This window comes from Helicoverpa armigera, chromosome 16, assembly GCF_030705265.1.
Source record: "Helicoverpa armigera isolate CAAS_96S chromosome 16, ASM3070526v1, whole genome shotgun sequence".
NCBI classification, from domain to species: Eukaryota; Metazoa; Arthropoda; class Insecta; order Lepidoptera; family Noctuidae; genus Helicoverpa; species Helicoverpa armigera.
The window spans coordinates 9,595,364-9,701,901 of record NC_087135.1 but is presented as its reverse complement, the minus strand read 5'-3'; the positions used below and the strand labels follow the sequence as shown (position 1 = coordinate 9,701,901).

General features: G+C 35.5%; 7 protein-coding genes and 2 long non-coding RNA genes across 11 annotated transcripts; 5 read left to right on the top strand and 4 right to left on the bottom strand.

The window, feature by feature from the left end:
- The first annotated feature begins 777 nt into the window (after positions 1–777).
- LOC110372157 (tetra-peptide repeat homeobox protein 1) lies at positions 778–6,540 on the top strand. The gene is made up of 4 exons (XM_021328719.3): positions 778–852; positions 2,899–3,240; positions 3,485–3,634; positions 5,267–6,540. The coding sequence occupies exons 1-4, from the start codon at positions 841–843 to the stop codon at positions 5,444–5,446; spliced, it is 684 nt and encodes a 227-aa protein (XP_021184394.3). The 5' UTR covers positions 778–840; the 3' UTR covers positions 5,447–6,540.
- Positions 6,541–18,691: 12,151 nt separating this feature from the next.
- Positions 18,692–21,390, top strand: LOC110372170 (cuticle protein 63). Its single transcript, XM_021328733.3, has 4 exons — positions 18,692–18,738; positions 19,657–19,728; positions 20,081–20,197; positions 21,040–21,390. Exons 1-4 carry the CDS (start codon positions 18,727–18,729, stop codon positions 21,295–21,297), a joined length of 459 nt encoding a protein of 152 aa, XP_021184408.3. The 5' UTR covers positions 18,692–18,726; the 3' UTR covers positions 21,298–21,390.
- A 3,767-nt stretch (positions 21,391–25,157) lies between these two features.
- Positions 25,158–26,049, bottom strand: LOC135117955 (uncharacterized). The gene is made up of 2 exons (XR_010277275.1): positions 25,443–26,049; positions 25,158–25,293 (listed from the first exon to the last, which is right to left on the bottom strand). It is a non-coding gene; the product is annotated as an uncharacterized LOC135117955 (long non-coding RNA).
- Positions 26,050–27,250: 1,201 nt separating this feature from the next.
- Positions 27,251–42,007, top strand: LOC110372139 (endothelin-converting enzyme 2). The gene is made up of 15 exons (XM_049844350.2): positions 27,251–27,440; positions 32,114–32,210; positions 32,455–32,549; positions 33,769–33,890; positions 34,302–34,485; positions 34,820–35,081; positions 35,321–35,606; positions 36,221–36,526; positions 36,801–36,995; positions 37,295–37,631; positions 37,839–37,887; positions 37,959–38,026; positions 38,277–38,407; positions 40,561–40,725; positions 41,071–42,007. Exons 1-15 carry the CDS (start codon positions 27,389–27,391, stop codon positions 41,242–41,244), a joined length of 2,523 nt encoding a protein of 840 aa, XP_049700307.2. The 5' UTR covers positions 27,251–27,388; the 3' UTR covers positions 41,245–42,007.
- A 161-nt stretch (positions 42,008–42,168) lies between these two features.
- LOC110372151 (WAS/WASL-interacting protein family member 1) lies at positions 42,169–47,945 on the bottom strand. Its single transcript, XM_021328713.3, has 2 exons — positions 47,809–47,945; positions 42,169–43,478 (listed from the first exon to the last, which is right to left on the bottom strand). The coding sequence occupies exons 1-2, from the start codon at positions 47,830–47,832 to the stop codon at positions 42,231–42,233; spliced, it is 1,272 nt and encodes a 423-aa protein (XP_021184388.3). The 5' UTR covers positions 47,833–47,945; the 3' UTR covers positions 42,169–42,230.
- A 2,364-nt stretch (positions 47,946–50,309) lies between these two features.
- Positions 50,310–57,824, bottom strand: LOC110372155 (neurogenic locus protein delta). Of its 2 annotated transcripts, none has more exons than XM_021328716.3 (6): positions 57,664–57,824; positions 55,584–55,740; positions 53,306–53,464; positions 52,590–52,781; positions 51,911–52,102; positions 50,310–51,518 (listed from the first exon to the last, which is right to left on the bottom strand). In XM_021328716.3, the coding sequence occupies exons 1-6, from the start codon at positions 57,742–57,744 to the stop codon at positions 51,256–51,258; spliced, it is 1,044 nt and encodes a 347-aa protein (XP_021184391.3). In that variant the 5' UTR covers positions 57,745–57,824; the 3' UTR covers positions 50,310–51,255. The 2 variants fall into 2 exon arrangements, with proteins under 2 accessions (XP_021184391.3, XP_021184392.3); XM_021328717.3 differs by having other exon boundaries at positions 55,584–55,722; positions 57,664–57,823.
- A 1,978-nt stretch (positions 57,825–59,802) lies between these two features.
- On the bottom strand, positions 59,803–103,507 carry LOC110372143 (alpha-(1,6)-fucosyltransferase). Of its 2 annotated transcripts, XM_049844354.2 has the most exons (14): positions 103,347–103,507; positions 86,965–87,149; positions 85,641–85,763; positions 85,350–85,394; positions 84,379–84,594; positions 76,896–77,061; positions 72,046–72,232; positions 67,326–67,425; positions 66,654–66,791; positions 65,426–65,579; positions 64,791–64,964; positions 64,252–64,410; positions 63,726–63,800; positions 59,803–63,318 (listed from the first exon to the last, which is right to left on the bottom strand). In XM_049844354.2, the coding sequence occupies exons 2-14, from the start codon at positions 87,096–87,098 to the stop codon at positions 63,211–63,213; spliced, it is 1,779 nt and encodes a 592-aa protein (XP_049700311.2). In that variant the 5' UTR covers positions 87,099–87,149; positions 103,347–103,507; the 3' UTR covers positions 59,803–63,210. The 2 variants fall into 2 exon arrangements, with proteins under 2 accessions (XP_049700311.2, XP_049700312.2); XM_049844355.2 differs by lacking the exon at positions 85,350–85,394.
- LOC135117925 (uncharacterized) lies at positions 79,005–82,600 on the top strand. The gene is made up of 2 exons (XR_010277250.1): positions 79,005–79,317; positions 82,093–82,600. It is a non-coding gene; the product is annotated as an uncharacterized LOC135117925 (long non-coding RNA).
- On the top strand, positions 88,641–95,905 carry LOC126056277 (uncharacterized). Its single transcript, XM_064038487.1, has 6 exons — positions 88,641–89,284; positions 91,767–91,973; positions 92,212–92,328; positions 92,978–93,094; positions 93,316–93,408; positions 93,516–95,905. Exons 1-6 carry the CDS (start codon positions 89,245–89,247, stop codon positions 93,833–93,835), a joined length of 894 nt encoding a protein of 297 aa, XP_063894557.1. The 5' UTR covers positions 88,641–89,244; the 3' UTR covers positions 93,836–95,905.
- Positions 103,508–106,538: the final 3,031 nt, after the last annotated feature.

Here is a 106,538-nt window from a genome sequence, read left to right as displayed (position 1 = left end):
GACCTCTGCTAGTATATAGGGTACGGGAAAAGAGGTGCTCTGAAGATATAGATTGCGTGGACGAACTATGGACAAGGGTCTTGGTAAATTGGACGGGGAAGCAGTTAAAATGTGCCGCGGTGAAAGTTGGAATTGGAGTGGTTTGGTGGATGACTGAGCGAAGGGCTGGTTGGTTAATTAGTCTAGGGACTAAATCTTTGAAGGAAGGATTAAAACGGAAAACAGGTTAAATAAATAAATCAAAGGTAAATTGAAATATTTACTAAAAACTTGCTGTAATATAATGAATTTTCAGTAAATGTACCGTCGATAAATTGTTTTTCATTATTATTTTTGCTACTGAGAGTTATTACAACCACATGACAGATTTGACAATAGAAGTTATTAATATAAACTGTAGTAGCTTCCACCACAAGAACTTCCATAGAAACCTAAGATATTGAGATTTTTTAAAGAAGGATTTTTTTTATAAAGTCCTCTATGGACAAACATTGTGCAAAACTCCCCCTTCCGTTCCTTATCGACAGCAAACACAACCCTAAACTTGAGAACAAAATTGCACCTCACAACAATCAAACATCGGCCCACAATTCCAAAACTCATTACAAAAACAATGACTAATTTCCAGCTAATTTGAATAACGTCCAAATTGCGATCATACCTGCAACACGGGTACTAAGTGTCGCAAATACTCGCGTTTGAAGTTAAACCAAAGGCGCCAATAGTGGGGTTGTGTGCGACCAGCCTTATATAAGTGGTTTGTGGGCCTTAGAGCACATATGCACAGTGTGCTTCGATCCTTACAGTGTTAAAGTTTCAGTGCAGTGCTTAATTTACACTATGAAGTCTTACGTAAGTGTTTGTTAAGTTAGAATTAGGTCAACTAGGATTTTTTTGGGTCTAGTAAAGTTAACATTTTAAGTGGTGTGGTATTGGAAGAAAATAATATTTACTTTAATTACATTTTCAAAGACCGTATTTATTAACAATAATAATTAAAATTATAAATACTTTAATTTAAATATTTTAACGCGTATGAAAATTAAATAAGCTTAATATAATAATCACAAACAATATGGGTACTAATTAGATTGTGCAGCTTATACGATTTTCCCACGGATTAATTAATGCAGAATGTGCATTCTAAATCACTGAACTGCACGTTACCGGTCTGTATAGCAATCGTCTGTTTACCTATTAATATTCTAATTAGAATTAAGTTGCATAGTTGTTAATACGGTAATTAGGGTCGATTAATTGTAATCGGGAATTGTTTAATGAAAAAATAATAACTGATGGAAAAGTTTTTCCACCATACTATGCAATTTCGCTCAAAAAGAACAAAGGTATAAAAAATAATAATAATGTTTTAATACATCGAGTTCAAAGGTCGCTTCTGGTCCAAAATTAAATTGTAGCATCAATCAATCAATTAGTTACCTATTTAAATAATTAAAAAATAAAGGTAGCAATAGAGTTAATTTTTACTCTCTGTACAAACCAACCTCTGTGTGTTAACAGGTTCGATTCCCGACAACTCTAGTCTTAAATTATAAATTGACGGTTCTTACGATACCTACATACAGGAAATCATTCAAGTAAAAGCAAAAAAAAAACTAAGGAAAACCCTTCTTAGCCATAGAAAAAGTAACTTCATTAAAAAGTGGTTACTGTCCATAGCTATGTAAAGTCAACTTCAGTGGGTAGTTAGATAACTGACTAGTTATTTTTCTCAGTACTCATGTCATTTTCCTGAACCGGGTCCAAGTATCAGTATTAGTTGGGTTTCTCGTTAATTGAACCACATTTTTGTTGGAGTAATGATCCGAGTTACGTGGGTGACATCACCTGTGTTTAGTTACCTAATTAGATAACTAGATGTTGATTATAGAACTTTAGTTGCTCGGTTGTTAAAGTCTAAAAGTTGTCAAAATGACGGAAGTATGTATAAAGATACTACCGATTTTAACGGGTTTTAAGTTCGAAGCCCTGATTGTTAAATGTTGATTTTCATTTTTCTTTAGATGTTTTTCTAATACCTAAAACTATAGAGTTGCACTTGTTAATAATAGTGTCTATAATTCAAAAAAATATCCCATGTAAAGTATGGCTATTGTCATATGCTGGCGATAAATTCAGACGTCGGATTACGATATAAAAATGTCAATAAGTATGTAGGTACAATAACAGTTTTCCCAGCCAAACACTTAAGCAATCACGCACGCGAACAATAAAGATCAAACCAAGCAGGTTCAAACAAAACGTTCCTAACATACCATAGAGTCACATAGACAAAACATTCTTAGTATCACATAGTTTGACAGCAAAACAATCACCACACTTCATTAATTCTGTACCCGACTGTACGCCTACGTAACAAAAACACGCGTAAATCATGTTCTAATATCCTTACCATGGCATCCCTTCATTACCATTCTGATGCGATACGAATTTCGTTTGTGACTGTACTTCTTACATACTAAGTTCGATGGAGTCATATCACGCAACAAGTAAAAGTAATCGGATGCATTGTACTGCTAATGTATGCGTTAGTGCATTCAGGGGACAATTTTGGCGATGGTGGTCACCATTTCTCTTCATTTGCATAGCTTTGGTGTGAGGGGAGTGACCTTACCTTTGGCTGTGTTTTGGTCGCTGTTGTTTATCTGGTGTAAAAGAAAGTAAAACCAAAATGTACCCGGATGGAACGAAACTTAAAAATATGGCAGTAGCTATTTTCGACTTTGAGGATAGAACACGATTTAAGGGAGATAGAGAAAATCCATTAAAGGGTATCTACCTTGAATCTTGCAAGCCGGTCGACCTTCCCATATTCACACATATAAGTTCTTATCCAAAAGTATATGGTGTTAAAGAAAAATCTTTTCCTAATTCCAGATCGCAGTACTCTTCTTGGCAGCCTCAGTTCTGGCTGAGCCTGAACCGAGCAAAGTTGTCCAGAAGCGAAGTGGCCTAGTAGGTCACTACGGAGTCAGTGCTCCACTCATAGGCCATGGAGTGGCTTTGGGCCATGGTCACTTTGGATATGCGGGTCATCTGGGTGGTGGGCCTATTGGGCCTATTGCCGCTGGGTATGCTGCAGGCCCATTGGTCGGAGGTCCTATTGGAGGGGCTATAGTGGGAGCTGATGTCCATACGACTGTTACGAAGCATGTTGGAGTGCCTGTGCCTGCTCCCTACCCTGTGCCCGTGGACAGGCCTTACCCTGTTGCTGTTAAGGTGGGTCTGATGATGATGATTTTGTTCTAGTGAGTCTTATAAAAGCAAATATTTTTCAATACCTTGCCTAATAGTTTACAAGATTACCTTTCCAAAAACAACAAGACAAATTATTAATTTGCTCTATTGATAACATTATATTAAGTCATATTCATTGCTAAGTCATTGCCACAAACACTATGTTATTCCGTTTTGTCTCGATGGTTATTTTTTTTATTATAACGAAATCTCTCCTCTTTTCCAGGTTGCAGTCCCAGTACCAGTAGACCGTCCCTACGCCGTCCCCGTTCCCAAGCCGTACCCCGTGACAGTGGAGAAGCATGTCGCCGTCCCAGTCGACCGCCCCGTGCCCGTCCCTGTGCCTCATGCCGTGCCCTACCCCGTCATTAAACAAGTAAGTAGACCAGACTAGACAGTAATATACCATGACAGTGGAGAAAGGAGTCGCTGTCCAAATCGACCGCATCGTGCCCTGCTCTGTCACTGAACAAGTGAATTTTAGAGCCACACCGTCGATAAATATCAGAACTAAAATGCCAATGAGCTTTTTCGGCTTGTTCTCAAGATGAGAATAATCAGCAGACATAAAAATTCCACCACCAAATAAATTCAAGACGATACCACATTTAATTCTATGAAGCACTGTGAAAATCATAGATTGAATCACGTTGAACCTTCCATCAATTTTGTCACATTACCTAAACAACGAAAAACTAGGACATTTCTAAGTAGACCACTTACTCTTAATTAAAATTCTATGACCGTCCTGCTTAAAGTAATTCCTATGTAGAAGAATCTACGTGCTAACTGCCAGTGGGTTAATGAAGCGATTAGGATTACCGTACGAAGTCGGATTGTATAACACTGACTTCCCTGAGTATGCCATAATGTGGCCTTGGCACCTTCGAGTTGGACATTGTGACATAATTAACACTGTATTTAGACTATTACTTAGTCATCAGGACACCAGACACTGAGTCAAAGAAATTTCTTTACATACGGATATCATGTCTTATCCTGGTGTCAACTAGAATCAAACTTTTTTCATATTTGTAAAACAGGCCTAAATGAAATAAATAAATGATTTAAGCGTAAAGTGAGTTACTATAGGTAACTTGAAGAAACATTTAAAGAATTATTTTGAATTGAGAATTTAAACCAATGTCTTTGGCAAAACACCAGAACTGTCAAAAAAAGTTAAAAGTTAAAGTAAAACTATAGAACAGTCTCAAAGGAATACTCTAAGCCTACAAAATAATCAATAAACAAACATAATCCAGGTAAGACAAGACAACACCCAAGCAGTCAATAAAAGCTCCATAGACCGTAAAACACTATAATGATGGGTATTAGTTTCGCTTCCGTCACGACGCGGACGGCGTCGCACGCGCCGGTCAATTGAACGTAATGGAGAGACAACTTGATAAGCTAGGCCGGTTGTATGTGACTACACAGTTTGTTTATGAAGGCAGACTTGATTGGGCAATAGTATTTTTTATTATATGGTGATGGTGTTCAGAGTATTGTGAGAAAATATCCTGAAAATCAGAATTATGTGTTTTAAGCAGTTTTATGAGTCAAAGTGTATGAGTAAAAACACTAAGTCTTTGTGGTTACATTTTTGAATGGTATCTTAAAACGGCCCGTGCCGAACTTGGAGCCCATGATGTTTATAAATATAGTCCATACTTCTTGCCCTGAAAAACAATTTCTTAATTCCAAGTGATTATCTCTAAAATCAACAAAACCTGTTACTTCTTTGTCGTTTTAGTTTGTTCATTTAGCAAACATGATCATTAATCTTCTTGCATATACCACTAAAAACTGTTTAAATAAATACTTAATGATCCAAAATGAATCATTAGAGTGATGATGAAAATATAGGCACATTGCAAAGACTTAGTTTGAGAAATCTACACAAAAGAGTTATAGCGTGTCTTCTAAAGCCTACATTACCTAATGTATACTTTACACACACATTTTATGTTTAAAACTACCTATTTAATAAGTTACTCTCTATTTCCAGGTCGGAGTCCCAGTACCCCAGCCCTACCCAGTAGCCGTCCCCAAGCCCGTCGCCGTCCCCGTTCCCGCCCCAGTAGCGGTCCCGATTGTAAAGTCCTACGCTAGCGCTCCCATCATCCACGACTTCCACGGTCATGGGCTAGCTCACGGACACTCGCTTCACTCCAAATACGGATGGTAAACTGTCATGAAACGTCACTCATTCAATGACAGATTCCAAATTCAAAATTCAACCGTTGAAAACCGTTTTGTTTTTTGAAATTCGAAGGAGTTTACAACACGTTTCTCTATGATTGTGTTGCATAGCCTTCGAAGGAGGTTTTATTTGAAAGAAATTTTAATAAGTTTTTCTCGTTTTAATCTGTCATGTTTAAGTGATGAAATCCAGTAGATGAAATGTTTATGTAAAGGCATTTTCATATGGGATTCTTGTGCGTAGTCAGAACGATATTATGTGATGTAGATAAGTGTAGATTTAGGTGTGAGTGTATGATACAAAAGGACTTTTATCCGTACTTGAAACTGTAGTCATTTAATCTTAAACGTATATGGACGCTGTTGAGAAAGATTAAGGATGATTGAGAAATCAAAGAATACCACCATCTTGTGCGTGATAAATGATGTTACAATTCATATACGAATATAAGTCCAGGTTTTGTGAGAGAAGTTAGGGATAAAGTGCAATCACAACGAAGCCTGCCGCCATTTTGAATGGAAGTATTTCCAAAGTAGGTTATCCGTGAGACCGCCATATTAAAAACGAAAAACTTTTGTTTTTATACTTTTTTACAACTTGTTTTGGCGAAGGAGCTGAGAAATTTTGTATAACCTACTTCTGATATACTTTGGTATATTATTTTTGTACATGAAAAATTGCCATAATTATATTTATTAATGTATATTAAAATAAAGTAGAGCAAATCCATGACAGTAGATTTAAACAATTAATTTCAATATCAGGAAAATATTATTATTTATGTATGTATGTAATGTATGTAAATATCATTTGATTTGTCTGACATTTTGTATGTATGTAGTTGTATGTATTATTTTGATGTTTTTTATGCCAATGTTTGGTTCATGTTTTCACATGATCTCTGAGGAAAAAGCAAAGCTAAAGGCTTCGAGAGTTAGTACCTGGTAAAGCACTGTTGTATATAGACTTTTTTCTATTTTTCTAGCTTTAATGATGAAGAATACGAGTTTATTTCGACCGCAGTCGACTAAAAACTATTTAATGTACGGCCTTTTTTGTAATAAAATGTATATCAAATATTTTTGTCTTTTTTTGTGCACATCCTGTACCTATAAAAACATACACGCTTGCTAGAATAGACGATCACAAATTAATATTAGTACAAAACATACTATTAAGTATTCCACATGAACACATGGAACAGCTTAACATAAGCTGACATTGAGGCTAGCAAAGGCGGGCACAATAAAAAAAAATGAAAGATTTTCCCATTCATAATTTTTTCATAAATAATTTAACTAGAAGTCATTAGACCAGAAACCAAACCCAAAACCAGAAACCAAAACAAGGATTACGAAGATATTGGTTAGGACAAATCGGCTGTGTATGCGTATGTGTAAATGTGATGTGCATAACATATCTTATACATACACTAGCTTCCGCCCGCGGCTTCGCCCGCGTAGAGTTCCGTTATATCGCGTTTCCAAGAGAATTCTTCAAAAGTCCGGGATAAATACTGTCCTATGTTCTTTCTCAAGGTCAACTCTATCTCTGTACCAAATTTTATTAAAATAAGCTCAGTGGCTTAGACGTGAAAGCGTACAAACATTTATAATATGAAGTAGGGATACATAATATATTTTCTTCTATCCCAATCAAATCCACAGCGGTACAGCCAACTGCGCAGTTCCTACCAAAAAAGTTCCATTACATAAGTCACCCTAACTAGTGGCGAGTCCACTTTCTATAGGAAAAAGGACGTGGTCCGCATACTGTAGCCATGGAGGTGACGTCACGGTGCCGGTCCACTGGATTATGTCGTGGTAGGTAATGTAAACACATTAAGACACCATGATTGGTGCGCGAATATGGGAGTTGGGATTGTAAAAGTAGACTAAAAGGTTTAATAGTTTATACTTTACTGAGCCTTGCTATTTAAGCATTCTTATAGTGACATAGATATTTGATAAATAAACATAAATAAACCAAACTGATATAAATAATACAAATAAAACTAATATAAATAAACCATAATAAACCTGAGCAGTGTCGCAGTTTACAAAAAAAAAGGTCTCGAAAAATAAAAACATTTATTTCCTAATGACAAACACTGTATTTTATAATTACACTAAATCAACAAAAGTATAATTACTCGCGGTTTGTTTGCAATGGACCTTCTGCTGTTTATCTTTGTGTACCTAAACATAGATGGCTCCGTACTACAGACTGCGTGGCGCCTGTAAGATGTTTGTAATGATGCGCTCACGAACTTACCTATAAAACGTACTAAACCTGTATATGGGTAGTAGTAAATACCCATCTTACTATTACAAATCCGGTTTAGGAGATACAAGTTACCTATAAAAGGGCATTAAGGTAAAGAAACTTGAAGTGAAGTGAAATTGAGACTGAATTGGATAGCCTTATGATGTTGTCGGATATGGTATGATTTAATTAGCGTGGTTTTGATGGACACTAACACTACGTATTAACTTACTTTTATTCATCATCATCATCAGCCTATCGCAGTCCACTGCTGTACATAGGCCTCTCCAAGTGCACGCCACTGAGATCGATTTTACGCTTATTAACGATGCTGAAACCATAGTGTACGATGTATACGTTACTTGAAATAATCAATCTAGGGTTAAAAAATTCAACTATAGCCTTAAGTTCACCTTTACAATTTCTTCAGTAACTTAAATCGCAAATCAAATCTAAAGCACATTTACTTACCAATATCTCTAACTAATCGCAACAATCCAAACAAATACACTGCCGATTACTAATCCTACACAAAGGACAACCTTGCACAATGTGACGTGACCGGCATCGAACACGGAACACTCGCGGACTACTTACCGTTGTGCAATAGGGGAAAGAGGTCACCAGTCTGGAACGGCCGGCTAAACGGTGGTAAGTATAGTCATTGGAGTTGACAAGTTAGGTTTTGTATAGGTCTCGTTCGGTAATACGGTAGGTATGGTATGGACATGTAATGTGTGAGTAGCTTTTGTTTAGGTAGGCTATAGAGCTTGAACGTGGATGGATATAGAGGCGGACGAGCAAAGAAACTCATCATCCTCTGAGCCTTTTCCCAAACTATGTTGGGGTCGGCTTCTAGTCTAACCGGATTCAGCTGAGTACCAGTGCTTTACAAGAAGCGACTGCCTATCTGACCTCCTCAACCCAGTTACCCGGGCAACCCGATACCCCGAACCCGATATTGGTTAGACTAGTGTGTTACTGGCTTCTGACTACCCGTAACGACGAGCAAAGAAACTATGGATGAATTGAGTTAAAGACGAAAACGATGGAAATGATGTTGTTTGTGAGATGACAGACGACATAGACGTATTGAAGAAGATTTTTTTTATTCAGCGTTAATGCACTAAAGAATTTCCAAGGGCAGGCCCACTGTTTTTCCCTATGATGTTGAACAAAAGCTTGTATCGCATTTGTTGAACATGGAAAAGCATATGTTTGGTCACTAGTCTGGAAAGGCCGACTAAACTGTAGTAAGTATTAAGTATAGTCGTTGGATTTGACAAGTTAGGTTTTGCATACGTCTTGTTCGGTAATACGGTTGTATTTGGATGTGTTATGTGTAAGTAGCTGTTTAGGTAGGCTTAGAGCCTGGACATAGATGGAAAAGGAAGAAAGAAGGGATGGGTTGCGTGAAAGACGATATGGTTGGAAACAGAGTCTCTCGTGAGATGAAATGACAGAGAAATTTGGAAAAACAAGCTGCCTCCGTGATGGCGCCCGCTTTACGTGGAAACTATTCGCGCATAGATAAAAAGTACAATTTTGATAATTAGGACCAATATTGAATTTCAGTGCTGAAACAATCATATTCAGAAAGTATGGTTCAGCTTAACATAAGCTAATTAGATGACATTTACCAAACTTTTTTCTAAACGTACCTTGTCAATAATTAACATGGTTTTTGAATTTCCCAGCCAACTTCTGTTGAAAGAACTTCCCCTTGTGTGCAATATGAAGTGTATCCATCTACAGAACTCCTGCAGAACTAATTCAATACGAAATAAAGTGTTGTTACATAATCACCAGTTACTAGAGCTACTAGCATTAAACTGTGTATCAATTCTAGTTGAGTAACTAGCGAGCGGCTAGTGAGCCGATGCTCTGAGTGGAGCATAGATGTCGCTACTATTTACGCGAATACGGGTTTATGCTTAGGGACATACAATTCAGATTATATCCTTAATAATATAATAAAGAAAGTATATAACTCTATATGTCTGTTGGTTGCTGTTTACGGAACCCCTCGGGCCCGGCCCGGGCAGTTGGTAGTACACCACCAGCTGCCGTGTGACCTGACTCAAGGCTAGTTTGAGCAAGTTTTTAACTTAAAAAAAAACTTGAATCAAAGCTGGCCAGGCACGACAGTCATCCACTGCACTAATGGAAAATGAAAGAGAATGATGAGGGGCTTAATTCGCTCGAACAGCAATTTATTTCGCTCGTAATTATATAAATAAACTTAGGTACTAGGTAGGTTATGCTAACTTTTCTATCAATGAACCGCTTAAAAATTCTGACCTCCAGACAGACAAACAAATCCGACACGTCCAAGAAAATTACAATTCAAATACAAATAATAGTAGGCCAAACACATCAATTTCCACAAATTCTAGAAAACACCGTGACGAATATTCATGTGGGTCTAGATTCTAGATATTGTCACAGAAAAGTCATCAATCATTGATGCCAATGACCAAATCTTTGACATGGTTTGAATTTCGTCCTCTTCATGGCAGTATCGTCATTTTGTATTAAAGAAGTTGTCCTACAGAACTTTCACACTAGCGGGTATTGTCACGCGTCTACCTGCGATCGGTTTGCTACATGAGAAAATTTCGCAACATCTGCGGAAAATCGGAAAATCAGCTATTGTACAAGTGCTGATAGTTTTAACAGCTGCATCAATTTATCCTGCTGCATCCATATTTATTATATTACCATAGCAATTATTGTATTTATAGCAATTCCAGCTGCAGGGGGAATAATTATTAATAATATAAAAATTAATAATTTCAGACTTTTACTCAATAAATCGCACTTTTTTCCTTCTGGAGCCATTACCAGATACGCGGTAGCTCTTGCGAACAATCTTATCAAGGGAGGTTTCCTCCAAGACAGGGTGAAACGGGTGTTTGTAGGAAATAACTTTTAACTAGATCAGGCTATTTAAAAGGCCATTTACATCGATATGATAGTTTTCGAACTAAAACAATGTATTTATTTGGGACAACACATCAAAGCTAGTTAATAACTAATGATATGAACGCCATTAAGGATCTAGTTTTGAAATCCGGGTTATTGGAATTTGTGGGACTAAAGGATAATTGGAATATCAAACTTTATTTTATTAGATTTTAAAATAAACTAAATCTATATTTACATATACTTTTTATTTAATTTATATATCTAAGTACACATGACATTAAAACGTTTTTGATGTTACCTTGAAGAACCCGTTGATTTACATCAAAGTTGCTATTTTTACAACAAACAGTACAGTTCTAAAAACAGTAAAACAACACGTCGTTCTCAATAAAGACCAAATTGAAATGCTAATTATTTGGATTAAGAGCAATTAGTCACAAATTCCTAATGAACTTAAATCCATTGAAAATGAGCCAAGTTCCCAGCATTTCGGCATAAACTAACATCTGGGTTAGCTTTAAATGGCTGAACTCCTAAAAAGGCAAGATTGACAATTAAAATAAAACTCATTTATCCATCTCGCGACGGACAGAAATCACGACAACTCATGAGATGAATTCGATTACCTACTTAGTATTAAATTGACTTTTTTGGAAAACCGGATCAACGCTTGCTGTATCTACTTTACTGTTTGGTAAATTATGTTAGAAAAGCAAATAGTAAATAATATAGGTATTTAAACCTTCTCGTGGTTTTCCCTTTAGACTATTATTCACTTGGATTTTCACAGATTTTACGTGGATGTGTCAATTTAGATGAAAAACCTGCAAAACGAACTGTCATAGCTCCACTATGGATTTTCCATGAAAATTGTTAAAATACATGATACTAGAACACAGTTTAACAGTTATGCTGCTAGATATGAAAGCAATTAATCGACATCAAAATTATTTACATAAATTAATTTCATCCACATAACTTAAAATCTGCATTCTTTCTCCACCTAGCCCTACTCGTATAAAAATAGCCTTCAGCATTTCAAAGAACCTTGAAATAGAAACCATATTTTGTAATAGCAAATATTTTTTATGCGTGCGGTCAATCCCCACAAATTCTGCACAAAATTCCAAACAAACCAACATACCCCTACACTAATATTACCTACCAATATTAATTAGTTTGTCATAATCAGGTTGACAATCCCACAGTGAAACACCACGAGCATGGGTACTAGAGCATCGCGTGCTGTATAACTTCGATGCTGATCGATCTCCTGCATCATTTATGTGTATCGATCACTCGTGAGTTCGTGACCCATATAGTGTGGTGCATACCTACTCATAATCGGTTTGATGACGATATTTTTGCGCAATATTATAAATTTTAACTGTTTTTGTTTTTATTTTTGGATTTTATGGCATTGCGTTTGTGTAGTGTTGGTGCTATTTAATTTTTATATCTGATCGATCTCCTGCATCATTTATGTGTATCGATCACTCGTGAGTTCGTGACCCATATAGTGTGGTGCATACTCATAATCGTTTTGATGACGATATTTTTGCGCTATGTTTTAAATTTGGAATGGCGTTTTTTTTTATTTTATGGCATTGAGTTTGACATCATCTGGAGGTCCTATTTCGACTTAAATGTGTCGTTGAGGTTTGTCTGTAGGTACCTACATGAGGTCTGAATCTCACTATAAAAGTTTTTTGACATACTAGACTGAGATATTCCGCTTCTACGCCTCCAAGGTCGGAAAATGCCTCAAAATTTTCTCAAAATCTTTAATCTTTTTTTAGATTTTGAGACAATAATGACCATTCATTGTGCGACAAAAATATATTTTAAAGGCTGAAATGGAACATTGTTACATTGAATGAGACATAAATAAGTCTAGGAACCTGACCAGCTCTAATCTTAAAATCTCACATAGCTCTACCAAATCATTAAAAAACTAACATACCTTAGCACACGCCACCCATTAAACCAAATACTATTTTTACTTAAGGAATCGAAACACTTCGCTCTCGATTATTCAAAATTTACCTAATACGTACACCCCGCCTTCCAAGTTTGACCATAAGAAGTAGCGAGCCTACGTATTAATGAGGGCAATTCATTATGCGTTCCGCGACAAACTTATTGGGTGGGGTATAAGTAGGCTGGCCATATCATAGAATGGTATAATTTATTGTAGATTCTTCAATGATAGATTTGCAAGTTTGGGGAAAAACGTTGACGACTTTTAAATTAAATGATAAGGGCAGGAGTATGATGATGACTTCTTTTAAAAACTTTGGACTTTTCATAAGAAGCTAATTAAGTAATCCTGAATTCGCACCAAGAGCTATACTTAAATCAAACAATCCAAGTAAAAATCAGTGCGCTGTTTATTTGTTGTGGAAAATGAAGAATCCTTCTTATTTCAAACTCATGCATCCACTACCAGCAAAATCAAAAAAAATCGTATGATACCCACATGTAAGTGTAGCATTTAAAATTCAAATACCCTCGCAATATGTGCCTGCCTAATTAAATCTATGTCGGATAAGTCGCGGTCGGCTATGTGAACATTGCCCTTATTTAGCCGACACTAGGCCGACACTATGCCGACACTAGGCCGACAATATCTGTCGGCGAATTCGAAAATAACGTAGTTCTGGAATGTGTTGTAATTCGTGTAAAATTAATAGTGTGTTGCAACGCATAGCTACATTAGAAAATTAGAGAAATATCGTGTCACCGCTGTTACTCTGAGTTATGCGAGCGGTGAGAAATATAGATATTTTGTTTTTATCTGACTTAAATTCAATGTGTCGTATCGGTGAAATATTTTCGCTATAACCTAAAACATATAACAAATAACAAACTAATTTTATCTTGCCCATTGTTCTCTATAAGAAACTACTTTTGGAATCTCCAACTAGAATTAAACTTATTTAGGTATTTATATTTTTGACGTTCATAAGTTCTTGTACAATAAATTAAATACAATGATTTGAGCTATCTTTTTCTAAAACTCAAAACTTTTCAGAACTTTTCCACGCATATTTCCCGTCGGTATATCTTCCCTTAAATCTTCAATTAAGAAAAAAGACGGCCATTAACAAATTAAGTCTACTTTTTAAGTAATTTTCCAAGCAAGAGATCGTGTTACTGATAAACGCACTTCAAATATTTTCACATCGACTATCGATTGACACACATAACTTGTACAATATCTACTACTATTTCTATACCCCACACGTATCTACAGTTATTATAAAAGAATTCAGAATCTCTATATTAACTACATATAAAACAGTTTTTATTAAAACTAATAAATCCTATGATATCTGTTACATCATTACAAAAAAAAGTCGTGGTGGCCTAGTGGGCAAAGAACCAACCTCTCGAGTATGAGGGCGCGGGTTCGATTCCAGGTCAGGCAAGTACCAATGCAACTTTTCTAAGTTTGTATGTACTTTCTAAGTATATCTTAGACACCAATGACTGTGTTTCGGATGGCACGTTAAACTGTAGGTCCCGGCTGTCATTGACCATCCTTGGCAGTCGTTACGGGTAGTCAGAAGCCAGTAAGTCTGACACCAGTCTAACCAAGGGGTATCGGGTTGCCCGGGTAACTGGGTTGAGGAGGTCAGATAGGCAGTCGCTTCTTGTAAAGCACTGGTACTCAGCTGAATCCGGTTAGACTGGAAGCCGACCCCAACACAGTTTGGGAAAAAGGCTCGGAGGATGATCTGTTACATCACAAAAACTCGAGTAAAAACTATAAAATGCTCTAGTTTTCCGATACTTCAACGAATCGAAGCGACGTGCTCGAAACTTTTTTAATATTTTTCTCATAACATAAAAATAATTACATTTTCTTAAAATTTTAACGAGTACATAGTTTGTTCAGGCTGGGAGTTAAGGATGCCTGACTGGAATACGTTTCGTCCACTCTTGCGCAGACTTCGAAATGGACCAATTACATTGATACATAGCGTTGAGAGTTCGTCGGTGATAATAAAGAAATCAATAGAGTCGATTCTGTATAATTATTTTGGAAAAGTTATTTAAGCTTGTATAAGGATAAATTAGTTTTTCTTCGTATGAATGAATGTTAGTAGTCAGTTTTAAAAAAATCAGCATCTACTCTCCTATTTACCAAGCGTTTTCCCAACTACATTCGGTCAGTCTAACTGAATAACGATGAGTACAAGTCTGTCATTTCAACGAAAACTACAATCCTCCACAAACTGCAAATCTTAATCAAAAGTCGTTAGACAAACCTCATCTAAATTCGACTCCATACCACCACTATTCTCTTCCCATACCCGTATTTCGCCCATCGACACAAGATCGATAGGTCCGCTGTGTCCCAACCCTGGTACTCGCCATCTGTCTAGGACTTGATAACGAGGTCCAACGGAAACCTGCTCCACATACGAGGTAATCTATCAAGGGATACAAATGACAGCATCTAGAGATATTAAATTAATCTCTCACCATTTCGCCATCATCGTTTAAAAGTAGATTTTGCTACTCAACCTGGTGTGAAATGAAAATGTATCAAATACTCGTAAATGCGGCAAACATTATAATTAGGGCCCTCGACTAGTGGAGTTGTGAAAATGAAGTATAATGTAATTGCGCATAAATTCTTAATTTGACTGTTTACAGATTTTCTTGTTTGACTTTTCCATATATCCGAAGCGATTAAAACGTTATTTACATCACCGCCATATTGCCTGACAAAATGCAGCCTTATAACCAAAAACAGATTATACAGCCATTAGTAAAACCATTTTTGAATTCGCTTCATTCATTTTCTCAAAATTCCATCCATCATTCAAAAATTTTTAGAAGCCAACTCCACGCCTCCTCTATTCATTTTTTCCCAGCCAGTATTTGGCACATCCGCATAAATTGCAAACCAGTCCTAAGTTTGGCGATCACCTGTTTCCATGAATACTGACAACGGAAGCCTGTCCTACATGCAGGTAGTCTGCAAAGAGGTTCTATGCATAACCAGTTAGATGAGTCCTGGAGCCCGATTCTCCTAAGTTAATAATGTCAAAATTGAATAGAAATTGAATCACAATAGCAGTTTTAACCATATCGGGCATTTTGCTATTAATGTAAGACGTAAATCGTATTCCAACGACATTCGATTGGTTTGCGCTTGGTCTGCTATTTTGGTGATTTTGGTCTATCTATACGGTAGTTTGCTCTACAATCATATTGCAATCGTAAATTATTTATAATAATAATTGATAATAATTGAATCACAGAAAGATAAAAGCGTTTATTTAAAAGAAAAAATAGCGGAATGCCACATGCGCTTCAATCGTAATTGAGTCGGGATTGGATCTCAGTCGAATGTGAATCGTATGTCGCTTGAGTAAAATTAGGAGAATCGGGCCCCTGCAATAAGGTTCTATGTAAAACCAGTTAGATGTGCAGTATGTGTACGGATGAGTCACTCGAGGCATCTTCGTCTAGAGATGTTAGAATTGATTAAACTTGAAATAGTTAAGTCAAGTTTAGTGCCTTACCTACTTGTATGGATGAGCTTTGAATTGCGGATAAACAAGACAGGTTTATCACCAGCAGAATTACGACAAATATGTTGCAATTATGTGTATACTTAATAATGAGTGACAATTTAAGGACTTTCGTGAGTATTTTAACTTAAACAATCAAGTGGATATGGCTCTACTTATACCTAATTAAAAAAACTGCTACATAAAAGTAGCCTCAACTATATCCAAAAACAAAAAGAAAATACATGAAAAGCTCCTATACCTATACTGTAAAGAAAATTATTAGCTTTCGTATTTAATTTAATTATAAGATTTCAACAAGAGATAAATTGTATTATTTTACGCAAAATCAATTAACGGCGTCTCGTGGTTACTTTGTAAGCTAACTGACATTCATTTGTAAGATTTAGAAATTCTAGATACTCACTCAAACTTTTGACACGGAAAAGTGTTACCCATAATAGTTACAATAAACCCTTACATAAAATTAAGCCCTGATATCAATCATATACATATGAAAACCCGGATACTACCCCTCATTACTTAGTAAAGATGCTAGATAGAACGACCTCATTAATTCTATCGACCGTATTGTCCATAATGTTGGTTTTATTGCTGCCCCGAGGTCAGTGACCTGCAACCATGTAGATTTAATAGCTGACAGTATAGAAAATCTAGGCTTTATGTATTGTGTGAGTTGGAAAAGGTTTTTCACAATTGATTTTATAAACAGCCAGGCTCATTATTTTCATGTTTGGGTATTGAAACTGTGGCAACAGTTGTGATGCGAAGGCTAAGGCTTTCTAAGGCTTTTTCAGACATCTAGAATTATGAAAATTCATCTAGAATAGCTTTGTCAATAAAATTATCAAAATAAAAAGGATATGTTAACTTAAAAAAACGTATGTTGTGAATGTCAACTCGAGACAAGATTCTTTCAAAGAATATCCATAAGTACCGACACCATGTCTTCGTGGTTTTCCGCGACCACCTCATGTTGAAGAAATCAAGCCTAGGTGCATAAACCAGTAAGATATTACTAAGTATGCGCGTCCATGTCAAAGTACCAATATAGACAGGTAAAAAGAAGTCAGTTTAAATTATTAGCATGCTGTCTTTGAACTCAAACACCTTAAGATCCCATTTCCCATTAGGGCATCATGTCTCCAAGCTCGGCTAGACATGAGATTATTTTCTAATACATTATTAATTATCTGATTTATTAGGTGACTACACTATTTTACTCATAAATTATTAATCCAAATAAAAATTCACCATTTATCACTTAAATGGTCATCGAAATATGTATGTTATGGCTTTATAAATATTTGATGTAAAATCCATATTACTAATATGGTTTGTACAATTATTTCTTAATCAATTGAACTATGTTGTATAGTTTGACAGTTTGTTATGTTTTTGATTAATGATTTGGGCATACATAACATGATTATTTGTTATATAACATTGTCGTTGTTTATCAATACATTAAAATAATTGGAATTGGAAGATCAATACACCATGATCAGGAAGTGGTCTGTATAACAACAAGTTTTGAGTCACAGTTAGATTTCAGGGCAAAGATAAGATTCAAATAAGTATGTCATACTGCATGGACACATAAATTCATTTATCAATGGAATACTTAATCAAAGGCCTTCCTACATACGTACCTATACTTAAATAATTTATGTGACAAAGTCTGAGTAAATTAAGAACATATCATATAAAAAATATAGAAAAAAATACGATCAGTTTTTTGATTAGATAGTTTCCTCCACCTTATATTAATTTAGCCATTCACTCAACGCAATCTTTCCTAAGTTTTCTTCCATACATATCAACTTGAAAACTTTCTCACGCTATAAAGTTGAGAAAGAACAGGTTATTTATATCTTTAAGTAATTTCAAAGATATACTTAGAAAAAATAATCATATATAAGTTCTGAAGAAATATTTTACGCAACTGAACATACGAGCTAATTGTAAGACCATGTTTGCAACCCACAACAATGGTTTTTGCCTTTTAGACGGACAATAAAAACGGCTGATGATGATGAAAAGGTTCCATTCAGCCCCTTCATGACTAATATAGCATACCCTATAAGAATCCTACGAGTAGAAATTAAAGGCAACTGTAACATAATTCACAAAAAATCACATTACATACTTCCAAAAAGCTCAATCGTCGCTCCAATTTACAAATAAAAAAAATATGCCAACGTATAATATGTTATTTACCAATTATCGATTCTAATAGCTTATAATAGTCTTACCGGTAACATTTCTTGCCAACTTTAGCATAATTTACAAAAACACTAAAAAGCTCAAAACCCAATCATAACTACACCTTACCAATAAAAAAAATCAGACCAACATAAAAAAATATGTTAATGACCAATTACTAATTCTATCTAAGTCCAGTCACGTACGTGTAGAGATGACAGCCTAGTTCCAAGACGCAGGAATTCGAGCAAGTATATAAGCAGTGCAGTCGATCATATTGCACACTCCACGTACTTAGTCCAGTAGCTACAGACTACCATGCGGGCCTTCGTGAGTATATAGGATTTATCTTTATTTTATGTATTACAGAAAAAAGGTTTATTTAAGCGAGGTTTTGAAATTATTGCCTGTTTGTGGCATGCAGTGCACAAGAAGCAGTTAAGCGCTTGGGTTCCATTCCCAGAGCTTACTTTTTTTTTTCATTTTCATTTTTTACGTTATACACACATAGTTTATATAGACATAGTTTATGTTATTTTGTTCTTTAAAGTGTTTTTTCAACTAATATTTCAAAATTACATCACATTAAGCGATCCTGAATTAGTAAATAAGGATTTTCATTTTAAATCGAGTACATAGGTGTACTACTCATATTTTTTATTTATTTATGGTATCCAAAATGACCTGACATTGATGATAACCCATTTCAGACAAATAGGCAATAATCTAGGTCTTTGACTTCGACTAGCTTCGACCTACGATCCAAATTATTAATGATCAAAAGAGTTATAAATGAATCAGAATGGACACGAGTGACATTAATAGATATTCGAAAAGGGTTAATTTTATAACAATCCCTTTCAAGAATGCGTCAATAAATTGATTCTTGTATATTCTGGGTACCTACCATTGAAAATAGATATTGATTGGATTTGCTCAAATCGTATTCATATTAAGGCACTAGCTTCCATCGGCATTTCATCCAACTACTCCGCGGAACCGAATAAAAAGCACCCTTTAATTTTAAAAAATGTCATCCTTCTTCGATAAACGGGTCTAAAATGTTTTTTTTTTCATTATTTATTGCTCGAAGCATACATTTTGTGCTTTAGGACCCTCTAATTATATTTTACAAGTCCTTCCTTAATATCCTTCCTTCCTTGTTAATCCTTCCTTACAACCCATATATATGTGGGTCACCGAAATACACAAAACATCACTAACTCATAACACCGGCGTTGCTTACAGATCCTCTTCGCGATCCTATCGGTGGCGGCTGCCAGGCCGGGAGGCATCATTGACGGCTGGCACGCACCTGCAGTGAGTACTCACCTTTATAGAACTATCTATGATTTTTATGCATCTATGAAATCAATGGGAAATAAATTCTAGGTGGATTGTGTGAAAGAAGTAGGTTTCTCTGAGGAAAAGTGGTTTATAGCGGTCATCATCTACTGAGCCTTTTCCAAACTATGTTGGGGCTTGGGGCTGGCCACCAGTCTAGTGGGATGCAGCTGTGTTTTGCATGGAGCAACTGCTTATCTGACCTCGTCAACCGAGTTACCCCGTTACTAGCAACCATTGGTAAGTCTGCTCTATTGTAGACAAGAAAACCAAATTACACAGAGATCTTATGTTTTTTTTAAACAAAATTATATCTGCGTATTTTCAGCAACTATCTTCAGTGAGCTACGTGCAACAGCCAACAGTGGCGGTAGCCCAGCCCGTGGTACACGCCGCCCCTGTGGCCATCGCAAAGCCTGCAACGAGCTACGCTTCCTTCCAACAGGTATACAGCATCATAATAATACGAAAATATAAAAATAAAAAAGCAGACCAATCGATTAACTGTCGATCGATATTTTCTACTATACTGATAGCATTAACCCATCCGGTCTGTCATTGCCATTGTCTGCCATTGTCGGTCGTTCAACAGATCTGGTAACAAACCCCAAAAAAATATTTATCTTTTTATTTTGATAAAAACAGAAACATTTGAGTTATGTGACTTAAAATTGCATAACGGCAGTATTATCATGGAAAGTATTTATAACTACATATATGGTTTACAGTAAATTTCCTAATACAAAATTACTTAGACATTCATTCATACCTTTCAATGCGATTCGCCGTAACAGCGCTACGCCCCGTAGCAATGTCTACCATAAATTCCTATGTAGACTACAAATTTTCATTGTGTAGCTATAGCAGTTGCTACGAGGTTTAAAATGTATACCATTTCAAAGGTAATTACGATGCTGGTAGTTTAATCATTTCCATGGTTGAATCAGTTGCCGCTAATCAACATAATTGCCGGATTCCGTGTGAACCGCGAACTCTGGTGTAGGTACTTGTATTATTTCTAGAATTTCTCTTACGGAAAAACACTTGGTTAGAAAATGATACATTTTAAAAAGTAAACAATATTTCGTTTCATTAATTAACCACCGTCAAAGGCAAATCCGTTGACACATACATATGTATGTGTCTAGGGTGTAAAATGACGGTCATAATTGAAATAACCCAAAAGTGTACGTGGTCCCTGCAAATAACATGAAACTTTACCTAGTTGTGTTAAAATATATCGTAGTTATAATATTAATGTCATCTAATCAAGTTTTTTTTCCACAGATTGTACACCCAGTACAAGTAGCCCAACAAGTGGTTCACGCAGCCCCCGTCATCTCCCAACCCGTGGTCCACGCCGCCCCAGTCGTACAAGCCGTAGCGCAGCACGTGGTCGCACAGCCCGTAGTCCAAGCTGCCCCAGTGGTACAAACATACGCCCAGCCTGTGGTACAGAAGTACCTCTCTGTTGGTTCTTATGGTGGGTCCTACGGGGGTGGTTACGGGGGTGGCTACGGGGGCGGTTACGGCCATGGCTGGTAAATCATCAGATAAAGAGTTTGGTGTGTAAATATATTACTTTAAGCGTTCGAGATCGTGTCCGTATTGTTGAAGTGGTGCACAATAAAAGTTTTTTCATCAGTACTGAATGTTTTTGTTTTATTGATTTTGGTATTTCTACGACCCTTTACGACTATTTACTAATGTACTCACAAGAGGTCATATGAGGTCAGTGTGATACGGTTATTCATAATTGGAATGACCGTGGTCGTAAAAGTAACCTATTACTTACCATTCATTAACATTTGTAACAATACCACGAGTTCTTTCCAATCTACATACTAAGAACCTTTCTCATCCCTTCAATATAACTAATTGAATGTTTTCCTAAGCACCCTTTTGCCGTTAACGACGAAACTATCCCGCTATCATTTTATCGACCGCTGTCAGTGCCTTGACAGCGGTGATTCATCAAAATAATTGACAGGTATGACGGCCATTAGTCAAACTACATGGAAGCCGGTCAACTAGGCTAGGTCATGCAGAAGTCGTTAGAGCTTAGAATGGAGTAACAAAATGATTTGTATGCTTTCATTTTGATAATTTGCTTAATAAGCATACATTTGGTTATGTTGTGTTATCGGTGGAAATATCTGTCGTTGATAAAGTTTTTTTAAGGGTTCATATTCAGGACTACACTATTGAAATTCATGTATTAATCATGGGCTTATACTTAATTTGCCTAATAGTAAGTTTTATGACCACTGAGTGACCCACCCTGGTGACTATGTCATCATATGCTTCTTTAATGTCCATACCAACTTTTATATTGATGTTAGATTATACATAGGTAAAGTAAATATGTATAAGAAAAACATGTTCATCCATTGAAAGCATACTCAAAGAACAATTGTATTTACCCAGCAATAAAACCGTAAATCCAGCTAACCCACACACAGACAGGTTTGCTTTATTACCTGACAAACTACCCGTCAGTTTTGACGTTAATAGCCTGAACGTTTCAGGCTATGGTTTCAGCGTTTCAGGTAAAGACGAGCAATCCTACATCGACTGACACACTGAAACTACAAACAAATATGTCTACGCCATTAATTGCTTAGAAAAGACATGAATAAGTAGTGTAGGACTATTTTTAGACAGCGGCATGTTTGAAAGAGTTACCGCGGCCCTGGCACACAAAGGGAGTCAGTAAAAGTTACACCCTCTGTATTAGATGGGGCAATAGGAAGAACATGATTTCATCTTATAATTTACCATCTCAAAAAATGGTCCAATGTTCGATTTTTATGATTTACGGCGTAGTAAGAAGGTAATGATTATTATCTCAAAGGCTAAGCATCACATTTATATGGTTTACATTTCGCCTTGCATCTTCTTCTTTCTCCTGGCCAGTTCCCAATTTTACTTGGGGTCGGCGCATTTGCGCATATTTAAGCAACCTCTGTATATGAGCCCAGAGCCTTTTATACAAGGAAACTAAAAAACTTTTAACAGAGTTCAGACCAGTTTTTTTTACCACTCTAGTACCTATTGAAACAAAATGAATAAGGGTTTTAACTCTGTGCCATTGATTTACCATGTAGAAGGCAAATAGACCAACGTCTTTAAATCTATTCTTTGAAAAACGATTTCTGTGGCCTACTTGTTTAAGAGGTTGACTCAAAGACCCCTAATCACTAAATAACTATGCAATATTCATGTGAAAATATCGATCTGCCATAGTGATGTGCTAGGTGACCTAGGACACCTAACTTTATGTCGTTAAAAAGTTTGTATCATAAAAATTTTCGTCACGCCCTTTTGATTAAAAAGTAATAAAATATAGAATTTGATGGAAGGTTTTAAATAGATATAGTTTTAAGAGTGAGGTGGTTAATTTGTCGATAGTTTTAATGCTGGACTAGAAGTAGACGAAGACGTAGGGTTGATAAAATTCGGTGGACCAACCCGCAATTAATTTCTTTTTATGACAAGTCTAACTAATGAAGCTAGTAATCATTCATCGAAAAGAAGGAAGGCTCCTGGTACAACATTTTTTGAAGAACGTTAAGTAATATTTATTTACGATATCTATCAAAAGAAAAATACTATCGAACGCAACTAAAAGAAGACATCTAGACGAATCCTACGAAGCAATGACCTTTGTTCACACTAACTTAACCTAGTTACGTAAAACATTTAAATGACCCTTAAAAAATCACTTCCTCCACTCCAACCCCTCGACCTTGATACCAAGAAAGCATGAAAATAAACAATAATAATAAAACTGAAGCAAGAAGGTAAACACAGCTACAATCTCGTGCGGTAACGCGACAGTTTACGATGGCGTTTTATCGATAACTTGATGTCGCATCACTAGCGATCGCGTGTTGAGCGCATCACCACTGTCCTGTGAACCGGGTGGCGTGGGGTGGCTATAGTTTGTGGTTGTGGTGGGATAATTTGAAAAGTGATAGATATGCTTGAATAAAATATAGCCCGTATTCACTGATGCCCGTTTTCACCAACGAATACCTAAATTAAGAGAGCATTTACGGAACACTTAATAAGAATTTCATTTTCACCAAAGCCTAGGTGTCAAATTATAACCTTAAAATTTGACTTCAACTTGGGGGCCCGATTGATGCCTGCTTAAACAACCCCTATCATTATCATTACAGAATACAAACATATTTTGAACCGTGGATAGTGAAATATACCTTTATATGTTATGTAACACCAAAAATACCATGTTATAAAAGCAAAAAAATACAAAAAAAAAATGAAACGTAAACTTTTAGAAAGTTTAGAAGCTGTGGAGGTTGTGGATATGTAAAATAATAATCATTAGAAGACCACGTACCTATCTTACGTGAAAGAGCAGATGACTGAGAAATAAGTACGATGATCATGACTTTTTTATAAGACTAGCCGTTTTCCCGCGGTTTCACCCGCGTCCCGTGGGAGCTACTGCCCGCACCGGGATAAAATATAGCCTATGTTACTCGCAGATGATATAGCTTTCTAATGGTGAAAGAATATTTAAAATCGGTCCAGTAGTTTTTGAGTTTATCCATTACAACCAGACAAACAAACATTTTCCTCTTTATAATATTAGTATAGATATAGATTATAGGTTATCACTTGCTATGAATGCACTTGTTAGGTCGTGATGTCGCTGAATTATTCAAAAATAGGTAGTCCTGCATGTCCATAAATATACAGACCATAACAGATGCAAATCTGGTAATCACTGATGTAGTTTCGCGGTGGCCGGGACATCTATAGGCCTATTCAGACCTAAGCGGTATTCGCTACCGTCTACGGCAGAGAAAACCCTGTGGGTATGCGGTAATATGACTGTTCAGACCTAAGCGGTATTCGCTACCACCTGCGACAGAGAAAACCCAGTAGGTATGCGATAATATTACTGTTGATGTTCGGGACGTATGCCGCTGCTGCCGCGCGGTATGTACTTCTACCCACAGCGGCAGTGAATATCGCTCAGGTCGCTCTAGCCGCGGTAGGTATAGTTATTGGCACGGATATTGAGCCCTGACCTTAACCTGCGCAGAAGCCATTTATTGGTTTATTGCCTTGTGTACAGTGCGCAAAGCGATCCCCACTCTTCCGCCGAGAGCTCAATAGGTATCCGTGCCGGTAACTATACTTGATACTAAATACCTGAGCGAAACCCGTGCGGTATCTACCTCTACCCACAGCGGCAGCGAATATCGCTCAGGTTTGAATTGGCCTTAAATACCAAAACTGCAGTAGATACCAATGATTCGAAAATGGTGAATATGGAGGAGCCTATCTCCTAGGTGATAGGGGATACCCTCTGGAGGTAAGAAGTAGGCTAATATTGAACATAATAAAATATATAAATTAAAACAAAGATAGTAAACAAATATTTTAATATTAGTCCTCATATGATGTACCAAACATTATCATCATCCTCCTGCACCAATTCAATTTGAGGTGGGCTGGGCGCAGCATGTTTTTACACGTCTTTCCAATTTCTCGCACCACCTGAAACTAAATAAATATAATAAATGTATAATTTTAACCCCATACATCCATCAACTCATGGAGAACAAAAATACAATGAAGTCGACAGTAAAACAAAGAACACAGTTGAACGGCAATATCTTATATTATTATACACAGATATTATTCACATTTACCTGTAAACGGTTCCTATCGCATTAAAACTATTTGTAACTGGATCCAAGCTTTGTTTTTGGCTTCGTTCGTGGTCCCATCCGTTTTTTGTTTAATATTGTGTCTCTATGAGACGTCAGCAATTTCACTAGCTTGTCTTTTTCTTCTGCAAGAAAGGTTTATCCTCGTTTTCTCTTCTCTGCCAAAATAAACTTATCTATTCAACAATAATAAACCCAAAATTAACCTCACTCTATGTACACATACACATCAGTCAATTTGACAAACGCGCGAATGACATAGGTAAAAATTCACCTATAGAAAACCTCTTTACTGTTTTATTGCATAAAACATAGCGTAATGTAGTTTAAGTTAAATTAAAATAACATCACAAGAACAAAAACTCACAGGCTTTAGTAATATATACTCGATAGACGTTTATTTCTTAAAAAGTACAGAAAAATCATTTTATCGATAAAATATCGACTTTGCATTATCGTTTGTAGAACTAGTAATCTGTCACTTACTTAAGGGATCCATGTACAAGTGTGGTGAAAATGAATTTAGGTAGGTGTCAAATTGGGAGGGGTCCTTATTAAAAGTAGCTTTTAGATAGGGAAACGGTACGAGGTTGTTGGTGAAAACGGGCATGAAGCTTTAGGTAAGCAATAGGTGCCAGGAAAATACACTCGCTCCCTGCCCATATTGGTATAATTATATAAAAAATATATATTTGTCGGAGGCGCCATCAGGATGGCTGGCACTATCGTCCGACATCAGGTAGGGTAATCGAGCAAAGAGATAAATCAAACAAACTCAAAACTTTAACAAACTCAAAACTCAAACGTTTATTCAAATTGGTCAGAACAAAAGACAACCCCCAAAACGCCCGCCCTTCGCCACTTCCTATGTGTTTTGGCTTGGAAGAAGAAGTGGCGGAACAAACTCCCCAGCAACACATGTCTGTCTGTTAGGTTAGAAGAACCGTTACAATTTTAGGTTCACTAGGCACTTTATATTTGGATCTACAACGCTAGGCAATAACACTAGGTACACTAGACGTGACGTAGGGTAGTAACGCCACGAACACTCAATGAAGACTCGACCAAGACTGAACCGAGAGTGAACTAAGACTGCGCTCCGCGGACGCCGCGCTGACCGCCACGACTCCGCCAAGCGCGCCAAATTGTTGTTTCACCGAACACGCCACCAGAGGGCGCGCTTGCGTCTCGTTCAGTGACCGTACTATTGACTATCTCCGACATATTTATGGACGATAGTCGAAGTTATTTAACGTCTATGCAATTTCTTGAGATTTTAAACGATAATTTTAGTTACTTGTGGGAAAACATGCAATAGCTACATACAATTGATGAGGCTGACAAAATATATTGGATCAGTAAGATATACTAACAAAGTAATATCCAGTCCATGAATAGCAGACCCCAGAGACATAAACAAAATACGATCACAGAACAAAAACTTACTCATCAAGTCATCACATATTCACCCTAAAATCTAACCCTACAAATACAGACAAAACTATACAATTTTCACCGGCCTACAATGAACCCAAAGCGTGGTTACCCCAGTACAACCATAGCAGTTTCAGTAGCATAGCGCTTTCAGTAAGCTAAACGCCGTGACAAGGCGATGTTGCCCAACTTACACAAATTCTACGAATATTTCACGTTAATCTTTATACATTGACGACTTTGTTTCAAAGTTTGAGTATCTATAGTGCATAACACGCAATGTATGCGAAATTAAACGGTTAAGAAAAAGTATCGTTTCTTTTTTTTTCGGTAGAGTTTATCGAGTTTTTAAACGTTTGAATTTAGAATAATAAATAGCGGTGGTGTTAGAAGACGTGGACAAAGTAAAATGTGCCTTAAAATAGTGAAGTATAAGGTTGAAAGTCGACAATGAAACTTGTGAGTTTATGTTATGAAAAGATAAAGTTTTGAAAATGAACGCATGGTCGGGAGAAGAGGGTGATGTTATGGGACCAACAGTTACTCGTAAGTATATTTTACTAGTTTCTCCTAATGGTTTCACCCTCGTTTCATGGGGACTCCACTTTTTCGATAAACGGCTATCTATAGGTAATAGTTTTTCAAATCCGCTCTGAATTATAGGAGTTTCTGAGATTAATTAGCCCGTTTAAAGAAACAAACTTTTTAGCTGATAATATGTATAAGTTGTTATCGTTTTTTGAATTTAAGGAAATTAACAATTAAAGATATTTTTAGGTGTTAGTAAAATATCAATATCTCCAATATTCAAATTATTATAGTGCGTAATATAAAGTTATTAAGTTAAGACTCGGACTGAGGACTGAGGACTGAGACCTTTATAAAAAAAACGAGTTACTGAAAATAAGTCGTGGGTCCAGTTCATGGCCTGCAGACGAAAGGACATAATTATTCAGTGTCTGTGAGCATACATTTGACACTTGTAACAAGGTCGGTACTAAATAGGTTACGGTCGGATTGCTATCCTGCTGTAAGATAATCCTTAGTAGTCAGTAACTTACGCAGACTATGAGAACAAACAATATGTGAAACTCTTTCGAAGTGTTACAGGTAACATGAAGGCATGAGGCTTTCCTCTTAATCAACTTACATAAAATAATAACTTAGTAATTTGTAAATAGATTGATTGAATATGTTAAAAGATTGTAACACTATAATTACATAAAAACTGAAAAAGAAAAACACTTTCATAACTTTTCGAAAAGATATTAAATCTCGTTGGGTGGGTAAACCTAGAAATAGGTAGGCAAATAAGTTTCCATAGTTTCAATATTTCGTGATTTTTTTGAAAATACATTACATACTCCGTTCACATAAACATTAGGCATGTAATATTTTTAAAATTCTTAAGACAATAGGCATTCTTCGCTCACATAGCTTTCGTTCCAGCTACAGTAAATGTTAATACAGTAAAGGAGATGGCCAAATTTTCATAGAAAAAAAACCCAGAATCGACAGAAATGGGTACCAATGGGTTCATTATTATTGACCTTTGATGGTGCCAAAAAATCCTGCCTGAAATCCATGGGGTATAGGAGCTATATCATATTTTCACAAAAATAAGTTCTGTTGAATTTATGTTGATTTATAAGATTATTGACATCAAGGCGCATAAAAAACAAGGTACACTAACATTATACAAGCCAATGGTAAAATCCCCATAGTTACAGAGTTTGCCTGGAGATTAAAAGGTCTTGTATTTAACCACTCCAGATACGATTAAGCACCGACCTTACCTACTTGGAGAGGTTTCGCAGTTACATGCAACCTTCACAAATGGTTATGAAATGTTTTTGGAGAAATTGTCTTTGAAAATGGCGCCATGTGACATTGTCAAATATAACAAATGACTTAGCAATGCAAAACGGTCCAATCACGAGTCTGCATTCAACTTCTAACGAACATCAAATAGTAAAAGTAAACTTTTTTGTGAACTAAAATCTTGATCGAAAAAGCGTTATAAAAAGAGAACCCCATGGTTTTTAGATGATTTGAAATACTTTTTAAAATCCACAAATTATACTGAATCCAATCATACATATGAAGTTCCTGTCGATTCTGGGTTTTTTTTTGGCCATCTCCTTTTAATACCGAGCCGAAAAGATGTTATCTAATTCCTATGTTCAACGTACTTGACCCTATGAATAATTTAAGCAAAGCATATTTTTGTACAAAACTTCAAGCAAGCTTCCAAGGTATGCCTTAATGTGCCTACAATATGCATAGGGGAAAGTGGTCACCATTCGTACGTGGGGCACATTCGTACAGTAAGTATAGCAGAAAAACTAAACGGCACACAAACACGCCTTTGCTTGTGTGCATAGACATACCGGCCACCATATTGTTAGCGGAGTGGCGCGGCAGTCGCACCACGGTGTATCGGCTGATAAGACGTAATGTGTTTTCGCGCGCTGTGAGTGAATTTTTTCCTTAGGTGTAATTCGCAATTGTTAGTAGAATTGTTATGTTTTTGACAATATGGTGATGATTAATTAATGTTAATATTGTTTATTTTGAGCTTTAATTGTTATATTTCTCAAACTAAATAAGAATTTGTATAAAGTTGTACTTTAATTTTGTGCAAGGTGTGGGGGTGCTTTCGTACAACCAAACAGGGGGCACATTCGTACGCATATGAACGCTCTCCTTCAGATTTTATTAACCACCACAATATCAATAGTACATTTTTATGAAATAAAATATGGTAAACTTTTAAAATACCAGGCAAAAAGCACAATTACATGTCTTTCCTTTTATAAAGTATTGTTCTTCTAACAAAATGAAATATATGTTTATATGTGAAAGTTTGTGAGAATGTATGGATGTATGTTTGTTATTCAATCACGCAAAAATGGCTGGACCGATTTGATTGAAATTTGGTATGTAGATAGGTGATACCCTGGATTAACACATAGGCTTTTTATCAACACACCACGCCGGCGAAGCCGCTGGCGGAAGCTAGTATAACATCAAGACCTCGACGTTGGAAAGCAGAGTCAAGAAATTCAAAGAAGGCTCTAACAGCGATGGACCCTCACGAACATTGCATTCTAAGTTCACGAGTCTACAAGTCTTCTCCTTGGAAGAAGAGACACGCTTAAATGATTACATTATTAATTGCTGCAAAATGCATTATGGGCTAACAACAGTACAAATTCGCAAACTTGCCTACGAATTATCAATAAGTAAACTAAGGATGAATGATTTAATGTTTTGTTATTTTTCTAAAGAAAGATTTATCGACTTTGAGTCAAGTCAAATATTATTAAGTTCGTTCTTTGAGAAATACATATTTTTTATAATAATTAATAAAAATTTAACGACTTTAATAGGCTTTTTAATTACCCTGTATGAATCTACCCCATGCGTATGAAAGTACCCCACCTATTGTACGAACGTACCCCGTACATGGGGCAAGTTCGTACAAATATCTTATCGTAGAAAAATGACTATAACTCTATAACCTTTTGACATAATAGTGTCGGACTTTTTGGTAACAAACTACAATATATTTGTTATGCTTACGTCTATAAACTAGATAAATTCGATTATTAATCATAAATTAAAAAAATAAAATCTAAAAAGCGTACGAAGGGTAACCACTTTCCCCTAAGTATTAGATTAAATTCATATGTCCGGTGGTGTATAGAGCCTATCAAAGGTAAAAAATATACATTTATGCTAATTGTCTCGTTGGTCTAGTGGTCGCAATCGCGACTGCTGTGCATGAGGTCTAGGGTTCGATTCCCAAAATCGCTTTGTGGTTTTAGAAACTTTCACAAAGAAGTCTGTATGTCGGTGATTGATACTCCCGCTGATCTCCTTACATGAGAACCGCTGCCGTGGCTGAAATCGGCCTCGACCTCCTTCATGATTATTATTATTTCAATATGCTAATTCTATAATCATTTTATTTTATGATTCTAACAAAACAACATTTAAAAATAACCGCAACAAAGCTATATTTTTAATTATCGTCAGAGATTACCATAATTAATAACAATAAAACACTGGCCACTTTTCTAAGAGAAAATTATCCTGAGGCCATAAAAAAATAAAAAGTACAGAATTATATTTTTCTTACAATGCCATTTGTACAGAAATGGAACGCACCAGTTTCAAATATCGATTCAAAATACCGCGAATATCATGATTAATTTATAAAGTTGTGACAAACTACTTTTGGGAAATAAATATTCTTATAACTAATCAGATACTTTATATTTTCATCTTTGATATTATTATCATTAATTAAAAATAATTTATTTCAAAATTTGTGTTTGGAGTAGCTACTATAAAGGGCTAAAAGGCTTTAAAAAAATACTGGCTGAATATTTTCAGAGTGCGGTGCGTCTATGGTTTTTTATTTATTTAGATTTGGAACTTCATCATTACAATCGTTCAATTCTTGTTTTATTTTTGCAAGATATCGAATAATTATTTCTATCGTAGTTATGCTATATGTTTTGGTTTTGTTTTATTAAAGTTTATATAAATAACAACAGTTACTTATGTAATAACAAATTAAATTATTCTGTCAGAGTTGTAAAGAAGCAAAGGTGAGTGATTATAACGTGTATTATTAGGAAGAATAAAGACTGAAACCTAACATTCCCGCCTATATATATTGCACTGTGGCTATTAAAATATACATATATAGAACTCCATATGTGTAAATGCATAAATAATAATCATTGAAATACACTATAACACATGACTATGACTTTGATAGTTCCCATTTACTGTACATATTTCAGTAGATAATATTATAGCAGTCGCCGACTGCGCTATAGAATTGCGTTAATTATGAAAACTGTCGACTTGTGAGATCAGTCTTGTGTAACTATGCGCTAACAACGGTTGTTATTTAGTGTTTTTCATCTTTTTGTATAATTGTGGGTGATACGCAGAGATGTTTATTACTTTGTTGGATACCGAATCCCATCGAATATTTATATGGTCTGCAGACATTTTTGTAGGTAAAGATTTTCACAATAAATATGTAGGTCGCATTGTGTTCAGAATCATTGTTAACATCGCATTGTTTTATCTTTTAATTATGATTCCTTTTCAAATATACACCCAGAAGAATTAAATAAATGCGGACTTATAAGTGGTATTTCATTGATTTTCAAACTTAATGTTTGATTGCTTCGCAGGTGCCGGCAGTGCCAAGCCAAACACCCCTCCTCTGAAAAACGGCAATGATTTGAGAGAATCAGGATATTTAATAGCAGTCGGATCCAGAACATCCAGGTCAGTTTATATTAATAATAATAGAATAGTTTACTATCTAGGTACATAACATTTAAAATATGGATGAACATATGTACTAATGACTCGCTAGATTGAATTGGACTAGTGGCTAGTGTGCAAAAGCTGTTAATTCTTGAAAGCAAAACTTTTTCGAAAATAATATTTAATTCATAAAAGAAAAAACATACAGCCGAACTTATCAAATGCGATTACATTTTCATTCACTGAGATTATTTGTTTTCAGGTTCAGAAGAAAATACAAGAAAAGAATACCATTTCTAGTCATTATAATAATATTTATCTTATTACTACTAGCTTTTATAATTATTTCTATTTTATGTAAGTATCTTTCTAACTTATTACGATTTTTGGAAATGCGACCTTTTAATCAAACGTAAATTTCTAAAACTATTGTTTGTATTGTACCATTGCCAAGGACATCAAAGTACTGAACTGACTACAATACGAGCGTCATCCATGTGCTGCAAAACGGATGCATCCATTTAGTAGATACCTAGTACTACCTTCATTAAATAGACGTAAATGCTAATCATAGTCTAGGCCGTAAAAATGCTCAGGTACTTACAGACTACTTACCTGCTATTTAACTGGTGAATAATCTTTCATTTTTCATAATAAATTATCTTTTAAATTATGCAATTTTCAAGGTTTTTCTGCACAACTGTTTACTGTCCATTTTGTAGCTGTAAAATTTCTGATTTTTGAGTAAGTAGGTATTGCAGCTATGGAATTTAAATTATACAACGTCGAAAGGGCTACAACCGATTAAGTATATTATACAAAGTCATTTCGGACCCTTCATTTCTCTAGTGCATATTTGAATTTTGTCTCAAGCTAATGAAAATTTAGCTCAATCGGCCAATATTACAAACTACCTACGTAGATTTCTAAGGAACTGGCCTCCTAGGAACAATATAAGTCTCTCTTGCGTGCCATTTCATGCTTACTCGTCATTCAGAATATTATAATATTTATAAAGTTAAAACATCTAGTCTTATATAAGCAGCAGGCATTTGGTGCATTTTGCAAATCATTCAAACTACCTTTATATGTAAATTAAATGCGCAAAAACCTCAAGCATACGCTTGATAATGTCTAGAAATAGTTGACTACTAGAATTTGTACTCTGCATATTTTGTACTAATAATCCAGTTTTGTTGAAGAAACTGTGATATATGAGGCATTAATGTAGGTTATTTTGAGCTTACTTAGACCCTTTTCTTTTAAACATACAATTTTGCATACCTGCTAATAGAACGAGACATTTTTTCATATATTTTTTGTTTTAATTCACACGTTTGACAACCGAATTAAGACTGGTTTTCAAGATGGAAGATTTTATATTCATGATCCTTCTACAATCTTGCCGGATTCCTATCCCATTGGGCTATAAGAGTGAATTAATAGGGAGTGCACCTGTGGCTACACTATTTCCTACGTAGCTGATCTTACATGTGTGAAATGCCGTCGTCACCGACAATCGTCTAGAGGCAATTTTAAATTACATGCTGACTTTATTCTAACTTTATAATTTTAGATGCATTAGCAATACATAGGAAGCCAGAACGTACATGCAGGAGTAGAGAATGCCTGCGCTCCGCCGCCAACCTTGCGATGTCCATGGACCTCAACGCGGACCCTTGCGAGAACTTCTATCAGGTAACTTTTATATCATTATCAGCCTTTTTACGTCACACTGCTGGGCACAAACCTCCTCTCGCAAAGAGCTTTCAAATCTTTTACAACTTTTACACCTACTATTTTAAACCTACTATTTTAATTATATATTGCATATTTCCATGTTTCTTGTTATAAAAGTACTTAATATTCGATTCAAAGTTAGGTTTTGAACACATTCCGATCTTGAAAATAGGTCGTCAACATAAACGGCAACAGCATTAGATAAATGATCAATTAATCTACGGGTTATTGTACCAGTCCAGAATAGTTAATTGCCTTAGAACTAGCTCATCAAAGAAACGAACATTAAACAATTACAAACAAGCCAATTTACTTAAATTTAACTGCACGTCACAAACCAAAAATAGTCACAATTCCTTATTTCTTCAGTTCGTTTGCGGTAACTGGGGTTCCGATCATCCACGGCCGGACGCCTATCGGTCTTACGACTGGTTCCGAGACAAGCAAACCAAGGTGTATAGCATAGTGAGGGACTTCCTCAACAGGAATAGTAGTCATCAGCCCAAACCTGTGCTGCAGGCTAAGGATATGTATAGGGCGTGTATGAATACCAGTAAGTATAAGATAAATTACTTCAAATTCATCTTGCATGATACTTACGAAAGCTTAATTTTACATATATAGAAAACTGCAGAAGATATAAGAACATCCTTTTTTGGATTGGTTAAAAAATATGTTTGGTTGTTCATAATATCACTAAAAGTTTCGTAATAGCACCGTAGAGTTAAGGTTACCTATACGGAACTTTCTATCTCCCATCTCGAAAACAAAGTTTACTTTTTTTTACTGACAAAGAAGCCTTTTGAGTGATTCTAAATCAGATTACACTTTTTGAGAACTAAATAATGTAATACTACTAAGAACCAATTCTTTATCATCACTTACAGAAGTACTAGACAAACGAGGACTTAAACCAGTGATCACCATCTTAGAATCACTAGGTCTCCCTCCATTCCCAACATTCATAAACGTGACAGAGGATTTCGACTACTCAGCATATACCTTCGACTGGTTAGACACAGTCATTAAGGTGAAAACACAAATAGGTATGGATGTACTCATAGGATTCGATATCTATACGGACCCCAAGAATTCTTCGGTTTATAGACTGATTATGGGATCTCCTGAAACTACTAATCCGTTTCCGAGGTAAGAAAGTACAGTATTTCCAGAAAGCTATTTGATAATTAAGTAAATGTATTGTAAAAAAATAAAGAACATTGAAGATATTTGGTAAAATAAAAGGTAGTGAATGATGAGGTACTAATTAAATAATGGTAGGAATTGAGACGTGATACAGTCACGAATAGTGAGAGATAAAAAAGGAGTATGAGATGATATTAAGAGGGTAACAAATCTATTAAATATAAACTTGATTTATGTTTCAGTACACATACCGAAAGAAAACGCCACAGAAGACATTTCAACGACATAAAAAGTTATATAAAGGAAGCAACCGACTTTTTATCAAAGATGGAACACAAAAGCAGTAAATCTGACGAAGAAGACGAGAAAGTAGCAGAAGTACTAAAGATATTTTATGCAGAACTTATGAAACTGTTCGTGTTAGAAGCAGATGGATTGAAAAGTTCTAAATTAACTGAAATAGAATTAGATCAGAATGTTATATTGGCTGCAAATGAATATTTTGAAACGAACAGGGATTTATACGATGTAAGTACTATAATTTCAAGGCGTTGTCATTGACTTTATTATTTCTAAAAGTTGCAAAATGAAAATGGATTGCAATTTTATATTATGGTGTAACATGGTTTACCATAAATACTAGTATTATTTCAATTGTGAACTTTATAAAAATGAATCTCATGCTGATATAAAAATAACGATAAATTGAATAGATAATGGTGATATAGCAAAACCGTATAATTATAAAAAATACGTACTGTTTTATCATAAATTCAATATTCGCGTGTGACACGTTTCACGTGTTATAGAATAATCGATGACAAGAAATTACTTTCATGATTATCACGTTATATAGATCTACTAATAAAGTATGTATTAACGTGAATAACACTGTCCTACTGCTACGAAAGATAATGGAATTTTTAGTGACGGGCTAGTTGTCTCTAAGATATTTTATTTTTCTGTTCAATGTTTTGATCTCTTCATAATTATCAAAGTTTTTTATTCCTACCTCTTAAGCTCATACGAGCTTTGGACTTTTGATTAACGAGAACAGATTTATCGTTAGAAGAACGTCAAAAGACACCTTTCATAACTTGGAATCAAACTATATTTCTCACAGACTTTTAAAATATTTTCAGCTAGAAACAGACAACTCTACATCAGAACTTGAAAGTTCAGATGATGCTGGCTATCTGATCATACCTGATTACACTGTCGATGAAATACAGGCACATACTGATGCAATTGTTGAAAGCAACAACGGTACAGCTTCTCCTATATGGAAGAAGTATTTAGAAGGATTGTTCAATATCAGCAATACTGTACTGGACTTTGAAACTGATAAGATATTGGTATCTGAGCCAGATTTGAGGTACATGTCTTTGATGGCTGCTTATGTATCGAAGACACCGCCTGTTGTACTGGAGCTTTATATTTGGGTTAAGGTTGGTATATATTCCATCACTTTTAAAGTGTCTCTAAAAAAACTTTTAAGAACGAGGTATGAAAAAGTTAGTGTTATGTAAATGTTTAGACAAAAAATCGATGCAAGAAACTCAAGTCCGGAAAAGTATAACTCTCTAGTTAGGGGAAAGCTTTGTGACAGAGGTTCATATTTTCCTGGTGTTAATGAAGATGGTGATGGTGATGAAAACTTCGTTAAAATAATATATACAGAAGTCTTCAAAAAGCCTAACAAAATCTTTTCTACAACTACAGGTAGTAGAAGTAATGTCAGTACACACAACGACGGAGCTCCGCAACCTGTTCCAGCGCGCGTACGAGCAGAGCCACGCGGACGACTCCGCGCCGCCGCGGTCGCTGCACTGCGCTAATGCTGTCAACGATATGATGGGCATGGCGGTGTCTTATGGGATTGCTGATCGACACTTCATTAATGTTACTAAGCCTAAGGTAAGTAAAATGCGAAATTTTTCTTATAATTATTCTTTATTTGAAGCAGAAGAAAATACAATGTTATGGGAATCAATTGTCAATTAAATTATTTCGGGCACATTTGTGATAGCTTTGACTCAATACCTGCAAGAGACTGTAAGACTGTAGTATCAGAAGGGCATGCCATGTTAAAAAGATCTTGAAATGTCAAATTTTAATCTAAGTGTTCTGGAAATACATAAATACACACATCAATCAAAAAAATCAAATCAAGAAAAAAACATAACGTGCCATTTTAATAAAACTCTCACTTCCAGGTTATAACAATGATCGAAGAACTAAAGGATTCTTTAGCACACTTGGTCGGACAAGCGCGTTGGATGGATGACAACACGAAAATAGCGACGTACCAGAAAATTATCGAAATGAAGTCTCTTATAGGATTCCCAGACTGGCTGCTAGAGGAAGGAAAACTAGACGAATATTATGAAGGAATAGAAATTGATAGTGAAAAGCATTTGGAAAATCTCATCAATGTAAATCAAGTGAAGACTAGAAATGTACTGAATAGGTTTCGAGGAGTGAACAATTTCTCTTGGGCCACTGATCCTACTGAAGTTAATGCGTATCATACGTTTCAAGAAAATACTATTAGTGAGTATAGAAAATGTGTCGTTTTGTGTATCAATTATGTATTAAACTACTTACTTATTATACATATTTACTTGTTGTGGGTGTCTAACTTAAGGATAATTTTATTGTTTGAGATGATAACAGTAGATAATTTTAGAATTGTAGCGTGATCTACTGGATTAGCTTCAAGTAGACTAACTGTATTTAATACTAAAATGTTTCCTATAGCTGTCCCTATGGTGATGTTACAACATCCCTTCTATGATTTAGGACTCGAGTAAGTATCATTATTATTTTCTTCTAAATTGATACTTTGAATCTATTCCTAATATTTTGTGTTTTATTCAGCTCACTTAACTACGGGTCCTTGGGAACGGTTTTGGGGCACGAAATCACACACGGATTCGATAACTTTGGTAATACATATTTTTGACTTCCTTACGTCCTTTAATTTTCGTTGTTTTGCATATTTAAGCATTTTAATGAGTTAAGTTAAATCTTCACTTTGTTACTCCGTTAATTTACTTTTACATCATCCGTTCTTTACTCCAATGGTACTGGTCTATTGCATACCTAAAAAAATCAACGTAATTATTTCAAGACTACCAGAACTTTTGTCGTGATAAGTAATATTCTTTCTTAAAACTTATAATTTTACTTCTAAAGGCCGTCAATTCGACAAGAACGGCAACATGCTCCCCTGGTGGTCGAACAGCACGATCGACTCGTTCGTCAACATGACGCAGTGCTTCGTCGACCAGTACTCCTCGTACTACGTGCCGGAGTTGGATGATCATGTAAGTTAACATATTACAGGGCTCATATAGTTTTTTTATCACTCCATCATATAGTCTACCTAAGGCGTCGTCCTAATTGGCAGCGATCGCACGATGGCGTGATGCGTTTTTCATCTAAGACGTCGTCCTAATTGACAGCGATTGTACGATGACACGATACGTTCTCGTCGTTCGATGAGTTCAAACATACAGATTTCATCAGAGTGTCCTATTTGAACCTCACAAGTGAGATAGTGAGATCGTGAGATGAAAATCGCATCGCGCCATCGTGCGATCGCTGCCAATTAGGACGACGCCTAAGATTGTATCAAAAGCTGCAAGTGGAAAAATAGTGACTAAGAAACTTTGAGTGTGGGAGGGTTAATTTGTATATCTCATGCGGGGTAGGGGGTTCAGTTTGCATATGGACATGGACATAATGTGTTTAATCTCAAGTTTAGGTTTACCTCTAGGCTGTATCTTGAAGTCACTGTTGATTCTCATGCTACCAATCAAAATTATCTTACATTAACTCACTAAATAAACTCTTTTGCAAAAAAAGCGGGCACCTATGCGAAATTTTGGTTTTATGGACTTTAGGTATGTTTCAAATGGTTTTAATGATTGGAATATTTTCCTAGCATCAAAAGGGGTAGCCCAGTATGCTTAAGAGTGTATTCTAAATTTGAATTTCGGAGAATTGCTAAGAAAGTGGTAAAACCTTGTCTTAGACCAATACTTAGAAGAAAGTTTGTTGGTGTTTCAAAAATTTTTTGATGTGATTTTCAGAAAACTGATAATTCAGTTTTAATAAGTGATTGTTATACCCTTCTGTCACATCAAAACATTTTTGAAAAACTATGCACATTTGGTAACATTTTCGCCCATACCAAATGGTCCATACTGATGATTGATCTCAATGTTACGAGTTTCGATATTTTTGAGTAAACCGTTTTACTGTTTTGATATTGTACTCGAGTGTTTTAAAATATCCCTTTCTTATCATTAAACATGATTGAGAGGTGTATCAGTACTTTGGGCTGCGACAAATCCTATTTTAAGTTTGGAGTACCGATCACGACTCGTCTCCTATTAGACTTTGACATTTAAAAAATACCAAATTTGGTCATAAATGCAAAAATAACAATATGAAAAATAATGAGAAGGGTTAAAGCTATTCAAAAAGTTAAATTACTGCCGCGTTGAAGCTCTCGATAACTCCATAGGTGTCGATTCATTGAACGATCATTTTGCTGAAAGTGACTCATACATTCAAAATTATTGGTCATACGTATGTTTCTTCAGAAATTATCAGGTAGCCCAATATTGTTATGATTTAGGCTGGACAGTGCTGTAAATACCAGAAAACCTCAGTGCAGACAGGTTTATTTAATAAAATGTAGGTGGAATGTAAACCCGCTATTTGAACGCTCAGACTCATAGAAGTTCAGAGGTCTACGGAGTTTCCCAAGAGTCGACCTTGGATAAAAATGAGTGATTATGAAACCTTAAAGTCTCGTGTTCATAGTCTACGCGATAATTTCTGTATTTTGCATTCTGTAAAGATTTTTTCAAAATGTCAAAGTCTGATAGGAGACGAGTCGTGATCGGTACTCCAAACTTAAAATAGGATTTGTCGCAGCCCAAAGTACTGATACACCTCTCAATCATGTTTAATGATAAGAAAGGGATATTTTAAAACACTCGAGTACAATATCAAAACAGTAAAACGGTTTACTCAAAAATATCGAAACTCGTAACATTGAGATCAATCATCAGTATGGACCATTTGGTATGGGCGAAAATTTTACCAAATGTGCATAGTTTTTCAAAAATGTTTTGATGTGACAGAAGGGTATAACAATCACTTATTAAAACTGCATTATCAGTTTTCTGAAAATCACATCAAAAAATTTTCGAAACACCAACAAACTTTCTTCTAAGTATTGGTCTAGGACAGGGTTTTACCACTTTCTTAGCAATTCTCCGAAATTCAAATTTAGAATACACTCTTAAGCATACTGGGCTACCCCTTTTGATGCTAGGAACATATTCCAATCATTAAAACCATTTGAAACATACCTAAAGTCTATAAAACCAAGATTTCGCATAGGTGCCCGCTTTTTTTGCAAAAGAGTGTACAAACTAAGATAAACTTCGCCTCATTTCAACAGATAGACGGCAAACAAACTTTAGGAGAGAACATAGCAGACAACGGAGGCTTGAGAGAAGCTCTCGCGGCGCTCAAGCATCACCTCAAGAGACGCGGACCCGAGCCCAAGCTACCGGGCTTTGAGAAGTTGACGCCTGAACAACTGTTCTTCTTGTCTTATGGAAATGTAAGTCGCTATACCTTATCAGGTTAAACTTGGATACCAATTTTATGTAGGTACTCAATCTATCTCACCTTACCATTTTGCACATAATCACCATATGCAAAGAGTAGAGTGAGTTAAGTATGAATGTAGATGGATAGAGAAGAAGAGGTAGACCATGTAAAAATGGATTGATAGGCTGAAAAAGGACAGGAACTAGAAGAGAGTAAATGTTAGTAATCTACGCAAATATGGCAAGAGAGAGATGAGTCAGATTGGTCAAATTTTTAATAATATCAAGTTTTTGCTAAAATAACTTGATTATAGACATATTTTAACAAGCCCTGACATTTCCTCAATATCCCGTAGCTCTGGTGTGGCGTATCAACGCGGGACTCTCTGAAGGCAGACTTAGAAGACGAGCACTCCCCGCAACAGTTCCGCGCTCGCGGCGCGCTGCAGAACAGCGCGGAGTTCGCGCGAGCGTGGGACTGCCCGCCCGGCTCTAAAATGAACCCCAGCAAACGATGCATTATATTTTAGAAGGTACACCTATCTTCTGTTATAGAGGTAAATTCAAAATGAGGAACATAATTTATTTGTCAAGAGTTGTAGCCTCAAAGATAATCCAACAGAGGTAAATATACGCTATATTTTAGAGATTGGGACCTACCTTAGTCGTGGTGAAAGATAAAGAAATAAAGATTTTGGAGAGTTGAGGCTAGTTTTTGTGGACAAAATTTTTTTACTTGTTTCTTTTTCACTGTATCACCGATTTATTTAAAAACACCAGCTGGTAGTTTAGTAGATCTCTAAATGCCTTATGACAAGCTCAGTTTAAGATCAGCAAACATGTGACTATGATTTTAATCAATGCAATAGCAAAGAAGCAGATAGCGGAATGCTTTTACCAAACTGCCAGGAAGGGTTAGATATATTGATTTATTTTACAGTTGTGTTAAAACTGAGAGTGATAACATTAAACACATGTGCCTTGTACATTGGCCTTCAAAAATACAATATACAAGATTCTACTCGTAATTTGCTTGAAATTGGGGAAAGCTTATTGAGTAAATAGACTTTGTAGCAAAATTAGTGTAAATACATTTAGAGTTCCCCTAAATGTAATTGAATTAGTGATAAGCTGTAATGTATTGTGAAATGTGTGTGCCATAGATTTTAAAGATAGACTTAGTTTAGTATTTTATACGCCTAGTTTGTGTGTGTTATCATAAGTTTAATTTAATAAGACAACGAAAACTTCTATCGCACAAATTGTGGACTGATCAGCGTTTTTGCACTTTAATATTTCTCCAATCATTTGTGTGTTTTCTCAAACTGTTCTCAAACTGTTGTCTTTGACAACGACTTTGTGATTTTATTACATTAAATATCTGAAATGTTATTTAGTTTGATTATTACTTGAAAATATAACATCCTACCACAGATTAAAATTAAACTCAAGGCACTGGTAAAATAACTTTAATTACAAAGATATAATGCATCTTGATACAACTGGTTAAAACATATTAGTGGTGACCAATAGAGTTGTACGAAATGGTCTTGGAATAGCCTCCACCGTAGCCTGAAGACACCCCGTAACCGCTTGCGTAGCCTCCCGACACTCCGTAACCGCTGGATATTCCTCCAATTCCACTCGAGATGATACCTCCCGAGATTCCACCGACTCCTATACCCCCTCCGATACCTCCTCCGATACCTCCGCCGAGGCCTATACCACCTCCGCCGATTCCTATACCTCCTCCGCCAACCGCAACGGGGACAGCAGAAACCGCCGCCACAGCAGGCACAGCAACTCGTCTCTCAACAACCACAGGCTGAGGTACAGGTACAGGCCTGTCTACCACAACAGGTTGGGGAACAGGCACGGGCCTGTCTACTTGCACAGGTACCGGAACTTGCACGGGACGGTCTACGTAGACAGGCTGTGGCACTGGGACTTGACGGTCGACGTACACAGGTCTGTCGACAGGAACATGCCTCTCGACAGTCACGGGGTACGGCACAGGCACATTCACGGGAACCCTCACGGGATATGGCACTTTCCTCTCATAGTACACAGGCACTTGCCTTGTGACTTCCACGGGGACTTTTTGTACTACTGGGTAAGGCACCGGCCTGTCGACAGTTACAGGTACCGGGACTCTCACAGGGACTGGTACCTGTCGGTCTACAGGGACAGGCACAGGCACTTGTACTGGGACTTGTACATCTCGCGTGATCGTCCTGGTGATGTAGCGAGGTACTTCCTGACGTAGGATTACTGGGTTTGGTTCTATGTTCACGGATGTTTGTACTGCTGCGGGTCCGGCTGCCACTGCGACGGGTCCTGCGGCAACTGCTGGGCCAGCTACTGCAACTGCGGGTCCTCCTCCAATACCAATACCGCCTCCTCCAATACCGATACCGCCTCCCCCAATGCCAATACCGCCTCCTATTCCTCCTCCTAGGCCCCCTCCAACACCTCCGGCGATTATACCTCCTGAAGATATACCGATACCGGAGCCGCCTAGACCGATGGAGTGGCCAGCTAGTCCAATCGAGTGGCCCAAGCCAACCGAGTGGCCTATGCTAATAGCTGGTGCTGCTGAGATCCCGATAGAGTGTCCCCCGTACCCATAAGCCGGGATGTGTCTCTTCACCCCCTTGTCTGACGTGACGCCATCTTTAATCCCCTCAGTGGCAAGAAGTTTGGACACTTTCGATTTGTCAGCTATTTCTTTTGTTGTTGATAGGCTGCTTGCTGAAAGCAGCACCTGGAATCAAAGCAAGTGAAAAGTTAAACAATGATAATATTTTACATAAGATTCTTAGAATGAAGGAAAAGTGAGTATAACGTGGAAGACTACTGCTATAGCTCAACGACTAATATACTACATTAGATGCCTAAAATCCTGAGACAAAAACCAGACCAGAAAGGTACTATTACTTTTAAAATGCTCGAACTATTACAAGACTAAGCTTCACACGCGAATTCAAATTAAAAACTTTAAGCAACCAAGCAACTTCACTATCGATTGCAAGATCCGATCTCGATAAAACATGAGTTTATTTACTAGAAATAAATAAAATATCGATTGAGTTAGAAATATGTCAGTTGTGTGCCGGTTCGGCTGCTTGCGATATGAAGTGGGGCGAGGCGAGCCGGCGAGACCTTACGGAACTGAGCCGATTGCTCTGACCCTAACAGGCCTTAAATCGTGCTCGTATTAAGTTTAGATCAGTTTGTTTATCTCATGTGAAAAAGTTATAGATGTAATGAAGTAATAGTTTCCATCAGACCAAAAGAAATTCTATTGCTTGAGATTCTATTTGTGGGAGTTCTAATTTATCATTTTCAATTCCATTGCTTATGTTATTATAAACTAAAACATAGGCACAAAGATCAATGAATTATCTCGATTTATTTCTCTTAAAAACACCTGAGTGGTTAGTCTCTTTAAACCACATAAGTAATCACCAGTACCTATATAACCACCCAAGTTTCCTAAAGTCCCAGATATTGTTTTCCTAAAGTAGGTAACTGCTAAGAAACAATTTAGTTGTTATGTCGAAAGGGCTCAGAAACCTTTATACATATTGCGAAACTAAAACCACACTTATTATCTACAAGCAAAGCCATAGCCTACAGCTAAACTGAATTCGCTTTATAAATGTAATTGCATACAGCTGACAACTAATTTCAAACACTGACATTAGATTTAACGTTAGCCTAACTACAATCTGCGTAGTAAGCGGGATATATCTCAATATATTTGAATGAATTGAATACACCGAGTATAATTTATAAACTTTGACAGTTAAATTGTGAACTTTCAAAAACTGTTAACGTTAAAACGGACAAATATAGTTTTTCTTGATGTTACGAATTACATCATTATTCATTACAAAGAAAACTACAGCTTTTCTTAAATTTTCTTTCAAAATTCCATCATTCTATTTTTTAAATGTTAATGTTAAAATCACAAGATTATTTTTTGTAAAAACTGGCTTTCTTACCTATTTATGGCTTTCTTATCTATATTCAAAATTTCAAATTATTTTAAAATGTATTCCGCAGAACACATTTTTATGTTCTTTTTAATACATTTTGTGAATTCTTTAACCAAATAAAAATTAAGGTAAAATAATACCGAAAGGCGACATCATGATAACTAAGTAATACCCTTCAAGATAAAACCCGGCATAATTAATATCTCACAAGACTGCAGTACCATACATCATTGTCCAATGCTTACTCAGTGGGGGTCAAGGTGAACCCAAGGTTGATAACACGTGCTTACCTAAACTATGGGGTTGGATTTATGACCCCCATAGCTAGGTGACTCAGCAATGCACGACACACCTGAGCTAGCTAAATGGTCTAATTTGTAATGTTGATTGCTATCGGCGTTGAAATCTAAAAAGCCTTGTTTTGAGACTAGAATTGCCTTATATGCTGTTTTGTAATAACGTATTATTTTGCAAAGTAAGAAAATGTACCTCTAAAGTATAGATAACTAGTTTCTTTAAAATAAGTGTGGTGCGAAACTTTAAAAATGTGGATTGTGGGTAGCCGGTCTTTCCCTCATGCATGACACCCTATTTACTGCGAATTCAGAAGACATCAGAAACAACCTTTTGTACTTTTGAAAATACACCTCCAAACATGAAAAAAAACGACAAAATCGACTTCCAATTACCGAACTCCATAGAAAAACAAAACACTATCATTTTCCATGAAATATGTGTAGCACAGTTGATATCAATTACATAGGTACCACATAAGGGCATTTCGAACTATGTCGAAATACCGTCTCAAACCAAACATTTAGGACATACTTGGTCTAGATTTGTAGATAGACTGGAAGCTTGATATATGTTCTAATACAGATTTTCCGGTGTTCCAACTAAATTCATTTGCATTTGAAGTTGCCTAATACCGGATTGGTGACTTATATGATAAATTTTCTGAGATTTCCATCTCAGTTTGGTTTGGTTTTTGCAATAGTCTATATTTGTGGGCTGGGTTGATTGAGTGCTCCTTCACTAAACCTAACGAATTAAATTTTAGAAATATTATAAATAGCAATTTGTGATTCAATGAATAAATTGTCGTAAACCTTGCTTCGGTGCAATGTTTATAATGGTTAGTCAAAAGATTTGCAACACTTCCCAAGAAATTCTAGTAACTTTTTAGGTAATTATTACTACAGTGAAAAAATCTTTCAAATCCAGAGGATTTCATGTAATCAAGATTAAACATTGCCTTGCTCATAGATTTATTATTTGACTAATTCCTTCCTTTACCAAAGTTACGTCCATATTACTCGGTATACATGACGAATATGATTAACAATTCTTACTCAACGCGAGTAACACTGATCGGCGTTACGTTCCGTTTTACAAAAAAAGTCTTAGCATACGCGCCCGATGTACCGTGCAACGTTATATTAGAGTGCTTCATCAATCATTAGTTGTAATTAGTAATACTATGTAACGAATCGATTCTTATCGTTTCCTTAGAGGTGCTGTAAGAAGTCTCTTGGATCTGATATAATCTGACTTGAACTGGACTGAAATGTCTAAGATTTGAATTCGTTGAGGAAGAATTAGTAATGGTAGGTAACTTGCTAAGAGAAAATCTGTACATAATATAAAAATGTAATAATCAATTGTTAATAATCAAAGTCGCTAATGATCTAAATGGTCGTGATAATCAAAGATCATCTCGTGTGAATATAATCTATAACTTAAGTTATCAAAAACCTAAATGAATTTCAGAATATCCAAAAACAAAAGCACTCATCCAATGTATTTAGCTTTCGAGGTAACTTTTCTCAACCATCTAAAATTACCAAATTCAAATAAGGATCAGCATAGGTAGCTACAACAACTTCCTAAAAGCCAAACTAAAAGAAATCCAAAAGTCCGCCGTTGTACAATGTGCATAAAGTATTTTAAATAAATAAATAAAATCTAAAAACCCAAAACCCCAAACCCTGATGTTACTCTATTGCATCATCAACAACTGATCCAATTTCCGAAATAAAGGTAGTTTACTTCAGAATCACCTGACGCAATACCTGCAGGATATGACAGACTATTTCCATAACCAGTCCAGTTCGACCACCGCCTATCCTTAAATCTAAATCCCCTTAAGACCTGACGGAAACCCATTCCTTAATTGACGTATCATGTCTAAGTAAGTACATATTATGGTCCATCTCATTATGACGGGATGTTAGGTAACCGACCCATATGGGCATTTTACCTACAAGCATGCATGCTTATTTAGCATGGACCATACACGGCGTGCAGTTACGTTTAATCTGTTTGTAAAGTGTTAAAGTTAAATCTTTGAAATGCTTTACATAATATGAGTTCTTGGGAGTGATTGAGGTTTTTAATGTAGGCTAAAAGCCGTTCCTAATATTGTATCTACTTGTTGATTTGATTTTAGAGATAGGAATTTGACATTACATACTTGTATGGGGCTAATATCAAAATTATTCTTCTTCTTTAAACAATGTGTTCCATTTTTGATAAGAAAATACTAAACAGGCTGTTTTCCTTTCATCAGTCCCGTGAAAACTATTGCTCAACTTTTTTGCTTCGAACTTTTCTACTCATAAATCAATTTGTAATATCCTACTTATATTATAAATGTGAAAGTTTGTGAGAATGTATGGATGTATGTTTGTTATTCAATCACGCAAAAACGGCTGGACCGATTTGGTTGAAATTTGGTATGTAGAAAGGTGATACTCTGGATTAACACATAGGCGACTTTTTATTAACACACCACGCGGGCGAAGCCGCTGGCGGAAGCTAGTCAATCATAATAATGAATGACGATATGAAGCAATAATTCAAACAATATCGAACAATCCTATTTTTTGGTGAAAATAAAAGCCATTCAATCCTATGCCTACTTAGCTTAGAAGCTCTTGTAGCTTCCAACATTTTCACTCCAAAAATATATTGCTCTACTTATTATTCATATACGATTGCATGAAATTGATCTAGGTGCTGCTTTTGTTAACACCATTTTTGTTAATGGATTAGTCAAAAATATTTCAAATTATATTTAAAAAATATCCTTACCATCAAAAAAAAGATCAGCGTCATTTCGAAATTTATATATGTGATGTATATAAAAAATAAAACAAATCCGAGATCACTGTATCACATTACTTTCGGCAAGTATAGTGCGCCAACGTTCTGCGCAGACGCCGCTCGTATCGCGCTTATATAGACGAGGCAAAGGCAACTCCTGTATGCCAAGACGGCTAAACTACTAGTACTATGGTTATTAGGCCTAGTGGTGCATAAGACTAAATATTAGGAACATTTGTAACGTATCCACTTGGTTAGGAAGAACAACATTTAACAAATAGGCTGCTTTTTTGTAAAATCGGAAGTATTGTTTGTTTTGATCGATGGAACACCTAATGCGTCTTAGCGGGTTATTAGTGAAGTTAATGGGGCAGAACTTGAAGAAACAACTTGTTTTCTTACATTGTGATATGCGTTAAATTGTTCTAAGACTAGCTTCTACCAGTGGGTTCTCCCGTATCCCGTGGGCCATGGAACTTTTCTGCGCACTCGGATTAGAAGTAGCTTATAACCTCCCCGATAAGTGGGCAATTTAAATTGGAGTTGTTTTTCAAATCGGCCCATTAGTTCCTAACGTTAGAGCATTCAAGCAAATAAACTAACAAACTCTTCAGCTTTGTAACATTGAATAAGTAGATTTTCTTTTCGGAGTTAAATCTATATCGTGTAATTCTGTTGTCATAGAATACATAGACCTCACCAAATATGTTCACTTACTTCTCAGGCACTAATGAACCTTTGCCATAGCGGTCGTTTAATTTGAAACATTACAATTGTCATTCTATTGCCCATACCCTCTTTGGCAATAAGCTCGGATGAGCTTTTAATACCTATACTTAGAGTTCTACAACTGTTTTCGTTGTAACATATTTATACTGATCTCTTATATTAAGTGTAATTAAACCGATATACTTACATATAATCTACAAAGTTACATATAAGTCCGCTAAAGGTGCGCCGCCAAGCAGCTGGTGGTCTCAGGCATCCGCTATAACATTGCACGCAACTCTAGGCAAAAATGTATCAATTGTCAATTAAATTCCAACAAACGGTCATTTCCAAGTGTTAGGATTTAAGGGTTGGCCATCTATGACGTCACACATTTAAAATAGGAAAATAGGCTATTGTCCGGAATCAACTGCGCCTTACATAATGTCATCATTTATTAAATTGGATAAAAATAATATGTTATCTTGAAGTCGCTTTTGTCAATGGTAACTTAAAAAGCTGTTCATTGAGAACTTTTTGTTACGTTCTACCTCACAAGAACTGGCCAAATATTTCCACTAATCCTAATCTAAGCAGCTGGGAATTTATTCGCTTAAACATGAGTTACAAAAACAAGTTGAGCCGCATTAGAAAAATGTTAAAAACGGACATATTACAGACTTCAAGACGGGCGTGGACCGTCCCTTTTAAGTGATCGAGATCAATTTAAATTTGTAATACAGCGGTCATAAGTTAAGCAGTTTACTTCAAACGTGCGTTGCTTAACATGTGTTCTGATTTTTTTGTTAATTCTCTTGATTAATATTTTAAATTATTTATTGATATGCATTTGTGAAGGATGTGTTTGTAGTTTTTTGTAGTTGCGACTTATTTTTATGGAATTGTTGTAAACCACACGTCCACACTATTTATATACTAGTAAAAAAACAATTTTGGTTTGTTTGTACCCTAAAGGCTCCGAAACTACTGAACCGATTTGAGGAAAATATTTCATTGTTGTATATCTATCTACACTCCTCCAAACTAACATAAACAATATTTATTCTGGTACGGGTAGTAGTTCCCACGGGACACGAGTGAAACCGCGGAAAACGGCTAGTATAAAGAAAATCTTATGTAATACGAGAAGTATATTCTGACTATGTTATTGTTCTTACAATGCAAATCCTCACTATTATCCGGCAGTAAGAATCTTAGTTCTCAATCAGAATGAATATGAAAGACACATGTCCATAGCAAGGGATTGGCAGGATATTAGAGCATGCTAACAAATTAGGTACCACACACGGTGATCTAAAGTTCCCGTCTACCTATACCGGGAGTACCTATGCACGCGTAAGATCATGGATATGATGAAATCACCAGATTGATTACATCGGCTTAATATAACGATATGCATGTCCAGCTCGGGATATTTCTCGCCTAGTTAATAAGTGTATTTGATTTAAAATATAGATTGCTTTTGGTTGGAAATTACTGATATCACCGCTCATAATGTTTCCTCGAATTAATTGCGTGCCAATAGTGTAATGTCTGTGGAGCCAGTAAGTACTTATTTGGCACTAGTAAAGTACAAAATGTATAAAGAAAAAACTCCTTTGAAAGATATTACTTTTTTAAAATGAATAAGGTGGGTAAACTTGCAAGCTTGACCTCAAATATATCTTCAACACCATACCTATTTACGATAACAAAAAGGTTCCACTCATTAATAAAACTCATGTAGATATTTTCACTACTTCTTTAATCATTTTATCCAAAAATAAATAACTTACACCTTAATTGATAAAAAACAACCATACATTCATCATGTAATAAATAAACATTCACTTTCACAACAAGAACACATTTCATCAATAAATAATTAATTACATATAATTAACGTTCGTTTTTAAAAAACATACCTAATATACCTACCCACTATAGATATGTATGTCTATTTATTCCCCTGAAAGTAACAGTAACTATTAAGTTCCTACCAGGACAATTTAGTGTGTAAAATGCCTATAATTTTCACCTAATAATTCATCTATTCCTATCATAGTAGATATTTTTATTACCATTCATACAGTTAGGCCCGGTTGTTCGTACGGTACGGTAAAGATAAAGTTAAAATTTTACCGTTGTCAATTTTAACCCCGGTTAATTTGACATTTTTGTTATGACATTTTAACGTTCAAAAACGCTTTTTGAATTTAAACCCTGTTAAACTGTAACTAGAATTTAACCCTAACCTTGACGTAACCGAGCTTCGAACAACCGGACCTAACTAGTCAAAATGTATCCAGTTTAGTTTTCCAAATACGAACATTAGCAATATAAAACAAATAAACATCACCGCATCCGAGACATAACATTACATCATAATAAACATCATTTCTTAAACATGTACCATTGTTGACAAATTAATTATGTCCATTGTATTTTCTATTCTACTACACCTTTAAGATTCTTGCATATTTTTTCATTTGGACGATATTGAGCAAGTCTACTTGTAACATCTTGTAACGTTTAACGAAATTTTGCCGAATCTAGTCGTCTTCAAATTTATTTTTTACATAAACTGAAGCAACCCAGCCCTTTTATTCAAACTTTGTAGCATACTAAACGAAGTTATAAACACATACGTATGTACCTTATTTTTGCCTCCCAACTCCCTGATCCCTTACAATATGACTTCAAACTGCTAAGTATAAAACTAATTCGCTACTCAGTCTCATTTTCCCCATTACTGGGAGTCGTGGTGCTTCCCTCTTCCAACATCCCCAGTTCAATGGACGCCACACTTTCAGAGCTGTTTTCTTCAGTGACGTTTAAGCTTGGCGTGGAGGGTTCTGGCAGAATCTCACAATTTTTGCCCGTAACTCCTGGCGGGCAGTAGCATTTGAAGTAGCCGTCACCGGATTCTAGGGAGACGCATTTGCCGCCGTTCTTGCATGTGTCTACGTTCTTGTCGCAGTAGTTGAGTTCTGTGGATGGAGAAGAAGACGTGGTATGAATGACATGTTTAAAAATGCTTTACTATTACGAGGTATAAATAAGTACGACTGAATTTTAGTTTTAGTGTAGACTATAAACAGGCAGTGTAGTATTAAGTGGCGAGACAGAATTGCTTCTGCTACTTTTTGCTAACTGACTACTCGAAACAACACTTCAAAATATAAAACAATTTATAAAACTTAGTCGTATTGTCTGATAACTGTCTTGTTGTTGGTTTGTCTCAGAAATAAATAACATAAAGAAACATCTCAAATGTCAATGTTAATGCTCAATCCTTCTTCGTGTGAGAGGAGGCCTGTGCCCAGCAGTGGGACGATAAAAAGGCTGTAACGTAACGTATCTTAAATGTGGTGATTCTCACCTTCATCACACAGCATGCCTCCCCAGCCAGGCTCACAGATGCACTCCCAGGGCTTGTTGCAGGCGCCGTGCACGCAGCCGGGGTAGCGGTGACACTCGCCGCACGTCGCGCCCGTCCAGCCCACCTTGCAGCGACACTCGCCCGGCCGCCGGCAGTAGCCGCGCTCAGTGTGGCACCCGGCGGAGCAGATCGCTGGAGAAGGAATGATGATGGTCAAGTGTGGAGTCGTAGATAAGCTCATGGATTTTAAGGGCACAAGTGAAGAAACAGTATCCTTTAAGTGCCATGTATATGTATAAAACAGGTATATGGACACACTTCAAAAAAGGCAGGTTCTTAAAGACAAGTCAGAGAAACTTTGACCTCCTGGCTTGTACTAAAGTTTCTTCAAATCTGAGGATAATCTTCATTGACATTTATCATGAATCCACCACCATATAACCCACCATATAACTTGAATACGGGTCATCCTCTTACGGTAAACCCTAAATCCATCTGATGATCAGTGATGTACGTTAAGACTCCAATGAGATTGTGATTTGTGTGTTAAACTTTCTAATATCAAAATAATTAAAAATAACTACGTTATTTATTACATAGATTCCTAAGCCTGATAATCTCAATTATCCTCATCGCTAAAACAGAAGAGCCCAGCGAGAGAAATACATTTGCAACTTACGTGTCTGACACAGCAGTCCCGTATACCCAGGCATACACTTGCACTCTAGCGGCTTGTCGCAGTAGCCATGCTGGCAGCCCGGCAGCGGCTGGCAGGCGCGGCAGGTGGCCCCAGACCAGCCCAGCTTGCAGCGACACTCTCCCGGCTGCTCGCAGAACCCGCGCGTCGCGTGGCAGTCGGAGCGGCAGATTGCTGGAAACGTGGGGAAACATCAAATAGGTGGTTGTTTATTTGAACCTATCTGAATGAGGTCATGGCTCAGGATGTTGGTTAATTCCTAAAGAAAAGACCATGATTAGCAACAAATGACTCTATTCTCGATCATGGGAAACATCCACGTTAATACTACAATGCAGCATATTGGATGACAGACTTTTGAACTTTGTAAAAAAGATGTATCATTTAGAAGTGATAATTTGATAAATATTCCTTCCACATTTTAAAGAGTATTATATACTCAACTACGAAAAGAGTTAAGAGGCTTAAATCGGTCCCGTTTGCCCATAATATGTGAATCTCTTTTTAAAAAGAGGTATGTTTGATATTTTTTTCTCTGTTAAAAAAGTCACCTAATCATGTTTTGAAAACTAACAAAATAAGGTTTTTATCATGAACTTTCAGGTAACCAAGTTGTATTTTGATCCGTTTTGTATTTACTGAGAAAAATTTAGATAATTGGCGAAAAAATTTCCAATGCGTCCTCTTAAAATACTCACGTTCAGAACAGAACAGGCCATCCCAGCCATCCCTGCAGATGCACTCGAAGGACTCGTTGCAGTACCCGTGCTGGCAGCCGGGCAGCGGGATGCATTTGTTGCATCGCTCCCCGTAGAACCCTAGCTTGCACCGGCATTCATTCGGACGCTTGCAGTAACCTGGTGACAGCGATATTGTTAGTAATTCGGGCGAAAAAACAATGAAACCAATGTCCAACTTGAATTATATAGAAGCATTTTCTTACTATAATTGTAATTTCCAACTAATGTACCTACGCAATGTACAAGTTGATATTTTATTAGGTATGGACTAAATGTGACCGCAGATACACTCGTATTGCAAAGATTGGAATTAGTTGGACCATCCATTAATCAAATTTAACAAGAGCTTCATTTAGCTGCAGAACTTTCTTTGACTGCTATATGAAATAGCCAAAATTTTCACTTATAATACCACAAGAGCTTCAAAATTATCGGGTATTTTCCGATAGGTTAGTGATTTTTCCTGAAAAACTTGACGACTTTATTTGTTTGCAGGGAACCTTGAGGGAAATGCCAGATAATTATGAAGCTCGTGTGGTATTCGGGAGATTATTTTTCCGTCCCAAATGTCGGCCACAACCTGTCAGTTTGACGTAGCAACGACCAGAGAAAATATTCAAAAAATTTTCAGTATAATACCATGTAGGTTGTACCACGTGACGTCGAATGGTGCAATTCTATTGGTCGATATTTGGGTCGGAAAAATAATCTACATAATCACGCCATGTTCAAAACAGTCATGCGTTAGAGTTTGAAAGTGCACGAACAAGTAGTTTTTATTTCTTTGTATTAATTGATCGCGTGTCAATACCTGTCTCTAGTTAACCACAAACATTTTAAATATATATTTTCGCTCCAATCGTGCAAAACGTCCAAGTAGTTATTAATTAATTTCCACATAGTAGAAGTTGCTATACTTCTTCATCTAATACAATACAGTACAATAAAGTTGTTCTTATACTCTCTTATACGCTCTTACACCTTCCGTAGTGAGTCAGACTAACTTTTGACGGTATAAAGTCCAGTACAACTAATAAACAGAAACAAAAAATAAAAGAATCAGAACTGTACCAGAGATGCACAAAAACTTTCCCGTGCCGTCATAGCGGATCGCTAATGAGCTAAATAAAGCGGACCGTCCCGTTATCAACTGACTCAAGACATCGCCAGCAACATTGTATGATTGTACTCATTTCAATGAGACCTTATGTCAATAGCAAGTTAACCATTTGTAGAAAGTTTGCATTAAGAAAGATTTCATTGTTTGTAGCTTGTTTATAACGATTAAACACTAAGACAGCTGAACTATAGGGCAATATAAGGAACTATACACACGGTGGGCCTCCAGGCTAAAAACGCTGGAAAGAGTCAGTAGTGGTTCAGGTCCTCAGATTCGAACAACTTCAAAGCCACCTGCTGTATCTATTGGCTCTAATTGCCACTAACAGGGAAGAATATCTAGTATCTAGCATACCTATAACTAGCTCTTTGTATATTTTATAGTCGTTCTCTTTACATACTAAGTTAACAACAATGGTACAAAGCAAACACCTACAATGTTAATTTTTAACAAGTCATCGCTACTCAGAAATAGATACAAAGAAATTCTTAGAAGCAGAACTTTCTCAACGAAAGTTCTAGCTCGGTAAACAGTCCCGACTTCTTTCAGACTTACTACTAAATGACTAGGTGTCAATGACCTAGTATGGCATACTAACCTACTGAGATTTTGAATTATGATATGGAGGTAAAGACTCGATAGTCTTACCTTTATGGTAGAGAGTGCTTTATTGAACGCAAAGGGTGTGTACATAAGCATCTAGATATTCACTTTATCTTTGGTTCTCAGAACATGTTGTTTGACTAATCAAACACTCAAGCATTTAGCACTAGCTGCTTCACACGCCTACATCAATAAGTCATAAGGTAACTTTTGGTTGCTCTCGAATAACATCTAACTACATATATCTAGCTGTAACCGTTTTCAGTATCCACTAAACTACCAAATATCATCTCTATCGATTTATTTGTTTACCGCAAAAGTATCGAAAACAAACTAATTCCCTTTTGCATCTGGTACTTCAATCATATAGTCCTATTTTACAGCAATATTTTTATCTTATGTCCCTCAGTCAATTTCAATTACAATGTACTTAAGTTACAATAACTGCATTTACAGGTTTCTTTCTGAGTCTATTCTAGAATAGGTACAGCAGTTATACAGTGAACATCTTACCTTGCAGCGGATCACAGCCCTTCTTACAGATGGGCACATCGCAGAGGTCTCCCTGCCAGCCCGGCAGACACTTGGGCTCCCCCTTATCATCGCACACGTAGTGGCTGTGCTCGCTCTGCACGGCCGGCAGCTCGCACGCCTGTCGGAATCGCACCGGCTTACCGAGGGCATTCGAACGTTAGTGAGGTGCAAGAAGTAGTGGGTTTAACACAGACATTCAATAGGGTGAGAGATAAAGAGTTAAACACAAACATTTAATATTAAAAGAGTGAGGTGTAAAGAGTTATACACAAACAAACATTAAAAAGGTGAATATGTGTGGTGAGGTGACGTGCATGAGTGGTAAAGAGTGTGAGATTTGGACAGAATATCATTCTCCCGTTAAACTTATATTGAGAAGTGTTAAGAAACTTATATTTTTTTATTGATTATAATTGTTAATCTTCGAACCCCGAAGGTGTTATCATTAATGTAAAAGAAAATCGCACACATTGAGCGAATTATACCTAAATATGCAATCCATAATCTTTTCGTCACTAATCATTTAGCTAACAACAACTGATTTATTTTTTTACGAATTTTTGACAACACACGATATAGCAAAACAATAGATAGAATAGAAATAAAGAATTCACAAAGGTAATGCTTATTTCTGAAAAAATCTCTCCCGGCATACCTGCGAAAGTATGATATGAATTCAGGAGATGTAGACAATGTGTAAATAAAGAAAACAGAAACTTAACTGAAAGAAAATAATTGCATGTATACCTACATAAACAATAAGTACGTAACTATTACATACCAACACAAATAGGTACATAAAAGACAAACAAACAACAATGATGCAATGGACTGACAGTGTTCTTTTAATTTTCTGTTAAAAAGTCCAACACTTTGGCAATCTTTAATCTCATGAGGAATGGAATTCCAAAACCGAACAGCATGAACGGTAAAGGAATAGAAGACATAAATATCTCTAGAATAGAAGTTGGTGGAATGGTAAGGGAATTTCAGAATGGACGAAGGAAAATTGCTCTCGCAGGTACCTACGATGGATAAGGGTTACCTATAGAGGATATTGAATAGCAAACTTAAAACCAAAGCTTAAAACACGAGAGTTCCAAAGTCGAATGGGGAGCCACTCGATAATGTTGCGAAAGCTAGAGACGTGATCTTACAGATATTTATATTGCAAACACTCAAGCGTGTTTAAGAGTCAAATGGGCTAGATTATGGTTTGGGCTAGTCAGATTATGAGAGCTGTAAGTCTTTGAGTTTCATATAAAAGGATCTAAGATAAGAATGGACATAGGAAAACCGCTCTCGCAGGTACGATGGAAACTTAGCTTTTGTATCTATGATAATCGTATGTTTCAAGAAGATCGTAACTTGCTGTGTTGTACCTATGTCATCTAGCGCGATATTTACCTCATACATACACCTATTGAGGCATGACGTGACAACAGGTATCCTGTAGAAAGCTTTCAACAAAATCTAGCTCACAGTCTTAACATAACTTGTGCAGCTTCAATGAACATTGCAAGTTAAGTGTTAGCTGACATATAGAAAGCGATGCTCCTTTCATCCTAACAGAAGGATCGCACGCATCTCGCTGACTCACGCAGGAACTTTCTAATATGAGCCGCGAGAAAGCCACGAGAAAGTCGGCCGCGGGAAAATGCCGGTGAAAACATTATGTTCATCTCGTTTTGTATTTTATTTAATTAATTACAAGAAATATATGTAAATGCACCGATTTGTTTTAGGTATAATTAACGAAAAGTTAAATTAGGTCTTTAATTTAATTTGCTAATTGACTAACTGCAATTTTATTTAGTTCCTCATTTCTAGTGATTAAAAATAAATAATACTGATTTCCTGAACTACTGCTTAAAATGATTAATTGTTGGAAAGCGTGCAACATTAAAAACTTTTGACTTATTTACTTATTTTTATGATGTTATTAATTTAACACTTTTTTAATCATAGCTACTTAATTATTTCATAATAAAACCTACACCCCTACACCCATCACACACACCACAAAAAAAAACCATAGACACAAAAACCCAAAACCAACCTGCTTCTTCCATTTAGGCAGATGCCTGGCCGGTAACACGCTGGTAACACAACAGACGACAACAACTAGCACAGTCCGCATGATGTCCCCATGTAGTGCAGTAATGCGGCGCGTGCGCAGGTTGGCTCGACACTGCCGTAATGTCGTGCTATTGAACTTGAGACGCTACTTTCGCCGCCGATGTGGTCACGAGGCCATTAAAAGTGAGGTTTAGGAAAGTGGTTTGGTGTTTTTGTTTGGTAGGGATGATTGGATAATGAACTTGAGGAAATGTTTATGGGAACAAATATAATGACCACCATAAAATGCTTTGGTACCCTTAGTTTTGCAACCAGAAAAATCTACTGAACACCAGAAAAATAAAGTCTAAAAATGTAATAGTACCAGCTATTTTAGTCACGACTTCACTTTAAATTGTATTCGACCACCAAATTTAGTAAATGATCACCAACTCTTGACGACCAAATTAATATATTATTTTTGCCTAAATAAGTCACTGTGATTGCCATAAAATGTAGGCTTATTATCAAATAAAGTATTATGATGCCATATTAAGTTATGTGTCCGGCTTGCAATGCATGTGCGAGTGTCAGTATGACGAGTGACAGGGGAAAATGGAAGAAAATGACATATTGCGCCGACCCCAAGTAAAATTGGGAACAGGGCAGGAGAAAGAAGAAGAAGAATGTGTTTCTCAATACACTCCCTCGAAAACACACTCTTATCGCACTGTTTAGAGGCATGCAATAGACAATTTTCCACCCTAGTGCAGGAAAAGGGTCCCCATAATGTTATTACATTTATTGTATCAGGCCGAACTTATTTTTTTGGAGTCAGTTTACTTAAACAGGATAGCAAGATGTTAAAACTTTGATTATCATTTTATATTAAAACGCTGGTATAATTTTGATGATCATTCACTACTTTTGGTGATCATTTACTACTTTTGGGATAACAATGATTTATTTGGACTCATTTTGCTTAAATAGGATAGCAGAATGTAAAAACTTTGGTTATCATTTTACTTTAAAATGGTGGTTTAATTTTGGTGATCATTTACTATTTTTGGCTTGCGCATGATTTATTTTGGAGTAATTTCACTTAAATAGGATAGCAAAGTGTTAAAACTTTGGTTATCATTTTACATTAAAATGCGAGTTTCATTTTGGTGATCATTTACTATTTTTGTCTGCTATTTGTTACTATTTCTGGTGATCAGTTAAACATAAGCCAATGTTTATTATGATTATTTTTATTACTATATGTATTAGCTTTTTCTCAGAATTCAGGATGCTTGAATAGTTTTAACTCGTTTAATCTTTTCATAGAAATATGATGAGGAAAATAATGCCTTTCGCGATATGGTTCAGCGAATCTACACTTAGTGCGGTTGCACTTAATCCAATGTAGTGCTTTTGGCTAGGCCTATAAAAATGTATAAAAGGTACAATCTGGACATATGTAGGTCTGATAGATTTGTGCTTTCAATGTTATCCTAACTAGAGCACATAACATTTAGGTACGTTTTCTTGATCAAAAAATAACTGTAACATTCTTCCCGTACCCGCTTCTCTCGTGGCCACGACTGCAATCAATAAAATTTCTACATAATTGCATTATGGAAGTGCCGGTGCAGCTCACGAGATGCATTGCATTACTTACCCTTGTAACAGGAAAACTAATTAAAAGTAGCGGGACTTATATCAAGAGTAAGGTGGCTATAAGCCGAACGATTCGCAGAAATCGAAGAGGAAAAACATTGGATATTCCGAACTTTCTTTCTGCATATGAATATCAAATGACGCGTTGGATTAGAGATTGTAACTAAATGCAACACTTAACATTGGGTTTAGAATTAGCTATTATTCCAGTTAACGACATTTTTATCGTTCCATACCCAAAAGACAAAACGGGTCCCGATAGGACAAGAATACTCAGGTACTAATCAACAGTTGCATATCTGGTTCTGAAGGTATGTTCGGGGAACTTAAAAAAATCGTCTTGTCAAGTTTTATTAAAGTTCTATACTGATCAGTCTGAACTAACTCTCCAGTAATTGATTCCACAGAGGTATATGTTATGTACATGTTCTAATTACTTTGTGGTGATGTACTTTATAGGGATGAAATGAAAATTCAATTTACCTTCACATGTTACCATTTATTTATATTATTTTTCCTTTCTATATACACTATATTATAAAGCTATATACACACACTTTAGGTCCATGTTACTTTATCATACATCTTACTGAAGCTCCGACATACAAAGTTAAAAAATACACGAGTTATCACCGTTCTAGTACAATCTATTATTACTTACTATGGAAAAATAAATATTATGGAATAACATGAAAATATGTAGAAGTGCTTTATAAAAGTATCTGCTATCATTCTTAAAATGGAAATATTATAAATTGGAAGAATTATTTTCTGTGTTCGTGTACTCTACGTTTTGAATATTGTAAATTCTATTTAACACCAAAAAAATCTAAAAAAGAACTATTAAAAATTCCAGAGTTTGCTTGACATTTCTAATTACTTTTTTCATCATTTTATTATATACTTTTAATATATTTGTAACACGTTTACAATATATGACCGATTATTAACAGATATAAGGCATGTACGTATCATAGCACTCGGATTACACATTTTGTTTACACTTGGGATATTACGTAACACATACAAATGCTTCTCAGACATAATAGCTACTATTTATGTAGATATAACTATTAAACATAGATCCATAAATAAAAATAAACAACAAAAAAATAACTTACATGAGCAAATGTTGAAACGAAAAAGAATTTCTAAATTCATTGTTTTAAAAAATATTACCAAACTATAAATAAAAAAAAGAAAACAAAAAGTTTCGTTAAAATAGTTTTTATTCGATAATTGCCTAGAGAACTCAGGTCATGGGGTTTCATCATGGGCCGAGTTTTGTTTCAGATCTTACAATCTGTTGCCAATTTTAAGTAATTACTTTTGTACCTATATTTTACATTTCATTTGTATAAAACAATAAGATAATCACTGAGACTCACAAATATATTTATCACTGCGATTAACATACGAGTATATTGACGTCACAAGAGTTTTTATTTGGCGCTGCTGTATTGTCTATACTCTATCCACGGAAGCAAGAGCTAAAAGGTAAACAAAGAATGACACTTTTTCAAGATGGCGGTACAACCCGACCGATGACAAAATCACAGATACTGCGAACATTTTACACAAAAATGTGACGTTTTGTCACCGGTCGGGTTATACCGCCATCTTGAAAAACTGTCATTCTTTGTTTACCTTTTAGCTCTTGCTTCCGTGGATAGAGTATAGCTGTATTGGTTAGGTTAGTAGACAGATCTCCATCTTTTTGTAAATTACGATTTATAAAATATAAATTGAAGTCCTAAAGTGTTGAAAAAAATGGTTGCTTATTTAAAATAAAATTAGTACTTCAGTTATCTAAGTTTTGACATTTTATCTAAAGCCAAAAGAAAACAACACGGCAGCGTCAAAGAAAAAACACATGTATAAACGAACACAATTCAACACAGAATAACACAGAGACATTTTATCAATACTAGGCCGTGATACACGCGTGAATTCAGTGCCATTTTCGTAGTGAAACCATTGATAAACAAACCTAATAAGTTCGAATAATAATTCTGAATATGGCCCTGGATTTAATTTACGTGTAGCGTTTTTGTTATTGGGTGAATTAATTGATTTTTTAGAACATCATTTTGAGGAAACAACAAAATATTTTTTGTGACATTTAATTTTAGCACCCTCATATCAAATTATTTCATAACTAACCAGAGCTGGATAAACATTTGAAATATGGTTAGTTTATACAAGTTATAAGGAACAAGAATGGAATGTTTTAACTGAAAGATATAATAAGGTTAATTATTAAACAGTTAGATAAATCATCATTCAAAATCATAAACAATATTGGTTTGTAGAAAAGTAAATGCAAAATGAATTAACATTTCATAAAGGCATAAAAGAGGTTTTTTTTTGTTAAAAATTGATAGCGCAAACTTTTGCGCAAAGTGGAAATTTGCGCTTTTTGCGCGATTTGTACCATGGAAGGTATAATAACTTCACACAAGTGTCGATAAATGAAAGTCATCTTGTGATAAAAGTAGATAAAATTGGGTTGTATCAAAAGGAAGTCAAAAGATTAAATAATATTTTTTTAAATTTCACACAACATTGAGCTTTTTTAAACTCATGCTTAATTTTGAAAGCTCGTTAATTTTGTATCATTTTAAGCAGATTTATATTATTTACTTGCTTCTTTTAATTGTTTATTTTAAATGCTTCATCTGTTACAAATAAAAAACACATTACCCTCGCTTGCGTCGCGCATTCGGCTAAAAAGCATAATACACGCCACTTTCTCAAACGCAAGAAGTTCACACATTAGTAGATGTTTTAGCAAACGTGAACCCTATCTTATATAATATTATGACAGAAACATCATATTATATGAAAATCAACGTCAATCCATTGAGAAGTATTTCACACTCACAACATAGTAATTATTGACAGTCATTAACAATTAACAAGCCCGTAAAAGACGTTTACGAAAACTTCAACGATCGTACACGACATAAATATTATTACTATGAACGAAAGGTATAGGTGTACAGGGTACATTGAATAGAACAATCTATTAACCATACTCATATAGATTTTTTTATGAAATATTCATTCGTGATTCTTTAAAGTTTTTTTTTTTTTCAACTTACAACATATTTAGTTCTCTTTGAACATCTTCACGTGGCTGAATTAACTATGTTTGTGCAATACTTCAAATTTTATTACAAACCCTCACAAATATTATGACGTCGTCTGATCAATGTATATTTCAAATCTACAATGTACACCTAAAACTTTCGCCAACTGTACCTCACAGTACAACAAATTAGAACAAACGCCATGATTTAATAAAAACAATCAAACTATCCACACGTGAGAGTCACATCAACTTTAGTCACTCCATGTGGCACACTCGTCCGCAGCTGCACTCGATACACTCGAAGCCGACCCCGACATTGTTGGGAAAAGGGCCGACACAACATATTTTTCACTGTCAAAAATTATCGACCTTATTGCTTATAGAAATAGAATCTCAAATTCAATTGAATGAATACGAATTGATGTTCTTTCATCTTCGAGAATCGAGAGTCGGAATCAAATCTAAAACTCGAGAATCGGCCCCGATTTTCAAATATAATTTCATTTTTAATATGATTCTATAATTTCATTCTTATGGATATTCACAGATCGCATAAGCGGTGAAAATTAATACCTGTTTATAATAAGTGTTTAAAAACACGTTTTTTTCGCACCCAAAGTATTCATCACTGATCGATTTTGAAACGTTGGATGAGTGGATGGTGGGATGAGTTCAATCTTCATAATTTCGTACCCAATATTTGAGTCGTTAGATTTTAGGTCCTATTTCCACTACAATAAAGTCGACGACAGCTTGACAACGAAAACAAGCTGGACAATAAAACTACTGAGCTTATAAGTCCTTCTGCCGTGTGTCTGCATACAGCGGCACTTGCTTGTACTCCGGGAACGGGTACAGCACCAGGTGGTCTGCTGTCTTGTACCACGGGATCAGACCGTTCTGAAATAAATTGAGATGGGTGATGAATTAGAAAACTCGTCGAGTTCACAGATACGACTTATCGATGTTTCTAAGTAAATGATTGTTTGAGATATTTTTAATATTCAGATTTTAGCATTACATAATTTAATTTGGTTGGATTTGTTGCTTACGAATTCATAACATGACATATTTGAGTACCAAATACGCTAACAAAAAGTAGATCAATTCAAATCAACTATAAACTCTGCGAAATGTTAATTACAAATCAAATAATGATACAGGTGCAAACTACATAATCCCACTTAATTTCAGTTATGCAGTTCCATAATTGAGCAGTTAAAATCACACACTTGAAAATTACACGAATTCTGACACAACCTATAGTTACAATAATGTAACAAACAAGTTAAAAGTAATAAACTTACAATGTTTGTTCTCTTGTTCGTCCCCCGTCCGTAACCGTTCCAATGGTTGCCCGCGATGCCGATCAAATCGCCCACCTGAGAAATTAAACATATAATCTAGAGTTATAGATATAGTCTATATTTGAATCACATATCATTATGAAATGCAAAAGTAACTCATTCCGTCGCCTTTCATTTTAGATTGAAAGGCGACGGAAGGAGTAGTTTTAGATCTACTGAACCAATTTTAATGATAATTGTAGGCGGATAGTGTAGAGCTTCAAAAACGACATAGGCTTCTTTATATTTGGATGGGAGAAGAAGTTCCCTCTTAACGCATTTGGAACTGCTGGTATTCATGAATAACATTTTTCCATTAATGTGCATGCATTATACTGGGCGACCTTTTTCTATTTTTAACAGACTTCCGAAAAAATTATCCGTTTTTTTATTATTATCCAATATTTAGAAGTCGCCTGACCTGATTTACAAGATAATTTTCAATAACTGAAATTAATAAACATAAATATAATATAATATGACAAACCTGGAATGGCACATCCTGGTACTGTCCGTCGTTGGGCATGACGGCGATGCGGTCGTGCGAGTTCTGTCCGCCGAAGTAGTAGATGTCGTCCAGCGAGAAGAAGCTGTCCGACGCGTCCACGCGGTTCGTCTGCATCATCTCGTACGCTACCCGGCCCACCTGTAAGTAAATAAAAAATAACGAGTGATTTCAAATACAATTTTGGGAAAACGAGAAAACCGTATTTTTTCCTTAATTTTTCACAAACTTTTCAAAAATAAGAAATAGACTTTGAAATTCCGGAATACATTTTCAATTAATCATAAAAATGGATTTAGCCGCATGTCGGTGACGGCGTAATTAGCCAGCTGTGCTGGACGTAATGCACGCACATTTGCTTGTACTGCGGTGCACTCACTATTCCTTCACTCTCATAGCGCGATGGGACGACAATCCGACACCACCCGAGAGAGATCACAAACAGGACCGACTATAGCGTGTTCTCCGATGCACAAGTGTATCAATCACTAACTTCCAGGGTCCAGGCTGTGACAGTATACCTGGCTACTGAAGGTGCAGACGAGGTAGTCGCACATGGCCAGCATGTGCAGGTCCACCAGCAGCCCCGTCAGCGACAGCGGTGTGTAGCGGCGGTGGGTGGCGGCTGTCTTCGCTATGGACGGGTCGCCCAGGAATGTGTACTCGGGGTATTTGCTGCGAGCATCTTCTAGCACCTGGGGACAAGATATAAGGTACTGGTATTAAAAGTACCTAACGTGATATGAATATGGTCGGTGGGCGCGGTGCTAGTGCGGGCGCGTGTACAGGCAGCTCGTTAGTGGCAGTCCGAAAGAGCACGCGGGAAGCGGGGGACAGTCCCGCCAGTTGTGAGCGTTCCTCGCGCTCCTGTAATCACTCCCGCTGCCCACGTCTTGCGCTCCGCGTCGACATGCCGAGTGTCACTAACGAGCTGGTCAGACGTTAGTCCAAAATGTATATAGAGTGGTGTTACGTTCATAATACCGCCACTGGCATCTACATACATTTTGGCTACCGCATTCGCCGATACTCTATTTATGACTAATGTTAGTAAATAGTGAGGCGGTGAACAAATAGTGCTATTAGATTGACGGAAGATATTAAATGACTTCACAATTTAAATGGTTAAACGAGCGAAAAAAGTATTCAAACTTACATTAGCATCATCAGTAGCTAAATAAACTCTTCGGACATCCACAGGCCTGGTGAGTTCTAGTTGATCGTAGTAATTCTTCACGTGAGCCATGTACTCGTGAATGTGGTGGAACGCAGCTTCCGTGCCCACTTTATCTGTCCTTCGTATGTGCACACTGTAATAAATTAAATAAAGGAAATTTTAATAAAGAACATATTACCCTATAATTACACTGTTTAATAAAAATAAACTTGTAATTTAGATAAGATATATGCAGCATAGACCCAATACAGTATGGACTAATTTGGTCGAAACTTTAAGACTTATTTTAATTACTATATTTAAAAAAGACAACAACTTTTAATAACTTTACAACATGTCTCGGTGGAAAAACTACCAAAGCTAGTAAGTAAATAAAACTTACAAGACCACAACTTATTATTTAATTATCACAATCAATTAAACAAATATATCACGCCAGACCAACAACAAAAAGATACAAGAAAAATACAATATATTAACAAAATTAGCACCATTATCACAAACAATAACCGCGCATTATACGGTAAGTAATACTTGAACAATAACACCGCTATCGTAAAACGGAACGTAATACACTGCCAGCAAATAAAACGGAGCAAAATAATTAATTTCACGGAACATTATGGATAAAACGAACTTATCGCAACTGTAAAATTGTTTCAATCATCGTTTATAAAGCGATTATTCTTTTCAATTTCTCGTTGTTACATACTTTGTCTGCATATGAGTTTTTAATAGACCAACTTTCCAATACATACAGTTTTTAAATCAAATATTTAGTTAGTAAATCGTACATTTAAACAAACTATGCTTCACTTGTAGTATCGATAAGAAATATAAAAATACCAGCAATTAAATTTTTTTATTTCAAATAGGCTTTTGCAGTCTTGTGAAATGTCATACTAGTTGCAGTTTCTGTAATTTATCTTCAAGTCTTAAAAAAAATGCAACCAGTCGCAAAGGATACTTTCATTACAACTTCAGCTCCGACTTTTATCTCACTATTTATTTTAAAACAATTTATATGATCTAACTGTCAAAATTACAGATATTGCAAACTGATTCAGAAAAGAAGCATTTTTTCGTATGGCGATGTTTAAAACGAATTTCAATTACCTACCTACTCGTACTATTTGTTAAATTCCTATCTCTAGTAAGCAAATCATTCAACAGATAGGTTATTAAAATCCACCGTTAGTTAACTTACCCAACGATAGGCGTTTTGAAGTTCATTTTGGCTATGGTATCGTTGATGGCTTTCTGCATCGCTTGCCGCGGCTTCAGCACGTACTTGAGCATCTGACCGATCCACCATGACGAAGGATCGCCGTTAAACCGCGTTATTCTAAAAAAATAATAAAATAAAATAAAAATATACTGGTCCAGATTTAAGGATGCCTGGAAATAAAATAACGATATTGTCTACAAATATTTTTAGTTTTAGTTTTTTTTTTTTTTATTAGGAAAACTTACATACTTACTTTTTATTAAAATGTAAGTATGATTAAACCAATAAATTGTATAGGAGACATTTGGGTACATTGGTCGTCAAAATAGACGTAGTCATCAGAATATTTGTATTAGGCCCAGACTTCCCTAAATTGGAGCGGAGTTTTTAAACAACCAATAGAAATTCTCTGCTGAGGAGTACCGAAAATCTATCGCTTGTTCAAAAACTTACCCGCCTTGATGGTTACAAATATGGTGTCTATGAATAATTATAACTTATCTAAAATCAAAACACGAGTTTTAAAATACATATTAGGGCAACATGTTACCATATTTAAATACATTAATATTTTACAGGAAACTCAACAATCACGAGCTATTTATTTCCAAATGAATTCCATAAAAATAATATAACTTTGTATGAACTTACCTATGAGCTAAGTCTTTTGGTATGGCCAGCGGTAAAAACTTAGGCCTCTGCGATATCGAGTCTATGAACGTCAGAGACAAGACCTTGGCGTCGTACGTTACTGAAATGGTAATAAAAATAAACTTGTTAATTGAGAAATATAGAGAAAATAATATTTAACACAATTACACGCAACAAATATGTTATTATCATATAATGGCAAAAAAGATCGCACACAAAAACGTTGTATAACAAATCTAGATTTTATGAGCACACAGCTTGTAATAAACGAAAATATCTGTCTTATAGGTACAAACATTATCATCAAACTTATTCAGGTAAATATTACCACCACCACCACAGGTTTTTCACACTTAACACAAGTTTTGTATAACAACAAATAAGTATGTAAGTACTGTCAAGAACCAGTATATTATAATACCAAACACTTGAAAATCCTCAAGAGAGGCAAATAATTCGAATATATCAAACATGTTAGACACGTAACAGTCTAACTAAACAAATAATTTATTTGACGTTAAAATAGAGATCCTCGTTTCCATTATGCTGACTGTACTTTGCAAAGAAATACCTATTTTTTAATTTTGACAATTTTATAAGTTTATTTATCTGTTTTAAAATAATAATTTTCGCAGTTCAAACACAGTACAAAAACTCAGGGGTCATCGGCGGTCAGCGAAGCGATCAAAAAGATTATATCAATAGACAATTTATTTTATGGAAGCTACAATTATTTACAAGAATATTATTCACAGGACATCAGCATAATGAAAACGAAACCACTATATAAACTCTTTTGCAAAAAAAACGGGCACCTATGCGAAATCTTAGTTTTAAGGACTTTGCGTGTATTTCAAAGGGTTTTAATGATTGTAGTATGTTTCTAGCATCAAAAGGGTTAGCCAAGCATGCGTGAGAGTGTATTCTAAATTTGAATTTTGTACAATTGCTAAGAAATTGGTTAAACCTTGTTTTGGACTAATTGCTGGCAGAAAGTTCGTCGGTATTTTGAAAAGTTTTTGAAGTGATTTTCAGGAAAATGATATTGCAATTTTAATTAATGATTAATGTACTGTTTTGTTAGATCAAAACATTTTTGAAAAACTATGCGTATTTGATAAAATTTTCACCTGCTCTAAATGGGCTATACTGATGATTGATGGCAATGTTAAGAGTTCCGGTATTTTAGTGTAAAGCATTCTATTGTTTAGATATTGTACCCACCTGTTTTGAAATATCGCTTTTTCATAAATAAACACTATTTAGAAGAGTATCAGTAACTTTGGCTGCGACAAAACCAATTTAGAGTAAGCAGTGCCGATCACAACCCGTCTCCTATCGGGCTTTGACATTTAAAAAATACCAAATTTTGTGATAAATGTTAAACTTAACCACATGAAGAATGATGAGGAGGGTTAAAGTTATCTAAAAAGTCAAATTATTGTCTCGTTGAAGCTCTCGATAACTCCATAGGTATCGGGTTACTAAACGACGATTTAGCTGAAAGGGAGTCAAGAATTCAAAATTATTGGCCAAGCGTATGTTTCTTAAGAAATGAGCAGATAGCCAATTATTGTCATGATTTAAGCAGGAAAGTGCTGCAGATGCCAGAAAATCTCGGTGCAGGCAAGTTTATTTAATAAAATGTCCATGGGATGAAAACACGCTATTTGAACGCTCAGACTCTTAGATCTTCTGAGGTCTACGGAGTTTCCCAAGAGACGAGGATGTTTAAAAATCAGTGATTACGAGACCTTAAGACCTCGTGCTCACAGTCTATGTGCTATTTTCTGTATTTTGCAGAATTTCAAGACTTTAAAAAATGACAAAGTCCGATAGGAGACGACTTGTGATGGGCACTGCTTACGTTAAATTGGTATTGTCGTAGCTCAAAGTACTGATACTCTTCTAAATAGTGTTTATTTATGAAAAAGCTATATTTTAAAACAGGTAGGTACAATATCTAAACATTAGAACGCTTTACACTAAAATACCGAAACTCTTAACATTGCCATCAATCATCAGTATAGCCCATTTAGAGCAGGTGAAAATTTTATCAAACACGCATAGTTTTTCAAAAATGTTTTGATCTAACAAAACAGTACATTAATCATTAATTAAAATTGCAATATCATTTTCCTGAAAATCACTTCAAAAACTTTTCAAAACACCGACGAACCACCTGCCAGCAATTAGTCCAAGACGAGGTTTAACCAATTTCTTAGCAATTGTACAAAATTCAAATTTAGAATACACTCTCATGCATGCTTGGCTAACCCTTTTGATGCTAGAAACATACTACAATCATTAAAACCCTTTGAAATACACGTAAAGTCCTTAAAACTAAGATTTCGAATAGGTGCCCGTTTTTTTTGCAAAAGAGTGTAATAGGCTAGTAATAAAACTGTTATAAAGGAGTTTACATATTTAAATAATTATAGTTACAAAAGAGTTTACATATATAAATAATTGTAAAATAGGTTACACGTCAGATTTGTGGGCTGCTCCTGAATTCCTATCATGTCTTCGGGACATTCTTCAAAAATAGTCAAATTGCCCAGTATGCAAACTTCGACCTCCATTGCTGGACCATTTCGAAAAATACATCTTAGTTAAGATTTAGAAATAGTTAGAGGTAAACAGATGTATAAATAATAACCAATAGTCGATAGAGATACGGAGAAATTTATTGATGCTTTTTAGAACTTTACGAAGTTCTGTTATGTTTAGTTTTCAGACAGATTCATTCAGATATATGGAAATACTGGTAATTCGTCTGAAAAATGTGCATATTTCTATCCAAAGATGTGTTAGACGACAGTATCATCAGCATAATGCAAACGAGGTCACATAATTTACATAAATTAAATTAATTATTAAAAGTTACATAAAATATGAAAAAAAGCTAGGTTTACGTGCTTCAGCTGTGTGTGCGGGACGAATTTTACGGACAACGTTTTCTAAGAAGTCCTCATAACTCTCTTCTCTATTCGCCATCCAAAACTCTTTGATTGACAACTTAGATTTATCTCGAAAAAATAAACAGTGTCAGTTGTTATAAAATTATTTATGGCCATACTTTCACTTCTGGAATGTGTTGATTCTAACAAAAGCTCGGCTGAATAGTTACGACCCTAATATTCTACGTTTTAATAAGGGTAAGTTGCACCATTTATTAAAACAATATCCAGCTGTGAAACCGACGCCGAACTGGTTAAATCGGCGATTTGACAACTGAAAATGGTCCGGTTATAGTTAAAATTCAACGTAAAAGTATCAACAGATACAGATGTAAACATAATATTCAGTATTCATGGAATTTCATGTTATTGGCATCTGCCAGATGCACTGGGAGTGCGCTCGAGAAATGTTTCAATAGGTATACATCAGACAATAGTGATAGAGGTATTTCACAAATCAAAACATTTAGATTTATGGTGAACTGCATAAATGTAAGATCTTTATTCAAACGTCATAAGTAATTTGACGACCCTTTGTTGGCGCAACGTCATGCCGGACTGTCGAAAAGATGGTCTCATGTTCTGGTTCTGGTTGTTATAATATGTATTTGAATATCACTTGTAAGTATACAAGATAATAAATTTCTTACCTTGGGGCTAACCTACCAAGTATCAAAGCTGTCTCGATATTTATTGAAAAAATATATACGTGTGTATAAAGAAACCCAATGTTAATTTTCCTGCTAAAATTAAATTAAAAAATAACTTACGCAAATAATCACCTGAAATTAATTTAGATACTGTTAATTGGTAAATCAACTGTTCGGCTACGATTATTTTATACCTAAAATAGCATTACAAAACTTCTATCTATACCTGGAAGCCAGGATAGGTCTTCGAGGTCTGAAATACAATCCGTTCTATTAATAAAAAAAAACTGGTACTGCTGAAAACCTCATGGTTGATCATCATAATTTATGTAATTGTGTACCAAATGATCCAGTAGGACCCTACTTTCTTTTCTAAGATGTCCTGTGTGTTTAACATTCTGCATATTAATCTACCTGTTACAATACATATTATGATGAAGAAGTTTACACGCCGATTAAATAGCCCTGTCTATGTACTCATAGTTCGATGGGACTGCAATCCGATACGAGGAAAGATCAAGTGCAAAACGGCGCCACGAGCTCTCCGAACCGTGAAGTCTGTGCAATCCTATACCAGCTTCACGATTAACTTACAAAGTAATCTCAACTGTTTTTTGCGTGTCACTATTAACCCACTAACTCAATGAAACTCGTTGATTATCAGAAAAATACTTAAACTGTCTTGAAATCTGCATAAAAGATTGGGTGTAAAAACATCTTCCTAGCATTTCAACGCAATGCTTATTATACCAATCTTCTCTGCTACTACCATCATAGATGTTCTATCTCACGAAAGTGAGTTAGCAATAGTGTGTCTATTTGAACATGCTCATTGTCTTACTGCGGATTACAACAACCAATCCATTATTTTTTTTTATTCGATTGGAGATTGAATTTTGACATTAGATTCAATGTCTAATCGAAAACCAACGGACGGATCAGTTATTGTACCTATGTAATCCGCAATACTAGACTGCGCTTTCGCAATGAAAGCAATGTGTATGCGTATACATGTATACTAATATTCAGTGCATTTTCATTCACGCTATACTTGAGACAACCCAAATACCTATATAAGTACTACGGTCAAAACAAATTTTGTATATTTACCTGGCCACTGCACGACTTTATCATCGTAGGCGCTGGTACAAGTATCGGATATCGGCATGAACACATAGTCCCATCCCTTGTTGTTGTACCGCCATCCCTTAGAGTTGAGTATGAGCGTCCGTTCCGTGGCGTACGCGAATATCAGGCAGTACACTATGTGGTGGAGCTGGCAGCCGAAGCCGCAACCCTGGGGAGGAAGGAAAAATAAATAAATTAACAAAAGTAAATTAACGTTTTGTCTTGACAAAAAGCCTTAGTATTATTGGAATTCTAGCTGTTCGCCGCTATGCCACCCGTACCCTGACAGTAAGTAGCTTATTTCCTTTCTCCAGGCTCTAGATATGTGTGTGCAAATGATATTGTACATGGGTTCTATTGGTATAAAAGCGCAGCAGACAGACAGAGTTTCTTTAGCATTAATAAATAATACTCCTGACTCTTAGAAACAATTTAATGGAATTCTATAAGAATAAAGATACAAGCGAGCTGCGATTCAAAAATAACCTTAATCCCAAAACGTCTACTAAGCCGACAAGTTACTACAATGTATTCCTATCAAAGTTTCTTCACCCTAAATACAAATACTCAGCACCATTTAACACTCCATCGTGAACTGGAACGACCGAATCCGAAACATGTCTCAACAACAAGCGAGTGCTAACCAGCCAGTGTTAATTGTTAGTCTAATGGCATTCAGATGCATTTAGCATAACGGACATGCAATCCAACTGTGTATTGGACTCTTTCGTCAGAACCTCGTCATAGTTCCAAAGAGATTGCGATTCGAGAGAGTTCCGTACCATTATCTATGCTACTAGTAAAAAAAACACGTGTGTTATATGAGAGTACTACCTATACATATAATATTAATATTACATACTTTTCATTATTTACTGTTGTAGCTAAGGAAGTCATAATACATAGGTATGTAGTAATTTCAATTGTCTCTAACGGTTCATGTGATACCAATAGTAACGAAGTATCCTTTGAGTACAGCACACTAAAAAGAAAGATCATTTCAAAAATGTCTTTTCTATTTACATTCCCTAGGTTCATATTTATGATATTTTCCATCGAACTTATTGTCGTTAACGCAAAATACCTTTCTAAAAGCAAAATATCACACCATTGTCTAAAGAAATATGTCATCTCACATTCTCATGACCATACGAGGATAAATCAATCCATGGGAAGGTTATATTGAAGGCAATCAAATATAGGTATTTGTTTTAAAAAATGGAATAAATATAGAAAGAGAAATGCATGAGTGACTATCTACTACTAATACCGAGTACTTTAAATTGGCGGATCCTGGTTGTCATTTGAATATCTTTGATAGACGTTACAGTAACAGAAAGAAGCCAGAAAGTCTGTCAACCAGATAAACTGGGTTAGGTAGACTTTCCACGTAAAACACAGGTACTCAGCTGCATTCATTTAGACTGGATGCCGACCTCAAGATAGTTAGGAAAACGATAGGTACGTTGAACCTAAAGAACTAACATTAACTAGGCTAATGATGAAACTTTCATAATACTAGGTACTCGTACTTCTCTGTCATACAAAACTAACATCCATTAGCATTGCATACAAGCATCCCACGTTGACCTTTTGACAGTCACGAACAATATGAGTAGCTACTTTCGTAATACCGTCGCTACTAAATAACATATTCGTGTAGGTATGCGAAAACAGGATAAACATTCCCAATTATTCATAGTGAGTGTAAAAGTTTTTTAGGTAAAATTACCTAAGTACCTATGCGATAGTATGTTGTCGGATTTCCTGCGCGGTTACTGTGGTAAATGAAACCTCTATATAATTTAGACTATGGTATACCTATTAAGTGAAAGTAGGTACTGCCAAACTAATTCATACAACGGATGGGCACGTACGAAACGGAACAGCAAACGACAGGTTTACCAGTTACACAATTTTGATACATGACTTAAATACCGAAAGCATATCCAATCCAACACTATGCAGTTACCATGTTGTCTTTACTAATATAACAAAGAAGAAATTTTTTTTTTGTTTGTAATGGATAACTCAAAAACTACTGGACCGTTTTATTCTTTCACTGTTGAAAAGCTACACTTTTCCCGAGTAACATAGAGGCTAAATTTTATCCCCGTACGGACATTAGCTCCCACGGGACGCTGGTGAAACCGCGTGAAAACGGCTAGTATTGTTATAATATTCAAGATATAATAATAATATATGAGACTGTATGTGGCACTAATAACTCGATTCTTAGAATAGTTAAGGGGTCAAATCGCAATATGTGTTAGATAATTAAACTATCGTCCTTGCTCTTTCGATAATAGAGTTCAAATTGATTTTGTTTTATAAGACATTGTTTTATAGATGCTAATATGTAGGTGCGTAGTCCAATATTTCACAGGTTTGTAGAAATTTATTATAGCCAACCCCAACGTAGTTGGGAAAGGGCTCGGGAGATGATGATGTAGGTACAAAATTCTGGAGAAAGAGCATTATTTTTGACAGCCAATGTCAGAATCGGAATCGAAACAAATTATGCCTATTAGTTTCTTTAAATATTTTTGAAAATAGGTAATATTTATTATTCTATGCCAATACTTCAAGCGTACTATTGAAACTTAAAACAAAGGTCGGCTAACGTTCAAGATAAAAACTATTATGCAATAAAACAGCGATAAGGTTAAGAAACTACAGTTTAGCTAAACTTAGAGGTTAGCAGTAACCTTACAAACTAATGCTTTGTTATTTTAATATTGGTTTAATCGCTTTCTTTTAATTTACACGTGCGAAACACCATCGCAATCTGTTATCGGCTCAACCCATGGTCGGTATGTTTTCTTTAGCGACAAGTAATTTGTTAATAGGCGAAGACTGTTGAAACGAATAGGATTAACTTTCAATACTCTGTTATTTAATATTTTACCTATACAATAAATATGACGGTTTGGCGCATAATAAACCCAACTATGGAACAAACGACCCATTGCAAGATATCATTAAGCATTCAGTAGATACACATTTTAAGACATGAGTGCAAACTAGTAGCTTCATCCATATTTCACTACTACGAATTCTGTCTATGCCCATTGCCATCAACAACATCCAAATCCATCCAATGTCTAGCCTATTTCTTCCAAAATTCCTTTTTCAAATCCTTCACGGGAGCTACCCTTGAGATATTAAACCTAAACCTCCATACTCATCACATAACAAAAAAGCCAGCTACATTAAAAAAAAGAAAACATAAATCCTATGATATTTAGCAAGAGGCCGGCAAAGTAAACAACGCGATGTCAATGACCTGTTGACGGATGCGTGCGCGCGTGTCTGCGAGTGACGGATTGTGACGCGTGCGCTTGTACCGAGCTTAATATAGCAGGGATTGTAGGGCTAAGAGTGATCGTAACAGGTGTTAGGCGGATTTGTGAAAGATGTATTGTTTTTATGTGAAAATGGCGGTTTCGGAAAAATAAATAGGTTGTCTGCTGTAAGGAAGAAGCGATATCAATTTAAGTTTAAGACCACTGAATTAGTGGATAGTGAACTTACATGTACTTTACAAGTGTGTTATGCTATCAATAAACGCAAATACATTAGGAAATTGTTTCGGCATACGTCATACTGATATTGGGGGAGGCCAACGTTTAGCAATGGACGGTAATTGGCTAAAATGATGATACTTAATCCAATTTGATTAATAAAACTGCCAAGATATTGTCCTTATATTGAATCTATCAAATCTATGCCAAAGAGACGTTGAATATCCACTTCATAAACTGTAACCTTCAACGCTTACTTCTAGCGACTAACAAGGGTCATCAAAGCAAAAAAAAATAACTTGAACCAATTAGTAAAATTCCCCATAAATCATCCAGAAAAGCCACACGCAACACCGTGGACTAATCCCCGAGTTTCCTGCCTACGTTAATTATAGCAAGGAATCGCTCGCTAATAGTGATTGATGACAACAGGTGAGAAAACGTTCACTGTAAATATACGAGTGAGTTGTTGTTGAAATGTCCATTCATTTGGGGAGTAACATCTTGATATAACTTGGTGATGGAGTGACACTATTTGGTTAAAGTGCTGGAGAAATGAGATTATTTTGGAAAAAGATTATGCCCGCTTTGCTCGAGTCTTGGCTGGGGCACTGCCGTGCCCTCAGATGAGAATAGTTTTAATGAAGGTGGTCGGCTCAAGGTCTAAATATCCTTATTTATGATTGACTGATTATTTAAATTCGGTTTTTATCCTTGTAACTTTTGAAAGAAATTATAAAGTTGCAAAAAAATATAACTACTAACTATAATTAGTACTTATTTTAAATTTCCGTCAATAAAATAATTATTTTAATTCTATACTATAGTCTAATTAGACACATATTGTTATTGAGAACTTGGGAAACTGGAGGATATTTTCCTTAACCAGTTGAGGATAAAACAATTACTTAACATACTGCTTAACGAGGTAGAATTGCAAAATTGGACACTATTGCACCGCAGAGTTGTTTGCATACAAAGAAATGCAAAAACATGGCGATAAGTAGTATCTTGGCCATTTAAAATTCAAATTAGAATTGTTTGCAGATACAACAGTAATGTTTAGGATGTTCAAGTAAGTGAAATGACAAAAATTCACAAGCATGTTTTGTTGAAAAATGCTGAAACTATTCGACCTTATAAGCTTTTTTATAGTATTATGCATGCTTCATCATGCTTTATGTACTTATTACCCTCCCTTTGCAATAAATAAGTTTGACTTTAACTTTTTATGCATGGGAAATTATGCAATGACTTCATCCCTACGGCGAAGACCAATAATTTCATCTCAGTTAAAAATAAACTTACCTTATTCAAATTACAAATGAGTTTTCTAGCGTCTTTACAATCAGGCGGGTTCTGTAGATAATGTAACCGCCTCTGCACCAGATCGCTGACGTTGGCCGCCTCTTGCTGTCTCCACTCGTGGTAGCCATCTATCTCTTGGAGGGTTTGCTGGTCTGAGAGCAGAGATCTGAAAGAGAGAGGGAGTTGAAAATAAAGACTGTTGAAGTAAGTTGTAGGGGATAATATGGTGAAATAATATTTTAAACCATCTGTCTATATGTAGTCTTTAGATTGACGAGAAAGAGCATTCTGATCTATCATGTCTTTGCCTAGCTGTTACTCGTGTTTCGCTAGGTTCGAAGAAAGGAACAACCAACCAACTTCACAATATTTATAAACAATCGGGACTTAATACGCGATACTATGTATAAAGGAGGTACGATACCTTTTCCTTTACACGACGTTTCAGCAGTATTGCACCCGTGACCACGGTCAAAGTTTTATAAATATGTGTACAAATCGCGTAAGTTTAAAAACACCTTCATAAAGTGTCAGTTAAAGAGATTGCCCTTTTGCCCCGTCCTTTCGTCGAATGTTAATTAAAAGTAATTATACTGCCAGCAAAACGGCCGGTGTCGAAATAAGGTTATCAGTACTATATGAGTCGTCACCCCGACTCGTGTGTTAAGAATTGTGTAAATGATTATTTTGATATATTCAATTTTTTTTTAATATCTTACTGAATTATAAGATATTCTATTAATTTGTATTTTTGTAAAGCGCAGTCTAATAAACTGCTATATAAATTGCAAAAATACTGTGATAAAAGTTCTTAATGTAAAGTATGGCCTCCTATGCCTGCACAGAAACCTGAACTCTAAGAGAAGTATCTAGAGGAATTGAAGACACTATCAACGATAATAATGTTGGATTATATAAAGCAAAAACTAATACCCCTAACTTTCGATAACATTGTTCTTTGTTCTATCTGAACAATCTACTGTTTATTTAACTCTACACACACTGCGTCACGGGATCTTGTTAGACGGACGTATTGCTTCCAAGTACCATTTAAAGTATAGAATAAATATTTCAATATCAAATTAGTATATTATTTCTTTTAATCCCATACCTCCTATAGGTTATGGGCCCAGTGCGAAAAAGGACATTTAGTAGTGAGAACATTCAGTAGTGCGTAGTGACAGTAAAGTGCATAGTTGTAAATAAAAATAAAGTTGTGACAATGGAAAAAGTGAAAAGAAACATTAAGCCTTTTAATGGAGAAAAGTACAGTGTATGGAAATTTAGAATTCGTACACTGCTTTCAGAGTTAAACTTGCTCAGTGTTATTGACGAAGAAATTCCTGGAACGCGATCCGCTGAGTGGGAAAAGAATAATAAGGCAGCCAAAAGTATTATAGTCGAATATTTGGCGGACTCATATCTTAATTATATTAATGAAAATGGGACTGCTCAAGCAGTTTTTAAACATTTTGACGCGATCTATGAAAGGAAAAGTGTAGCAACTCAATTAGCGCTGAGAAAACAATTATTGGGATTAAAATTAAAAGCCGATATACCCTTGATCAAACACTTCTCAACATTTGACGATCTGCTGACAGAATTATCAGCTGCTGGAGCTAAATTAGAGGAAACGGACAAAGTAGCTCATTTATTACTTACTCTCCCGAATACATATGATGGCGTTATCACTGCAATTGAGACACTATCTGAAGAAAATATCACTCTCGGTTTTGTAAAAACTAGACTATTAGATCACGAAGTAAAATTAAAAAACGAGAGTCGTGATACCAGTTTAAAGATACTCCATGTTGAAGAAAAATATAATAAAACAGATACAATCGCACAAAACAAAACTATTTGAAGAATACAACATTCAAGAAAACAAACAAACAAAAATTTGTGAAATGTCATTACTGTGGACGCAAAGGACACAAGAAACAGGATTGTTTCTATTTCAAAAGACAGACAAATATACAAAACAATGCCCCAGAAAGGACAAGACAAGTCCAAACTATTGCCCTGCAAGAGGGAACGACCTCGAATTCTTCTTTTTCAGGATTTGCGTTCATGACAAGCGCATACCATTATGAAAAGACCACTCGACAATTAAATTCCTATTAGATTCAGGAGCGTCTGATCACATCACAAATAGAGATGATCTCTTCACATCGTTTGAATGTTTAAATCCTCCTTTAAAATTTCAGTAGCTAAAAACAATACATTTATTTCAGCAACTAAAGGGGAAACATAAATCTTATCAGTCAAACAGGAGTGCAAGGAATACTTACAAATGTATTGTTCTGTGCCGAAGTACCATATAATTTAATATCGGTATCAAAGATGCAGCAAGCAGGATTCACCATAATATTTGATGACAAAGGCACACAAATTACAAAGGAAGGTAAAATCATCATGAAAGGTAAGACATTGAATAATCTTATAGTTCTAGAGTTTAAAATACCAGTAATAAAGGGAATCCGCTTCCCAAGCATGTTATGTTAATGAAAATAAATATGAATTATGGCATCAACGCCTAGGACATATAAGTAAAACTAAATTCCTGCAGTTAAAATGTCATAATATGATTGATGACTTAGATGAAATAAATACCGTAACTCCAAATGATAAGTTGTGTGAAGCATGCATAAATGGGAAGCAGACTCGCCTGCCTTTTAATAAAGTTAAAGACAAAAGTTACATTAAACGCCCTCTGTTTATTGTGCATTCAGATGTTTGTGGTCCTATAACACCTCCAACAATAGATAACAGAAATTATTTTGTTTTATTTGTTGATGAATACACACATTATTGTGTGGTGTATATGTTAACTTACAAATCAGAAGTGTTTACAGCTTTTAAAGACTATGTCGCTAAAAGTGAGGCTAAATTCAATTTCAAAGTAGTAAATCTTTATAGTGATAACGGTGGTGAATACTTATCCACCGAAATGAAAAACTACTGTAGAGAAAGAGGCATAAGCTATCATTTAACAGTTCCTAGGACCCCACAGTTAAATGGTGTTGCAGAACGTATGGTTCGCACAATAACAGAAAAAGCTCGTGCTATGTTAAATGGCACTAAAGCATCAAAACGTTTTGGGGAAATGCAGTTTTAACTGCAGTTTATTTAATAAATATTACGCCTACGAAAGCTTTAAGTCAATCAAAGACACCATACGAGATGTGGCATGATAGGAAACCAAGCGTTAAAAATCTCAGAGTTTTCGGTTCAACTGTATATGTTCATAATAAAACCAGTAAAACAAATTTGACAATAGGTCGTGGAAAGGAATACTGGTAGGTTATGAACCCAATGGTTATAAAGTTTGGAATACAGAATTCGAAAAATATGAAACTGTAAGGGACGTTGTAATTGATGAGACTAATTTTATCGAATCTAGGCCTTCATTACGACCTGAACGGAGTAATAATACATATTCCCAAGACGAAACTGATAATGACTCCGTAACAAAATCAGTGTCTTATAAGTCTCATAGTTCTGGCCCTAAATCAGATAGCTCTCAATCTGATGAATGCAGTACAAGTAAAATTCGAAAAATCGGTAGTCATGAAATACCGAATGAACCTGAAAATGAATCTGAGAGTAGTTTGAAACACAAAAATCAGGATAAACCTGATGAATTTTTAAATTTACGAAGAAGTGAAAGACTGAAAACATGTTCGCGTAAATCATATAATGAAAATGACTATGATGTCTATAGTGCGTTATCCATCACAAGTAATATACCAAAATCATTAAATGAAATTAAATCTCTGAACGATAGGAATCAGTGGGAAAAAGCAGTCAGAGAAGAACTCAATTCTCTTAAGAAAAATAATACATGGACATTAGTACCAAAACCATTAAATAAAAATATTGTAGACTGTAAATGGATATTCACTATTAAAAATGACGTTTCAGGTCAACCTTCAAGATATAAGGCACGTCTTGTCGCTAGAGGTTTCAGTCAAGAATATCTTAGTGATTATAATGAAACATTTGCACCAGTTGCTAGAATAGCAAGCTTTAGATTCTTAATTAGCTACGCAAATCAATATAATTTACTGATTCATCATATGGATGTAAAAACAGCATTTCTAAATGGTACACTAAAGGAAGAAATCTACATGAAAGTTCCTGAAGGTGTAAAATGTAAAGATAATTACGTATGCAAATTAAACAAAGCTCTTTATGGCTTAAAACAATCAGCTAGATGTTGGTACGAAACATTTGAACAATGTCTCAAAGAAATAGGTTTTCAGAACTCCCCAGTAGATAGGTGTATATATATGAAAGGTAAAGGAGACATTTCTAAAATATTTACGTAATCTTGTACGTCGATGATTTAGTTATAGCATGTGCAGATTTGCAAACAATGAATAATTTCAAAGCATATTTAATGACTAAATTCGAAATGACCGACTTACACGATATCAAATTATTTTTGGGCATTAAAATAGAGACACCATGATAAAATTACTTTAGACCAAAGTGCTTACATTAAAACCGTTTTGAATAAATTTAATATGAGTGATTGCAATCCTATAAACACACCGATGGAGCTTAAATTAAACTATGAAGCTCTTAACGCTGATAAGAAGTGTGACGCACCATGCCGTCACCTGATCGGTTGTTTAATGTACATTATGCTTTGTACGCGTCCGGACTTAAGTACATGCGTAAATATTTTAAGTCGGTACACAAATAAGAACAATAAAGAATTGTGGTTATGCTTAAAGCGAGTTTTAAGATATATCAAAGGCACAATTGATTTGAAGTTAACATATACAAGAAATAATTACAATAACATCCTAAGTGGATATGTCGACTCAGATTGGGGTGGCCACGATTGTAATGATAGGAAAAGCACTACTGGATATGTGTTTAAATTATTTGATCAAAATACAATTACATGGTGTACAAAGAGACAAACATCAGTAGCGGTCTCGTCTACTGAATCGAATATATGGCTTTATATGAAGCTGTTAAAGAAGCATTATGGCTTAAGTCTCTGGCAGAAAGCATAAACTTAAAATTAATAAGCCCATTATTTTATATGAAGATAATAACGGATGTATTAGCATAGCTAATAATCCAACAAGTCATAAAAGGTCCAAACACATAGATATAAAATATCATTTCTCTAGAGAACAAGTTGAGAAAAATGTAATAAAATTAAATTATATTTCCACAGGTAACCAGTTGGCAGACTTGTTGACAAAACCTTTACCAGTCGTGTCTTTTATAAGACTGAGAAAAGGATTGGGTATAGAATAAGTTTTAATTTAAGTACAATTTCATTATGAAATGGTCTGATCAGGTTTTTCTGGGTTTTCCCTGATCCTGTGCAGCAAATGTTGGACCATTATTGTACAGTTGTCCCAGACCTTACTTGGAAGTATAATATGTTACGTCGTATTTATAAGTTGGTATTCACTTTGTAATGTTGAATTGTAGACTAGATACTGTATAGTAAACTAACGAATGACTAAAAGTTAGGGATTAATTTTTGAGGGGGCGTGTTGGATTATATAAAGCAAAAACTAATACCCCTAACTTTCGATAACATTGTTCTTTGTTCTATCTGAACAATCTACTGTTTATTTAACTCTACACACACTGCGTCACGGGATCTTGTTAGACGGACGTATTGCTTCCAAGTACCATTTAAAGTATAGAATAAATATTTCAATATCAAATTAGTATATTATTTCTTTTAATCCCATACCTCCTATAAATAACTTAATCCACGCATAGAAAAAGCCAAAATACCATAGGTGTGAGAAGTATTTTTAATCTCATCATAGCTTTAAGTACGCACTACTAAATACGTGTGTGCCACTTAAAAGTTGCCTTGACGACGCGCATGACTCATCGATTTGTTTATACAAATTATACGAGACTGTCCACTTACGACCGAATCTAAAGGATATTTTAGTTGTATCTTCAAAGAAGAATAATGTATTAATTGTGTACTTTATTTCCTCTTGTAAATAATATAGGTTATGAAATAATTGTTATCGGCGACCAATTAACTAAATATTGAGCTACTGATATCCCATACTAGAGGTATAAGCGTGCAACAATAAGCAGTTACCCACATCCTGGTAGAACAATTTCCCGCAGCCGAGTAAAAAGTAGCCTATTTCCTTTCTCCGGCAATACACTTGGAGCAAAGAGCTCTCAGTAGACAGCCGAGTCGAATAGTCATACAAAAACAATTTGCATGTACATTTATTTGCATCCATTTTAATCGATCCAGTAGTTTTCATAGTCAGCGACAGAATTATTTTCACATAAATAGGGATTTTTCTCTGTCATATGATTCCACAAAAGAAAATTTGAAAGAATGTGAATACTCGACTCAACTCATTTTTCATTATAAAGGTACCCAAATAACGTTAGAACCATACTAATGAATTCAACCCAAAATTTATTGGTACCAACAAGGGCAAAGTACGACTCTACCCGAGTTGAATCAATACAGTAATTGATTTTAAATTACTGTCATCACTTATAAATATAATACAAAGCACTAGCACATTACCATTCTTCATTTCTGGCATTTACTGAAAAGACTTTCTTTTTACTAGAATGAAATCAAGAAGTTTGTTTAGGTTCAAACAATTTTGAACTTTGTTGTGATAAGCTTAAGGTTGGTATTTAACAAAGCTCTGATACTGGTAAAATTGAGGTGTTGACATTCCTACGAGTATGTTGTGGAACAAGAACGAAAGGAAAGGGCAAATAACCTCTTCCACAATGTAAACTAATCAATTAATATTCAACTAAATCTACTAATATGAAAGGACTATTTTTGTCTCTTTGATTTTAGCCAAAAAATTCCGAAACATACTGAATCGAGTTGAAAAATTCAACTTTTGGGAAGCTACCCAAGCGACTAGGGCTATATTTTATCGAGGCAAAGGAAGTATTTTCTACGGTACGCTAAAAAAACTGCGGGAAACAGCCAGTTCACAATAAATTCACAAAATATAAGTCCATAACCTTCTCCAGAAGTCTCGCTTAATTCGCGAACGGCAACCGGTTTTGTTCATGACGTAAAGTCAAAAGTTTATCTCGTTCAACCGTATCAGAAACATGTGCGTATAACATTTGCTAAAGTACAGGTTATAAACGCGAAAGTGACGTATATTCATTGATATCGATGGAAACATTGAAAGAAAGAAGAATTCAATTGATTTGCATAGGAATTCTTTTAAGAAAAAAATATGAAAACATCAATTCATGGTAAAGACCTAGTATAATCTGTAATAGTGTGCTCGGCCATCGGATCGGAATATCTACAGTCTACACTGCTATTAATGACTGATAGCTATTAAATTCCGAAATAAACAATACGAATGTCATCACTTAAAGACTGTGATTGATATTCACCTTTATATCAGAACACAAAAAGTGTATATTGGCCTGTATTAAGAAGCAGTAATTATAATAAAAAATACAAACAAAAACCAACCTTTTCCTCTCGCTAATTTGGTCCAAAATCGTCTGTATCTTCTCAGCTTTGCTGTCCTCTTGTATCACCTTGGTCAGTTCATGTTGTACATAATACCATAGCTCCTTGGTATTGGAGAATATTCTTCTCCTGAGATTCTCGTAGTCTTCCGAAGGTCCCTGTCCCCCGTCGAAGAACAGGGACCCTGTGTCTATGTCTTTCAGGTTACCATGGAGGCTGGAAAAGTGATAAAAGATTTAGCATTTTTTAGCAAATGGTCCCTTAAAGATTAACTTTGAATGTTAACCATCTTCGTCCATTACTTTATGGTAGATACTGACTATGAAATTAGGGTGAGTAGTAAAGACATAATTCCCATTAATTATTCGGTTAAAGTGAAGTAAAATGAGCTCGTTCACATTAAATATGGGGCAATTATTAATCGTTCAACTATAAATTATATATCGTTAGACTAAACTACCTATATGGGTAATTATTTAATTACAATTACATTTCCATTATCAGTTAAAGGCAACGACATGAAAGAGAAATACGCAATGTTCGACAATTACATTAAGTACACTAATACCATATAACCAATACCATATAACTAATATCCATTTTAATGAGCTTGTTAAATGACAGTAAACTTTAAATGCGATCGATGTTATATTCAGTCTAAAACATAGAATTCTAGCACATATTATGGATTTCCAGTACATCTAATAAATAGGTAAATCTTTGGAAATTCCTAAATACTATTACCTAACACGATTTTCTATTAGCACTACATATTTAAATATGGACAGTCAAGTTCAACAACATTTACGGTACACAAAACATTTAGTGAAGTTCAACGCTCACGAATTGTGAAAATCCCGAGAAAATATGACAAAATAACTACACAACGATAAGTGATATTGAATCTTATATTATTATGTTATGTTATATGTGTTAAAACTACACAGAAATAATTAAATATATGTCTTAACCTTGCGGCAGAAGAAGAGCTTTTGTATTGCCATCCAGACGTGTCGCTATAAATTAAAATTTATGTAAAGAGTATAAAGTATCTAATATAAATGGAAAAATAAACCAAGCATAGGAACTGGGAATTCTCCTATCTAGACTCATTGTCTCCTGAAAAAACTTATTAGCAACCGTCTTCTTATTTACCTTATAAAAACTGTCATTATTATAGTATATATTTTGGGAACATTCCTAAAGTACCTTCCGCTATCTAAACATAATTTGCATAGAGTAAATTCTCCTTGCTAACTTACCTCGAAGACTTTTTAATCTGTGATATAAGATTACTGTGCTGCGCCCTCAAAGTCTCCAATTGAGACGATACCCTTTTTAACCTCTCTTGAAATTCTATGACTTCGTCCTGGCTTCCACTGCATCTGTAAGAGAAACGGTTTTCAACATCGAGGTTTTTTCAAACAGCAGGCGTATATGTGTGAAACGCAAAAAAAACATTAAATTTATTGATCAAACGCTTGTCACTAGTGTTTAAACTGTGATTATAATGGACGTAACTTTGATTATGATTTGGTTTTATTTAAAGCATGTGACACAGCAAAATGTTGATTGATAAGCAGCATTCAAACTATTTCTTTCGAATCTAGCTTATGTTAGTAAGTGCACTAAATTCGAAAATGGTAGTATTACTTTGGTAGAATTCTTCTGTGTGATTTTTACACCAAACATATTTTTCATACAAAATCGATATGAAAATATAAAACAATGCGTAGTGCGACATCTCAAAAAACATGTTATCAAACGACGTCACAAACATTAAAAAAAAGAAACTGCTACTCAAGTTTTTTATACGGCAGAAAGCTTACCCGTCATTAACGCTGCAAATAAAAAAAACTTAATGTCAAAAGAAACAGCACTTAAAAGTTTATAGCAGAAAGTGATCCCTCCCAAAGGCACCTCGCCCAAGACTATAATATGGCATTTTAAAAACAAAATCTGGAATTTCCATTTTCAAAATAAAACTGCATCGCATCAAAAAAGTCTTTGTTCGGTCACACCAGTCTATTTTCGGGATATAAGAGATGTAGCAAGCATGCAGCAAGCCGGTCTGACTAATAAGAAATACGCAGATACAAAAAAGCTAATCTGTAGGCATTTCCGTCATAAGTATGATTAAAGTGGCCATTTGTAAAACCTGTTTGAGCTTCCAGAGGTGAATGAGAATTCCCATAGGTAGATTAGCTAGTCTGCTGATAATTTTTATAGCTAGCTATCCTGTTTCCTTTATCAACTCTTAATTATAATTGTCTAAAAGAATGTGTGTCTTAGCGAACCCAATACGGCAATCACACTGATTGGTCTACTGGTCAATATTTTTGATTGCCCGTAACGTAACTTTTAGTTGATTAATTCTACAAGTGACTACTTTTTGATGGTTTAGTTGTGCACACAAGAAGTGTTGTGTTGTTAATGGCCTTCTTGTGTCAATTGTAATTTCAAAAACAGCACATTCACATCCAGATTCAAACCAAGCTAAAGAACAGCTCTTTTAAACATCAAAAAGGCCGTTCTTCCCCAATTCCTGTCCCTTATTCTACTAGACGGCCTAATTTGGGAAAATACCTGAGTGGAGATATAACGAGGTAAGTGACAACGATCCAGATGAACAGCAGGACGACAGCGGCGCGCTTCCATTTCGCCAGGTACATCATAAAGTAGTCATTGACTGTGGCCGGCCCGCTCGAGTAGTGCTTCATTCTCGCGGCGGCATCGTTGGGCAAACGTCAGTTCTGGTGCATCATGCTTATCTGGAACAATGGAGAGAAAAATATTCAAAGGGTTATCCCTCTATCTGTTACGCTTTCACGTCTAAACTACGTAACTGATTTTAATAAAATTTGGTACAGAGATAGAGCTGACCTTGAGAAAAAACATAGTATAGTTTTTATCCCGAACTGCTGAAGAATTCTCTTGGAAACGCGATATAACCGAACACTACGCGGGCAAAGCCGCGAGCGGAAGCTAAGCTAGTTTTTATATAAAAAGAAACGTATCTTCTTGCTAGAAGAAGCTTGTAGAATTTCACCGGGATACTAGAAATCGCCGACCCACATGATAAAACACACTATATGGACATAGGTAGCTGCAGCTGCGATGAATTCGACCAATTTTTGTAGACAAATCTAGTGCGAGGTTCACAAACATACAAACAAGATTTGCGTATTTTATCTACACCTGCATGACCATACAGCATGAGTCATACGGGCTCAAACTCCAAAGTGATTTTCAATGATAATGTCTATAAAGTAGACACACTGGAGACAAATACAATTTTAGCCACAACAAATCATGTTCAATAACGACCAATGTTATTGAAATATTATTTCTTTGACCTTCATACATTCATATGTACGTCTACTCAATTATTAATTCAGCATGCTAGTGTCGAGGTATTTAACAAAAAAGTGTCTATACTAGCTTTTGTTAATAATTTATGGAAATAAATGTTGTCAGCCTTCCCTTTCAGAGTTCGTCTGAAGAAGAATTATCACCTGAGGAAAGTAATAAGAAGAAAAAGACCATTCGTACCATAAGCATAATCCCATTTGCGTTCTAGAACCATAAAGGTACAAAACACGATCATTTAAAATGTAGTCAATAGCTAAACTAATACAAACTACACGCTAACTTTGGAGCGAACAGCAATAAAACTACATGAATATACGATCCCTAGAAATACATAAGACTTTACGCGACATTACATCCATTCCCATTCCGACATTAATAACTCCGTAAGCAAATGAGCGTTACTCCGGTATATTGCAAAATTATTTGCATTTGAAGGAAAAAAGCCAAAAAAGCTAACTGTAATGACAATTTAGTAATTGGTCTTATTAATAACATCCGTCGTTCGATTCCTCATTAAACTCATTATAGACAAAGAATTTTAAGGACTTTGTACTTCCATCATGGAGACAGCTGTTGTCATAACAGTCAAAATTTTGTTTCCAAATAAAATCCACAATGAATTTGTTAATTATCCAGTAGTAGAAATGTAGTAAGTATGCGAACATTAGGCCAGTATTTCGATACGATACACAAACAAAACACTACCCACGTTTTTGCGCATACAAAGTTCCCAAGAATTGCCACACTCGAGATATTAACGTTTGATCGTTTCAAGAGTTTATTATTGCGATGAAATTAGCTGTACCGAGAACTGAGCTATTTTGTGCAAGTTTCCTGTTTAATACTAAATGTGAGTTTCTTAGTCTGGATGAAAAGGAACGAGGCAGGGGCTGGTCACTGCCGTACTTGACTAGATTTCGGTAAAAAATTTAGAAAAGCGCCATCTGCAATCCTCTTCCTAAAGTATTTAATATCTTCAAGTGATAATAGATGGCTCTTTAATCAAAAATTAACTTCCATAAAATATCACTAAAATTATTGAAATCTAAAAATTATTTTATATATTAGTATTACGTAGGAAATCTATCAATTATTTTTATTAAATCTGTACACTATTTTATATACATAAATTATTTTTCTATAATTATTTTTTTGGTTGGCAATAAACCGTGCCAACTGCCAATGCTGAAGTTAGAATTTGAATTTTAATGGCGAGTACAGTACATACAATTTGTGTGTTAAGTTTTCGTCCATTTAAGTGTTTTCTGCTGTTGACTTGCGTTGATTTGAGTTTTACTCATCCGCTGTGTTTTCGGTGAATTAGTGAGTGAGTTGAGCTGTGCTCCTCTGTTTCATTGTTTCACATAACTTGCGAAAAGACGCCATTAGTGTTTAGTATTATTTGCGATAAAGACGCCTTTTGTGATATTTGTGAAATAGACACTGTTATTGTGTTATTAGCGATTAGAGACGCTTGTTTGAGTGCATATAATCATGCCGAGGCGGTGCGAATTGGGATGTTCACACAACCCGGGTAAGTGCTTTCTTTATCAAGTTCATAGTACCTAGGGCCCGATTCTGTTAATAGTATCATTAAGTTATTAATATCAAAATTGAATAGAAATTAAATCGCAATATCAGTTTTAACCATTTCGGGCATTCTGCTACTAATATTTATAAGACCAATCGTATTCCAACGACATTCGATTGGTTGCTATTGGTCTGCCGTTTTGGTTTATAGGTACATATTACCATATTATTCTTAGTCTATATTGCCATATTGCCTCAAAGTCGTGGTGGCCTAGTGGGTAAAGAGCCAACCTCACAAGTATGAGGGCGTGGGTTCGATTCCAGGTCAGGCAAGTACCCATGCAACTTTTCTAAGTTTGTATGTACTTTCTAAGTATATCTTAGAAACCAATGACTGTGTTTCGGATGGCACGTTAAACTGTAGGTCCCGGCTATCATTTAACATCCTTGGCAGTCGTTACGGGTAGTCAGAAGCCAGTAAGTCTGACACCAGTCTAACCAAGGGGTATCGGGTTGCCCGGGTAGCTGGGTTGAGGAGGTCAGATAGGCAGTCGCTCCTTGTACAGCACTGGTACTCAGCTGAATCCGGGAATTATTCCCAATAGTCCCCTCTAGCGCTGTCCTCCGGGGTGACAGCCGGGAATTGTCTTCCCAGTTATCACCGGGGTGACAATTTGTGCCGACTGTTCCCTTTGAAAACTGACTAGAGGGGACAAATGGGAAGTCTATTTCTCAGTTGTCACCGGGGGGGTGACATTTGCTACGGTTCCTTCTTCCTTCCTAAGAAAAAAAAATGTAATTACCATAGATTTCAGGTTTTTTATTTATTATGTTACATAGAATCACATAAAAAAATATATATATTATTATTTTAACTAACACAATGTCAACAGGCTTACAAAAATCGATTTTTTTATAGTAGTTAATACTACTATAAAAAACAAAAACAACATTATGTTTCCTATAATAGGCACAATCACAGATAACTTTAATTAATACTAATCACAGATAATCACTAATGGTTAAGTTAAAAGTGCTTATTAGTCGCATGCTTATTTGTAACACAGTTTGTAATCTTGTTAAATTAAATAAAATTAAGAAAACGATTGGTGTTAATAGAAATTAATAATATGTGATGTACCTATTAAAGGAAACACAATGTTGTTTGTTATAAGAAATAAAAACCTGAAATCTATGATAATTACATTTTTTCTTTGGAAGATTCTATGTAGCATAATAAATAAAAAACCTGAAATCTATGGTAATTACATTTTTTTTTCTTTGGAAGGAAGAAGGAACCGTAGCAAATGTCACCCCCCCGGTGACAACTGAGAAATAGACTTCCCATTTGTCCCCTCTAGTCAGTTTTCAAAGGGAACAGTCGGCACAATTGTCACCCCGGTGATAACTGGAAGACAATTGCTATCACCCGGAGGACAGCGCTAGAGGGGACTATTACTACATAGTATAAAACAAAGTCGCTTTTTCTGTCATGTGTCATGTTGTATGTCCCTATGAACGCTCAAATCTTTAAAACTACGCAACGGATTTTGATGCGGTTTTTTTTAATAGATAGAGTAACTCATGAGAAGGTTTTTATGTATAATAACATCTATTAAATAATGGAGAAATACTGTTACCCGTGCGAAGCCGGGGCGGGTCGCTAGTTGGGAATAATTCGAATCCGGTTAGACTGGAAGCCGACCCCAACATAGTTGGGAAAAGGCTCGGAGGATGATGATATTGCCATATTGCAATCGTAAATCGTTTGCAGACAATATGATTCATTATTGAATCACAGAAAAGGATAAACACGTTTATTTAAAAGAAAAAATAGTGGAATGCCACATACGCTTCAATCGTAATTGAGTCGTGATTGGATCTCAGTCGGATGTGAATCGCATGTCGCTAAAGTAAAATTAGCAGGGGCAGGATTCTGCGCAATTTTTTCTTTGAAATAAACGTTTTTATCCTTTCTGTCATTCAATAATGAATCATTTTGTCTGCAAATTTGATTGCAATATGGCAATATAGACTAAGAATATTATGGTAATATAGACCAAAATGGCAGACCAATCGCAAACCAATCGAATGTCGTTGGAATACGATTGGTCTTATATTAGTAACAGAATGCCCGATATGGTTAAAAAAGCTGTTGCGATGCAATTTCTATTCAATTTTGACATTATTAACTTAACAGAATCGGGCCCCAGAATCGTGCTCCTGAAAGCTCCTAGTCATCCGGATAAACTTGTCATCACGGGAGATACCAACTCAGTCAATTATAAGGTTGGGCGTTTAGAGAAACACAGTTCCTTACGAGTAACCATTTATTACTGAATCCCATATGAAATGATACATGATTTAATAAGATAGACATACATAGATAGACACGCGCACACATACATAGGTAATAGGTATTCATTCATACATACACTATACAATATCAGCATACAAACTTCATATTTTTGTAATTTATTTTTCAGGTGTGACACAACATCAATTTCCACACCCAGAAAAGAATCCTGAGTTATTCAAAGCCTGGGTTAATATAGTTGGTGGAAAACTGGAGACTGCAGATGATATCAAATTTTACAGAAAGCGAGTCATCTGTGACATACATTTTGCAGACAAGTTTAAGAATCGCAACAACCGTTTAAATAACATAGCTGTTCCTACTCTCCATCTTCAGGGTAAGATTTAGATCTTTATTCTTGAACTAGATCGCAATGCCACCTACTGAGTTAAAATTGCCATTAAGAAAACAAAATTCTTAATTATTCACAATTAAACTGAACTGAAATCTTTTAGGCCACCTGTTTGCAGTATATTAATATTTAATTGGATATAAAATGCAGTTCATTCACCCCTTAACCAACTCGGTGAAGGTTGTTGTTTAGTGGGATCTTAGACTTGTTTTACTATTTCCAGGTGCTCCATCACAAGATGCTCATATGCCTCCTGCAACTCCACATATACCAACTGAACTTCCTATGCCTGAACATAATATATGGAATCTGCCTTCTACATCAAAGCAAATAGTCACTGGTACGTAAATGCTTGGCTACCTACATTCTCAAATTATGTTTAACTAGCTGCCATAATTAAATACTGCATTTTTTATAATAATAATCCCCATGGGGCCACCTTGACGTGATGGGGAAGGCATGAACGCTTAAAGAAGTCAGTAAGAACTAGACGACCCTGTGCCAATTGGTAAACATGAGGTACCATCAGAAAATATAGTCATAACACCTCGGCTAACCCTTTCCAACTAACGGTCCCAACTTCCCAACTAACCTTCCCTTTCCCTTTACCTTCTCTTCAGTGTCTGATAAAATATATATCTTATTACTTTAAAATATGTACTCTGCAGTCACCTTCTCTCTTTCACCTCTTAACTTTTCTTTTCTTAAGTTTTAAAACATTGCTCCTAATATAATTTAATGCGACTACGAAATAGAGTAATAATACCCCAGGCGGGTACCGGAGCTAATCGCGATGGAGAATCCCGCCCCTTTGTATTCTGGGTGGGGGCGACGCTTTTAAATTTCATTTTTTCATAGATACCTTTAAGGCCACCTGTTTGCAGTATAGTAATATTTAATTGGATATAAAATACTGTTCATTCACCCCTTAACCAACTCGGTGAAGGTTGTTGTTTAGTGGGATCTTAGACTTGTTTTACTATTTCCAGGTGCTCCATCACAAGATGCTCATATGCCTCCTGCAACTCCACATATACCAACTGAACTTCCTATGCCTGAACATAATATATGGGATCTGCCTTCTACATCAAAGCAAATAATCACTGGTATGTAAACGCTTGGCTACCTACATTCTCAAATTATGTTTAACTAGCTACCATAATTAATTACTGCATTAAGTAATATGTAACTGTTGTGTAGTCATTACAAACACACTTCAACTTGATTTATTGTAATGACAATTTAGGTTAATAATCCTCATGTAACTCACACTAGTAATTTTGATGTTTACAATGACAATGGTGAATTATTATTATTTTATTTTCAGCTGCACCTCCCAATGCGTGTGTTATAGCAGCAGAACATAATTATTGCAGTAAACATGGTATACAACAAAGACGGAAACTTAAAGGAGACAAAAGTAAGTGCCAATGTAGTTTATACCATAAGATATCCAAAAAAAATGTTTATACATAGGCTACTTTTTATCTGGGTGTGGAAAGTAGTAAAGTAAAAGTTTTTTTGCAGAAAAACTGAAATCAACTTCATCGCTGGAGAATGAATTAAAGATTTCAAGATTCCAAATGAAGAATTTAAAAACCGAAATTATTCGGTTACGTAAACGGAGTAGTAGTTTGAAAGAAAGATTAGCCAGCGTTGATAAAATTAGCAATACAAATTGTTTAAAAAAAATAACGAGAAATATGACAACTGCAGCAAAAATATTCACAAACATGCAGTACACCCAAACTCACAAGAGAGCTCGTGGGCGGAGGTTTACTTTAAAGGAAAAAGTTTTGTCTCTCCATGTACAAAAAGAGTCCCAAGAGTTATACTCTTTTATATAAATACTTTACATTGCCCTCTATAAAATCATTAAAAAGGCTTCTTGCGAAAATTGAAATAGAGTCGGGGCTAAATAAGTTTTATTCATAAAATGAGAAAGACTGTGAAGGAATTAAGTCCAGAAGATCGCCTCTGCTGTCTTATTTTTGACGAGATGTCAATATCGCCGCAGATCCATTACGACGGATCTAAGGATAAATTAAAGGGATTCGCTTGGCGTAGTAAAAAAATTGCTGACCATGTTTTAGTTTACATGGTCAAAGGATTAAAGAAAAATTTAAACAGCCTGTTGCATACTTTTTTACAAATTCTGTTAACAAAGCAGAATTAAAAGCCTTGACTATAAAAGTCATTAAATATGTTCAGGGTACAGGGCTTAATATTTTGTGCACAGTGTGCGACCAAAGCACAGTAAATGTCAGTGTAGTGAATGAAATTATTGAAGATAGTAGAATAAAATTCATAAAAGAAAATAAGGAATGGAGACATGATGTAATGGAAGTAGGGAAATCTAAAATTATCCCATTATTTGATGTCCCTCATTTATTGAAAGGGTAAGAAACAATTTACTTACGAAGGACTTAAAATATTTCGACTTCGAAGAAAAGGTTGAAAAGACGATAAAATGGGAATATTACCAGAAAATTTATGAAGCGGACAAATTACATGGTGAATTAAAAATATGTCAGAAACTAACTGATGAACATATTTATGTGGAGAAAATAAAAAATGAAGGTCAAACACGCAACCCAAATTTTTAGCCGCAGTGTTGCTACAGCTGCAGAACATTTATCTGCTAGGGGCGATTTATCTAATGAGTGCCGCCAAGTAATTACATTTACCAAAATGATGGACAATTTATTTGATTCCTTAAATTCAAGCTCATTTAATATGATACATGGAAAAATGTATAAATGTGGTGTTAGAAACAATTCTCCTCATCATGAATTATGGGAAAATGCCAAAAAGGTATTAAAATCAATAAAATTTATTAAAGTTAAAAAAGAAAAGGAAAATAAAATAAGATTAATTGAAACGAGTTCGGTACCTTCAATAAAAATTTTATACGTACTATTGAGGGCATGCAACAGTTGTGGAAAATATTATCCCAAAAATATTTATTTGATACAATGATGACCAGAAACTTTAACCAGGACCCACTGGAAAATTTTTTTGGGAACATTAGAAGTTTTGGGGTGAGGAATACGGCACCCAACACAATTAGCTTTGAAGGTGCCTATAAATCACTTCTTTTAAATAATTATAACTCACCCCATTCACTTAACGCTAACTGTGAAAATGATGACAATGATTGTCTTCAGACATTGAGTTTCTTTTTGGAAGACAAACTTTTAGAAAACACTTCTAATGTTCCCAGTAATGAGGTTCTACCATTTCAGCAAGAAGAAAATGACGAAATTGAGGTGCCTTTTATAAATTTAAATTCTGAGCCTGCTGATGCTGGTCAGGCCAATTATGTATGTGGGTGGGTGCTGGCTAAATGTTTTAAAAAAGTTGCTAAATCATGCAGGCACTGCAAAACTGAACTAACTGGCGACAGTCAATTAAAATCAAATAGTTATATAAGGGCAAAAGAATATACAAAAGGAAAACATTGTCTGTTGTATCCCAATATAGTGGCGGAAAAAGTTTTAAAGACATACAAAATATTGTAGTAGAAATTTTGAAAAAGAATGTGCCAAAACTAAATTAAAAGAAAAGATAAAAATGTTTTTAGACATATTTGTGGATTATCCTTTCACCTGCGATATCCACAAGATAGAATTAAGAAATGTTTTTGAAAACATTACAATAAATATTTTGGTATATAGTTGGTGCCGCTCAATTAATCGAATTTTATCAGGTAAAATCCAATATCGTGATGAGGATGATGAAACTAAACTTTCAGCACAAATTTATTACAATAAACATAAACATAAGTAAATATGATTTTTATTTAATTCCAGGTCGCCTACTAAGTACTTTCTAAATGTTCCTACATAACGTTGTTCTGTTGAGTTGTAGTAATCTGTGTTGTATTTCCATATTTCAATAAATAACTATTTTCTACATTCTGTGGCTATATTTTGTAAGTACGTACGTATGAACAAATTCCCCTAGAATATCTATAGACGGTTATTCATCATCTCGACACACTAAACTCACCACGAATGTGTCGAGTTGGTGAAACTCAAAATTTGTACATTTATCATGTCGTCAACTCGCCACGTCAAGATTTTAATTCGTGTCCAGTTAGTGAAACTTAGATTTTATCACTTTTATGTTTTCGCCAAGTTTGGGAATCAACTTTTCGCGTTTCAAACGTTTGCAAAATGGACGTTCAGTGGCCGATGATGTTTGTGACACAATGTATCCAGTTGGCGAAAACATAAAAGTGATAAAATCTAAGTTTCACTAACTGGACACGAATGAAAATCTTGAGTGGCGAGTTGACGACATGATAAATGTACAAATTTCGAGTTTCACCAACTCGACACTTTAATGGTGAGTTTAGTCTGTCGAGATGACGAATAACCTGTAGACAATACTGATGTATACATGTGTGTGAAATGGGATGTACGCACACATAAACAATTTGTTTCGGCAGACGATACCAGATGGCGCTTCAAAAATCGTTTGAAGGTTGCAGAAAAAAATCGAAGTGGGTTCTCTATTCCCAATCTATTTACTATACTCTATGGAACGAGGTTATGCATGCCCTGCAGTACTTTAAGTAAGGAGGTGCTTTGAAAAGAATGAGCCAGTTGTTAAGAAATAACATAAAACAAATACTACTTCAATATATAAACTTCTTGGACGGCGACATTAATCATGACTCATAATTAAATCAGCAGACGATCATAATTAGCACAAACTTTTTTTGTAAACCGAACTACGAACTTTTTTCTAGACGTTCTAGAAAAACTAGCAAAGGAAGGACACTTTGTACCAGATAAAATTCTCACGCAAATTGAATCAGCTCAGAGAATTAGGTCGGTGCACTGAAGTGGAGCAATCTAAGATCCCAAATTAAACTTCGACCTTTATAGGGGCTTTTTGTCTCCTTAAAGAGGTACTGAATATTTAACGTAGTCATAGCTTGGGTATAAAATCTTCTCTAGAAATCTTCAAAGGAACTTCATTTCCTTGACACTCTTGGCAATTAAACTCATTGGTTTTATGGACATAATTATTGCAGAAATGTCCAGAGACATGACGACAGCGTATATTTAAGTATTGCCATTATCATCACTTGCATTTTAATAAATCTGCAGCTCTTAAGCCTCTGTCGTAAACATTGGGCTTAGAGGAATGGTCTGGAGCCTCAGTATTGCATTCTGAGGCGAGCGAGCTGTCTGCACGTCCAAGCAATAGAATAGAATGCCACTGGCCATTTATAAAGATTTCAGGACCGATTTTCCAATTTAACTGCATAAGACGAATCTGGGTCCACTTTTAGTGAAATTCTAAGAAAATCAAAAGTAATGTTACCTAGAGAAATTACTTCTTTGAAACAAACCGATCTGGAATATGCAAAATGACTATTTTGTAGTAATACTGCAAATATTTTATCTTCACAAGTCTGCGAAGCCGCTAACGTAAGTCAGTCTAGGTATGAAACCTGTTATTGAAATGAATACCAAATTAACGCATGAAGCTCAGATTAATTAAAAGTTTGCGAGTTTGTTGAACGTGTATTATTTCCGTTGGCGGCAGTTGAATAATTAGAGTTATAAAGCTTAACGAATGTTTATAGGTTGTGAGTGTTCATTTAGCCATTCGTGTCACGGAGATGAAGCAACCGGCTTGACCGCACTGATGATGAAAGCATATAAACAAAAGAATAACGTTACTCTTAGAATATTACGAACTACTTATATGCCTTTGTGTGTATTGAAGAAAGTCACCCCTATAACAAGGCCTTATCCCTATAAGTAAGAGCTGAGCCTCGTTATTTTTCTGGTTGATAGAATTCCCTCTCTCTGTTCAATTAACAGAGCTTGATGTAAGGAGTATAATATTACATATACGACCATAAGCAAGTTTTTAATATTATCAGCTTGAATAAGTATGCCACTGATAGTGGTTTTGATTTGACCTATTTTAGCGTTATATGGGTCATCGTTATCACACGCGTAACCTTTTAGCATTCCTAAAAGATTTGTCTTGTCCTGAAGTTCAAAAAAACCATCTGAGATGGATATATTTTCACCGTTTCGATTATTACGTGCAATTAATGTAAAAATATGCATTCGATAACCTGTGGTGGGGCTGTCACATTATTTCACGGTTATGTGGGCCGAATTAATTAATTCCAATCGAAAAGTTAATTTTAACAGGTGCGTTCATGCAACACAAAGGTCACCTTTTAAATATATTTTACCTCAAATTACTTAAACACTAATGGACGAAAGCACTGAACCGCAAAAGTATAAAAGAGCGAAAACATACATAAACTGTGAGAGACAGCTAAAACATTGCTTCCAAGCATCCCATTTGCATACAACTCCCGCCGAGTGACATGCATTGAAAACACCAGTTTGTGGAGTTTTTCTTCCAACCCCAGACAGACATAAAAAGTGCAAAGAACACTTCACTATCTCTGAATATAAATGCTCTCTTTTACCGGTGCGAAAACTATATTATAGTAAACAAGTCTGTATAAACATTTATCTATTTGTACCAACTACAACGCATCCTTGAATGCGGAGTGGAAACTATTACTCCTATGATAAACCCGTGCCATTTTACATTATCATACGCATTACTGAATATACAATTATGTCATTTGCTACGCGCTTAATGAAAAATCGACTTTATGGCTGCATAGTAAAGACCTTTTGAGACGCTTCAGAATAGTTGGTAAAAAATGTGATTATGCCCATCAGTCATGACTTCATGAGAGTGGAACATGTCATGCATGGTGACACAGCTACAGACAAACAAGTTGAAAGCAAATAACGGTTTTAAGGTTTTATCTCGTATCAGAAATTAGGATGTAAATCCGCCTTAAAGGAGTTAAACAATAGGAGAGAAGAGCCAAGAGAGGCTTGATACGAGGGCAATATTAGCACACGAAAACGCGTACGGCTTTAATTAAAAGCAAAACTGGTAAGAACAATAGGCGCCACCCCGTCTGCTGGCGCCATTTTTCGTCTGGCAGTCTAGGGGGAGCTTTATTAGGGCTCCTTTCACTACGACACTATGTCTACGTACCCAGGTGGGTAAGGCTTATGCATTTTAATCCCTCAGTCTCGTCATGCAACACGCGCAGGATTGGGCTATTGATATACAGGACCACGGAGGCTATAAATCGTTAACAAACATTTAGGTACGTGTATAGCTAAGGAATGTACTTTCCGAGAAAGATTCAACATTTGTCTCCTTTGAAATATTGAAGTTTTACTTTACCTTCTTCATACGTGATAAGAATTTCCTTCACCTAAATACGACATAGCCATTCATCCAACGCATCAGATTTTATAAGCAAGAGATTTGAGAGATTATCCACTAGCAACGTTTTACCTTGAATTCTGTTTTTGTCAAACAATTTCATGCTACAATTAAGTGCCATCTTTGGTAACAAAATGCGTGGAAACCGTAGCCACATAACTCATGTCACGATTAAAATAGTTTTGTTGTTTGGTCGATCAATCATAAAGCCACAGCCAAACTAAATGTAACAATATGAATCATATTGACCAAAAATTGAATATTTTTACAATGGAACACGATTTCATGTTTAGTTTATGCAAAACCGCAGTTAAGCTAAAACGGGACGAGCAAAATGTCCAAGCCAAGTGAATAGTGAATTTTATTAGCATTTTGCAAGCCGCTTCCGGCCGTTAAAACGTTCCGGTGTAACAGACTGTGTTGTATGATATACAGACGCCATATAGCGGCTAAACAGCGGCGTCAGTCTAATGGGAGCGTGGCCTGATTATCACGCAGGGCACTAGCTACACATACATCTGTCGCTGCAGGTGCATCTAGGCCTGTCAGACGATTAATATCCGCTTAACGGATTGCTTTGTTTACTAATGCTACACTGCTTCAAAAGGTTTGAGCGGTTTTTCTTCTAAGAAATGCTTTTAACGGTGAATTGTATGCTAATGTGTTACTAAAATATATCACTTTGATCGGGCTGAGATACATCTCATACATCATGTTGTTACAACTCGTAGAAGCTATATTTTAGAGGTAAAGAAACTTTGAAACTGCTTTTTAATATTGCTTTTTTTCCGCGTGTGTTATATAGTATTTGCATGTCAAGATTGCGAATGAACTATATTGTAACAGTTCATTCGGGCAATCTCCCGATCTCCTATTGCTGTGGGTGCTACCACAAATGCATAACGAGATAATCTCATATCGTGGTCAACTCACCAGTTGATTGAACACCCACATAATTGTGTAAACAAAGAGTAGGCGTACCGGTGTTATTATTGAGTAATAATAGAAATAACGCGATTCCATTGCCATTTTGAGAGAACTTCGTATATCATCTGGGTAAATTCCACACTGTTTATTATTTGGACATCTGCGGTTTACGCGTCGGGCGTTTATGGCTAGATATCGGAATATATATAGGTACATTGATGTAAGGAATATCGGGAGTGTCACAAAATTTTCCGTCTGAACTAAACGTAGAATCAAAAGTTCAAACTTAAACTTTTTGCAAATAGCATAATAGGTAGGTATGTCAGTAAAATTAGCAGAAATCTGGTTTATTAATGTTTGAGTTTGTTATTTACTTGGGTAAACGATCGTTTATTTGTTTCCGAACATATATTTTCTTGATTCCGAAAACTACACATAAGTACAGTTACATTTCAACGAAAAACTCCAATGAAAAATGCAAATACCGCAGCTGCGTACAAGTTACGAGAATACTCAGTTTGTGTATGCAATTACGTGTCGTTTCGAGCAGAAATTCAAGTAATACGAGATGCAAAGACAACTTTTTGGTTAACACGAATACACGACCAATTAGAGGTCTGCCTGATTATATTCGATGTTATTCTCTGGCGATACATTGGATCTAGAAAACCTGAAATATATGGTATATGGATAAATTGACTGGAATTGAACGTTTTTGACCCAAATTTTTTATCGACCTTAATTTACAAGCATTGTGCTCAACTACCAGGAAATAATGGGACATACCTAAACTAGGTATTTAATATGAGGAAGCTCACCACATCTCCAACATGGTAACGATACTAATCTTATATGGACAATGACGTACGGCCCGACCGGGTTCGTAAGCGGAGGATGTTAATATGGAGCCTAATTAAAAATTTCGCAGCTAATTTTTGATCACAACGGCATCGATCTCCGTATATGATTAAATCTTAACAGCGGTAAAAGGGGTAAAAGGGGATCATAATAATGCGACTTTGATATCTGGAGTCTGTTAGATTTTTGGTGGATTATTTTATTAGCATTATTGGGGCGTAAAAATAGTTTTTCCCTAAGTGTTCATTACAAGTACGTCATAAGGATACTTTGAAGTACTGATCTATAATTTTCATGTTTGAATTTTAACAAGGAATATAGACTGTCGACACTGATAAAAATTCAAGCTGAAAAGCGTGCGTCATTACCAACTAGCTTTCGATAAAAATTGAATATTTTGGGTATTTCCTATCAAATATTCAGTAGCCCATAACTACTGGCTATGAATAAGAGGGAAAAAAATCATGCATGTATGCATGTGATAAACTATGAAAATGCATGCATGTCCCGCTAAGTAATGACTGCTATAATTTATTAGTAAAGCAATGCGACAGTAAAATTGTTTGATATACTGATAACTAATAATATTGCCATGATATGAGACTGTTCAGAATATCGAGTGCTATTAAAATCGACCTTGAATATAAAACAATAGTTGTAGTCATAAATGGTATAATCTTTTACTGCATTATAATATAATGAAGATTGACAATAAATATTTATATACAAAAAGAATATTTGAGGCTGTATTACTAGAATTATTAAATATTTTTCAGCATTCTTCACATCTTTGGCAGTTGTTAGTTGGGTGGTCAGAAGTCAGGAAGACTGACAACCAGTCTTACCAGGGTTGAAGAAGTCCGACTCTACATAAAACACTGGTACAGTCAGACTGGAAGCAGATCTCAATATAGTTTGAAAAAGGCTAGGCGGATGATGATGGTAATTAGAATTACGTACCACAAATATTTATCTAGTGTTGAACTGACATTGGCTTAGTTTTGATAACACAATTTGCAATACAGAACAACAATAATACATTGAACTCACATTGCTATCTGTTATTGCCGGAGGGCATTTTTCAGATGGATGATACAATCTTGTTAGTAAATAATATCAGTATGGACCAAACAAAAGAACCCAGACTAGACTAATATTATGACACTGGACAGTTTGTTTGTTTATTTGAAAGTCCTATCAGAAACTACTGGTCTGATTAGAAAAACTCTGTCTGGGTTAGGTAGCCCTATATTAAAGAAGACTATAGCTTAAAAAGTTTGCAAAGGATGCGGGCAAAAGCTAGCATTTAATACTAATAGGTCTGTACAATATTTATAAGACTCAAGAATATAGCAGGTTTCATAATTATTATATGAGTTCCTATAGACATATATCAGAGACAAAATTCCTGCATCCTAATAGCAATGACCCTTCCGGAATGCTAGACTGAAACAAGCTAAAGTAACGTGCATTATGATGGACTATAAAGCTGTATTAATACTGGCAGAATATGTCTCAAAGACTATTTATAACAAACCTGTTTTAACTGAAAGGTACAATTTATCAAAGGATAGGATACTTTACGAGTACAGCCACATCAATATTCATGAACTTACAGTCTGGAAGGTTCATTTATCACATAAACTTCAACAGAGTGTCAACAAGGATCATACTAAAAGTACATTACAGTATTAAGAGTAAGTCATTACAAATGAAAAAACTTTTGGGAAAGACTACTTTTGGTAACAACATATGCACATAGAAATGCAGATAATATTGATAGATAAATGAACGAAAATAACATTTTCAAAACTGCAATTGTAAAAAATACAACTACCAAACTGGTTTTAAATAAAATTTGGTATATAGTGAATGAGACATTTATTGTATACCAAAGGAGCAGTAATATTTATATGGAAATATAGTGATAACATCAATAAAATACTTGCCTTTTTTTAGTTTTTTTTACGGTCGAGATTTAACGTGCACAAGTATTTATACATAACAACATAATAGGTTTTAGTGAACGACACGCCACCTCCGTATTTATTGCTCTATCAAATCAAGTGCTAACGGACGACACTCCGGCTCCTAGCTCAGCGGATATTGACGATTTAAATCAAATCTATTCACCGTACTAACTGACAGCAATAAAACAACATCTTCCACACACAAAACAAATGATGAATAGATAAATCCCAAACAGCATGAAAACAAGAACAAATTAACTTCAAGAAATAATTCCATTCCCAAATTATGAATTTATTAACATACCTGATTAGCGCTGTGACTTATTTTATTAGAAGACCAATAATAATCACACAATAGTTGCTATAGCACTTATTTTTATTCGAAAAATGTTTGATAAGATACACGATTTAAATTAATTTTAAATTCACATCAACTTCTACACCCAAGCACCATCCCATGACACACCACAGAACATATATACCCTAAAGGGTGACACACAGACTGAAAATAAAAAAATGAGTGAATCCGTCAAACGTGGTACGTCAGACAACAGAGCCAACGCCTAGGATTTTCATCTACTGCTGAAACCCTTCTTTTTTTCTGGCAACAATCAATTCTCCTTGCCATGAAATAATGAAATTACTATGAGGATGAATTCCACTCAATTCAGAAAAATCTTCACTCCTTTTCGCTTGAGAGTAATCGCGTGCGCAAGTATTAATTTACCGACATTTCTCCCCTTGGTCTACCGCACCGCAAGTTTACTATAATTGGTCGACGCGATGAATGCTTGGAAAATGGCTTGCCCAAATACTGTTTTGCTCACTGAGTGACTCTGCAGCATTATATGGAGTTATCGGAATATTCTTCTAAATTCCTAATGCATAATAGATGTTTAAAGAACGGGGATGTGGAGGAGTTACAACATTTGATTGTGACATTGATAGAGAGAACTATGACCATAGATGTAATATAATAAACAAGTTATATATATATTTTGAGCGTGCGCAATGCACGCTCAAAATATATATTTAAGGAGATGAATTACACACGAAGATTTTGTGTCGACTGATTTATTTAAACGGGCGGCGCCCTATTTATATGTGCACGCCTGCGACAACGAAAATCGGCTTTTGAAAATATAAAATTTTGAATTTGACATTTGTATTTTTCTTCATGACGATTGAAGGTTGCGAGTCGAAAAGGTTGTATGCGTTTCATGTCGCTACAATATTTACGAAAATGAACTCTATTCCAACGCAATAAGGTACTAAATTTGGTGCATAATACACAGAGGCAAATCCGAGCCGAGAGGGATAGTTAGAACGGAGGCCGTTTGTCTCTTTCTAACACCTTGCCAGCATAAAAAAATGTTGTGATCAACAGTTTTGTCTTCCCAAAAAAACAATTGAATCACATATATTTTTATCTTATTTTAACAATTGTAAGTCAACAAATTAATAAAAATCGCATTTATTTATTATACGAATAAATTATTTATATAAACTATTATTCTTAATTCTAGCGGTTACCCTGAACATTCTTGGCACGTAATCAGCATTGAAAAATTTGTTTATATTTTTTGTATTAAATCAATGTAAACTATTTAAATGGTGAAAAAGTGTTGCGTTTATACTTGTAAAAGTGAATCCTATGGTGGTTGCAATATATCGTTCCACAGGTTAGCTAATAATAACATTTTCGTAAACCAAACTACTACATTTTTTGGGAAGCTATAACAATAGTACAACAGTTTTAAAATCCATCATCCTCCGAGCCTTTTCCCAATCACGTTGGGGTCGGCTTCCAGTCTAACCGGATTCAGCTGAGTACCAGTGCTTTACAAGAAGCGACTGCCTATCTGACCTCCTCAACCCAGTAACCCGGGCAACCCGATACCCCTTGGTTAGACTGGTGTCAGACTTTCTGGCTTCTGACTACCCGTAACGACTGCCAAGGATGTTCACTGACAGCCGGGACCTACAGTTTAACGTAACAGTTTTAAAATCCATCACCCATATTTTCACTCATTACAAGAATTCATGGGCACCCTATTAGAAAGGGAAAGACAGCCTCCGTACTAACTGTTTCACTCAGCTCGTTTTTTGGGTTTATGTGCGCAGTCCTGTTTTCTAATACACTCTTTTGCAAAAAAAACGGGCACCTTTCCGAAATCTTAGTTTTAAGGACTTTACGTGTATTTCAAAGGGTTTTGATGATTGTAGTATGTTTCTACCGTCAAAAGAGTTAGCCAAGCATGCGTGAGAGTGTATTCTAAATTTGAATTTTGTACAATTGCTAAGAAATTGGTTAAACCTTGTTTTGGACTAATTGCTGACAGAAAGTTCGTCGGTGTTTCGAAAAGTTTTTGAAGTGATTTTCAGGAAAATTATAATGCAGTTTTAATTAATGATTAATGTACTTTTTTGTTAGATCAAAATTTTTTTGAAAAACTATGCGTATTTGTTAAAATGTTCACCTGCTCTAAATGGGCTTAACTGATGATTGATGGCAATGTTAAGAGTTTCGGTATTTTAGTGTAAAGCGTTCTATTGTTTAGATATTGTACCAACGTGTTTTAAAATATCGCTTTTTCATAATTAAACACTATTTAGAAGACTATCAGTACCTTTGGGTGCGACAAAACCAATTTAAAGTAAGCAGTGCCGATCACAACTCGTCTCCTATCGGACTTTGACATTTTTAAACGTCTTGAAATTCTACAAAATACAGAAAATAGCGCATAGACTGTGAGCACGAGGTCTTAAGGTCTCGTAATCACTGATTTTTAAACAACCTCGTCTCTTGGGAAACTCCGTAGACCACTGAAGATCTATGAGTCTGAGCGTTCAAATAGCGTGTTTTCATCCCATGGACATTTTATTAAATAAACTTGCCTACAATGAGATTTTCTGGCATCTACAGCACTTTCCTGCTTAAATCATAACAATAATTGGCTATCTGCTCATTTCTTAAGAAACATACGTTTGGCCAATAATTTTGAATTCTTGACTCCCTTTCAGCTAAATCGTCGTTTAGTAACCTGATACCTGTGGAGTTCTCGAGACCTTCAACGCGGCAATAATTTGACTTTTCAGATAGCTTTAACCCGCCTCATCATTTTTCATGTGGTTAATTTTAATATTTATCACAAAATTTGGTATTTTTTAAATGTCAAAGTCCGATAGGAGACGAGTTGTGATAGGCACTGCTTACTTTAAATTGGTTTTGTCGCAGCCAAAGGTACTGATACTCTTCTAAATAGTGTTTAATTATGAAAAAGCGATATTTTAAAACACGTTGGTACAATATCTAAACAATAGAACGCTTTACACTAAAATACCGAAACTCTTAACATTGCCATCAACCGTCAGTTAAGCCCATTTAGAGCAGGTGAACATTTTAACAAATACGCATAGTTTTTCAAAATTTTTTTGATCTAACAAAAAAGTACATTAATCATTAATTAAAACTGCATTATCATTTTCCTGAAAA

Coding starts and splice junctions, on each gene's coding strand:
- LOC110372170 (XM_021328733.3), top strand. Junction 19,729..20,080: donor ACGGCTGGCACGCACCTGCA/GTGAGTACTCAC, acceptor GCGTATTTTCAG/CAACTATCTTCAGTGAGCTA. Junction 20,198..21,039: donor GCTACGCTTCCTTCCAACAG/GTATACAGCATC, acceptor TTTTTTCCACAG/ATTGTACACCCAGTACAAGT.
- LOC126056277 (XM_064038487.1), top strand. CDS start 89,245: ATGCCGAGGCGGTGCGAATTGGGATGTTCACACAACCCGG. Junction 91,974..92,211: donor TCCTACTCTCCATCTTCAGG/GTAAGATTTAGA, acceptor TACTATTTCCAG/GTGCTCCATCACAAGATGCT. Junction 92,329..92,977: donor ATCAAAGCAAATAGTCACTG/GTACGTAAATGC, acceptor TACTATTTCCAG/GTGCTCCATCACAAGATGCT.
- LOC110372151 (XM_021328713.3), bottom strand. CDS start 47,832: ATGACGCTGATCTTTTTTTTGATG. Junction 43,479..47,808: donor CGCTGATCTTTTTTTTGATG/GTAAGGATATTT, acceptor CTTTGATTCCAG/GTGCTGCTTTCAGCAAGCAG.
- LOC110372143 (XM_049844354.2), bottom strand. CDS start 87,098: ATGAAGCACTACTCGAGCGGGCCGGCCACAGTCAATGACTACTTTATG. Junction 64,965..65,425: donor TAGCTACTGATGATGCTAAT/GTAAGTTTGAAT, acceptor TCTTGTCCCCAG/GTGCTAGAAGATGCTCGCAG. Junction 64,411..64,790: donor TCTGCACCTTCAGTAGCCAG/GTATACTGTCAC, acceptor ATTTACTTACAG/GTGGGCCGGGTAGCGTACGA.
- LOC110372139 (XM_049844350.2), top strand. CDS start 27,389: ATGAACGCATGGTCGGGAGAAGAGGGTGATGTTATGGGACCAACAGTT. Junction 32,211..32,454: donor GTCGGATCCAGAACATCCAG/GTCAGTTTATAT, acceptor ATTTGTTTTCAG/GTTCAGAAGAAAATACAAGA. Junction 35,607..36,220: donor CGAACAGGGATTTATACGAT/GTAAGTACTATA, acceptor AAATATTTTCAG/CTAGAAACAGACAACTCTAC.
- LOC110372155 (XM_021328716.3), bottom strand. CDS start 57,744: ATGCGGACTGTGCTAGTTGTTGTCGTCTGTTGTGTTACCAGCGTGTTA. Junction 52,782..53,305: donor TGGCCTGTTCTGTTCTGAAC/GTGAGTATTTTA, acceptor CCACGTTTCCAG/CAATCTGCCGCTCCGACTGC. Junction 51,519..51,910: donor AGGCATGCTGTGTGATGAAG/GTGAGAATCACC, acceptor CTCCATCCACAG/AACTCAACTACTGCGACAAG.
- LOC110372157 (XM_021328719.3), top strand. Junction 3,241..3,484: donor CTTACCCTGTTGCTGTTAAG/GTGGGTCTGATG, acceptor CCTCTTTTCCAG/GTTGCAGTCCCAGTACCAGT. Junction 3,635..5,266: donor CCTACCCCGTCATTAAACAA/GTAAGTAGACCA, acceptor CTCTATTTCCAG/GTCGGAGTCCCAGTACCCCA.